At 34.6% G+C, this 138,942-nt stretch overlaps 17 protein-coding genes, 1 long non-coding RNA gene, 2 other non-coding genes and 2 pseudogenes across 34 annotated transcripts in view; 16 read left to right on the forward strand and 6 right to left on the reverse strand.

The window, feature by feature from the left end:
- Window positions 1–1,052: 1,052 nt before the first annotated feature.
- On the forward strand, window positions 1,053–4,286 carry LOC105133528 (probably inactive leucine-rich repeat receptor-like protein kinase IMK2). The gene is made up of 2 exons (XM_011037562.1): window positions 1,053–3,340; window positions 3,436–4,286. The coding sequence occupies exons 1-2, from the start codon at window positions 1,372–1,374 to the stop codon at window positions 4,056–4,058; spliced, it is 2,592 nt and encodes an 863-aa protein (XP_011035864.1). The 5' UTR covers window positions 1,053–1,371; the 3' UTR covers window positions 4,059–4,286.
- Window positions 4,287–10,569: 6,283 nt separating this feature from the next.
- Window positions 10,570–13,982, forward strand: LOC105133530 (laccase-12-like). Its single transcript, XM_011037563.1, has 6 exons — window positions 10,570–10,769; window positions 10,877–11,028; window positions 11,163–11,410; window positions 11,630–11,758; window positions 12,538–13,500; window positions 13,621–13,982. Exons 1-6 carry the CDS (start codon window positions 10,644–10,646, stop codon window positions 13,749–13,751), a joined length of 1,749 nt encoding a protein of 582 aa, XP_011035865.1. The 5' UTR covers window positions 10,570–10,643; the 3' UTR covers window positions 13,752–13,982.
- A 1,590-nt stretch (window positions 13,983–15,572) lies between these two features.
- TRNAV-UAC (transfer RNA valine (anticodon UAC)) lies at window positions 15,573–15,645 on the forward strand. The gene has a single exon. It is a non-coding gene; the product is annotated as a tRNA-Val (tRNA).
- Window positions 15,646–18,380: 2,735 nt separating this feature from the next.
- LOC105133531 (laccase-12-like) lies at window positions 18,381–21,454 on the forward strand. The gene is made up of 6 exons (XM_011037564.1): window positions 18,381–18,570; window positions 18,686–18,837; window positions 19,080–19,324; window positions 19,464–19,592; window positions 19,963–20,916; window positions 21,013–21,454. The coding sequence occupies exons 1-6, from the start codon at window positions 18,430–18,432 to the stop codon at window positions 21,141–21,143; spliced, it is 1,752 nt and encodes a 583-aa protein (XP_011035866.1). The 5' UTR covers window positions 18,381–18,429; the 3' UTR covers window positions 21,144–21,454.
- A 2,004-nt stretch (window positions 21,455–23,458) lies between these two features.
- On the forward strand, window positions 23,459–25,456 carry LOC105133532 (dehydration-responsive element-binding protein 2C-like). 2 transcript variants are annotated; one of them, XM_011037567.1, is made up of 2 exons: window positions 23,459–23,578; window positions 24,301–25,456. In XM_011037567.1, the coding sequence occupies exon 2, from the start codon at window positions 24,365–24,367 to the stop codon at window positions 25,217–25,219; it is 855 nt and encodes a 284-aa protein (XP_011035869.1). In that variant the 5' UTR covers window positions 23,459–23,578; window positions 24,301–24,364; the 3' UTR covers window positions 25,220–25,456. The 2 variants fall into 2 exon arrangements, with proteins under 2 accessions (XP_011035869.1, XP_011035867.1); XM_011037565.1 differs by having other exon boundaries at window positions 23,461–23,615; window positions 24,301–25,427.
- Window positions 25,457–28,106: 2,650 nt separating this feature from the next.
- LOC105133686 (SNF2 domain-containing protein CLASSY 1-like) lies at window positions 28,107–34,433 on the forward strand (annotated as a pseudogene).
- Window positions 34,434–40,234: 5,801 nt separating this feature from the next.
- LOC105133533 (abscisic acid receptor PYL4-like) lies at window positions 40,235–41,514 on the forward strand. The gene has a single exon (XM_011037568.1). The coding sequence runs from the start codon at window positions 40,484–40,486 to the stop codon at window positions 41,126–41,128; it is 645 nt and encodes a 214-aa protein (XP_011035870.1). The 5' UTR covers window positions 40,235–40,483; the 3' UTR covers window positions 41,129–41,514.
- Window positions 41,515–44,543: 3,029 nt separating this feature from the next.
- Window positions 44,544–46,827, reverse strand: LOC105133534 (uncharacterized). 4 transcript variants are annotated; one of them, XR_843818.1, is made up of 6 exons: window positions 46,643–46,822; window positions 46,386–46,428; window positions 45,864–45,993; window positions 45,539–45,722; window positions 45,140–45,160; window positions 44,745–45,011 (listed from the first exon to the last, which is right to left on the reverse strand). It is a non-coding gene; the product is annotated as an uncharacterized LOC105133534 (long non-coding RNA). The 4 variants fall into 4 exon arrangements; XR_843817.1 differs by lacking the exons at window positions 44,745–45,011; window positions 45,140–45,160 and adding an exon at window positions 44,544–44,710 and having other exon boundaries at window positions 46,643–46,821; XR_843816.1 differs by having other exon boundaries at window positions 44,745–45,160; window positions 45,389–45,722; window positions 46,643–46,827.
- A 2,316-nt stretch (window positions 46,828–49,143) lies between these two features.
- Window positions 49,144–52,795, reverse strand: LOC105133535 (protein trichome birefringence-like 33). The gene is made up of 6 exons (XM_011037569.1): window positions 52,471–52,795; window positions 52,092–52,308; window positions 50,432–50,603; window positions 50,132–50,331; window positions 49,876–50,034; window positions 49,144–49,713 (listed from the first exon to the last, which is right to left on the reverse strand). The coding sequence occupies exons 1-6, from the start codon at window positions 52,688–52,690 to the stop codon at window positions 49,374–49,376; spliced, it is 1,308 nt and encodes a 435-aa protein (XP_011035871.1). The 5' UTR covers window positions 52,691–52,795; the 3' UTR covers window positions 49,144–49,373.
- A 2,002-nt stretch (window positions 52,796–54,797) lies between these two features.
- Window positions 54,798–76,571, forward strand: LOC105133687 (DEAD-box ATP-dependent RNA helicase 18-like; annotated as a pseudogene).
- Window positions 60,471–65,526, forward strand: LOC105133538 (cytosolic endo-beta-N-acetylglucosaminidase-like). 2 transcript variants are annotated; one of them, XM_011037572.1, is made up of 13 exons: window positions 60,471–61,152; window positions 61,306–61,443; window positions 61,522–61,631; window positions 61,731–61,842; window positions 61,929–62,036; window positions 62,318–62,430; window positions 62,652–62,733; window positions 63,113–63,193; window positions 63,281–63,336; window positions 63,607–63,742; window positions 63,878–64,613; window positions 64,752–64,873; window positions 65,090–65,526. In XM_011037572.1, the coding sequence occupies exons 1-13, from the start codon at window positions 60,760–60,762 to the stop codon at window positions 65,330–65,332; spliced, it is 2,430 nt and encodes an 809-aa protein (XP_011035874.1). In that variant the 5' UTR covers window positions 60,471–60,759; the 3' UTR covers window positions 65,333–65,526. The 2 variants fall into 2 exon arrangements, with proteins under 2 accessions (XP_011035874.1, XP_011035875.1); XM_011037573.1 differs by having other exon boundaries at window positions 61,076–61,152; window positions 61,274–61,443.
- Window positions 66,161–75,324, forward strand: LOC105133537 (cytosolic endo-beta-N-acetylglucosaminidase-like). The gene is made up of 11 exons (XM_011037571.1): window positions 66,161–67,035; window positions 67,838–67,975; window positions 68,336–68,445; window positions 68,535–68,646; window positions 68,738–68,845; window positions 70,723–70,835; window positions 71,585–71,666; window positions 72,032–72,112; window positions 73,205–73,260; window positions 73,804–73,939; window positions 74,388–75,324. Exons 1-11 carry the CDS (start codon window positions 66,556–66,558, stop codon window positions 75,120–75,122), a joined length of 2,151 nt encoding a protein of 716 aa, XP_011035873.1. The 5' UTR covers window positions 66,161–66,555; the 3' UTR covers window positions 75,123–75,324.
- Window positions 76,572–79,855: 3,284 nt separating the features above from the next.
- Window positions 79,856–80,918, reverse strand: LOC105133536 (LOB domain-containing protein 12-like). Its single transcript, XM_011037570.1, has 2 exons — window positions 80,613–80,918; window positions 79,856–80,335 (listed from the first exon to the last, which is right to left on the reverse strand). Exons 1-2 carry the CDS (start codon window positions 80,766–80,768, stop codon window positions 79,997–79,999), a joined length of 495 nt encoding a protein of 164 aa, XP_011035872.1. The 5' UTR covers window positions 80,769–80,918; the 3' UTR covers window positions 79,856–79,996.
- Window positions 80,919–94,096: 13,178 nt separating this feature from the next.
- Window positions 94,097–96,706, forward strand: LOC105133540 (ferritin-3, chloroplastic-like). The gene is made up of 8 exons (XM_011037574.1): window positions 94,097–94,526; window positions 94,842–94,925; window positions 95,045–95,105; window positions 95,230–95,317; window positions 95,828–95,889; window positions 96,086–96,151; window positions 96,260–96,323; window positions 96,434–96,706. Exons 1-8 carry the CDS (start codon window positions 94,210–94,212, stop codon window positions 96,484–96,486), a joined length of 795 nt encoding a protein of 264 aa, XP_011035876.1. The 5' UTR covers window positions 94,097–94,209; the 3' UTR covers window positions 96,487–96,706.
- A 1,575-nt stretch (window positions 96,707–98,281) lies between these two features.
- LOC105133543 (multiple inositol polyphosphate phosphatase 1-like) lies at window positions 98,282–104,011 on the forward strand. 4 transcript variants are annotated; one of them, XM_011037583.1, is made up of 12 exons: window positions 98,282–98,661; window positions 98,817–98,907; window positions 99,850–100,143; window positions 100,287–100,445; window positions 100,783–100,923; window positions 101,058–101,114; window positions 101,575–101,713; window positions 102,246–102,350; window positions 102,536–102,726; window positions 102,832–102,873; window positions 102,957–103,044; window positions 103,928–104,011. In XM_011037583.1, exons 1-12 carry the CDS (start codon window positions 98,564–98,566, stop codon window positions 103,957–103,959), a joined length of 1,437 nt encoding a protein of 478 aa, XP_011035885.1. In that variant the 5' UTR covers window positions 98,282–98,563; the 3' UTR covers window positions 103,960–104,011. The 4 variants fall into 4 exon arrangements, with proteins under 4 accessions (XP_011035885.1, XP_011035884.1, XP_011035886.1 ...); XM_011037582.1 differs by lacking the exon at window positions 103,928–104,011 and having other exon boundaries at window positions 102,957–103,158; XM_011037585.1 differs by lacking the exon at window positions 103,928–104,011 and having other exon boundaries at window positions 98,651–98,708; window positions 102,957–103,158.
- On the reverse strand, window positions 103,524–106,836 carry LOC105133542 (cell number regulator 13-like). Of its 2 annotated transcripts, XM_011037581.1 has the most exons (7): window positions 106,186–106,834; window positions 104,900–105,252; window positions 104,701–104,807; window positions 104,422–104,493; window positions 104,190–104,296; window positions 103,983–104,076; window positions 103,524–103,746 (listed from the first exon to the last, which is right to left on the reverse strand). In XM_011037581.1, the coding sequence occupies exons 1-7, from the start codon at window positions 106,564–106,566 to the stop codon at window positions 103,694–103,696; spliced, it is 1,167 nt and encodes a 388-aa protein (XP_011035883.1). In that variant the 5' UTR covers window positions 106,567–106,834; the 3' UTR covers window positions 103,524–103,693. The 2 variants fall into 2 exon arrangements, 1 of the variants encoding a protein (XP_011035883.1); XR_843820.1 differs by lacking the exon at window positions 103,524–103,746 and having other exon boundaries at window positions 104,021–104,076; window positions 104,190–104,220; window positions 104,350–104,493; window positions 106,186–106,836.
- Window positions 106,837–107,335: 499 nt separating this feature from the next.
- On the forward strand, window positions 107,336–107,408 carry TRNAK-CUU (transfer RNA lysine (anticodon CUU)). The gene has a single exon. It is a non-coding gene; the product is annotated as a tRNA-Lys (tRNA).
- Window positions 107,409–111,997: 4,589 nt separating this feature from the next.
- Window positions 111,998–118,183, forward strand: LOC105133541 (factor of DNA methylation 4). 5 transcript variants are annotated; one of them, XM_011037575.1, is made up of 8 exons: window positions 111,998–112,157; window positions 112,934–114,057; window positions 114,195–114,376; window positions 115,078–115,146; window positions 115,247–115,534; window positions 115,720–115,932; window positions 117,046–117,277; window positions 117,856–118,183. In XM_011037575.1, exons 2-7 carry the CDS (start codon window positions 112,941–112,943, stop codon window positions 117,274–117,276), a joined length of 2,100 nt encoding a protein of 699 aa, XP_011035877.1. In that variant the 5' UTR covers window positions 111,998–112,157; window positions 112,934–112,940; the 3' UTR covers window position 117,277; window positions 117,856–118,183. The 5 variants fall into 5 exon arrangements, with proteins under 5 accessions (XP_011035877.1, XP_011035881.1, XP_011035882.1 ...); XM_011037579.1 differs by having other exon boundaries at window positions 117,046–117,281; window positions 117,846–118,114; XM_011037580.1 differs by having other exon boundaries at window positions 117,787–118,114.
- Window positions 118,184–121,083: 2,900 nt separating this feature from the next.
- Window positions 121,084–124,601, forward strand: LOC105133545 (eukaryotic translation initiation factor 2 subunit alpha-like). Its single transcript, XM_011037586.1, has 7 exons — window positions 121,084–121,734; window positions 122,483–122,539; window positions 122,618–122,704; window positions 122,775–122,921; window positions 123,057–123,161; window positions 123,977–124,075; window positions 124,259–124,601. The coding sequence occupies exons 1-7, from the start codon at window positions 121,351–121,353 to the stop codon at window positions 124,406–124,408; spliced, it is 1,029 nt and encodes a 342-aa protein (XP_011035888.1). The 5' UTR covers window positions 121,084–121,350; the 3' UTR covers window positions 124,409–124,601.
- Window positions 124,602–128,777: 4,176 nt separating this feature from the next.
- LOC105133546 (probable methyltransferase PMT23) lies at window positions 128,778–133,512 on the forward strand. 2 transcript variants are annotated; one of them, XM_011037587.1, is made up of 9 exons: window positions 128,778–128,993; window positions 129,256–129,967; window positions 130,438–130,587; window positions 130,771–131,041; window positions 131,169–131,279; window positions 131,520–131,691; window positions 131,859–132,113; window positions 132,536–132,730; window positions 132,924–133,512. In XM_011037587.1, the coding sequence occupies exons 2-9, from the start codon at window positions 129,416–129,418 to the stop codon at window positions 133,108–133,110; spliced, it is 1,893 nt and encodes a 630-aa protein (XP_011035889.1). In that variant the 5' UTR covers window positions 128,778–128,993; window positions 129,256–129,415; the 3' UTR covers window positions 133,111–133,512. The 2 variants fall into 2 exon arrangements, with proteins under 2 accessions (XP_011035889.1, XP_011035890.1); XM_011037588.1 differs by lacking the exon at window positions 128,778–128,993 and adding an exon at window positions 129,011–129,033.
- Window positions 133,513–134,836: 1,324 nt separating this feature from the next.
- On the reverse strand, window positions 134,837–136,880 carry LOC105133547 (peptide-N4-(N-acetyl-beta-glucosaminyl)asparagine amidase A-like). The gene has a single exon (XM_011037590.1). The coding sequence runs from the start codon at window positions 136,785–136,787 to the stop codon at window positions 134,985–134,987; it is 1,803 nt and encodes a 600-aa protein (XP_011035892.1). The 5' UTR covers window positions 136,788–136,880; the 3' UTR covers window positions 134,837–134,984.
- Window positions 136,881–138,662: 1,782 nt separating this feature from the next.
- LOC105133548 (serine/threonine-protein phosphatase 6 regulatory ankyrin repeat subunit B-like) overlaps window positions 138,663–138,942 on the reverse strand; it is a 2,133-nt gene continuing 1,853 nt past the window's right edge. The window contains exon 2 of the mRNA XM_011037591.1: window positions 138,663–138,942. This exon is cut by the window's right edge and continues 370 nt beyond it. Within this exon, the coding sequence (XP_011035893.1) occupies window positions 138,848–138,942 (95 nt within the window). The 3' untranslated portion in view covers window positions 138,663–138,847.

Raw genomic sequence — 138,942 nt, forward strand, 5'->3', positions numbered from 1 at the left:
GTATGGTTGATCCCCTGTGTACACCTGTGAACATGATGCAATGGTCCATCGAAGACCACGATGGATCTCCCCTCTGAACTTCTGGACCACCCCCATGAACATGATGATGATGACTCTTTCCAGGTTATCAAAGACTAACCTTTGCAAGTTAAGTTTAATCATTAATAAATGCTGAAGGGGCCCTCTCGTGGGTGTCCCTTTCTCTTCTAGATCCATGCAAATTTAAAAAATATGAGCCTGGAAAAGATGGCCATCCAACGGTGTAGATTAAGCAAGAACTCCACCATCCTCAAAAGAAAGAAACCGACCCCGCTTTTTGTCTGGAATTTTGGATTCACATAAGAGACAAAGACATGTCTTGTTTTACCTCGTATCACTAACTACCTCAATGAAGCCTCTTGAAGACCAATCCCATCCTGCCAAGTCCTCAGGCTAATATTATAGCCCAAAACCAGCTATTCAATCTAAAAAGCACAAGATATATATTGGAATATTTAAAACGAAGGTCCCAGCTTCAAAATTTGAATTAGGAATAAGAAAAATAAGATGTTTAGGGCGTAGGTCTTCTTCCTCTACATACTTTAAATCATTAGTCTCCCTTAATTCTTACTACAATATTTTGATGTTACCTAGCTTATGTAGCTACTGGCACTTACGAAGATCTACCTCCCTCGTCAGTTTATCGATCCATAAAACCGGAAAAATTTTCATTGAAAAAAAAAAGAAACAAAAGAACAGATAATATATGAGTCTGGGGTGTGTGTTATATGCATATTATATATATTGTCTTTTCTGGATACTTGACGTGTTTTTACATTTGATTTATTGGATTTTGGCCCTTCAAAGAAGATAGCCGTTAGGGGCGCGGTAGGGCAATAAAAGAGCATATTGTATAATCCATGAACGAATGCACATGAATTAAAAACACTGGTAAAAAGAAAAATGTTCGTTGAGAAGAGGGAAAACTATGGATTAGGAAAAAACTAGCCGTTAGGATTTTGTATAGGAGGAAGAGCCACTCTCTCGGTGCAACTTATTGCCACCCGGCTCCCCCTGACAACATGTCTCCAAGATTTCTCTCTCCCAATACAAAGATTCCTCCTCTCCCCCTCTCTACCGTGAGTAAGATCTTCACGTGGTCCATGACAGAAACCCACCTCCTGTTCTAGTTTAACACTACAAAACCCACTCGCAGGTGTTTTAGCTCCTGTTTCATTCCTCTATACTTCTTCTGCACACTAATGTCTATAAACTCAAACTCTCTCCTTTTCGTTGAAACAAGCAAAACAAAATAATCTTTGTTTTCTTCCTTCCTTTTTCCTTCTTGTTTACTCATTTCTAATCTCATTTTTTCTACCTCTTTGATGGTTTATGGAGAATCCAAATAAATCACTCAATAGTTTTTACAACTACCCTTGCCAAAATCTAGCCGATTCATGCTGCATGTCCAATAAGAAGAAGGAGAAATGGAAGATTCAGTCACAATTACAAAATCCCTTTTCTCTATACACCCACATTTTCTTGCTTCTCCAGCTTCTGCTCATTTCTGCATTTCAACCAGTTTCGAGCCAAGGTTGGGATGGTGTGATTGTCACCCAAGCTGATTTTCAAGCACTGCAAGCCTTCAAGCATGAACTGGTTGATCCAAAAGGCATCTTGAGAAGCTGGAATGACAGTGGCTATGGAGCTTGTTCAGGTGGTTGGATTGGAATCAAGTGTGCTCAAGGCCAAGTTATTGTAATCCAGCTTCCTTGGAAAGGACTGGGAGGCAGAATCACTGAGAAAATTGGCCAACTTCAAGAACTAAGAAAGCTTAGCCTCCATGACAATGTCATCGGTGGCTCAATCCCTCATGAATTGGGATTTCTCCCCAATCTTAGAGGTGTTCAGTTATTCAATAACCGGTTGTCAGGTTCAATCCCACCTTCATTAGGTTCTTGCCCTTTGCTTCAAACTCTAGACCTTAGTAATAATTTACTCACTGGGTCTATCCCCTCTAGTCTTGCAAACTCTACCAAGCTTTTTAGGCTCAATTTGAGCCACAATTCACTTTCGGGTTTAATCCCAGTTAGTCTCACAAGCTCTTCTTCCCTGATTTTCCTTGATCTTCAATACAATAACCTCTCTGGTGCCATTCCAAACTCTTGGGGTGCAACGCAAAAGAAGAATAACTTTCTTCCACTTCAGCACTTATCCCTTAATAATAACTTCTTTTCTGGAAGTATTCCTTCTTCTTTGGGCAAGCTGAGAGAGCTCCAAGATATTTCTGTTAGTCACAACCAAATAAATGGAGCTATACCTGTTGAAATAGGGGGGCTCTCTAGGCTTAGAACACTTGATCTTTCCTATAATGCCATTAATGGAAGCTTGTCTGATAGCCTTTCCAATATATCCTCTCTTGTTCTATTGAATCTTCAGAACAATTACCTTGATAACCAAATTCCAGAAGCCATTGGCAAATTGCATAATCTCTCTGTCCTCAACTTGAAGAGAAACCAATTTAGTGGTCACATTCCTGCAACAATAGGGAACATTTCTACACTCACACAACTTGACGTGTCCGATAATAAGCTCAGTGGAGAAATTCCAGATTCTCTTGCCGACCTAAATAACCTTACTTCATTCAATGTTTCTTACAATAACCTCTCAGGTCCTGTTCCCATTCCTCTATCTCAAAAGTTCAATTCAAGCTCTTTCGTGGGGAATATTCAACTATGTGGATATAGTGGCACTGCTCCATGTCCTTCTCAAGCGCCTGCTCCAAGTGTCCCAGTTCCACCACCAGAGAAACCGAAGAAACATCATCGTAAACTGAGTACAAAGGACATGATTCTCATTGCAGCAGGAGCTCTTCTCATTGTATTGCTTATAATTTGCTGCATTTTGCTTTGCTGTTTGATAAGGAAAAGGGCTGCATCAAAAGCAACTAATGGTCAAGCCACGACAAGGGCAGCAGCGGCTAGAGGCGAAAAGGGGGTCCCGCCTGCGGCAGGTGAAGTTGAATCTGGTGGAGAAGCTGGAGGGAAACTAGTCCATTTTGATGGGCCAATGGTTTTTACAGCTGATGATCTTTTATGCGCAACTGCTGAAATTATGGGAAAGAGCACTTATGGGACTGTCTATAAGGCCACATTAGAGGATGGGAGTCAAGTTGCAGTGAAAAGATTGAGAGAAAAGATCACCAAGGGCCAAAGAGAGTTCGAAAGCGAGGTTAATGTGCTTGGTAAAATCCGGCACCCAAATCTTTTGGCATTAAGGGCATATTATTTGGGACCTAAAGGAGAGAAGCTTCTTGTTTTCGACTACATACCTAAAGGGAGTCTGGCAACATTCCTCCATGGTTAGCAAAATTGTATTTTTTCTTTTAATTGGCTTTAAATTTCTATAAGCGCTCTCTTCAGCTAGTGACATGCTGTATTTTAACTTGCTGGGCAGCTAGAGGACCTGATACACTAATTGATTGGCCAACAAGAATGAAAATAGCTCAGGGCATGACGCGCGGCCTGTTCTATCTTCACAACAACGAGAATATCATACATGGAAACCTTACATCAAGCAATGTCCTTCTTGATGAGCGCACAAATGCAAGAATCGCAGATTATGGCCTATCTCGGCTAATGACAGCTGCTGCCAGCACTAATGTAATTGCAACTGCAAGTGTATTAGGATATCGAGCACCAGAGCTTTCAAAGCTTAAGAAAGCAAACACAAAAACAGATGTATACAGCCTTGGAGTGATTATTTTGGAACTTCTTACAGGGAAGTCTCCTGGTGAGGCAATGAATGGAGTGGATTTGCCTCAATGGGTTGCCTCTATTGTCAAAGAAGAGTGGACTAACGAAGTTTTTGACGTGGAATTGATGAAAGATGCCTCGATAATCGGTGATGAGTTGCTCAACACATTGAAATTGGCTTTGCATTGTGTTGATCCCTCACCTTCAGCACGACCAGAAGTTCAACTAGTCCTCCAGCAATTGGAAGAGATTAGACCAGAGACAGCTGCAAGTCCCGGACCTTCCGGAGATGACGGTGCAGGAGTTCCTTCAACAAGTGATTAAGGAAGGGACTCTAGAAATGGGGTTACTTATTTGGTGGCCAGAGAGTTTAGGAAATAGAGTAGACCACTACAATTCTTTCATTCTTGAGTCTTGGTTTTGAGCGTTATTATTAGTGTGTGTAGGTTCTTCCCATTGATCCGAAAAACAGGACAGTTTTCCGATCATGTTGCGCCACTGATTTATATGAATCTATAACTCTTCATTATTGAGTCTTGTTTTTGAGTGTTATCGTTAGTTCTTCCAATTGATCTGAAAAACAGGACAGTTTTTCGATCATGTTGCATCACGGACCCCTCTATGAATAAGGTTGATTATCAATTCCTTCAAAAATAAAAAGTTGATTATCGAAACCTCCATTAAGAATCTCTAACTTGTAAGCTTTCGACATGACTGGACTATGTTATAATTTTCAGATGACAATTCACTATCATGACCCCCTTCTTTACCAAGGCTGATTTACATCACTCCTTAACGTAAATTCGCACGCACATGTACTGCGCAACTTGATGTGCTGCGCAAGTCCGCAAATCCACTTCTTTCTCTTTCGATCGATGCTTCCCCAAGTGTATATATACAACAAGCTAAAATGCATGTTTGCGTTTTATAAACATCTTATGTTCATGAAAAAAACATAAATAATCTATCTAATGGTAATAATAATAATTAAAAAAAAAAGATGGCATGGCATTTAAGTATAAGAAAGGAGAGATAAAAACACAAGCATGCATTTTAACTTTTATATATATAAACTTGGGAAAGCATAGATATATAGATATGTAAGAAGAAAAATTGAATTTACAGTTGCGAATGTAGCACCTGTGCAACACATCTAGTTGCTTGTTGCGCAGGGGTATGCTAGTTTGAGAATTACTTTGCAACTACTAGATTGAGAAATATTTTTTTTCAGTATGAACTCTCCAATAGCTATATTATTCAACTCATCCGTCCTTTTGGCGTTGCTACGCACGCTTTCTAGAAGACGGCAACAGTCAGCCTGATGTTTGGATTGAACAAAAAGAGAGGAATTCTAGAGCACGGTATCTTGAGGTCACAACTCGATAAAGCACGGTCAATTAAAATGAAAGCCTATCTAAATTCTAGGCAAAAACTCCATCCTGGATTGTCGAAATGACAATGCTAATCCTTTGTAAGCTACGAGCCCACAACATTATTAATTATTATCAGGGGTAACATTGTCTCATGAGAAAGCTCAATCCAGATGCCTAATGCGTAGTAGGGAGGTTGGCAGTAGTTTAAGCCATGGATTAGACTTAGTAGCTTGTATTTAAGTCGGGCCTAGTTAGAACATAAGAGCAACTTAGCTTATTATTCCAATCATGAGACCCGGCCCTGCCTGCCGGCTAATCTGAGATTTGTACCTGGTCAGTGTATCGAAAACTCAGTTTTTTTTTATTAAAATAATATATTAAAAAACAGTCAAAAATTGAGTTGACTTAGATTTACGACTCGGGGTTTGGATTGGGTTCGTCCTGAATTGAAACTCATAATTATGTGTTATTCTTATAAAAAAAAAAATGATAATTGAAGATTTCAAGCCTCAATTAACAGCTACTGTTACTCAAGTGTAGTAATCCTTAACATATTGTGGTTGCACCGCAACTTAATCCTGCTTTCCTTGCTAGTTGATTCATCACTTCTCGGTGGTGAAGCCAGGTAACAAGGAAGGCAATTGCTCCTTTAATATTTTCATACTTCCCGTTTTGATCCTCATACTTTTCAAATTTCCCATTCATATCCAAATAAAAATACATCAATTGCGCACAAAAGCTTAGCCTCTTCAACAAACATGTATTGCTTCACCAATGTCATCAGTAGTTGCCTCAGGCATGTTGATGGTCCTAAGGAAACATAGATCTTAATTCTCGAAGGAACAAGCTGTGGGTAAAGGTATATATGATTCCAAAGCTAGGTATCATAAGAGTCATGTATGGATGACGATATGTGAAACCTCTGTTAATCATAACTTTGCATTTTCAGAGTGGACTACGTACTGGCAGTCTTGAGATGATGGCAATAACATGCTATAAAGCCCGGGAAAAATATATGACCGAACATATGGAAATGATTATAAAAGAGAAGAAAATAGAGAGAGAAAGAGAGAGAGAGAGATGGAAATTACGAAACTTTATTAAGACAAGGCAGCAGAAAACTTTGACGACGAGCCTTTCTGCTCTTCGATCAATTCTTAAATGTTTAGACACTTACCACTCATAACGACTTGTAATGCACCTTCTTTTCCTCGTAAGATTCTCAAAAGACACAAAATGTCAATAACAAACCCAACTTATTATTTTATCTTTCATTCTAGTTCACCTATCCAATCTCTGTGTATCTTTCTCCCTCTACGCTTCCATTCAAAGAGACTAATTTTTTGTTCCTTTGTAACATGTTCTTTTCAGTCTTTGACCATCAATTCTCATTGCATCTTCAGCATGTAGACATGGGCAATTGCCAATTCGCCCAACCGCAACAAACCGCACATCCTTTCCTTGCTTTAAGATGGTTTCATACAAGTTCATATGCGGCCCCTCTTGGCTATATTTTCCAAGGTCGTGTGGTAAGGTCTCTGTTGGGCTTGATTTGACTGTTAGGCAACTCGAATCTCCTTTCGCAGATTACTGGCGATAGGTAACTTGTGGGGGGAAAATATTCAAGTTTAGGTATAGGCAATAAAAAAGAATAAAAAATCAAGGTATTGATCAAGTCGTAAACAACTTAAAGACTCGGGTGCAGGCAAAATAAACAGGGAAGGTGAAAGGAACTATTCTTTAAAATAATGGGATAAATGGTGATGCATTTGCAAAGAAAAAAAAAAAGAAATTCGTTATTGGTCTTCTAGATGACTGGCTATAATCCCCACCCACCGATTTCCTACGATCACAAATTCCGGGACATCCATCATTTCGCCCCTTTTCCTGTTCTTGTCTTTTTGAAGGGATTTTCTCACTTTTGTTGAAAGGTTTTGGGCACCTAACAATTCTCTTTGGCGCTAAGGCACTGAGAACATAAGTAGTGATCCTAGTGCATGTAGTAGTGGTGGCGAGAGTATGATTTCTTTCTTGAACCCTTGTTTCATTCTCCATGTCGTTTCACCTCCCAACCACCGGCGTACTTAAGGCTCATGAGGGTAAGAAGGTAGCTAGCTGGCAATTAAATACGATAAAACTAATCTCTCATGCCTCCAGATAAAAAAATAAAAGAGAAGAGTGATGGCCTCTCCTGCCTTCAGATCAATTCGATGCAGATAGCGATTTAATTAACTACAAAACTTTTTGCCAGACATATATATAGAATAAAAAACTTTTATTTGTTTACTTAAACTTGTGGGTGTGCTAACAGCACCCATCTTTTTTTTAGAAAAAAGAAGAAGAAGAAGAAAAAGACATTGCTAATTTCTTATGTTTAAAGTTTTACATTGCTTATTTCTTATGTTTAAAGTTTTGCAACTACAAGTCTTCTTTTCTGAAAAAACTATAAGCTTCATAAAACTTTATAAGAGAATTGCAATTAGTAAAATTCCTCATGAGCGACTAGTTATATGTATTTCAAGTTGCAGCTATGTGAGAAGGGAAAAAAATAATTTACTCACAAATTAAATACGCATAACTTGTTATTACTGTAATTTATTATAAATTATAATTAATTTAGTCACTTTATTTATTTTTAAAACAGCCGTAAATTAGTCTATTGTTTTTGAAAAAAACAATGCCAAGTCCTCGTGTTTCCTTATCACTTCTATAATTGTCTTCCACGGTAAGCCTGTAAGCGCCCCACCATCATTTAAGTTGCTGTGTTGTGACCATTTCAGTCATTTTACTCCCGAAAATCACGTTAAATCATTAAATCATAGAAACTAATTTATAATATCCAATTTAAATATACAGGAGGGGCTACCTATAATCACGTTAAATCATAGAAACTAAACCCAATATATTCCATGTTTTTTTTGTTTTTTTTGGGGTTGGGGTGGGGGGGGGGGGGGGGGGGGGGGGGGCGTTTAAACGATGTCAAATTTTGAAGCTAGTATTAACTTGTCTTTAAAGAAAAAGAAAACATGGAATTGCGAAGAACCACTTCCCAGTGTCAACCTTCAACTGGTCATGAGTTTTTCCTGGATCGAAGGCTTCTTCTTCTTCTTCTTCTTCTTTTTTTTTTTAGAATGGAAGGTTTAGTTAACCAAAGTCAAACGAAAACAACACGCAATCGTAGAAATTAAAATCATCAAACTAGGAAAATATAGCAGGTTAATCAATCATGCGTTGACAAATGGAGACGAAGTGAACAAGTAGAAATAGAGATCCATGGTTCCTTTGCTTTTATGCCTCTTATAATATTCATCGGAAGCTACCTCATTTCCCTTTTTATCATTAATCCAAATCTCTTTTCACGCATTTCAAACCGACTGCTGTTAAGAAAGAAATTTTAGGCTAGAACCAACCCATCTTTGATATAAAATCACATTACTACCTACTAAAGGGGACTTTTACAGTCATCCAGGGAAGGAAACTTGATTGAATCTTCAGCCTTGTTCTGGACATTTAACCTAAACTGACGACTTGCATCATCACGCCGTGTTCAACAATCTAACTTAATCAATGGACATGCATGTATCTTATCAGTTAGCAGGAATGTTTCTGAACGTATTGGTGACAAAGCGCTGGTTAATCTATGCCCATGCGAACACCAGCTAGATAGTCATTTGTTTCCGAGAAATTGTTCGAAGTGATCATGATTATGCTGCATTTTCAATAAATTTGACCCTTGAACTTAACTAATCACCATTTGTTTTGCCGTGTCATGTAAATAAAGTGCACTACAAAACCACTAATGGTTTAATTACACAGATTTGTTGATCTCTTAATTACACACGTTGGATGGACATGAAGAGTTCTTTTTTTTAAAGAAAAAATTAATCTTGATCGATGAGATTGATCAAGATTAATTTTAAAAAAAAAATTAATCTTGATCGATTAGATTGATCAAGATTAATTTTTTTAAAAAAAAAATATTAAGAAAACCCCTCAATGTGTGTAATTAAGAAATCAACGAATCTGTGTAGATATTAATTTTGAGATTTGAATTTAAAAAGCAAAGGGAGAGAATAATTTGATGAAAGTATGGGCTTCATGTTGGAAGAGATCTCCAACTCATGAGCCAAAAAAAAAACCAAATATTAAAAAGTATACTTTTAGCTATTTATTTATTGGACAGTTATTTCTACATTTCTTTATAAAAATAATAAAAATAAATAATTATTGGTCAATGGTTATTTTTATAGTCATTAACCAACGGTTTTTTTTTTAAATGTAGGATGAATTTTTTAAAAATACAAGAGGAAAGAACTTGTAGATTTTAAAATTTTGTATTATGCCTTACCCTTTTCTTAAATTTAAAAAAACAAAAATTAATTATTCTTCATTTTAAAAATATTCATATAAATAAATTTTAAATTATATATTTTAACTTTCATATTACTTCATTAATTTTAAATTACTCATATTAATTATATAATTAAAACATTATAATTATATTATATATAAAATATCTAAATTAGTTATATAATTATATTAAAATTAATTTAACATGAAATATATTAAAATATAATTGACTTTTTTAAATAGTTTTTTATCATTAGAATATATATAATTAAAAAAACTATATTTATACTATTCAAAAAATTATTTTTTTTATTTGATTCTTTAATATAGTATATTTATTGGAAATGCTCTGGTGGTAGAAAAAACTGTACACGTGACTCCTTTTTTTGGAACACACGCTTTCTAGATAAAGGCCTAAAAAATCTCTCATGCAAAGACCCAGAACACCCCTTTCTTTATAGGAATTGCTGTCGATCTTGGTAAACTATTTCTGACAGCTGAACCATTCTAATTACGGAAAAAGATCAGCCGGCATTGGCCTTTCCTTTTTCTCGGACACTACGACATATCAATCTGATCTCCCAGTTGCTTAAGAATGATATGTTTAATGAAAATGACCGTGTTTTTCTTGCAGATGGTGAAGTTACTTGCAACAAAGTTATTTAGTCCCGATCGAGCTTGGGTGTAAATTTAGCAATTATTATAATTAAGGAGGTCGTTTTCTCCCCCTCAATTATGGAATAAATATTAATTTCCCACTTCAAAGTAAACACTTTTGTTAAAAAAGAAATTAAGAAGAAGCCGTCCTGGATCAGTTTCTTGGATCATTATAGTTAAAGACTTAGAGGAACACAATCCATTTTATTTCTAGATAAATTATTATAGTACTGTTGCTTTGTTGAATTTTAGCATCTAAGAAAGACTTTTGAACCAAGCACAATTAAAAGAAATAATACTATTTTCGATAGGCTAGTGGGTGCACCAAGCTAACCAACTCCTTTGAGGTTGAACCAAGTCTGCCCCTGGAATCCGACCATTTGGCTCTTGACCGAAACCTAATCTGCCAGCTTCACATAATTCTGTGCGTCGAATTTTTCTTATAAATAGAGCTTCCTCTCTCCAACCCTCCACACCACATTACCAACTTAACAAATAGCATCAATTAGGACGGAGGTTAGATTTAGAGATGGAGGTTTTCAACAACATTTTTGCCAGCAATCATAGTTGCTCTGCGCTCTTCTTAGGCCTTCTGTTGCTCCTAGCTTCTGCATTGTCCTTGGCAAATGCCAAAAGTCACTACCATGATTTTGTTGTATGTCTCTCTCCCTCTTAATTTCCTTCGTCGAACTTGTCTCAAGCTCTTCTTCTACTTAATAAGATACTATAACTATAATATTTTTATGTATTGCGATGGTCCAGATTCAAGCAACTCCAGTGAAGAGGCTGTGCAAGACCCAGAATTCCATCACGGTCAATGGGATGTTCCCAGGACCAACACTAGAAGTGAATAATGGAGACACTCTAGTTGTCAATGTTGTCAACAAAGCCCGATATAACGTCACCATTCATTGGTAAATAGATTGGCTTCCATGTTTCAGCTTTTCTACATGACATCAACCTTTTTTATTTTAATAATAGTATTTCTTGACGAGCATGAGGCATGCATTTTTATATATATAATACTATCGTTTTTCTTTTTGTTCAGGCATGGTGTTAGGCAAATGAGAACGGGATGGGCAGATGGACCAGAATTTGTGACACAATGCCCAATTAGACCAGGTGGGAGTTACACCTACAGATTTACCATTCAAGGACAAGAGGGGACCCTGTGGTGGCATGCTCATAGCTCATGGCTTAGAGCCACCGTTTACGGTGCTCTAATTATCCACCCAAAAGAAGGATCTTCGTACCCATTCTCTAAGCAGCCAAAGCGCGAAACAGCAATTCTTCTTGGTAATCCAACTATTCGTTGTTCCATAAAATCAGTTTTTGAGTACTCATGATTCATTAATCAATTTATAAGTACATGAGCTAGCAATTATATATACGTAGATTGGTAGCTTAACTACCTAAATGAAATTAAGAGCAAATGATTTGTGAATTAATGGAAATTAATTAAGATGGGAATGATGTTAATCACGTTGATTAATTATGCTGTTAATTAATGATCAGGTGAATGGTGGAACGCGAATCCAATTGATGTTGTACGGGAAGCAACTCGAACGGGAGGTGCACCCAATAGTTCCGATGCATATACAATCAATGGTCAACCTGGTGACCTCTACAACTGCTCTAGCCAAGGTATGTGTAAATACTTACTCTTCCCCAAAACCAAGAGAAAAAAAAAATGTTGCTCACGCATTCTATCAAAAAAAAAGAAGGAAATAACAAGATTAGCATTTGAGAAAATTTCTAGCTGGCTAATTGAGCGTACAGGAGCGTGATAATTTTTGTTTTCAAATGTATTTAACTTAAAAAAATTAATAGTTGTTTAGTTTTTAATAGTTTTAATATATTAATATTAAATATAAAAAAATTAAAATTTATTTTGATGTATTTAAAAATTACTATACATGCATACATACATACCTATATATATATATATGAACGAGAAGAATCCAGAAGTCGATGCACACGCAGAGGATAAAATGTCTAATCGAAGGATTTTGTTTTATCCTGGGACAGAACTTAGTGATGGTGTAATGATGTTCTTTCACTAACATGCATGGTTGCATGGACCCTAGCATGAAGCATTCACCCACGAAATATAAAAGTCTCAGACAAAATAATTTTGATCACTAGTTTTGCAAAAAAAAAAAAAGAAGAAGTTGGTGTGGAAAGAGATAACTGGATCCCAAAATTGTAAATGAACAGGAAAAGTTGACTGGCCAACTAAAAATCATCAAGGCATATTCCACAGGGACCAAAGACCAAATCATCTGGGCCCATGGGCAGGGGTGTTCACTAATGAGCCCAGGGCCAGAATCTTTCAGCAGAGACTTGAATTCCTGTGCTAGTAGTTCTTGGTTTTGGAAGCGATCATAGAAAATAACCTGTTTTGACATGAATTTCTTTTGCAGATACTGTAATTGTACCAATTGACTCCGGCGAGACCAATCTTCTCCGAGTCATCAATGCAGCACTGAATCAACCCCTTTTCTTCACTGTTGCCAATCATAAGCTCACTGTTGTTGGCGCTGATGCATCCTACGTCAAACCCTTCACCACATCAGTCCTGATGCTAGGACCAGGCCAAACCACCGATGTTTTGATCTCCGGTGACCAGAATCCTTCACGGTACTACATGGCAGCACGTGCCTACCAAAGTGCACAAAATGCACCATTCGACAATACTACCACTACTGCCATTCTTGAATACAAATCATCCCTCTGTGCTGCCAAAAATTGTTCATCAAACAAACCGATCATGCCACCATTACCGAGCTTCAATGACACAGCCACTGTCACTGCTTTCACTAGTAGCTTCAAAAGTACTGATAAAACCTTTGTCCCGACTGACATCGATGAGAGTTTATTCTTCACAGTTGGTTTAGGTCTCAATCCATGCCCACCAAATTTTAACAAGTCTAGACAGTGTCAAGGGCCTAATGGAACCCGCTTCACTGCAAGCATGAACAACGTATCTTTTGTGCTCCCATCCAACTTCTCTCTATTGCAAGCTCATCACCAACGCATACAAGGAGTTTTCACCACTGATTTCCCAGCAAATCCACCACGAAAATTTGATTACACTGGTAACGTGAGCAGGTCCCTCTTCACACCTGTTCCAGGGACTAAGCTGTACAGATTGAAATATGGGTCAAGAGTGCAGATTGTGCTACAAGACACGAGCATTGTCACATCAGAAAACCACCCAATTCATCTTCATGGATATGACTTTTACATTATCGCACAAGGATTTGGAAATTATAATCCCCGAACAGACCCATCAAAATTTAACCTTGTTGATCCACCTCTCAGAAACACAGTTGGAGTGCCTGTAAATGGATGGGCAGTCATTAGATTCGTAGCAGACAATCCAGGTAAAAAAATATAAACACTCTGCATTCATCATACAATGATGTCAAACCTTAGCTTCAATTGAACTCCAATCTAAATTAAATGTTTCCAACATGTTTTTTTTTTTTTTTTTGCATAAATAGGTGTTTGGCTAATGCATTGCCACTTGGATGTTCACATCACCTGGGGTCTCGCCACGGCTTTCTTGGTCGAGAATGGAGTCGGAGAATTGCAATCCATTGAGTCCCCTCCAGAAGATCTGCCTCTATGCTGAGATCAGCAATAGAAAGAAAATATACGTACCAGTTTGTTGAAATTCATAAGCCCGATCGATAACATAATGTTTCCATTTGTTGTAGTCTTAGTTTCATTGTTGGTTTGTTCTTTCCTTTCGAGTAATAAAGCGATTACAGGGTGCTGCAGTTAGAAAAATCGGTTCCAATTTATTTAGCAATACAATGGCCATGTTTCTTGATTCTAGATGCACGTAATTCTTTTCCATTAATCATTGTTGCAACAAAATCCCACTTCTCCCTCCCTCTCTCCCTCTCTCTTATCTTTAATTATCTTTTGGACAGCTTCAATTCTCCCATCCTGATAAACATGAGGGATGTGATTCAGAATTTACTAAATTTGAGGAGTATTGAAATCTAAATTATAGTTGCAAGAAGATCCCTGCAAACTATTTTTGTGCTTTTTATCAAAAGCGATTGTACGAACTCCACTGATTGGCATTGCCCTGCAACAATTGTGTCTTGTAGCAGACACTGGACACCTCTATATATATATATATATATATATATTGGGTTTGAGCTCTGCTCAGCCACCCATTAACTATCATGACTCAAATATCCTCAAGTCAAATTTAAAAAATAAAACTGTCATGAATTTCCAACCGTAAAGTTAGAAAAATAAATTACCTAAAACAAAGAGTTGCCTCACCTCCTCACCCCTTGTAATCAACAAATGGTTGAATTCTGAAAATTCTCATGTGCAGAATTAAGTACATATTATTTTGTAGTTGTTTGGAATTTCGTTTTAAATGGTATTTCATTAAAAACAATGTTTAAAATTAATTTTTTAATATTTTTTGTATTTTTTTGTTAAATTTATATTAAAAATTATTTTTAAAAAATAAAAAATCAGTTATTTAAATATTTTTTTATAAAAAATAAAAAATCAGTTATTTAAATATATTTTTTTTAAAAAAAAAAACCTTTTAATAAACAACATTTGTAAAGAGCCTGTGAAAGCAAGATTAATCTTATAATAAATAGTTAATTATGACTTAGTCTCTATGGTTAGTCAATTTCTAACCACTCGTGACTTGATATACCCCAACATTCATTGTTCGAACTTAATTACAAGCGCGTCAATGACCAGAAAGAAAGTTTAAAAGGATAATCTTTCTAGAAATCAGCGAGCTTTTGCTCCCTTTTTTACCTCAAGTTAGAAATCAGCGAGCTTTTGCTCCCTTTTCTACCTGATTTATTTTTTTTCCCTGTTGCATTGCAATTAACCAGAGTTATTGAAGTATAACTACAAACTTTTGTGTAATTACTTATACAAAATTTAATTATGACTTAGTCTCTATGGTTTCATAAAACTAGCTAATTACCCCATGTTATTTCAATTTCTAACCACTAGTTACTAGAGATATAACTCAATATTCACTCTTGTACTTAATTATAAGTGCCTCGGTCACCGCATTTTGAAATTTTTAATATTAAAATAATATTTTTTAAAAAAATTATTTTTAACATCAACAAATTAAAACAATCTAAAAATCTAAAAAAAATTAAAATTAAAATTAAAATAAATAAATATTTTTTTAAAAAAATAATTATCTTATCAATAAATTTAGCACTTGATTAATTATATGATAAACTAATTTGTTATGATTCGTTAAATAAAATCTAATATGTGTACTCAAACGTTTTTGAAAAACTCATATCGTTAAAATCAAAGAAAATAACAAATGACTGAGCAAATACATAGAATTCGAGCAGTAAAATTCATAGAGTTCGGAACTCAAAAGGAGAGCCTGCCTTCCAATCACTATAACAAATGTTAGGGGACCCATAACCAGGCAAAGGTTGCTGTGGTGTAGTGGTTATCTCGTTAGTCTTACACACTAAAGGTCCCCAGTTCGATCCTGGGCAGCAACATTTTAAATTTATTTACAACTTTTTGCTTACAAAAAAAGGCAGAAGAGAGAAGGGGCTATAAATATCTAGGTTTCTGTTCATGGACTTTTCTCTTGTCCAGGTTTAATTAATTAGATTAATCTTACCTTACAGAGAAATCAACGATCAAGAATCATTATAGAAAGCGGGTTGGGATTGCTTCTGTCTCGGTGGGCACAAGCAGAGCTGGGTTTGGAAGTTTATAGTCGCTTTATGAGAAGTGACTCGCATATCTTTGGTTGTTAATGAAGAAATGTCGGTGCACATCGATACTGTTGGACAGATGCAATATTTGCACTTTGCCTTAGTGGGATTCCCTGATTTTGCTTCATCGCTCTTGTCTGTTGGCATTGCATTGCATCTTGAATGTGAAAACTACCACTTAGTGCTTAGTGTTTATGCAGTAACATTATGCCAACCACTCTATCTTTCCCTGTAGGTATTGAATGCCGTTAGAACTGTCTCTTAAATTCGGCAATGGGATTCGATTGGGACTTGACTCAAGGATTTGTTGTGTAGAACATGTTCGGTGCTAAAACTCCCTCTTAAATTCCCCTTGGCACTTGAACAATAAGTGCAAAAGGGTTTATACATTATGTGCCTAGAGCACATAACAACTAGTAGTTAAGGCCTCGGGGAGAGTGTGTTTGACGTCTTTGTTAGGCCTTTCTAGGGATGTAACTGAGTTTTGCCCTGATGTCCATTTTCTCTGCAGCTTGCTAGGCCTATAGAATGGGTTCCTCGTGGTGTTTTCTATTACATGGGCACCACATAGAGAACCCACCACAGTACAGGCAGCTAATTCTCGCGTGAAAACCATGTGGGATTAATTGACTTGAAGGCAACTGCCTATGTTAGTAATTGCGTGCTTCAAGTTAATTAAGGTTTTGCAACATGATATTGTTTATGAACTTGGAACGTTTTATTGTTCAAGTTTAATGGTAAACCATTCACAACCACCATGGAAATTGAAAACCCAAGAAAGCAAGGTCGACAACATGCATGCTATTAATTAATAATCATAACACAGAAGGACTAGGGAGAGACGAAAGGAAATAAAAGGTGGTGAGAGACGAAGCACCAGCAAACATTGACGAATTAAGGAGGCATCTGCATGTGTTTTTGGATCTTTTTTAATTATTATTATTTAATTTCATTTATACGACTAATCGTGTTGCTTATGACTTCGTAATTGCTACTAACTAACATCTCAAGACTCTCAACAGGTCAATAACAAACTTTACCAAACAGGGCACCTTCCTTTTTCAATCTTGTTCACCTATCAAAATCCTTACAAGTCCCTGTCTCTCTCGATCGCAAGATATGCTTCCTTTCAAAGAGACTAAGTCTTCTCATTAATTTGTCATTGATCATGGAATTCAAGATCATCTCAATATTTCATGAAATCATTGTTAGTAGCAGTTAATTCTTTTTCTCTTATAATCACTTAAGAGAATGTGAAAATAAAAACATACTCTTAAAGGAACTGCTCATTTTACTATTATGGTGACAAAAACAAAACAAAATATTTTATTTCATCGATCGTGGCATTTAAATAGGAAACAAGATCGTTTCGGATGACAAAAAAATTACTAGGAACTAACATTTAAACAATAGCATCTAATTGGTAACACAACATGAAATTATGAGTCTGTTTATTTTTATATTTTAAAAAAATTGAAAAAAATTGATTTTTTAAAATTTTCCCATTGTTTTAAATATTTGATTTTTTTTATGTTTTCAGATTTTTTTTAATGTATTGATGTAAAAAATAAAATTTTAAAAATAAAAAATATTATTTTAATATAAAACACTTTAAAAAATAATCATTAATAAAATATCAAAAAAATCCAACCGTAATTATATCTCCATCGGATTAATCAAGCAATTTTAAACCTAAAAAAAAAAAAACTGAGGTTTTGAGTTCAAATACTGCTGCTCTAGTTATGTAAAAAATTAAAAATATAATATCATCGTTACTATTATTATTATTATTAATAATAAGTGTACTGATAAAATCCCAATTGTAAGTGGTTTAGAATCATAAAATCACCTCTCCCGGATCACTTACTCCTTGATAAAGAGTTAAAATGATTGATAGTATTGTTAATTAATGTACGCGTCCTTTAAGCGTGAACTCTTAAGGTTAGTAAGTTTGTTGATATTTAATTGAGCATTCGCCTATCAGAGAAGTAGTTTTCGAGCATCGCTCTCAACTTGTGTGCGGACCTTGTTTGCTAGCACAAAAGTTGGAGGCCTACATCAGTACTTCCTTTATTTGCAACGAGTTTGACCGCTTGTGCATGGGTTGATTAATTAATTTCTTTTGGTATCGGGCGATGGTGCTTGTCCTCAGATACGGACGTTGAAATCATGAGCATTACAAGAAGAAGAACGCAAGCGAGGTTGCATTAATTTCTATACGTAATAACCCATTTGATTAAAAAGAATTGAAGGACCACAACCCTTCTTTTTGCCAACAAATATTATGAATGGTGGTGGTCTGTTGAGATTCAACAAGAAATTAACGAAAAGACTTGTCAAACAAGCATCTGAGAAATTATCCAATCTCGATATGCTAGTGGGTGCACCAACTCCCATGGGATTGAGCTAAGTATTGCCTTCGAAATCAAACCACTCCCTAAATCAAAACCTAATCTGCCAACCTCAAACAACTCGTTCTGCTGCACGCTCATCCTATATAAGGAATTCTTTGACTCCTTTTCATCACCACTCATCTTAATTAGCCATCACTCGAAGAAATCAATGCAGGCTAGCTTAAGAGATCAAATGGAGGTTATCAAGTCTATCTTTGCTGATCGCCATTGTTCTTTCTTCCTGGTCGTGATGCTTCTAGCCTCAACATTGTCATTAGCGATTGCAGAGATCCACCACCATGATTTTGTTGTATGTCCTAGTAATTAACTCCTTATCCTTTGGTTATTTAATGTATCATCTTCAAATCAATAATCCTGATCTCCATCTTTCTCCTGGTAAACGTTTATATTTTAATATGGAACAGGTTCAAGCAACGAAAGTGAAGAGGCTGTGCAAAACCCACAATAGCATCACAGTCAATGGGATGTTCCCAGGGCCAACCCTGGAAGTGAAGAATGGAGACACTCTAGTTGTAAAAGTTGTGAACAAAGCCCGATACAACGTTACCATTCACTGGTAATCAATTGCATGAGTCACACATGCACGTGTGATCGCATTCCTACAAACATACATGTTCCCGACAAATCATTACATGGAGCATGAGGCATATATACAATGCATGTTTTTTTAGTTTTCTACCAGCTGCATGTTCGAAATCACTGTTCATCACACACCCAGCTCACGAACCATTCCAACTCCACTATTCTTTGGCACATTGTCTACTTAGCAATTGACCTCAGATCATCATATTTTTTTAGGCATGGTGTTAGGCAAATAAGAACGGGCTGGGCAGATGGGCCAGAATTTGTGACACAATGCCCGATCAGACCAGGTGGGAGTTATACCTACAGGTTTACTATTGAAGGACAAGAAGGGACACTTTGGTGGCATGCTCATAGCTCTTGGCTTAGAGCCACCGTTTATGGTGCTATAATTATCCTTCCAAGAGAAGGATCCTCGTATCCGTTCACTAAGCCGAAGCGTGAAACACCCATACTTCTTGGTAATTATCCATCATTAATTTCCTCTCAAATTCCTTAACCATAATTACTAGATTCCCTTAGTTATTAATTATTAATTATTGACTTAGCTTCAAAACAAATGTTTGTGTGTTCTAACTGTTGATTCTGACTAATGATCAGGCGAATGGTGGGATGCGAATCCCGTAGATGTGGTGAGGGAGGCAACTAGAACTGGAGCAGCTCCAAATATATCTGATGCATATACCATTAATGGTCAACCTGGTGATCTTTATAATTGTTCCAGCGAAGGTAACTAACCATATGTTTACTTACAATCAGGACTACAGTAGGAAAACATGTACATGACCTGTTGAACTATCTTGTGATCGTGAACTGTATCGAAAGAGCCCAGTCACGATAACATAGCTAATAGCTTCATGCCCAGATGGGGCTTTTGTTTTTAGTCTGTTTGGTAGATGTTCCATAATTAGCTTTAACATGTATATAAAGGCTTCAAGAAAATATTGCAAATTAACTGTAGCAATGAAATAATTATTAGTAGGCTGGAGCCCAGCAAGTATCCTATAGCCCAATAGACTGCTAGGGAGACCCATTCCAAGACTTGATCTAGTTTATGTATTTCATAGAAGATGATCTCAAGGAACTGATATTTTTGCAGATACTACTATTGTTCCGATCGCATCTGGTGAGACAAACCTCCTTCGAGTCATCAATGCTGCACTCAATCAACCGCTTTTCTTCACCATAGCCAATCACAAGTTCACAGTTATTGGTGCTGATGCCTCGTATCTTAAACCCTTTACTACCTCGGTCATAATGCTAGGACCAGGCCAAACCACTGATGTTTTGATCTCAGGCGATCAACTACCTGGCCGATATTACATAGCAGCTCGAGCTTATCAGAGTACGCAAAATGCACCATTTGACAATACTACAGCCACTGCCATTCTTGAATACAAATCTGCCCTTTGCCCTGCTAAGTGTACAACAAAACCAGTTATGCCTCGACTTCCAGCTTATAACGACACAGCTACAGTTACAGCATTCACTAGAAGCCTTAGAAGCCCTCGAAAAGTCGACGTCCCAACAGATATTGACGAGAACCTCTTCTTCACAATTGGTCTAGGGCTCAACAACTGTCCTAAGAATTTCAGAGCTAGGCGGTGTCAAGGACCCAACGGCACTCGATTCACTGCTAGCATTAACAACGTTTCTTTTGTGTTTCCTTCAAACATTGCGTTACTGCAGGCGTATCGGCAAAAAGTTCCTGGGATTTACACCACTGACTTTCCAGCAAAACCACCAGTAAAGTTTGATTACACTGGTAATGTGAGTCGTTCCCTCTTTCAGCCTGTTCGTGGAACTAAGCTGTACAAGTTGAAGTACGGATCAAGGGTGCAGATTGTGTTGCAGGACACAAGCATTGTCACACCAGAAAACCACCCAATGCATCTTCACGGATACGACTTCTACGTCATTGCAGAAGGATTTGGAAATTTCAATCCCAAAACTCATAAATCTAAATTTAATCTTGTTGATCCACCAATGAGGAATACAGTTGCAGTGCCTACGAATGGATGGGCAGTCATCAGATTTGTTGCTGACAATCCAGGTAATTTAGAGTTAATCTAGAGTCGATCCATGATCCGCTTCAATTCTTCAATTGAAAATTAAAACTCATCGACTTGTTTTTGTCGTGATTAAACAGGTGTGTGGATTATGCACTGTCACTTGGATGTTCACATCACATGGGGTTTGGCCATGGCTTTCTTGGTAGAGGATGGGATTGGGGAATTACAGAGTGTAGAGCCCCCTCCAGCAGATCTGCCGATATGTTAATTATGATCGAAACATAAAAGAAGATTTTACCCATTGTTGACATTCTTCAGAAGACAACAGCTATAGGATTTTCTTTCCTTTCTTTTCTGGTTGTTGTATTCAATTCCATGTGTTGTTCTTCCCTACATTCGGGGACATAGTTCAATATTGTATTTTCCCCCTCTTTTATTGATAGATAATAGGCGGGCATACAAGAGATGGTGCCTTTGAAACAGGAGTCGCCATCTCATGTTAGTGACAGACCTGCTTGTTTCTTGATTTTAGAGCTCTTTTTCTCTCTTTGTTAATAATACAATCATACTTTATGAATACTCTGCTTTGATATGCTGCGTTTTGAACATTGCAATGATCAAACATTGATAAACATGTTAAGGATGGGAAGGCAGCCCAACACCAAAAATCAACTTCTCCTTCACTGACATCAATCGAATGGCATACGGTCGTATATAATTATCAAATAATAATAATATTATTAATAATAAATCAACGCACCATGCCAAATCTAATGTTTCAGTCAATGGATCTTCTCTATCCATCACATACAATCTCGGTTTTGTAACTCAATTTCACCTTAAAAAATGTAGTTGTAATTAGTTTTAAAATTTTTTTTATTTTAAAATATATTAAAATAATATTTTTTATTTTTAAAAAATTATTTTTGATATCAACACATCAAAATAATTTAAAAATATTAAAAAAGTGTTAATTTAAAATAAAAAATAAAAAAATTTAAATTTTTTAAAACATATTTTTTAAATACAAGAACAAATAAAACCATTATGCAGATGGTTTATGATATATATATAAGCAAGATAATTTTTTTATAATGTAATATATATATATAATCCATCCGTGGCTTCACTGTAACATTGGAATTTAAAAAATTAAATAAAAAATAACAAAAAGACCAAAACTAAATCAATAAAAAAAACACCTTGCTGAATATAATAAAAATAATTGCCATGATAAGGATAATTTAGTAATTGAAACTTTCATTGGATTAATTTCCGGAACAGGTAAAATAACCATGAGGGCGGCAGTACTGGAGAGAGGAGACAATGTGCGTCAGCTCCCATGTTATAAATAGCAATTTTCCTTTTGTAGAGAAACGCGTTGTCCTTAGCCATTTCAAGTGATTCCTCGGCTTTTCAAAGGGTTCCCCTCTTGCCAAGGTTATACAACCACGGGATATGATTGGTTGCGTGGTATCTTGACACGTGGTAGACATGCACCATAAAGTGAAAACCGGAATACTGTTACCTGGGTTCCACTGCTGATGTACACGTTTTGATTTTCCATTAGCCATCAATTTTAGTACTCCGGAAGGACTCCACTAACTAAAGGTTTTTTTTTATATAAATAAAAATATATTAAAGTAATATTTTTAAAATTTAGTTATTTTTAATATTAATAAGATCATCAAAAAGATTTAAAAAATGTTAATTTTTTATTTTTTGATGTAAAAATAATTTAAAAAATATATTAAATAGCATCATTAAACATAAATAAAAAAAACATTAGGATTAATAGCATCATTAAACATAAATAAAAAAACATTAGGATATATATATTTTTTAATAAAATAACGTTATCAATTCGGGGAACCATATCAATTCGTGGACCGATCACGCAATGTTGTGCTGAAACCCGAACCCTTGTATTTTATCTGGTATTGCAACAGTAATTTGAAATATATTTAAGGGTACCAATCACACATTTATTCGAACAAGAGTCAATTTCAGTCCATGGCAGTTATGGCAATCTCCTGTGAGAGGTTTTATATATATATATATATATATAACATTTTAATGAATTATTATTTCAGCAATGAATATCTAATTTTGACTTTGACTGGTGGGAATTAATCTTGTGTGTCAATATGTGACAATCTGTTTGTTTTATTTCTCGAGAATGATATTTGCATAATTCTTAAATCTTATACGTTTAGATTTTGGGACAATTAATTGAAGAGTTTATTTACCGTATTTTAGCACGCGGAACTCACGAACAAATTGAAAGCCTTCAAAAAAGAAGGATGGAGTAAATCTGTTGGAAATGGCAAAAATGAAATTTCAAAGAAACAGAGTGAGCAAGTAAATAGAAAGAGGTCTAGGGAGGGGAATCCCTTCGGTGCCAAGTAAAGACGAGAGCCAGCCTAGGTTCGGGACGCTTCGGGTTTCCAGCTGTCATTAGGTTCGGAATGAAACGCCTCTAGTGAAATCCAAACCGACACGTCATTAAAAAATTGAATTCCAGAAATATCCAGGGCAAGGCTATAATTATCCCGGTACCCTCTTCCCCAAAAGAGTTATCTGTAACTTTAGAAACTATCCTCTCTCTCTCTCTCTCTCCCTCTCTCTCTCAAAACAGAAAAAATACAAACAAAAAACCAGCGCGGGACAACAAAGTCCAAGACGGAAATTTAAGTGATTCGTGTAAGATTTTGATTTCTTGAAGCGAATTTCTTTGCAGGTTAGTTAGTTAATCTCAGCTTAAGAGTTTTTGAAATTTTTGTTTCTAGCTCATTTTTTGTTTCTAGGGTTTGGTCGATCAAATTGGGTAACTAGGTGTTGTTTAACTGGTGATAATTTTTTTCTTTCGTGGTGTCTAGTCGGTGGAATTTCTCTTTCCGGGGTAGGGTTTCAAATTGGGGGTTATTATAATTGGAGTAAATTTTGTGACTAAAAGCCCAAGTGGCAAATTGAGGTGTTACAGAAGTAGTTTTCTGTTTGTGGAGTGGTAAATTCTTCCCCTAGAAATTAGATTTTCTTTGTTAATTTTTTTTTTTGGGTCTGTTAAATTTTCGTACCTTCGGAATTTATTAATTTACTTAATGGCCAAGATAAATATTTCCGTGGAGAGCAATAATGGTGACTCTTTTAAGGGATTTAACTGATAAGAGGTTTATTACTTGTTAGTTAAGGAAAAACTTCCTGTCCAGAACTGGAAAGTAAATAGGACAAAATAGAGCAAACTTGGGGAGCAAGTAATTTTGCTGTCCTGACTGGATAAGGATTAGTTGGTTCTGTCTATATATATATATATCAAACATTAGCTGTCACTGTTTGGAGAATTTGAGATTTGTTATTTTTCTTGTGTTTCTCCTGCTCAAGTATTTGATTAGTGGTACTTAATTTTACTTGCTTATCTGCTGCAGATTCTGAAACTCTTGTAGTTTGGCTGTACTGGGATCAAAATTGTTGGGTACTGAGATTGAGAAAATGGGTACTCTTGATCAAGATTCTAAAGCGACTCCTATGCCTACGGATTCTACTAAGAAGAGGAAAAGGGTAAGCAATAAATCTGTAGCCGAGACCCTTAAAAAGTGGAAGGAGTATAATGAGTATATTGATTCTCAAGATGATGGAGGTAATAGACCAGTTCGTAAAGTTCCTGCCAAGGGCTCAAAGAAGGGGTGCATGAAAGGTAAAGGAGGACCAGAGAATTCAGTCTGCAATTACAGAGGAGTTAGACAGAGGACATGGGGGAAGTGGGTTGCTGAGATTCGGGAACCAAACAGAGGCCCTAGGCTATGGCTTGGTACTTTTCCTACTGCCTACGATGCTGCTCTTGCCTATGATGAAGCTGCACGAGCTATGTATGGCCCGTATGCTCGTTTAAATGTTCCTGATGTGCTGAATTCAACAAGCTCATCGAAGGACAACTTCTCCTCAGCGACACCATCTTGCTATTCTCCAGCAGCGAGTTCTGCGGACTCTGCTACTACATCAACCCACTCTGAGGTCTGCGTGTATGAGGATCCTAAGCAGAATGTATCTGGCCAAGCTGAGGTTTGTGGGAAGGATGTATCAAGCCAAGCTGAGGTTCTTGCGCATCATATATCAAGACAACAACATATTGAGGATGGTTCGCAGGCAGTTGAAAATAGCACGCTGAGGGACGAGCAGAAGAGTCAATCAGAAAATCCTTTGTGGACTCCATCAGAAAATTCCTTGGGGACCGATGAGTGGCACAACTACTCGTTGGATGAAATATTTAGCTTTGATGAGTTGCTAGGAGGGGGTATTGATGCGGGGATGATGGCGGCAGAAGGGTACTTCAACTTGGGATTTTGATAGCTCTGTAGCGTTTTCTCGAGGAAGCTATTGCTTGCGCTTTGTGCTGGTTAAAGGGTCTATAAATTTTAATGTAAAACTGGTTTCTTAGTCACTTGCTTTGCATTTTGCAAACTAGAAGTCCAATTTGAAAAGAAATTGTCAATTATTAACTGTTGTTAGGAAACAAACTAGAGTTATTGATCTTTTACTATTTACTTGGTGGGCATGGCGAAGTTTTCGCATGGTTTAGAAGGGATTAATTTGTGTAGGGCTAATTGCAATTTGCAGTGTTTGTTGATCTTATCTACCTTATCAGTGCCCAAAATGAGCGTTTTATTGGCTCTACCTTATCAGTGCCCAAAATGAGCGTTTTATTGGCTCAAAGCGCCAGAAGTCAAGAGGAGGGCGACAAACCTTGAAAAACCTTGTTGATATTATTTCAACCGAGGTTTTTTTTTTTGTAAAAAAAAATATCTTTATTTATTTTTTATACATATTTAGATTGTTTTGAAAAGCAATTAGTGCTGTTACAGTCACCTTCTTTGCTCTGGTCTCGAAAAGTTGATTTCTCTATGCTGACAGCGCAGCTCCTTTCGTTGTTTAGGTTTCTTTATTGGACACAATCCTGTGATTTTTAGTTTTTAACCATGGCCTGTGGGTAGAGTATTTTCTAACTGGCATGTTAAATTAAAAATTGATAAAATAACATTGTAAAAAAAATTAGAAAAATATTAATTAGAGATATGCATATGATACATGTTATTAGCATTATTTGAAACTCTTTTGAATTGTACAATTTAAAACACATGATTTAATTAGGATAGAGAAGGGAAAAAAAGAAGAAAAAAAAGATATTGAAGCTTTAATATCAACTAAAATTCTCTAAACAAAACACATGATTTAATTAGGATAGAGAAGGAAAAAAAAAAAAGATATTGAAGACATTAAAACTCTAATGATAATATTAATATCATTATAAATATATTAATAAAATAAATTTAATGACATATAAAAAGTTAATCAATGATAATTAGAGAAAAAATGTATCTCTCATGTGACCAATTATGATCATAATTAGTAATTTTTTTTTAATATTGTTAGATTCATTTAGTTGATATTTTTTTAATAATAATTATAATGTTATTATTGAAGCTTCATCTTTTTTAATCAAATCATTGTATTTAAAATTTTATAAATCTAGCATCTTGCAAATCACAAAAATCATTTATAAAAATTAAAAATATCAATTAAAATTCTCTAAATAATATTATTTTTTATATTAATGTGGATGCCGGATTAACTTATATGTATTATATTAAAAATATTAACTTATGTTATTAAGAGAGAGAGAGAGAGGCTACAAGCCCAAAAGAAACTCCCTGTGGCTAGCCACTGACATTATCTTTACGACAAAACTGCTATCGAAACCTTTATCACTTTTTTCGGTTCTCTCTTGGTCTCTCTCATCATTCAAAAAACTCGGGATTTTTCTTTTTCCGGTCTGGAGATTGCACGATCGAAGGGAAGAGCATCTTTAATTAGCAGACGGGAATCCAATCAAATGAATTAAAAGAAGGGGACTTTACAGCGTTAATGGAAAAAATGAAATGAAGAGTCAAAATGGTTTTTTTTTTTTTGTTAAAACAACATTCTAACATATTTATCAGAAGAAAAAATATTAAAATAAATTATTGAAAAAATTATTTTTTCATCTTTTCTTGTTTATATAAAAAAAACCCTGAAAGTATTAATATTAAAATACAAATAGTTTGTTAAAATGTATTTTTTCCACTTAAATAAACATGATAAAATAATTAAATTTACATTATTCAAAGAATAATATCAACAACTTAGATTTTTCTAAATAACTTTTGCCATCGAAGATTCTCTACGTAATGGCGTTATTTCAATTGAATAAAAACTCACCATCCATTTCATGTCATATAGGAAAAAATACAGACGGGAATCCAATCAAATGAATTAAAAGAAGGGGACTTTACAGCGTTAATGGAACAAATGAAATGAAGAGTCAAAATGGTTTTTTTTTTGTTAAAAAAAAAACATTCTAACATATTTATCAGAAGAAAAAATATTAAAATAAATTATTGAAAAAATTATTTTTTCATCTTTTCTTGTTTATATAAAAAAAACCCTGAAAGTATTAATATTAAAATACAAATAGTTTGTTAAAATGTATTTTTTCCACTTAAATAAACATGATAAAATAATTAAATTTACATTATTCAAAGAATAATATCAACAACTTAGATTTTTCTAAATAACTTTTGCCATCGAAGATTCTCTACGTAATGGTCTTATTTCAATTGAATAACAACTCACCATCCACTTCATGTCATATAGGAAAAATTAACGAATATATATTTGTTAAAACTTGTTATTTTCTGCAACTATTTTGTCTAAACTTTACTGTTTAATTTTGAATTATTTGATTTTTTTAAATGTTCAAACCTATAGCGGTGCTATAAAAATTAAAATAAAATTCATTTTGTATATATATAAGATTTTTATAGATTAATTAGGATGAACTTCATTTATTTTTTTATTTGAATTTATCTAATAAACAATGTAGAAGAATTTCAAACTAATTTAATTTAAATTTCAGGTTAATTAAAGTATCAAATAAAAAAATTAATTTAAATTATTATGTTAAATTTAATTATAATATTAAAAAAAATTAAAGATATTAGTTTTTTAAGATCAATTTTTTTAATCCAAACCGGAACTATAACTATAGCGCGGTCATTAAACCCGAAACAGACTAAATCTATGAATTTACTACCAAACAGGGCAACAGCTCCGCCACGAATAGACACCTATGATTTTACTCAGTGACGCAGAACACTTGTCAATTCGTCGCCTCCCCCCCCCCCCCCCCCTTTTTTTTTATTAAGGTGGATATTCAGGCCGGCTTGCACGCATCTCTTTCTTTCAATAACTACTCTATTGGGTGAACTCTATTTTAATGGCTCAGTCTCTTACTCGATGGAGACCTATCCGGAATCTACTCTTCTCCACCACAACTCACCTGAATTTGCTTTTTATCAGATACCCAGTAGTTCTTTTCAGGTATATTTGCTTTCAATATAATAACTTATGTTTCTTTTTGCCCCCCTTCCCCCCCGTTTTTTTTCCTTTCTTGTTTGTTGTGGCGTGTTCACCGGGTTCTAGAGACAATCGGCTGCTCTGTTTTCCTCTCCGATGTAGAACTGATGCTGACTAGGGATTTGACTGGTTCAAGCTTGAGTTTTTCTAAGAATTTATTTTTTTTGGTTGATCAATTTTTGCATTTTTTGATGGGTCCGCTCGAGGCATGCGTTATTTGGTTCATTCCATCAAACCAATCACACTATCTTGTTTTACCACGCCAAACCGTTATAAACCGCGGGGTTTATTGCATCAACCAGTTAGGCATTGTCTTGTTTCACCTGGAAATGATAGCACCAGACTGAATTCTATTTATGACCATATTGATGGTATGATTTCCATGGAACTAGTCAGTGCCCACCTGTTTAGCCTAGTGGAAAAGGGCAAGCCCGTGATGACCTGTTGAGGCTCAAATCTATAGTCTGAATCTCATTTATGCAGCCTGGATTATTGCTGTGCGGCTATTCTCTCACTTGGAATTTAACGGTAAACGCCTCTTGCATCAAATCAAAATTAGTAAATAAAGAAAAGCTACTTTGATGGAATTTCATGTAGTTCACACGTTCAAAGTTGAATGCATCTCCTTGAGTATATGTTGCAGCATTCATTTTTTTTTTTTTATCTAGTATTTCAGCTTTCAGGGTTTATTGAAGAAAATTGGCTTCTCCACTGATTAACAATGAAGAGAAAGCATTTACATCAGTCCAAGCACCCATATAATGCACACCGTAAGCATTACCTCTTTAATTCCCTCCTCTTCTCTTGCTTGTTTATTCCTGATGTTTTTCTTATGTTTATTCTGGAGTGAGCCCCAACAACTAGGTATAAACCTTAGTTGTTTCTGAGCAATAGTCTGTGCTAATATAGTTTCACGTGTTACTTGTCATGAGTTGTTGGCATGTGGAAGTTATATAAGCATTTATGTATATTTTTCACAGCCAAATTGTCCCGGCCCCTGAATGTTCAAGCAAAGATGGGATTGTCAAAAAGTCAATTGTTGTTGCCATTTATGTAGTACGGAATTCAACTGAAGCTACTATCTGTGCATTTGATTGTAAATAACATCCTAATTTAAGTTGTTGAAAGCATGAATAATTTCATTTTTCAAATGGCTATGGATTCCTGAAATATTTTATAGAATTGTATATGCACCAGACATTGTGATAAATATCTTTCTAATATTGTTTTATTGATGTTCCATTTGATAGCTTTTGAGGCCTTATACGGCGGCTCTTGGCAAAGCGTGGAGCTCATAGAAATCAGGGATGGGGCTATGATTCTGCATTTTGACGATAGTCATCATAGAATTAAGGAGAAGGGTCCTTTCTCAAACATTCGAGTGAAGTCAAGGAAAGCTACTTTATCTGATTGCACCTGCTTTCTGAGGCCTGGTATTGATGTTTGTGTGCTTTCATTCTCTGAACGTGCAAAAAGTTCAGAGGAGGGAAATTCAGAACCTGTGGGTGACCTCGTCATGTCACTGCATTACGGAAAGCTCTGTAACTTTGAAAGGATTGTGGACGGTGGACACTTATTACAATCTCGCTTATTGACTGTTTCAAACTATTTTCTTTCGTAAAACATCACAGGACTTTAACATGCTTAAAAAAATTCTTATGGCCTAATAAATACAAATCGTAATGCACAAAACATTGAATTGCTTCCTATAATATATACCACTATCAGCAACGCAACACAGAATCAATTTGGCTGCTTGAAATAGCTGTCATTAAACTTTGCAGCATAGTTAAATTTCAAAAGTTAAGGTACTTGTATTTGAAGTTGATTTCAATTCTCTTTCTCATGCTGGTGTGGGTTGATGCTAGGATAAATTCTATCAAGCGGAAACCTCATGAATCTCAGTGCTCATGCCAATTTTTTGTTAACCTCTATGTCAACCAAGGTCCTCTTGGTTCAAAGAGAGCAACACTCAGTAAAGAAACTGAAGCAGTAGGAATCGACCAAATTTCCATCCTTCAGAAGCTTGACAATGATCCATGTGAAGCAGACAACAACAGACATGAAACTCGGTTCTACCGTTGGGAATTCTGCGAGGACTGTTCTTTAGTGCAAAGAAGTAAACTTTTTTTGGGAAATTTTTTAGCGTATCTTACATGGCTGCTTGCAGCCTCCATTCCGAAGCAAGTTGCATTTGATGTAAGATCAGTACAAAATAAAGTGGTCTACCAAATTGTTGGTGACGATGATGATAACTGTTCACTAAAATCTAATAATCACATAAACTGTGTAACTTTCAAAGTAGAAAACGGTATTTCAACCCCTTATTTCAATCCCTTCTGTGGTCCAGTTGGATCCCATTTGATACTTGTAGTGAGCGAGGCCCTATCAATGACACAAATGGGACTGAAAAACCACCATGCTATGATGTTATGAACTTGCGGCGGTCAAAGCATTGAAACGTACAACCGGATCGTTTTCTTGCCTGAGATACTTCTGCAGAGACGGAAATTGGCTGGGTTAGATCCCTGCCATACACACCACTGAAATGGAAGGAAGAAGAAGAATTGCACTTCCCATTAGCATACCTGTTTGGTACACATGCAGATGCAAGTTGTGCAGAAGAAAACTGGCAATGAAGTGGGAGTTAATTCTCCTAAACTAGAATTCTTGGAAGGTCTCCCTGTTTCCAGAACCAAGACCAACTCAAGGAAGATTAAATCAAATGTGTTTAACAGAAGAGAACACCAAGCTGAGCTTGGAGAGGTTGAATCAGGTATAGATAACAGAAGGGAGCGCCAAAAATCCGCTGTGGCTTACAGAATAAAACACCAAAATCGACTTGGGGAAGCTAAATCAGGCATGGCTAACAGAAAAAAGCACGGAACCCAAATTAGGGAGGTTAAATTGGGTGTGGCTAACAGAATAGAACACCAAGATCAACTTGCTATTGTTCCTGTGCCAACTGAAGATGATCCGGTTACCTTTGAACAATATGATTCCCCTTTGAAGACTAATGATAATTTTCCACTAGAGTGTATTGAATTTCCAATTCGTTCTTACAGCAAAAAGGGTTACTTTGTACAAAGGAAGAATGATTTCGATGAAGATATGATGTTTGGAAGTGGATGGGGTGGAAAATCTTCTAGGAAGAAAGTTCAAAGAGCAAGATACCAATCCACACATTTAAAGAGGGATGATTCCTGTAAGCCAAAGACTTACAAGCAGAGAGCCTTCAGCGCAGGTGCATACGATAAACTCATAAGTTCTTATATGACGAACTTTGATTCCACAATCAAGTGAAAGGAGGCTCCGCGCATTATTGACCAGTGGGAGGAGTTTAAAGCCAAACACAGCTCAGATCAGAAGGAGACAATGGAACCTTCTTTGGTTGAGGATGATGGAGAAAGCTCAGAAACTGAAATGTTGTGGAGAGAAATGGAACTGCCTGCCATCAGCATATATTTTTGAAGATAATGTAGTCTAACTGTTAGTTTGATTTGATAGGTGCCTTATTTTCATATATTCATATTCTTGTACCACATATTTTTCTTTATCACCTTTTCTCATTGGTTCAATGATTTTCAGTCTCGAGTTTCCACTCAGACCACACAGAACTCGAGTGAATATTGCCAGCATGAATTCAAACTGGATGAAGAAATTGGGATATTATGCCATATATGCGGCTTCATGAAAACTGAAATAAAATATGTTTCAGAACCATTTGTAAGTCAAATTTTTGAAACCCATGATGCAGGTATTTTCAGTTTTTCTGCTCTCTTTTATGTCCCCTCTGGATAGACAAGTGAGTGTGCAGGGGAGGCACTTTTTATTTGTAATAAGGGGATACTCTGCAAGGAATCCTATTGCACACTTGTTTAATGTATACAAAATTTCACCTCTGTAGATTTTGGTTGGTCCTTGCCACAGTTTCCTAGGTGGTTCAAACAGAATTCTAATTATTCTATGTATGTTTTCGTTTCTGTAGATGGAACGCACAAGCCAGACTGCAGAAAGTAAGCCAAGGGATGAAGAAGATTCGGAGCTCAAGCCTGATGAAGATGAGAGCTTGAATCTTTTTAGCAATCATACTTCAGGTGAAGACGTGCCTTTTGAAGTGAATGACAATGTGTGGGACTTAATCCCAGAGCTCAGAGCAAAATTACACATGCATCAGAAAAAGGCTTTTGAGTTCCTATGGCGGAACATTGCTGGATCCTTGGTGGCAGCACTTATGGAAAAAGCATCTAAGAAGATAGGTGGTTGTGTTATCTCTCATACTCCTGGAGCTGGAAAAACTTTTCTTAAGATTGCATTCCCTGTCAGCTACCTGAAGTTGTTTCCAGGAAAACGGCATCTGGTCCTCGCTCCAAAGACAACTCTCTACACCTGGTACAAGGAATTTATCAAGTGGGAAATTCCTGTTCCAGTTCATCTTATCCATGGTACTAGATCTTCTACAGTCTTCAGGCAGACTCCAGTGGCACTTCGAGGATCATGTCCATGGCCCAGCCAGGATGTTGTGCATATTTTGGATTGCCTGAGAGAAATGCAAAAGTGGCATGCACAACCAGGTGTGCTTGTCATGGGCTATACCTCATTTCTGACATTAATGAGAGAAGATTCAATGTACAACCACAGAAAATATATGGCTAAAGTGTTGCGCGAGAGTCCTGGAATGTTAGTACTAGATGAAGGCCATAACCCAGGAATACTAAATCAAGGTTGAGAAAGGTTTTGATGAAAGTGGAAACAGATCTAAGAATACTGCTTTCAGGTACTTTATTTCAGAATAATTTCTGTGAATATTTCAATACCCTTTGCCTGGCAAGACCATTGTTTATCAGAGAAGTTTTGAAGGCATTAGACCCAAAGTTTAAGAGGAAAAAGAAAGGGGAACAAAAGGCACGCCATTTGCTAGAATCTCGGGCCAGAAAATTCTTCATAGATAACATTGCAAGCAAAATCAATTTGGACGAGGCTGAAGAGAAAATGCAGGGTTTGAATATGCTGAGAAACATGACTAATGGATTCATTGATGTATATAAAGGCACAGCTTCTGACACCCCTTGTCAAAATCTCATGTTGTATATCCGTTAGATTAATCTGTTTGAGAATGTCTTTAGATGGCAGCTGGGTAAAGAATTACTTGTTCTTACAGGGGACCTAGAGATGTTTGAACGAGGAAGAGTGATGGATAAGTTTGAGGAATAGGGAGGGCGTTCGAGGGTTTTGCTTGCATCAATTACAGCTTGTGCCAAGGGCATAAGTTTGACAGCCGCATCACAGGTAATTCTATAGGACTCGGAGTGGAATCCTTCCATGACAAAGCAGGCTATTGCAAGAGCCTTTCGGCCTGGACAACAGAAGATGGTTTATGTGTATCAGCTTCTGGCAACAGGCGCAGTTGAAGAAGACAAGCACCACAGGACGGCATGGAAGGAGTGGGTCTCACGCGTGATATTTAGTGAAGAATCTGTGGAGGACCCTTCTCGTTGGTTGGCAGAAAAGATTGAGGATGATGTATTAAGGGAGATAGTGGAGGAGGACCGGGTGAAGTCATTCCGTATGATAATGAAGAATAAGAAGGCTTCAACAAGTTGATTGGAGACTACCTTCATTATAATATAGTGCAAGAAACTGCCTGGTTTTGTTACAGTTTCCTTGTTTTTCTCTAGCTTAATCATTATATCTGTTTTTCATTTTACGTCAGTCAGGGCTTTCAATATTGCTTATGCTTCTCTGGGGATTTGGAGGTTCTAATAATTTCCGCAATGAAGCTGACAGCAAATATAGTAACTTGCTGAGCCATGTCATAGCTATTCAGAAATAAGAAAAAGCTCCATCCATGTCCAGGATGTTCTAGCAGTTTCTTTCTCAGCAAGATAAATGCCGTCCAAATGCTGTTTAGTTTAATGATCTGTTTATTGTTGTGTCATTTCATTTCCAAGTGCTGTTAGGTTGAAGAATCTGCCAATCTGGTGGTGCCTTGATACCTGCCTGCATTGACCGCATTATGGTAATTACATTTTAGCTTGAAATATTGTCTGAATCATCTCATAAACTGCTAGGAATTAAGTTCTCTGTTTTGATGCTTTCTGGGATCACATTTTACATGGGACATGATTTCTTCTAATAATTGGGGAATGCTTCTTGTAGTCATTAATTATATTTATGATTTCGCTTTGCATCAGTAATTAATGATTACCCATAAAGCTTTCCAACTTCCTTTACTCAGGCCCATGAAACTGTATCAGTGATTACTTAAAAAAAAAAAAAAGAATAATTCAATGATCACTGGCTTCGGTTTTATCATGGAGACTGGTTACAAGAAAGCCTCTTCTACTCTAGGCTTTTCTCCTTGGGCTTCGTATAATTAACTGGGTCGAGCTTTCTTTGTTTTTTTTCGAGATTAAAATTAATGGGCGTCAGGCCAGCCGTCCTATTTTGGTCTAAAGGCGGCCGACACACGTACGCTGGAACATCACTGGATCAAACCTCTTTTAATTTGTGAGCTGTGAGCGTATCGCTTGAACGGGACCTTCTTTGTCCGAGGGCTCTGAGCAAAGACACGGGTGGATAATTTGGTCCCGTTCAGTATTCTTGCCATGCTTTTTAAAAAAATTAAGATTTTTAAATTTTTAAATTTTTTATTTGTTGTTGTTAGAAATAAATTTTAAAAAATAAAAAATATATTATTTTAACAAATTTTTGAAACAACAAAAAAAACCCCTTGGAAATATCATGCTAATATAATCCCAAAAACTTCTTTTAATTATGCGGTTATCTTATTGGGCCGAAAAGATGTGGAGGTATTGTGTGTTATTTTATTTTTTTTTATAAATTGCAAGTTAAATGTTAATACTAGTTGAATTGTAATTGGTTGGCATGCAGATACCCGTGTTTTTATTTATTTTTATATTTTAAAAATATTTTAAAAAAAATTAATTATTTTATTTTATTTTATTAGTATTTTCAAATCATTTTAATGTGCTAATATTAAAGATAATTTTAAAAACTAAAATAATATATTATTTTAATATATTTTTAAATAAAAAATACTTTAAACAACCATAAATACTATACTCTACATTCCAGGAATAACAATGTTAAAACAAGAAACCGAGTTGGCATCGATGGTATATAGGTGCATCGCTAGCAGGCACCACACTACACTTTTGACTTTGTATAGGTGCATCGCTAGCAGGCACCACACCACACTACACTTTTGACTTAGAAGTCTTCAATAGGCCTTTGCCAGGCTTAATTTTGTTCCCTTTTTTTTAAAGGAAAAAATCAGATTCTTAAAGCAGTATCAAGTACCAAAACCATGGGCTGGGTTGGGTTGCATTCAACAGATTTTAAAATAGTGTCAAGTGCCAAGATCCCTGGCCCCTTCAAGGGTGACCTCGACTAGCAGCTCTTAGAAGCTTCTTCAAGCCAAACACTCACCGGTAAGGGTATAATCCAAGTCGGCGAACCTAAAATAAACACGAATTGCAACTTGATTGTACAGATTTAAAACTTCAACTCGGCTCTCTCTCGTATAATCCACAACACATTCATGTCCTCGACAAGGAATTCCATGGATCCGTATTTAGTATATTGGGCCAATGAGTCAACGTGGCTACTATTCAGATTGTAATCTCTATCTCTCGTATTGCTTGATTGTTTTTTTGTTCGAGGAGATTGGGTGAATGTTCTTGCCACTGCATGCACTGCACGGCTTTCAATTGGCATTAGTATATGAAGTGTGGTGGGTGGGTTTTTTTGTTTATTTATTTCTGGGTAGAGATTTCTCTCTAGCACTTAATACAAGCTTTGATTTAGTTGGATGTTTAGGGTTTCGAATGCCTGCGAAAATAAATATTCTAACCTCTCTAGTTGAGGTTAATGTATATATACTAAACACTGCAAAAAATTGGACAGGTCATTACCGGGTTAAGATTTATTTTTACCCTTAATTAATCTACACAAACGGTGGTTTTCTTCCATTTGAAAATACTTAAAGCCAAGGGAGAGAGGAAGTAAAAGAAAGTCATCCTCGAACCCCTTCATAAAATGGAGCAGGTTAATAACTAATTATTGCCACCCGTTCTTTAGATAGTGTTTGATACGTTGGATGCTGTTATCGGATCAAACAGGAATGAATGGAACATATAACTTGTCTTGTTTATAATGTGTATTGGACTGGATTTTACTATTTATTTTATTTTGTATTTGATAAATATTAAATAAAAAAAGTTGACTTGAGATTAGATGGAGTTGGATTTAAAAAAATTAAAAGGTAATTGATTTGATTCAACCAGGTCAAAAACCCGGGTTCACTCGATATGAAACATATCCAAACATGGATAAAAAACCATTGATTTTTTTCAAAGGATTTTTTTTCAAAACAAGGCTACTGTAATTTTTTTTTTAATTTTGGTCAACTCATATTGACCCCATGTACCCGTAACTCAAGTCATATCTTATGTCAACTCTCAAATTAAATTTTAAAATTATAATAATAACTTTTATTCATACGTTATTTTGGGTTAACTCTAATTAACCCTCTCGACAAGAAAACCAAGTCTGGTCCCATATCAACTCTCGATTTGGATGTTCAAAATGTGATAATAGTCATGTTTATTCTAATGTCGACTCGGGTTAATGGTCAACACAACCCATGACTCGAGTTTTACTCCGGGTTGACCCTAAACTTGATTTTAAAACTATGATAATAATAATTTATATCTTTATGCTAACCGGAGCCAATGGTTAAATTGACCTTGATCAATGTTTAACCCGATTAGTGACTCAAGCCTCCACTCGAATTAAGTTTTTAAATTATGATAATAATCACTTTTATTTTTAAGTTAACTTAAGTCAATGATTAACTTGACATGTGACCTAATTCTTGCTCCAGGTCAACCTTCTAGTCAGATTTTTAAACTATGATAATAATTACATTTATTCTTATATAGACTCTAGTTAATTTTCAACCCGAACCAAGACTCAAGCTTCATCATGAGTCAACTCTTAAGTCAGGTTTAAAAACCATGATAAGAATCATTTTTATTTTTATATTGATCCAGATCAATAGTTAACTTGACTTGCTACTCAAACCCTTTTCTTGGATACAATTCTAAGCCGGGTTTTAAAATTGTAACAATAATTATTTTTATTATTACATTGACCCGGGTGAATGGTCAACGCGATTTGTAAAAGAAGCCTTGCCATAGATCGATTCTCTTATCAGGTTTTAAAATTATAATAATAATTATTTTTATTTTTATCTTAACTTGAATTAACTTAATTAACCCTTGTATAGAAAACTGGACAAGCTTATCTTACTTTTTTTTAATAAAACAAAAATTTCTTTACTGAAACAACTTTTAACAAGATAAAAAAAAAAAAAACTTGTATTGTATATGGATGCACCTAGTGTACATGAATGCACTAAACAACTTTAAAAAAAAATATCTTATCCTGTTCATCATTGTAGAGCTACCAAACACTATTAAAGGTTCAATATTCTACCTGACCCAAGAGTGAGAGGAGAGTGAGAGTTGTAAAGGTATGACCAAATTGCTGGAAAGGGCGGTTAAAACTGGAAGGAATCTTAACTTTAATTAAGGTTTGATAACACGGAAACTTTAAACTTACAGGGTCTTCCTATAAGAGCACAAAGTGGGTGTTCCCTTTCGTTTTCCTGTCTTCCATAAACCGAAGAGGGGTCTCAACTTAAAAACAATCAAGTTGATTAATGGAAGTTGATACCAAGATAGAAAAATATGGAGGAAAGGACAAAAAAGTAGAGTTAAAAAGATGACGAAAGAGTAAACTAAACGGTACTACCCCAACTAGCTAAGCTACTTGAGCAGAGAGATGATTAAAGTTTGGTATGGAATTATATAAAGCCCCAAGTTGGATGGTCGAAGTCACTGAATTACCCCTTCACGTACGCATAGCCACGGAAAAATAATTGTAGTAAATAAATGTCGTGGAAAGGAACTTGCTAGCCCTCAATCTGACCCCCGTTCTCTAGAAGTTTCACAAAAGTGTTGATATAGAACGATGTTGGCATCTAGTGAAATTTCGGAACTAGCTCCCAGACCTCAAGATTAAGGAGCTTTCTTCCACCTAGCCTGGGAGAATTTCAGTCACAAATTAATTCTTTCAGACAAACGTGACTGTCAGACCATATAATTGACAACACCAGGATCTTCACAAGGCATGTTAAATGATGGATATTAAAAAGATTGACACCGAAATACATAGGATTAAAGGTCAAGCTTGCACGGTTAAGATTATATGTTCTAATCTTGGCCATTAAAAGTTGTGCAAGACAATGTATTATTATTATTATTATTTTGTTGTTATTAAAGACAATGTATTATTATTATTATTTTGTTGTTATTTTATAAACCTTCCAGTCTCATATGAATAGGTTATTTGGATACCAAGTGTTTATGTTTTTATGAGAAAAAAACACATAAAGATCTGTTTTTACACAGCCATATAGAATCGCTCTGTTTCTCTGTTTCTATACATATTTTCCATGCTTTTGAATACAAACCAAAACCCAGATTAATTGATTGAGTTGCGTCCATCTTAATTATACTTTGAAAACGGAAATTCTTCTCGACCAAGATGAATAATTTTCTGTCATAGATGACGACCAGGGTGACGAAATGTGATTCCAGTTGCATATATTTATAATGCCAACAGGGTGTGAGGTTTTATTTATTGTCTGAATTTTCCTCGGAGGATATTATATACAAAACACTTTTTTTTTTTACTTTAAAGAACCCCATTTTTGAATAGTTTTAGAGAAATTCTATTTTAATGGGCGTAGAAGGAATCGTTATCCCACGTAAATTAACGGAAATCGTTAACACTGTGCACTGACAAAAAAAATTGAATCTCGGACACCAATGCTGTAAGAAACCCATTTCTTTGACGAAAACATGATACATGTGGTGGGGGGTTCCTATCGAAGGCCCATCATTGGTTAATAATAATTGCTGTTTATATTACATGACTGTTCAACCAATTATCGTTCAACGGATTATCCGAAACCGAAGTTACCGAAGAATTAGCGACTGACCAACAGGCCACAAGAAGGGTGGGGAGGGGGGGATGTGACAGATTTGACCCTTAAGAAAAACAACCCACCAATGCCTTCATCAAGACTGGGCAAGGAAAAAGACATCTACTAATCAAAATAAATCGGAATGCCACTCGAGTCGGTGCGTACTTTTGTCTCGACAATTTTCAGTCCATCAAAAAGCCACCAAAGATTAAAAATCAGGATTCAGGCATTGGAATCCATGTTATTTTAGTTTTTTTTAAAATGTGTCCTACTAGCATAACATCTAAACTTTCTTCAAGAAGAGTAGATCTAATAACTAAACAGATCGTCGAGCCTCCAGTTATGTGAGCAAATCAAGTAATTTTTAAAGTAGTTTTTCTTTACAAATATATTAAAATTATATTTTTTTAAATTATTTTTAATATCAATCTATCAAAATATTAATATTTCAAAAAAATAAAAAAATTATAATTTTTTTTAAAATACCATTTAAAACACAATTACAAACAAGCCAGACAAACTTCGTTGCCAGGATGCAATAGTCTGTGTCCCAAAATTTGGGAGTTGTAGGCTTGTAGATATTGCCTAGGAGTCTACTATTACCAAATTAAAATTCTATGGCCCCTCTGCAGAGAAATTAAAACTCCCTTCAATTAATTTTTGGTTAATTTGCAAGAGAAGTTGGCAAACCTGAAATCGGAAAACGACAGGTAACTGTATACATTTGTATCAATCACCCACCAAACAAAGAACATGAACAAAGTGGCAATTTTGTAGTTTTGAAATAAATGATGGGATAATATCCCCAAACAAAGTCCAAAGAAGTTGCAAGTTGAGCATCAACTTGCATAGTCTTTGCATATGCTACTTGATAATATCACCCTCAAAATATTTCTCACACCAGACTAAATCTCTCCCATAAAACATCAAACTAATCCAAGTGGGCAGCCAAAATCACTTAAAATCCCAATCCCCTCTTCTATAGCTATGCATATATATCCATGAATGAATCTTAAGCCTACACAATCTTTATAAAACCAAGCAAAAAATACGGTAATAACAAAAATCCCGGAGAGATAAAAATGCCTGCGTCACTACAGCTCCAGAGAGCCGCCATCCCCGCCACAACAACCACCCTTGCCTGCCACAAACAAACACAAACAACCGAGAACACATGGCGGGTCCCGCTGACATGGGACGCTCCGGTGCCTGAATACGTTTCTTGCCACCACACGCGTTTAGTGGGGCCCAACCAGTGCTGCTCCGTGGTGGTCAAGAGCATCAATGCACCAGTCTCCACCGTTTGGTCGGTAGTCCGTCGTTTTGATAACCCCCAGGCTTACAAGCATTTTGTTAAGAGCTGTCATGTCATCGACGGAGACGGAAACGTTGGTTCCGTCAGGGAGGTACACGTGGTGTCTGGCCTCCCTGCAGCATCAAGCACGGAGAGGCTTGAAATTCTTGACGATGAACAACATGTTCTGAGCTTTAGTGTGGTCGGCGGCGTTCACAGGCTAAATAACTACCGGTCTGTTACCACGCTTCATGCTTCTCCAAATGGGAAAGGGACAGTTGTCGTTGAATCATACGTCGTAGATGTACCAGCTGGTAATACTAAAGAGGACACCTGCAGTTTTGTTGAGACAATTGTACGGTGCAACCTACAATCTTTGGCTCAGATTGCTGAGAAAATGGCGAGGAATGTCCAGATTGCTACATCATCATGAGTGTTTGTTTTGATTGAGACTCTTGAATTATTATTTTTTTGTTTTCGATTTGGGGTGGATTGGTGATCATCATGGACTCTTGATCGATGCCCTTATTGGAAATTCATAGACCGGTGAACGGCGCTCGAAGGTGATGGTATATTTTGATGTTGTACATGTCAACTTTGTTTCCCTTCGAGATAATTAATTACTACTACAGGAGCACATAATCATAGTGAATTTATAAACCCTGTATTGTGCCCTTTTTTCACTTCTTTCTCTCTCTTTTTTTCTTCATTTGTTTTTTTGTTCAATGAGGGGAGGGATTTTGTGCCTCTTAATTGAATATATAAATTTACGGGTACCAGGACTATCAATAGCTGTGAATATATCGTCTGTAGTTTACTTTATTTTTCGATCGCCCCTCTTCCTTGTTGTATTTTTTTGGGCCTGTTAGTTTAATGGAAACTAGTTTAGAGATAATTTACGGGCCTGTTAGTTTAATGGAAACTAGTTTATATTTTGAAAGCAATTTAGGAGATTTTTGTAAAGTAAATTATTTTATGATTGGCTATATTATAAAAAATAAACCAGAAAAATCTAATTTTATGAATGATTTGAAATAGAAAAATGAAGATTAAATAAGAGGGATGGAATTGAAAAAAAGAATTAATTTTATAAATTATTTTAAATAAAATATATAGTAATAAAAATTAATTGTCAAATTTAATAAATAAAGAAATTTAATTAAAAAATCACAAAAGAATAAATAACAATGAAAAAAAATGCCGAAGATAGTATAAAAAATAAATTTTAAAGGATGAGATTGAAAAAAAAAATAACAATTCATGATTAAATTTGATATAATTAATACATAATAAAATATTTTTGATTTTTTTAGTAACTTTTGTAATGTATTTTATGCCTAAAATATAATATAAATAATTTTTTTCAAACCAAACCAAATATTTCTTTGGTTGAAAAGTGCTATATTTTCTAATAATAAATAAATATTTTTTTAATAATAAACAAATACGATAAATTTTAAAAATTATTTTGAAAATTATTTTTTTTGAAACAAACACTTTATTAATTAATTTGTTTTCTTTCTATCAAGAAATATGATGCTAAGAGAATTAGATCTATATTTCTATGAACCCTAGTTTGCACGAGCTTGGCAATAGATTCCATTTCCATTTATATTTTTTTTTCGGAATAATGGATAATAAATTGAACTAAGATGTCTCCATTTTTACTGCAATGGTAAATAAAAAATGCTTAACGTGTCTAGGAATTCATCTGTGCTCTGTGAGAAAAGTATGAGTGAATTCCTGCCGGGGACAATCGCTAGTTACTGGCAATTACCAAAATGCAAATAATAGCACTGTAACATAAGTATGCCGAATGATGAATCTCATGCTGCAAGTCATGATTGCATAGGCCGATACACAGAAAGGAGGTGTCGAACGTGGCTTCCGACTTCATGTTTACTCCACATTGATGATACGGTAAGCTTTATTTCAACGACCAGGAGATGCAAAGGCTAACCAGTGGCGATTAGGATTAGAAAAAAAAAGAGAGGTTGCTGTACGACTATGTTCTCTATCTCTCTCTCTCTCTCTTTTTTCATTTCTTTATCCTCGAGCCCATGCACCGATACACTATCGGCACTGTATCCTGTTTTTAACGCCATTATTGTACTAGCTATGGCTGTAGGTCTCATTCCAGTCGGCAGTGATATTTTATTTTTTTCCTGGAAACTTCTTACCCCTTTAAGCTGGACATTACAAAGAAATCAGAACAGTTCAACCTCTTAATTTAAAAACCATAACTGGGAATTTTCCTCATTGGCAATGTCTTGGACGGAGAGCTTTATAGGTTTAAAATACTCTTCTTCTTCTTCTTTTTTAATAGGAGAATCAACTGGTGCTGTGCAAGTTGGTTTTAATTATACTTATCAGGTGTTTGACAATGATTTTCTAACATGTTCCTTTTTTTTTAAGTTATTTTTTGAATTACTTGAATGTGATGATATCTAAAATAAATTTTAAAAAATAAAAAAAATATTTTTTTAATATATTTATAAATAAAAAAACACATAAAAAACTCATGTACTCCTGTTAACTTTTTACTAGAAACACAGGCAACTTGTAGATTTTGCTCCGTTTTATATTCTGTCTCTGTGAACCACGTGTTGTGGCTGAGAGTTTGGTTCCGCAAGTTGGCGTGCAAGTGGGCAAGGAGGCTTTTTATTGTACACCGGCCGCCCTTTGTTCCCGTATCAAAACAAATCAAAGCCACCCAATTGTTTGTCCACCGTGAATTGACCTCACAGGGTTAAATTTTCTTATTAAGCCGCCCTGTAAACCCAGATTATCATGTTTTAAGCTATTTTCCCCCGATTTGGCTGTCGGAACTCTTACCTGTCTTCGTTAGTTTTCGACTTCAGGTGCAGAAAGTCCCTCCAATTTGTATCGGATACTGTGGAGGGGTAAAAAGACAAACCATCCAATTAGTTTTACACGATAGTTTGATTTTTAATTAATCAGACCAATAAAAACTTAACTTGTCCCATGGGTTATCGTGTGCATGAGTGTTGTTGTATTACCAAGCATCCACATAAATCCAGGAGTACTGTGCATAGGAAAATTTCCCAAGGGGACTCATGAAACGATATCAGTATTGTAATCGGTATTCTAATAATAGCGATTATTTAAAAAAAAAACATTATTTAAAAAATTATTTTTTATTTATTAAAAATCATTTTTAAAACTTAAAACTTATTAATTTCAAGAAGAAAAAAATTTCAAACTAGAATTTTAAGGAATATAATCTTTGAATACAAAGAAATTTGTTGAGAAAATATAATATATTTAAGAAAGTCAATAATTCATCAATTATCATGAAAAAAACAAAACATTAATTATTCATATTTAAGCAAAAAAAAGACCTACCAAAGCAATTCAAAACTAAAAAGGAAAAATAATCAAAATCTAAAATTAATTTAAAAAACACTTAAAACATTTTTCGATCTTGATTTGTTACGATTAGCTACCTTCCTGTATATCCGTGTCAATAAAACCTCGTGACTAGATTTGAATAAAAATTATACAAGTCCGAGTCAAATTACGTGTTATACATGTCAAGACTTCTTCATCAACCTTAACATGTCTATTTAATTCATAACCGTATCCTCGTGATATTACGTCACACGGAAAATAACTTCTCTTGGAGAAAAAGGAAACAAATTAATTTAATATGAATGCAGTGGTTGTTTGTCAGAAAAATTGAATAGCAGGAGCATTAAAATATAACCTAATTAATGTTAGCTATATTTATTTCATTCAACTGCACTGTTTCTTTAGTACACTGGGAAAATTCAGCTCGGTAACCAATAACCCACCCCACCAAAATAAATAAAATAATGATGCCATGGTTTTTCAAAAAGCTTTATTTCCTCCACTTGCCAGCACATTACCTTCACTGGACCAGTTATCCACGTCTTGCAAAAGAAAGCACCGAGAAAGCATCCGCAGTACATCAATAAGATCAATGATATGCCAACAATAGCAATTAGGATGTACTTCTGAGCAAAGAGACCGCCTGGAGGCCAAAATAAAAGGAAGTCAGTTCATCATTCTACAACCATTTACCATTTCCCTTTGTTTATGAGTTATTAAGCTAGGTGCTAAACGATCAAAATTCAAAGAAAACAATGAAACATAAACAGTTTTGGTTTCACAGACCCAAATCCAGTGTATGCTTTTTATACCTACACAACTTAGCCTTTCAAATCAAGTTTTCTACTGAACAACAGAACATAGAAGAAAATGATTGCTAATTGGACATAGAACAATAAGTTGCACTTATTTCCACACTTGCATGTTACATTGCAGGGGCCAGCTGCAGTGGGGCATGCAATGAGATCGTTTTGACTAAACAAAACCTGATTTCCCACGAGTAATTAATCTATATAACCATAAAGTGACTCGAACAAAAAATCTTCAAAGAGAGCATTGATCTGGCACCAGGAGCGCACATTTCCAAATTCACCTGTGAAGGTATGGTAAGCATTATTAGAATGTAGCGAGGGTTAGTTCTAGGTTTGTTTTTCTAGCACTAGAGGTGAGCAACTTTCATTTTTACTTTGTCAAAAAGCTTGATTGAAGGCACCTATAATTACTACTTTCTTGTTGGATCTAGTTATTGCAAATCTTTATTCCTGACCAAAATCTAAAAAAAAAAAAGAAAAAAAAACAAGAAGAGAAATCTGCATCTCACAGAGTTTCCGGAGACAAGTTCAATTTTGAGCCTTCGAGTGCAGCAATCAAAATGCTTTATATGTGAGGTTATCAAGTCAAACAAAATCAATCTCACAACGAACATTAGGACAATTTCACAGAGATGAGCTTATCAGCAAGAAAATGTTACCTGGCCTAACAAAATAAGATAGACCAAAATCAGTAATCCTCATTGGAGCATCCTCATCAAAAAGTATGGAGTCAAAGCTAAAAAGCAACTAAAAATATCTGAAGTATCAGAGGGAGCAGAAGCAGTCCTTCTCCTTTAATACCTTGATAAAATCTTGTCCATTAGTTCTCCATCTTCACATAATCTGACAATAACAAATATTTACAAAAAAAACTTCAGAACTACTTTGAAATTTTGTAGTGGCATAGAAAGCAAGCCGCAATCCATTCATGGAATTTGATCATATTTGTATGAAAGGTTAACTCTGAGTAAGATATATACCTACTCCATGACAACATAGACATTGTTTTCATCCTCAAAAGCATCATGGAATTTGATCATATTCGCATGCCCCAATAATGCTTTCCATATTTCACCTCCCAATGAACATCTTCAATTGATATTGTTGTTGTCATCTGCCAATCAACACCCATTAGGTACCAGAACACCCCAGCATTAATTCAGGCATACAATATCTCAACTAACCAAACCAATCAATTTCAGTTCAGATGGCAATGGCAGCTTTCATAATGCCTGCTCAAGTCAGCAGTGGTGGACACTAAACAATATCAAAACTTTTTTTCCGAAAGTTAGAAGTATCACGGAACAACTTGGAGTCAATCGACTTAAACATGAACAATCGATATTTATCCACCTCTTAATTATGCATCGAGCAAACTTTGACTAACAATGCCCCAATTAAGAATGTTGGAATCTACACAGTAGAGCTACATCTATCATTAAAATTTAATCCAAAGAAAGGAAATGAACTGGCAATATCAAAATCTAGGGTTTCAAGCACACTTACTTCTTGTGCCTCTGCACAAATGGGGAATTCTTCGCATCCTACTCTGCAAAAACACAAATATCTAGTTGATTCTGTAGAAATTTTAACTACATTACTCTTCAGTTATTTATACCCCAATCACAAATAATCAGATTTTATAACATTTATATATATTCTGCTCCACATAATTGTAATCGATTAAGTAAAATAGCTTAATTGAAAAAGATTAATATAGGTCATGTCTAAGATCATAAGAGAGAAGGAAGGAAAGGGGTTACCGGTGAGGATGATAGAGAATCTGGTGATAAGAGTGCCAGTGATGGCAAAGCCGCCAAAGAAAGGCCAGTTACGGTCCCATTCTCCCCGGAAGAAAAACCAATACCAATCTACGATCAAAACAAAAAATAAAGGAAGAAAGAAACATTTTTGCAATAGTTACAAGAGAGGATTCAGAGAGTTGAGAAGGGTTTTAAAGGGGAAAAAGAAATCAAATTTTTGTAAAAATATTTTTCATCTGCAAAAAAAAAAAACACGGGTCAAAAATTTACATCGAGATTTTCACCTGCAATTCGTAGAAGATTTTTACAAAATTACCGACAAATTTTTATTTATTTTTTATTTTATCACCATTTCCTTAAAAAATTATTGATAAAAACTCTCGATCTGTAAATTGCAACTAGATATATTTCATCCATGTTTTCGTTGATTTTTACCAATTTTCAGATAGTGATTAGAATACAGCTATAACACTCGGGTGTTAATTTACCTGGTAAGCATGTCTGTTTTTCACGTTATTGTTTTGAATACCAATCCAAGAAAAATTGATGGAATATGAATGTTTTTCGCAAATTCTACAACCAGATCATCGGTGGTGTTTACAGACCAACTTGAATAGAGAAATTTAAAATCCAAAAAATCACAAAGCGGATTAAAATTGCTCCTCAAGCAGTACAAGTTCGGGATAAATCTTAGCTCTGGAGAGAGAGAGAGAGAGAGGGTAAAAAATTTCCAGGGGAAAGCTTAGTTTATCTTGCCTTTTTTTGTTATTAAAAAGCTCAGGCCTCGTTTATTTACAGAAAAGTTATTTCCTTTTAGAAAGTGAATTTTGAAAAAAATAAATTTCAGAAAAGTGAATTCCAGGAAAAATGAATTCCTGATCTTTCTCAAACTTATAATTTATATATAAAAAATTGCAATCCATTTTTTCCTCTTTTAATTGCATTTCGTCAATGAAAATTTCTATAATACATTATTTAATTTTTAACCAAAACCACCATTAACACACTCAATTTTTAACCTCGCACCAAGCAATTACAGCTAAAAGTTCATTTTTATGTTTTTAAATATTACTCGTGTACTGTTTACTTTTATAATAAATATTATCATTTCTTTAATCCCATACCAAGGCAACTTTGATTGTGCTACTTGCACAACATTGGTTACTTTTCATTATACGATTTTTCTAAAAAGAGAGAGAGAGAGAGAGAGAGAGAGAAGAAGTAAATAGTAGAAAAATAATGTTTTGGAGAATTTGTAAAAATCTATATTTTTAAAAAAATAGCATTATCAATAAAATTAATTAGAGAACTACCACATCAAAATAATTTTTTTTTGTAAATAGTACATTAATTCATTAATTCTTTTTACTGCAGTAATGTAATTTGCACAATAAAATTGTTTTTGGTTGCGCTTGATGGGCTTTTTTTCCAGCTTTATTGGAGCAACAAACATTTTAAATTGGCGCCACAGATATATATATATATATAGTTTTCGATATTGTTTTTTGGGTTTCTCGAGCTACAGAGTATTGAGCCATCAAGAACATCACAGCCCGGATCAAAGAGACCTTCCTGGCCAGGAAAAGCCCAAATGTCACTGAGGGGTTAATGTGACCCCCTGCGCAACAAAGAAAGTTCTTGTTAGTATGGGCTAACGTACGCTGGTTTCACCACGCTTTAGAAATTTGTTTTAATTCCTTTTCACAGTGAAATTATGGCTACTTTCACAGTGATCCATTTTCAGACAAAGAAAAACAATAAAAACCATGGCTTCTTTAAAATTTTGATTTAACTTATAATAGAAACTAAAAAAAGAAAGAAGATAATATAGCTAGAAAATAAACTAAATGTAAGCTCGGAAAAACCTCAAGAGTCAAAAGATTTTTGGAGGAGGAGATTCCAAAAGGCAAGGAATGTCATTCTTGTGGGTGATTTCTCATTTTGAGGGTGTCATTCTTGTTTTTTTATCCTTCTGATCTTATCAGATCCTTTTGAAACGGGTAGGATTGATCTTCTCATTTCTTTATGTTAGGCTATATAGGTTTCTAAAATCTAAATGATTAAATTCATAATATGTAAACACAATTCTATATATATATATATATATATATAAGGACAATAACTTTACTAATCACCCCCCATGCAATCTAATTCATTGATTTAAAATTAATAGTAAAATATAAAGCATGAATCATATCTATGATCGAATTCGAATTTTGGAATAGAGAGTGAAGATTATAGGAGGAATGCAAATGCTTTCGAAATGGAGATGGTACTCACCATCGAGTTAACGATATCCTATGTCCAGTCCAGTAGACTAGCTCTTACTGATGTGGGGTCGATTGAAATAGTACGGGGGAGGTTGAATGCTTGGTGTTGGAGAGTTGGGAGAAGCCTAGTGTGAGTTGGGTTTAGAGGCATTAGAGGGATGATCAATGATGGATAATAATGTTAATCTACATTTTGGGAATTCCATTATAATTTCAAGATGCAGAGTATAATTTTAAAATACAAGAATTTAGTTCCGCAATTTGAACAAATCAATTCAATTGTTCTTGAATTTTCTTTGACAACGATATTATACACATGCTCATCCTTAATCTTTTTTACATTTTTCTTATCTTTTCCACTTTCCCATGCATCACAATTTCCAAAAATCGCTCCTCTGTACCATCATCATATATTCCCACTGGAAACAAAAAGGAGGATTCACGACTTGCTAGTGTATGTGTTATGGATAGAACAGCTTGGCAAATAAGAGTTCATTCCAGGTATCCTGAAGGCCAGGCAAACACCAATGCACACAATCTGCATAGCTAACAGGATTAGCAATTTTTTCAGGAGTCAATGGACTCCATTGCTTCTTGTATATCGAGGTATGCGCATCTTTGCGGTAATTTGAGAGTAGTGTGATGTTGAGAAATGTGATGGGGAATCTTGATCTGCTAAATTCATCTCCGATTACTTCCATTATGCTTCTCTTGCAATCCGATCCCCAGTATGTGGCATTGTCAACCAGAGTTGTTTCGTTGTAACAGCTGTGACCCGGTTCGCCTCCCCAGTCTATGCTCCTGCCCAAGTACTTAAAATGTCAGTCCCCTGTCTAGATAAGCTAAACCAGTGTACTTTTATATGTTGTCATATTCTCTCATCTTTGTTGGTTTGTCTAAACAGAATCAATTTGGTGCATAACACAACAAAATCAGACAATGGAATAGAGACAGTCTGCTCACTTTTGATGAGTAGGTGACATGCTGGTGAAAAAGACCCTTGTTTTCTTACGGTTCATATTCTTTCTCACCCATCTCAGCATGCTTTTCATTGCCATACGATACGCAGTCTCGGGTGACACCTCTATGATATCTTTTGTTTCATCTTCGAATGACCCTTGCCTGAAAAACATAAGCTGTTAGACTTCAATTCTTCAAGCTAATACAAGCTACAACCAAGAAAACTGTGACAAATCATGAGTGAAAAGCAAGTATTTACAAGATTTTTATGTCGAAGCCAGTCATCCACCATAGGTAAGTATTGAAGACTATAATATCAGCGCCTTTCCAATTTTTCCCATGTTTATTGATTGAACCTCTCCTCACAATTCTATCCGATACTCTATGAATGACAGCATCATCCGAGTTTGATTCAAGGAGAAATGGTGCCCAGTAGAACTCAATTGTTGCATTGTATTCCTGTTCAAACGTAAACGAAGTTACTTTCTGTGTACAAGTTTCATATATATAAAAACAGGTGATGTGAAGCAAATTCAAGAAGAAAATTAATTAAATTCACCTTGGCAGTGAAGACTGTTAAAGAACCGAATGTTTCCATGGATTTTTGGTCTTCAGGGATAAGTCGGTGGAGAAGACAGACCATGGAAACATATTGACCCCGGTTCAAAGAATCACCAACAAACATCATTCTTTTTCCTCGTAAGGTTTCAAGCATCAATGTGGCATTAAAACTGCATAATATGTGACAAAAGTGTTGTCATCTACATGCCAACAATCTTAATTCCAATGTTATCAATGCAATGATATCCATCAAAACATCAATCAATCAAGTAAATAGCATGGTGTGGCAATTTTTGGCCATTGAGATGAAACTACTGCACGAAAACTTCAGAAAAGGTGTCGTTTTTTGTTTCTATTGGTCAATGCAATAGTCAATTTCGATTAAAGCTTGGAATCAAAATATTGGGTCTGCAAAATAAAAATTAAAAAAAAAAGTACCTTCTCAAAAGTGCAAATAAGAACGACGATGATTTGGAGAGTGAACGAGTTGAGATACACCTTGTGGGTGTACGCAAACTACTGGATCCGACCCACTTGAATACAATAAATGAACAATCCACATTCGGACAAGTAATATGGGCCTTCTCACAGAGGACTATGGGCAGAGCTCGCTATCCCATACTAATATCAAGCCCATTTTAAGGTAAAACTCATGCAGAAATTATAGACAGTGATAAGACTAGGATAAATTATATTAGTCCCTATGTAGATTATGTGATGTTCCATTGACTCATTTAATTTAATTTTTCAAATATCAATCTCATATTTATATTTTTCTTGAATATTTATATATAGTTTGTGAAATAATATAACATGTATGGGGTTTTTGCAAGGAAAGATTGGGAGAAAATATGAAAAGAATTGAGATGCATGCGAAGACTAGAATATAGTTCAGCCATAAAACGAATTGTATATTCGACGAAGGATAGTCCGAAGCAAATATACATAAAATTAAGAGATGGTAGAATATTTCAGAAGCAAGCAAGCAGAACGGCTAGCAATAAATAAAAGAAGTATGATAAAAGGAAACAAAAATTAACGTCAACGATGATATGTTTATTATTCTTCTTCTTCTTCTTCTTCCAATAGAAGAGGGTCTCACGATGGGGAGCATTATTGAGAATCTCAATTATTTATATTTAATCAACAAGTTGATCAAGCATTGACGTTGTTGCTGATCTGTCCTATTTGATCTGAACTCGCCCCCGAATTTTAAACAAAACATGCCCAGATGAAAGCTGAAACTCGAAGTTTAGGAACAACCACCACTCACATCACTCCAAATTAAACTTTATGCTTTTAAAGAAATTTAAGAAAGTTTCTTACACAATAATTTTAATTACATGATTTTTTAGGTTTGGAAGTTATTTTTCACAGTATTTTAAAAATATATCAAAATAATAATATTATTTTTTGAAATTTATTTGATATCACAGCATCAAAATAATAAAAAAATAAAAAATATTAATTAAAATAAAAAATCTCAAAAGTACAGTCAGAACCAATTCTAAAAATGATATCAATATAGATTTAACGTGGTATAATTATATTTATTGAAACATGATTTTTTTCAAATGGTAAAATTAATAGTTATTCCCAATTGCATCGCATGCAATTTAGCAAATTTCGTAGAGAGAAGAGAGCAAATTTATATTTACCTGGGAAGATCACAGCCATGAGGTTGCCATCTCCAGTGTTGATAATCCTTCTCAGGCCTGCCATGCTCCTGACATGTCAACTGTGGCTGTATGTACGGACACTCCGATTCTTCATAAAGTGGCCGGTTTGAATCGTCCCACACCCACCTCCCGCTAAACAAGTCACAACCTTCTGGGGTCCTCCCCATGGAGAAAGGTAGCTTCTCCCACTTCTTCTCTAACCTCAAAGCATGATATAATCCATCTCAGTCAACCACACGTTTTTTACACGAAAACACTTTCTTTAAGGAAAAAAAAAAAAAAAGAAGCAGACGAATCGTATATAAATAGAGTGAGAGAGTTGATTAAAATCTGATAACCACCGATCGAGTCAACTCACCGGGTCTGGTTGCTGGACGGTCAAGTTTGGGGTCGAGCTGGCCAAGGAGGCACATGAAATCCTCGCCATAAAGAATGGCAACAAAGAGTATGAAAACCAATAGAGTGAGGAGATAAGGAGAGAGACGGGCCTTTCTGATCAGAGATGATGAAGAAGAAGAAGAAGAAGCCGTGAAAGGTTGCTTCATTTTTGAAGTTTTGAGACTGCGTTTAATGTTCATAACGTTAAATAGAAACAATTATGTAGGCTTGAAGCATTCAAGGAAAGAAAATATAGTGTTGATTTCGATGTCCCATGATAACTTTTTTGATTTTTGTCTACAGGTTTAATACAGCAGTCCTCTCTCTCCCTAATAATTTTTCTTTTTGTTTAGGTTTAGGAAGAAATTATTTATTTGATGACACTCATTAATAAATTATTAAAATATGGTTGGTGACTAGTTCGCACAATGCAAATACAGTTGGCTTGTTCAGATGCATGTATAATAGTAATTAGGTGTATCAATCGAGACCTCGAGAACACATAATACAATGGAAAAAAAAAAGAAATAAACTGTATGTGGAGAAAAAAAAACCGTAATAACAAACAAACAAATTCTGGTATTTGATCCTTTGCCTTGCCTTGGAATTGTTTATATATATATATATATTTATTTATTTATTTAAACTGATATGATAGACAACAATGAAGGAAAGAAGAGAAGGGCTGTCACGGTAAACTAGAATGCGTTCATGAGGTTGTATTTGGTATTTATGATGTCGTGTCTGGATGTGATTGGAGGATTGAAGTTCACAGTACCAATAGTCTTATTGAAAGAAAAACATTAATTTGGTAGACCGGTAAACAAAAATTGTGGTGGCGTTTACTATCAGAGGGTAGATGGATATTCTATTTTATATAAATGGCTTGTGATTTTCTGGATAAATTTATTTTTTTTAAAAAAAAGAAAGAATATGTGTGCTTTTTTAACGTCTGTTTTTTTGCATAAAAAAGTTATAATTATAAATCAAAAGTTTATTCATATATAAAATAAAAAAATTAAGTGAATTTGTTGCATGGATTATTAAACTGCTAAGTTGTAAGGTTTTTTTTTTTTATTTATTTCTAGTTTCAAAAAAGGAGCTTCTGAAAGACTTGGAAATGTTGACATCAAACTATTTTCAAACAATTACAGTATTTGATGAAAACTGTTGCCAATTCTTAATATATAAACCGTTCATTGTAGTGTTTCGTATCTATCTATCTAAATATCTATCCTGGTTTTCATGTCCACGCTTTCTCAGGCATTGTATGTTGCAAAAAGGCTCCGGGAAGGAGAGTCAAGGCTTATGAGAACAAGTAGAAAACCACGCCCTCCCGGCAAGGGGTGGTGGCGCATTAAGACACTATCAGGGAAGCTGTAATAATTTCTTAACTTGTACGCTAAGATCAGTGAAGAGATGGATAACAACATCATTTTGCCTTGGCTTTTTCATACCAGACTTGGGATTTTATATACATAAACGACACATCCACTACCACAACAATTCGATCAAGAGAGCGTGAGGAGTTACAATTCTTTATTCGAGAGGTTTAGGTGAGAATTTGGTAGTGTTTCAGCTTCAAGTGGTTGGCGTCTTTTTCTTGTACATCCGACTTTAAGAAATTACATTATGGCGATAGATTAACTAACACCAGGATTAAAAATAAAATAAAATAAAATAAAAGCTGTTATCTACCTAATGACCGTAACCTCTTATTCGGTGCCTATCCAATGCCGATAAGAATTAATTAATACAGAAAAAAGGTCATGGTTTAGGAATAAAGATATCTTAAAATGATGACATGGGAAAGAATTAATGACATCAATAGACTAATTGAACAACTTAAATTTCACATTTTCGTGGTGGAAACCTTCCGAAATCATAGCTTGGTGGTGGCGGCTTCGGTGCAAATGGAATAATGCCAAGAAGTCCCGACGATGTTACTTCAAATGCCAAACATTGTGGATATAAAAACAGTCAGAAGCAGATGAAGGCTGCTCGCATATCTTTATCACACCTGGGTTTTTTTTCCTTCTCAGCATTCATCTACCATCACTAGATTTTCTCATGCACAACTAGTGGCTGTCTGTGCTTTGCAATCCAAGCAACATGGACGTGACTATCAGTCCTCACAATCCAAAGGGCTTTTTTGTGTGGCTATTGTATTTGATTCCATAGATGCACAACTGACAAAGAAGATAAAGGGAACTAAGAAATGATGTGCTGGGACTACAGAGGTAAGCTACGCTACAGAAAAGTGTTTTAAGAGTTACATATCCTTTGTACATTTCCTTTTCGGCCAACTAGACAACCTTTTTTTCTATTGCTTAATAGAAAATAAAATAGAGCGCCTCTAAAATAGCTGCAGCCATTGTTTTTGCTTGGGTCCAGGAAATTGGTCTTCTTTTACTCTAACTCGGCAATCAATTATCAATTGATGGAATGGGTCGATGCCCAGATTAGAAATAAAGGGCAACAGAAGCCCAATTACAAAATGCAGATAAATTAATCCAGACCTCAAACAAAAGGCCATCAACTCTAGCCCAGTCCTTAGAAAATCCTGAACACAAACGATGATTTAAATTCTGTGTGTTTATTGCTGTCGTCCCTTGTATTTTTATCTTTTTGTCCCTTCAAAATCCTTAACGTCCCAGGTCTCAATTCTTATCAGAGTTCAAACTACTGTACAAGGAGTCAAAGACGGGGCCACTATTTCCACCATTACTACTATTTTCTGACAGACACTTAGATTTTGATCTTGAAAGTGAATGGAAGTAGCGGCGGGTACAGAATGGACACCACCGAATCACCGAACCCAAACATAGTGTTAACGAACAATCGCTTCTCTGATTTAGAACCTTCAATCTCGGAACCGGTTCTCGAAGCCTTAACTCAATCCGGGTTCGATTACTGTGCGCTATGCAGCTACTAAGACGTAACCGTCGACGCCGCCACTGGCTCCGGAAAAAAAACTCTAGCTTGTGTGCTACCTCTCATCGAAACACTTCGCTGATCCTCTTCTCCTCCCAAACGTCACCAGGTGATTGTTTTATTCTTTACTTTTCTGCTCTGTTCGGCTGCTGGTAAATGCCAGAAAATTTGTGTCTTTTGTTGTTCGAATGGAAAATTAGTGATTCTTGTGGCCAGTTTTAGTGTAGGGTTAGTGTTAAACTTGCGTAATTTAATTTATTGCTTATTCAATTAGAGTAAGTTTTATCTGTTATAGTGGATTTGTAATTTGGCTGAATTCAGTATTTGAAATGCTGAAAAAAAATATTCTCATTTTCTTTGATTTTCTTAGCTCTGTTTGGTTGCTGAGAAAATTTGAAAAATGAGAGGAAAGTTTTCAGTCTTCTAGCTGTTTCAGTATTGAAGATGGAAATTTTAACTCTAGTGGGTTTTGGGGATTTTTTTTTTTTTTTTCTGAGTTTCTTCCTTTCATTTGTTTTTAATTTTGGTCATGTTGCTTATTTATTAAGCTGATAATCTGAGTGTTTTATGTGGTTTACAGGTGATGGGAATAATTTATTCTCCTACAAGGGAGTTGTCCTCAAAATATACAATATTGCACAACCTTTTATCGCGACCTTATCAAAATTTTTAAGTCCCTGCTACTTGTTGGGGCATGGATGTAAAAGCAGATGTGAAGAAAATAGAGGAAGGAGCTAATTTATTGATAGGGACGCCTGGGAGGCTATAATGGAGCGTGTGGATGTCTTGGATTTTAGAGACCTTGAGGTAGTGATTTTTAATCACTTGACGAGGTTGATGCTTCTATACCCTCATGTCTGTAATGTTTCATGTGTTATCGTTCTGTAGAAAGGCAGAGCATTTTCCTCTGCTACTTCTATGTAAAGAAAACGTGACCACTTAATTAGGGACATCTGATAAAATGTTGCATGCCTTTTTAAGAAGTTTATTGAGATACCATGAACTGAAATTGCATATTATGGAGATTGTAAACAAGGATGATTTTGTGGTGTGCAGAAAAAGCCAATCATGAAGTTTATTGGTAAATTTGTTCATTGGATTTGGTGAAACAGGTTTTGATTCTAGATGAGGCTGTAGACTCTTGGATATGGGATTCCAGAAGCAGCTAAGTTCCATGATATCTTGCTTACCTAAGCTGTGTAGAACTGGCCTTTTCTCAGCTACTCAAACTTAGGTTGTTGAAGAGCTATCCAAAGCTGAGCTGAGGAATCCTGTGAGGGTTGAAGTTCGAGCTGCAACAAAATCTTTGATAACCCAGCATCAGCTAAAAAATCAGCACCTTCCAACACACCATCGGGCCTTCACCTGAGGTATATTGTACATTTAGTTATGATAATTCTACAGGGCACCGAGTTGTCTTTCAACTTGGGTTAACCCTTCATGTTAATGGAGAGCAATTGTTGGTCAATATTTGCCTTTAATGGAGTCATTATGCTAAATTTATCTTTTCTTTCTGCTGTATCTGGAATGTGAAGCAGATAAGGAACCGTCTCAGCTTTTTGATCTCCTTATCAAGAACAAGTCCAAAAAGATTATAATGGGAGTCGTGTTTTATATTTTAAAATGATAGTAAATGTAATCTACATTATTAAGGCCTGATGAGATATCATTTTTTTAAGAAAGTTGATTTCCATACATCCACAAATACTTCATGACATGTGCCTGTGCTGGTTACTTGGGGTTGTTCTTCCACATCTCACTGTTTTCTCTTATATCTCTTCATGGGAAGATGAAGCAGGTAAAAATTTGAAGATGAGCCCAGTTTGTCGGTGTCAAAATCTTGAACTGATAGTTTTGCATTCTGACATTTTCTTCTTTTTTTCTTTTTATGCCTGACAGACTGCAAGACAGAAAGCTTTGACTTCATTTACTTCTCTTGCAAGTGGCATTCTTCTGTGTACTGATGTTGCAGCACGTGGCCTTGACATTCCCAGTGCGGATTGTATGATGCAGGTAGCGAGGAAACTACCTAGATTCTGTGGCCTTGTAACTTTATGATGAGAATTTTATGATTCCATGTTAACATTGTTAGCAATTGTACTTTAAACTTTTAATTTCTAAACAAGTGAAAATCCTTTTTTGTTTTTAATCTCGCAGTATGATCCCCCTCAAGATCCAAATGTCTTCATTCATAGAGTTGGTTGAACTGCTCGGGTGAGTGGACAATGAAGTGCTGTTGTTTTTCTGTTGCCAAAGGTATAGCTTATCACTTCTGCATTGAAAAAACCATTATTAGTTCTTAAATATGTCATTTGGTGTTCTTTGTTCCTGCTATTTTCTATCCACTGCTTCTATTTACAACAAAAGTGATCAACGTGGCTGCTTTCTTGCAGGAGGAAGCTTATGTGGAATTTCTGTGCATAAGAAGGGTTCCTCTAGAAGAAAGGACATGTGCAGATGACACATGATGTTATTCCTCAGGTGAGCACAATTGTTTCCTAGGAGTGACTTTGAAGATGATGATAGAGAAGCAAATCCTGATTAGGTTCACAATGCTATTAGTAAATGCTGGATGACCATTTTTCTCTATTGTACACGTATCATTATCAAGCTTATCTAGATTTGATGCCAGCAGTACATGCTGAATGGGCGTGATTAATTATGGTGCTCAATTCAGCTAATTGTGTCACGCATTGAAATTTGATATTTTTTGTTCATATGTTTCCAGAGTTAATACCTCCACTGCTATTATTGTTATATGCCAATTTAGAGAAGATCAATTACAAGTAAGAGTTCTTCACCATTCCTTAATTACCTCATTAAAAGTGTCAAGAAGAGATTGTTCAGTTTGTAGCGGCAATTGTCAATGCTAGTGATGAGTACTCATGATTAAATCTCTTATGCCTGAAATTTTTTAAATGTTCGCATTTGCAGTCTGATTTACTATTTGAGTCATATATTCTTTGTCATAGTTTAGCAGCTTCAAAAATTGGTTTTCTCCTACCTAAGCTTTACCTGTATTCATATAAATCTTTAATGCTTAAACTCATTTTCCTGCGCTTACCGTGTCCAGATTCCATGTGCTGTCATAAAACTTGATCTTCTCATTTTCTTAAGCAATTGAATACTGATAACCAATGATTGTGATCAGGGATAAATCTAGTGAGAAGCAAAGGCAGAAAGATTTGCAAGCAAAGAAAGAAGCGCAGCAATGAGAACCCAAACCCCAAAATCCAAGCAAGACCCCCAATGCTGCACCTACTGTCATGAGAAACCAAACTGCTAAACAGAGACGAGCTGCCCAAACAATTGAGGATAAGAAGAGTTGGCTGGGGAATATCATTTATTGAAAAAACTGAAGGGGACAATCGAAATGCATGATTTGTAGATAGCCATCCCATGAGTTTACACGAATGGATTCTCTGCTGCAACTTCAATGCAGGCTTTAAAATTGAGGAACTGACTTAAAACTCGTCTTAGTCACTGGCTAAGATATTCGAAGCTTGCTGTGAAGACTGGACTAAAATCTTCTACAAATGCTGCAAAATTTTGTTGCAGAGAAACTGTACAGGTGACACAGAGACATGTGATTCCCTCTCAGTTTTGGGTTTACATGAGTGATTCGAGTGGTTGCTTCTGTTGCCATTGCTTTTACCTGTACTAGGACATCCTAGAGGTTGTTGCAAAGAAGGGCACCGAAGCAAAGGAGTGTGTTGATGTCAGTGGTTGTCAGAGCGCACTAGTATGAGTTCATATTGGTTTTGTTCTCCTTGATGTTGACAGTAGTATGAATTTAAATGGGAATTGCATGGTGGTGAAAGGCGTCGATATGAGAGGAAAATTTTATAAAATACAAATGAAAGAAATTTTTCTCCGTACGAGTATATATCCCAACCGTTTGAGCTTCCTTATCAATTTGGTTTTGAATTGTTTTTTTGAGTTAATTGTTTAGAATCGTAAAATCTTTTAAAGGTAATTATTGACAGGACTCGGCTCTCAATTAGGAATAAAGTCCCGTTAAACCTTTTTTATGTGCTGCCTGTTGTTGCTTATTTCCTTCATCACTGTGCTATCTTTGTCGATCTGCAGGTATCTTACAAAACCCCTTTGTAAAGCAGCAGCTCATTTTGGCACATCAATTCTATTCTCATGCTTGTGCAGTATCATGTAAATAAAACTAAGATGAATCCAGCAGTGCCATGATCATTTCAATCATTTTTCACGTCTCAAGGGCGGACGTGCACAAAACAAGAGCATGGTAGACTTTTCACTGGAGCAATCTGCACGCATTTTTCTGAAAAGATTAGGTTCAGAATTATTGAAAGTAGGAATTGTATTCTCCTACTTGCTGTATCAAAAACCAAATGACACGCTTCGGATAAAAAGCGAGACGCGTTTCCTCTTGCTGCATCGAAAACCAGATGACACGCTTCTGATAAAAAACAAGCATATCCTTTAATTGTATGCTAGTCTTTGAATGTACCATCAAGAAGACCCTGCAAGCACCGAAGTCAAAGTCTTCAGCACTTCGTCTCTTTCCAAGGAAAAAGCCAGGGAAACTACACATAATGACTAACAATAGAAAACACCAATCAAGAACTTGAATACAAGTATGCACTCAATGATAATCCAATCAAATACAATCCATCAATTCTCCCTAGGCTCTGTCTCGGGGGTCAAGTGGCTTATTTTCCTGTACATCTGCTCAACATTAGTTTATTGCATACCCTATCACCATCACCATCTCTAATATTTCTGTGAAATGCAGCCTGTTAATTTACCGATTAAGATAGAGAAATTAGAAAACATGGTAAGACCTCGGGAAAATCACCAAATCTATTTTCTGCAAGATCCCCTGTAAAGAATATTTTAAAATTTTGCTTGATTTCCTCCGCAAGTTATATGCCTCTGACGTATATAATATCAGTGTCGATTATATCAGATGTTTATGGTAACCACTTACCTATGTCTATATGCTATTCGTTAAAGAAGTATGGACACGCTTAAGTCTTTTTCCTTATTTGCCGTATTTGCTGGGGTAATAATGAATAGAAAGCACATGTCCACACGTACTTTCAAGTTTTTTGAAAAGGCTCCCCAAACATCCAACGCCAGCGCCAAAAATGTAAAAACAGCAAAACAAAGTGAATAACCCAATACTTTCTATCACAGGATCAAGTCAACCTGATTACACTTGATTCTCTGATCAAGTTAGTGGTAGAATTTCGTGCCAAAATCTTATATTATAACCACCATTATCAACCTTTGGATCCATACATGTAAGCTACCAAATCCTGAATCTCTCTTTGCAATCTCCCCCTCCTAGGTCCTAATCATGTCTGTACCACAAGAGCATCAATCCTCCACCGTAGACCCTCCCCCTCCCCCTCCATTTGATCCAACTCAGCCATCCATTCCCATCTCCTACCCTATCAAGACCCTTGAAGACTTGGGCTCTCGGGCTTACTTCAAGTCCTTTCACTACCCTTTTAATATATGTTCTGTTCCTCTTGAAAATTCTGTTTTAGATAACAGGCCCAGGGTTCTTGTGTGCCATGATATGCAAGGAGGTTATGTGGATGATAAATGGATCCAGGGAGGGAGCAATCCTGATGCTTATGCAATTTGGCATTGGTATTTGATTGATGTGTTCGTTTACTTTTCACATAATTTGGTTACTTTGCCTCCTCCTTGCTGGACTAATACTGCTCACCGACATGGGGTTAAGGTACTGAAGACTTGTAATGCTTTTGACACTCACTTTTATGCATGGTCATGAACAAATGGAAATAATTAGAAGAGTATGTGTGTGTATTTCATTTTATGACTTGTTGGGATACTCACTTCAGTGTATGACGTCCTTGTGCCTACGAAAACCAAGGTGTTAGGGACTTTCATCACAGAATGGGATGAAGGGAAAGCTATCTGCAATAAACTGCTTTCAACAAAAGAGTCTGCTCATATGTATGCCGAGCTGTTGTCAGAGCTTGCTGTTGCTTTGGGTTTTGATGGATGGCTGGTAATTGGTACATGGATTTTTAGGAGTCCCATTGATTGGATCATTTTCCATAGCTGATAAATGAATCGTTACTTGCAGCTCAATATGGAGGTAGAATTGAAGTTGGGGCAGATTCCAAATTTGAAAGAATTTATCAGCCATCTAACCCAGACCATGCACTCCTCATTGCCTGGATCTTTGGTGATATGGTGGGTGATAGGCAATCCCATTCACTTATCGTTTAAAGAATATATCTAGCAGAACCAATCTCGGAAGTTCTTATGATTTAAATTATCATTAATATGCAGGTATGATAGTGTTACAATTGATGGAAATCTTAGCTGGCAGAATCAACTGAATGATCAAAATAAGCCATTCTTTGATATCTGTGATGGCATATTTGTAAACTATTCATGGCAGGTATCGCCTTCTCCTTTCCTCTCATATGCTTTTGATTTCATTTTTTCCTTTCTTCTTGCATGCCAATTCTGTTGTTTCCTCTGCAGGAAGACTACCCAAGAAGCTCAGCGGCTGTTGCTGGTGATAGAAAGTTTGATGTCTACATGGGAATAGATGTGTTTGGAAGAAATACTTATGGTGGTGGACAATGGACGGTATGTAGCTTATGATGGAGAAGTCAGTTTTTCATTTATTTTAAATTCAGGTTCCATTAATAAGTGTTTGACATATCTCTTACCTAGAATGAATGCAGTTGAAACTTTCAAACCATCATGCAGATCAAATCACAGCTTCCATTAATAATCAGATGCTAAAACATAATCAGTAGTTGGAAAACCAAATATGAGCGGCGTATTAGATTGCTATTTTTGGCATTTCTGCTAAGACATGTCGATGTGCTAGATTCATGTAACTAATACAACTGTTTGCACATCAGACAAATGTTGCATTGGATGTGCTGAAGAAGGACGATGTATCAGCTGCCATATTTGCACCCGGATGGGTCTACGAGACTAAGCAACCACCTGATTTTCAAACTGCACAAAATCAGTAATTTACTTTTCTTTCTGCAGTTTCCACAAACCTGAGTGGATATCTTCGAAATTATCAGTACTACCTTCTGTTATGGCTCTTCTATAATGTCAACTTTGCAAAGTGATTTTCTAACCAAAAATAATTTCCCAAGTGATATTTTCTTTACGAATTAGTACCCTGTAATTCTTAACACAATTTTTATGTTGAACATAATAGCATGCTTCTGTGGTCTGCAGTTGGTGGTCCCTTGTCGAAAAATCATGGGGAGCGGTAAAGTTTTATCCTAATACCCTACCATTTTACTCAAATTTTGATCAGGTAGAGAAAATTTTCCAACTCGATGAAATCTTCTTGCATTTATCAATCATTTACGCCACTTGTATCAATTGAAATACTAACTGTACGGATTACCTAGCTCAATTTGAAAAGCCTGAGCAAAATCTCAACTGCAATTGAATTCATGTTGAAAACATCATCTTAGTTCTGGTTTCCGCGAATTGCTAGGCTGAAACTCTTCTGGCAAAACATGAACTTGGTGAACTTGGACAATCAATAGCAGAATTTACTGACGTTCAATTTTCTTAGATCTCCAATATTGCCAATAGTCATTTGGAGGATTTTATAAATGAACATGACCTCAGCTGGTATTTCACACAAACTAGTTTTCTGTAACTCTGAAGTCTTCAATGTCGTCCAGGGCCATGGTTATCATATTTCTGTTGAAGGAGGCCAAGTATCAGATGCTCCTTGGAATAACATTTCTTCTCAAGGCTTTCAGGTGTGCACCTAATATACCTGTCATTATCAATGATTTTGCCCTGGGCTTGTAATCATGCAGCTTTTCTTACCCTCGTGTTTGTGGCAGCCGTTCCTCAAGTTCACTGGGAACCCAAGTCCTGGTACTATTGAAGTCTTTGTAGAGTAAGTATCACCCATTTCCTTGAAAATGCCTTCATCAAAACCATTATTTTTACGAGTAAACCACACATTTTCAACCCTTCTTAAGAAACAAGTGTAACATTGGGATGGGTTTCGTTTTTATATCCTTCAATGTTTTCCATCTGATTGATGGGGTCTGGCCACCAGTTTCTGAAGCTCAGTTCTTGACCTGGATGTATATTGCAGTAAATTTTCTAATAGTTTTGACTAGCATACAAAATCCTGAATGAAACATATGTATTCGAATGGTAGTTTCAAGGAAGCATCTTACAGAGGAGGAGGTAATATCACATTTAAAGGAACTCTTGAAGAGAACACAGATTTTACAACAATAATCTTTCAGGGAGAGCTGCTTATGGATGCGGTGCCTCTTCACATAACACATTCTGTAAGCTCTCTTCTTTTTTGGGGTTATTGATCAAGGCTGGGGAGAGAAGACTGTCCAGAAGATCATTATTTTCTAACAGTCTTGAGATGATATCAATTTCCCTAGATATCTCTATGAACACCTAAATTGATGCAGGTAAAATCAGAAGGGGATTCTCTACTGGGACTTTCACTTCATTTCTCTTCCACTGCAAATGAAAGGACGTCAGTACTTCTTGCATCCTGGGGAACAAACCAATTCTCAAGAGAATTCAGTAAAATCATAGCGCCCTGCCAAGTTAATAACCCAAGAACTGCTCCAGGATGGGCTGTACTGGAGAGTAGCATTGAAATGAATGGATACACATTAACAGAAATTCATGCTCTTTGCTACAGGCCAAAGCATGAGCATTCGCAACTGGGGTTAGAACATAGAACAGATGGCTCTGAGGATACATTAACGTATAGTCCGAAAGAGTATCACGCGGTCCTTGGTCACATCACAATGAATACTTCGAAAGAGAATACTTATTTTCCTCCCACTAGCTCATGGCTAGTCGAAGGTCATTATATCAAATGGAGTTCAGGTTCCCAGGGTTCCAAGACCGTTAGTGTCAAGATCGATTGGAAATCGAAAGATGGAACTGATTCTCAGTTCCCCAAATACAATATCTATGTCGAGAAGTTACCAAAACAAGCTGTTCGATATCATGGTGTAGGACTAGGAGGGGTTCAGGAGTACCTTGGAGTGGCAAATGTAGAAGCATTTTATGTTTCTGAACTTCCAATTCCTGCAACCACTTCTAGCCTCAAATTCATTATTCAAGTCTGTGGTGTAGATGGCGTTTGCCAGAACATGGATGATTCTCCATATTTTCAACTGGATGTCAAAGGTTAGAAATTTTGATTTTTTTCTTCTTTTTTCATTTTTTGTTATATATTCTTTATTCTTAAGGAGGAAGGGTGATAGTGCTTGTTTCAGCCTAACGTTATAGCACTTTAATAACATGACTTGACCATATATGTGGCAGCAACGACGGTAGGCGGCAGAAAGATGTTTCAACTCTTCAGATATGTTGAAAGGAATAACCTAATAAATCCGTGGGCACATTCGACAAATGGACAACAATTACTAGGCTGCAAAAGTCATGGGGTAAGTAATAAGCTGAAAATTTCTAGTCAGACTCACAAGTTTTATTGGAGGCGTCGGAGAATATCAAACTCGACAACTCTTATAGGAAGGAGGGACACTACTGCCAGTTGAATTACAACTTATTGGCACAAACTCAAAAGTTTGAACCGTTAATTTTATCTTTTCCACCAAGTGTCTAAACCATTTAATTGAAAACAAATTCCTCGTGAATTGCAGAAGCTTGGTATTCGGCACTTTGAGTGGTTCGACTCACTAATGTGTGAAAGATCGAATTCTGTTACTAGAGGGCTTTTGCAGAGTACTTCAAGAATGGAGATCAGGGAGTTGCTGAGGTTGCCCTCAAGAGATACGAAAATCTGGGTCTTTATGATTCTATCTATGGTTTTTGTCATACTTCTGTTCACATTATCAATGGGAAATGGGGAAAGGAAACTCTTGTATTTCCCTAAAGATCAATAGGGTATTTTAGCTAGTTAGATTGTATGATCTAACTAGATTTAGGAGAGAGATAAAAAACTTCCCTGCATGATTATGATACACAAAGGTTTGTGAGACTCAAGACAGAATCATTTCCCAGACCATAGCAGATGATTAAATTCAATAATGCTACAACCGTTGTAATTAAGACGCATGACATTGTTGTTTTAGCTGTATCTCTGTGCATTCCATGTGATGTCTCATGTAGTCTTACCGTCCCAAGAACAGACACATACACTGATACACACAGCCTAATCATGTGAACAGGGGAAAAATGATGTCAGAACTTAGAACTACTAAGAGAGTAGCATCTTCAGGTTGACCGCACCAAATCGAAACATATCAGAAGACGAGTATGGGGATAACTCCTACTCTGTTTTTTTCATGATAGGAAGTCGAAGTTTCTCTCTATGTCTAAGTAACAGCTTGGAAAACGAAATGCCGATGAATATTGCGCAACTAAGAAACGAAATGTCCGCAAAATGATTTTGGCTGAAAGTGCAAAAAATAAGATTTGGACAGAGAGGCAGTTGACTGGAAAAATTTACAGTCTTCCGCAAAATGATTTTGGCTGAAAGTGCAGAAAAATAAGATTTGGACAAAGAGAGGCAGTTGGCTGGAAAAATTTACGGTGTAATTAGTGATATTTTATTAATAAAAAAATAAACAGTTGTCATAAAATCTTAATAAATTAAAGAAACTAGTTGTCTCAAACACAAATCTTTTTTTAAAAAAAATTTATCAATCATTGCATCAAAATACAATTGAGATGGTGGTACTTTGGTTATGTTTTGTCTGTGAATTCTTGAATCTTTGATCGAACGACCAGAAACGGGTATGTATACGAGATCATGCTTGTGCATAACCATAGTGGAACCTTTCTCAAATCGAATCCAGAATCATAAAGCTCATCCATCTCACATTCGACATATGAAGTTTCTCGGCAAAACAGCAGAGAATAAAGGCAAAATTAAAAGATTTTGCATGAGATCAGAATTACACGCTCTTTAGATACCCTCCAAAACCAAATCAACGACAATAACACACCATAAGAACCACATAAAATAAAGTAAAATAAAATATTCCAAAATATATATACATATAAAGCGAAATTAGTACTTACTAATTCTCAAATGAAAAGAAAAAACTCCCAATCCTACTGTCATGTCTTGTCTTTCTCTGAAAATAAACAAGCAGAGGAGTGAATGCTGATATCTCTCCTTCGTGCCTGCATCAACCGCCAAACCCTAGTCACTCTCTACAATTTCCTTTCTCGAATACTCAACAAAATGAAATCCAATGTCCCCCCACAAGACCAAGAATCCCCCACCATTGATCACCCTCCTCAATTCGACCCATCACAACCCTCCATTCCAATCTCATACCCAATCAAAACCCTTGAAGAGCTTGAAACTCGTTCTTATTTTGAATCTTTTCACTGCCCATTTAACAAATCTTCTGTTCCTTTAAAATCCAAGTCTCTGCCAAATAGGCCTAGGCTTCTTGTTTGCCATGATATGCAAGGAGGTTATGTGGATGACAAGTGGGTTCAAGGAGGCACTAATCCTGATGCTTATGCTATTCGCCATTGGTACTTGATTGATGTTTTCGTTTACTTCTCTCATAGTTTGGTTACCCTGCCTCCTCCTTGCTGGACTAATACTGCTCACAGACATGGTGTCAAGGTGCTTCTTTTCTTATTTATCTTTTTTGCAATTCTTTAGCTGAAATGGATTTTTTTAAAGTTAATTAATGAGTGGACCGAGTTTAGTTATTGAAATTATTTGTGAGGAGATTCTTTATTTTTGGACTTTTTTTCTGAATTAGCAGGACACTGGTTCGGTAAATATGGTCCTCTTGGAGTTTATATGTGAAAAGATTTTTTCCTTTTGGATTTTTTTGTTAATCGGAAGGAAGCTGCTTTGGTAGTGAAGTTGTGAATTCTGGTTCTTTTATAGTTTACCGAAGTTTTTATTTTTTATTTTCAGTCTGCAGTGATATATGAAATTGAAGAAAGAATTGGTGTAATAATGTCACATAGGGTAGGCTTCTGCATTGGTTATTAATGGTTTAAATCTTGTAAATAACATATTTAGTTGATTTTAATTTTTTAAAATAGTTCGTTGAATGGCAATGTGCATTATTGGTATAATCTTGATGTACAAATTTCGAATTTTTTGCTTTGAGTGCCAAGTTAAGAACTTGTTGGTAGAAATTAACAACCTTTTGCATGGATCTCACAGAAATCTGAATTTGATATATCCTAGATTCAATTTTTACTTTCATGGAAAAAACATTAGCCTGTAATTGTAAAAAAAAATTAAAAAAAAAATCACTTGTTTTCAATGGGAGCTCAGACACTATGGTATTGTTTTTCCTTGGATACTTTGGTTTTGCCTATATTATTCTCGCTTGATGTACTGTTATAAGTGGATGGCTGAAGGAATTGATGCATTTGATTTTATTCCTTGTTCCTTTTGATGGAAGGTGTTGGGCACTTTTATAACAGAATGGGATGAAGGAAGACTTATTTGCAATAAATTGCTTGCAACAAAGGAGTCTGCTCAAATGTATGCTGAGCGATTGGCAGAGCTTGCCATTGATTTGGGCTTTGATGGATGGCTGGTATATAGTTTGTTAAAATTTCGTATGTTAAATCTGAATTTATCTTGGACCTGGTTAAATAATTTGCATCATGTCATTTCAATAACTTTTTTGATGTGTTTGAAAGTACATGCTAAATGTAGTCTTTCTCCTTTATGTAAAGCCTCCTTTGACAATTACTACCAGAAATTTGTTTTTTTCCTTCAATCTTTGATACTGTGCTCCATGATACAAAGAGAGACGTTAAGTAACAAAGAATGCTTTTCCTGAGGAAGAGCGGAAAGGAGTTCAGATGTGATTTTCATTCTATTTCCATGACCTTTTTGTATCTTTATCTTTTTCACTTACCTTTTCAGTTGAGGTGGCAATTGCTTATTGCAGATTAATATGGAGGTTAATTTGCTTGAAGAGCAAATTCCTAATCTTGAAGAATTTGTGAGCCATCTGACCCATACAATGCATTCCTCAATGCCTGAATCTTTGGTAATATGGTGAGTATTTAAAGTACTGCATTCTACCTATCCATCCTGAATTTTTTTATTTTTTTATTTTTTTGTAGTGATTATCACCATTCATGCAGGTATGACAGTGTCATAACCACCGGACATCTTAGATGGCAAGATCAACTGAATGACAAGAACAAACCTTTCTTTGACATATGTGATGGCATATTTGTAAACTATACATGGAAGGTACCAGATTCTCTTGTTCTCTTCCATATAGAGCTGATTTTTTTATTTCTTCATTTCTTCATGTGCACAAACTTAATCATTTGCCAAGCAGAGTAACTATCCAGATCTTTCAGCTGCTATGGCTGGAGATAGGAAGTTTGAAGTTTACTTGGGGAAAGGTGTATTTGGAAGGAAAACTTTTGGTGGTGGACAATGGAATGTAGGTATCGCTCCATTCATTTAGACATTTTAATCTCAATTACAAGCTCTATAATATGATTTAGGTCTGTTTTCATCATTCTGATCAGATTCAGTGCATGTGGAAGACATTCATTGCACTTTTTTTTTGTCCTTTGGTTAACAGTTATGATATCCACCCATGTATTTTGTTAATATTTTGATTGAGTTCCAGGAACATGTAATCTAAAAGACCAATGTCAGCAATGATCTCACTGTTTTTTTTTTTAAGAAAAGAAAATGCCCTGATCTGTTTCATCTACTTTAAAGGATTATGGCTATCTTCTACTCTATTATAAGAGGTTAGGGGGGCTGGGGCTTTTTTATTTATCCAGTTAGTGGGTTTTGGATTCCCTTGAAAAAATATGCTGTGTCTGTTGTTATATTGAGTGTTTCGATGGAGTGGAATTCTAGAATCTCTAAAAACTGCTTTTTTAAACTTACTATCATAGCTATGATACTCTATTTCTAGAACTTTTGGAGGATTTCTTTAGTTCGAACTCAACAGGGCTGGAATGCCTTTTTCTTTTGATCGTTTAGTTCACCTTTTTCTTTCTTTCTTTCTTTCCTTTTTCTTCTTTTGGGGGTGTGTGTGTGTTCTTCCCCAGCAGTTCCTCATTTTATATATAAAAAAAGCTCTCTAATGCTGTGATTAACAGTTTGTGTTCTCAATATTTTGTCTGCTTTATGGAAGGATGTGACCTTGTTGAGGTAAATTGTAGTGTCAGGTATCTACCTCAAGAACAAAGAAAAGGCATTAAGCATGGTATATGTGCTTGTTAATGTGCAGAACCAAAGGGAAATTATTTTTCTTATAAACAAGGTTCTGGGAGCAAATTCTGGAGATTAGAGCCTTTAAGACATGGACAGATTATTGTATTTACAAATAACTAATTAAATAAGTTCGAATCTCCAGGAGTTTGATCCTCTTGTTGTACATGATATCCTGATCCCAATTGTGGCTAGCACGCAAATAGTTAGTTCTTGATAGTACTGCTACTAGCAGGTGAAAATGGTGAAAACTTGAAACTAAGCTTGTATAAGACCTTGAGCATGTTTTCCAGAAGAAGCTCGTTCCTTTAAGTTTCCCAGAGTTCATTAAGCATCCAAATAATCCCTCCTCGCACATGATCTTCTCATCATACACCGAGCAGATTACCTGGATAAATCTTTGAAGGTGGCCACCATTAGGATGGGATGATTCTGGGCCTGGCAGAGAGGGTTGAACTTGAGACAGCTGTTGTAGATGGTATTAACCTAAGTCAGGGGAATTCCAGGACCAGTCAGTTGGGTTACACCCAGACCTGGTCTTGTCCACCTTCCACCTGAAACAACTGGATACTTTGTCCTTATGTTGAAAATGATATTGTGGACTCGTAGCATTCTTGATGCTTTCTGTTTGGAATGGTACCACTTTTTGTCACATGTGGATCCTGCGTTTATGCTGGATTGATCCATATTTTCTGTACATTTGATAGGAGGTGGCTCTCATTTTCTATCAAGAAAACAAACATAGCTCTCATGGGTGAAGTAATATGATCTATGGCAATGCCGACATGGGTGGTGATTTGGAGGAGTTTCTCCCTGTTGTATCTTCCTTTCTTTTCATCCATAGTTGTATCATTTTTGTGCCCAAAACAAAAGGAGTGGTGAAGGAATAATGCTCAAAGCATAAAATATAAACTTCTTAAGGCATGTTATGAAATCATTTGTACACCAACAATGGCATATAGGTGTTAAGTTTGTCACCTGCTGTACTTTAAGTTGTGGATATAGTTTATTATTCTTTTGTTAAATTTACATCTTTAAACTTGCATGGGGAACTGTAGCTTCTTCTTAATCTAGTAACTGTGATATCAGACAAATGTCGCACTTGATGTACTAAAGAAGGCTAACGTGTCAGCTGCCATATTTGCTCCTGGATGGTTATATGAGACAAAGCAACCACCTGATTTTCAGACTGCTCAAAATCGGTAATCCTGTTGTATCTTTTTGCAAAATTTCATGAAAATAATATTTTGGTTCTGATATGGCTTTATGTTGTACCGCTATAACATATGATGCTTCCTTAGCCTTCTTTATCTCCTGCAAAACTTGTCTAGATTATGAACCGTGTTTCCCAATACCTGATACAAATCAGCATCACTTTTGCGTTAGAAGTTTAGATGCTCTGAAACTTTTCTTTTGCTTTCTGGATAAAGAAAGATGATGGTGCACTTTGCACAATGCTTTCTGATGTTGGCTGTGATGTTTTGTCTTAAGATTCTCTTAATGCTTTTCTCCTCTTTACTTGCATGCATGAACTCAATAAGGTCAACAAATATCTTTTTTGCATCCATACTTTTTGATATGGATACTGTCTTTTTCAAGAAATATTGCATTAAATTATATGGACTGGCAGCTAGAATAACAGTTTTCTCTTGGAATTCATTATTTTATTCCTTTGATTTGTGTAAATGTGTTCTTTGCCGATGAAACTGTTATCATCTGTTGTTTGCGCAGAACTAAAAGTTTTTTTCCAGATTGCCTGAAGTCATTAATTGACACTCCTTTGTTCCTCATTACTTTTCTTCTTGAAAGTCAATTTTCTTGCAAGGGTATGAATTTTGCATATGATAGGTTAAAAGTAAAACATTTCTTTTTTCATTTGGTACCTAAAAAATCTTAACACTGTTTTTCTTTATGAGTTCAATTGTGATTGTGATGTACTTTGTGTTTGCAGTTGGTGGGAACTTGTTGCTAAATCTTGGGGAAGAGTAAACAATTATCCTAAATTACTACCATTTTACTCAAATTTTGATCAGGTTTCAACCACATCCTACTCTTTACACTGATTTCCTGAAAGCTGGAATGAATAATTGTTGAGATGATTTTGCAACTTAGCAAGCACTCTTTCAGATTGTAGCAGAAAGCATTCAATGAAATATGTTTAAGTCAAATAAGAATTATACATTTTGTTTTATCTTTCTGTAAAGTGAGAGCTGGTGACAGGATTCCATTCTTCTGGATGCAGTTTCTGCATTGTCCTTGAGTAATCATGTGATTACTCATGTGATTCCAATCATTGGGACTGATCTATGAATACTATTCATGATCATCACAAGGGTGGAGGTCAAGCATCCTTCCAAGAGTTAGTTTTCCAAGTACTGACAATCTTGATATTGTTCAGGGTCAAGGCTATCATATTTCTGTCGAGGGCAACCAACTAACAGATGCTCCTTGGAACAACATGTCTTGCCAAGGCTTTCAGGTGTCTTTTAGTTTGTTTGGTTTTGCATGTCTTGTTTTTTATATTTATAGGAGCTTTCAGTTTTCTTTCATTTCACCATGTAGTTTTATTTTGTTATGGAATGAAGAAATTTTGGAGAGTTCCAACTATGTCTCCAAAGTGCATTATAGAGAAGCTTTTGATCTTTCAGGACAGGCAGAAATCACACTTGCTATCTGTTATGAATTTTATTAATAATATCAAATGCTCAATATTCAATGAAGAGTGTATACATTCTCACAAAACATTGTGACCCTCACGTCATTATTAACTCACAATTTATGATCCTTTCTGAGTTCTACCTGCATAGATGGGAATTTAATAAAGTTTTAGTGAATGCACGTGAGTAGTATTTTAATTCATGTGCGCTAAGGAAACTCCCATAAAATCCCTGTAGCAAAAGACCAAAGTGAAGCTAAAATTACTACCATATCCCAAAGCAATAAGAAAGATAATTTTTGTTGCTGAGAAATTCTGAACTGCACTCTCGCAAAATGCATTATACCATAGCAAAAATAGCACACCTCTCCTGCACTTGCACTCTTTTTGTACTACCAAAGCCTGCAAACCCTGTGAGATACTAGATTCTAGCTTGTATCCGGCAATAGCAAGTTCAATCTTGTAACTCGTATAGCTGCCCCTTAAAGCTAATTATCAAAGATTTATCCTGTTTATCTTTGTATGCTTTTGCTTCTGTACCATGGCTTTGTTTGGCCTTGCTATGTTATAAATTAAGCAGCTTTTCATGCAACTTTTAAGGGTTTGTGTTTGATAAAAAAGCTTTCTTTTATAAAAAGCTGGCATGCCAAAGCTGATTATAAGAGAAGCATGCCTTCCCTTGCTTCTCTTATAATCAGATAAAAGGGGTGCTTTGGCACAAAAAAGGCAAAACAAACCCTGTGTGTGTTATGGAGATGGAGAGGAATATTTGATCAGTTCAGTTGGCAAAATTTAGTTTTTAATGTTCTATCTGAAATATTCCAATACCTGCTATTATTTGAGCAGCCATCAGTAACATCATTGACACCGGCTTGTCACCATGTCTTATTTTTCTTATCCCTTCTCTTTTGGCAGCCTCGTCTTGACTTTATTGATGGACCAACTCCAGATGCTATTCAATTCATTGTTGAGTAAGCTTCAGTGCTTATAATATTATCTTTTATTTACTTCATATTACAGCTACTTAGTAGTGTTGATTCCACTACATGAAAAATAGCATATATACACGTTCATGATTTAGCATATGTACAAGCCTACTAGGACACTTGCAATCAAGATTCCGATTGTTTTCTTCTTAATGTTGTTATTCAAAGATAACTTATTTGTGGTGTAGCTTCATATTGACAGAAAAACGGTACTTTATTGCTCTGTGGGCCTAGTAACATCATTACTTCATTATAAATGAGCCATATTTTTGGATGGTAGCACCATCTTGAGACTTCCTTATGGATGCTTCTCATTTATGCTTGCTCTTTCAGTCCTCAATGGAATTAAGAATGATAACGACATTAGAACATGCTAGTATCTTTCACCATTTTGAGATTGGGGGCCTGTTGCTAGCTTACATAGCCCATGACATGACATTGATACTACATTCCTTGCACCAATTTTGATTTCTGTATGCTGATTGTCACTGCTCTGACCTGATTTGAACATATATTTGCAAATGATAGCTTCAAGGAGGAATCTTATAATGGGGGAGGAAGCATCACATTTAAAGGGACTCTCGAAGAGAATGTCCCTTTCACAATAAGGCTTTTTCAAGGAGAGCTTCTTTTGGACAACGTGCATCTCGTCCTTACATATTCTGTAAGCTTTCTTATTTGGTTCAAATTTGATGACATGAGAGTATTCCATAATAAAATGCCAAACCCCTATTTCGTATCCATCCTGTAAAGAACTCAACTGCCGTAAAAAAAAATTGAAATGAAATTGCTTGAGGTAAAATAGTAATTTAAATTTTGAAAAAGTAATACTGTGAACAGACAGTTCTGAAGAAAAATATGAGTATGGATAAGAAATATTTGAATGAGGTTGCATGTGTTTATGTTCCCGTATCTCTAGCTAAACAGAGTTTTATTTCTTCTTTTTTTAACGGTTATCCAACTTTATGAATGAGACGTGCCTGTCGATTGGAGACCGTATTTTGGGACACATTATGCAGACATTAAAACTGATAAAATAATTACATTATTTCTTCAATATGTTTTCATCTACTTCTATCTGGTTTAGCTGTGAACACTTCAAATAATGCCAGGTGAAATCAAAGGGGGATTCGCTGCTGGGCATCTCTCTTCAGTTTTCATCTGTATTGAGTGAGAAGATAATGGTACTTGTTGCACCATCAGAAATGAATGGATTGTCGCACAAATTCAGTAAAATGATTATGCCAAGTCAAGTTAGCAAAATGGCTTCAAAATGGATCATAAATGAGGGTATTGTTGCAATGGATGGGTTCATGTTAACAGAAATCCATGCTGTGTGCTACAGGACGAAGTCTTCACCTGATGAATTGCGATCCGAATTCAGAGCAGATGACCAAGATAGTGCTCCAGCTCCCAATCTCGCAGAGTATTTTGCAGTGCTTGGTCACATCACGATAAAAAATTTCTCAGAGAACTTATTTTTTCCTCCCTCAACTGCATGGCTAACCGAGAGCCAATATATTAAATATAGCTCAATTTCTCAGGGATTCAAAACTGTCAGTTTGAAAATCATTTGGAAACTGAAAGATGGAAATGATTTTCTGTTCCCAAAGTACAATATCTATGTAGAGAAACTAACAAAACAAGTTGATGGAAATGCAACTGGAACACTAGTAGACACTAGGGTGTACCTTGGGGTGGCACACGTTCAAGCATTTTATATGTCCGAACTTTCCATTCCCTCACATATCGGTAGTCTCAGATTCATTATCCAAGCGTGTGCTGCTGATGGGACCTGCCAGGAGCTGGACGATTCTCCTTATATGCTACTGGATGTTGAAGGTTAGTAAGCTAATTGCTACGATCTCCTTTTCCATTTGTATTAGTACCTAGGGGAAAATGGCATTGCTTATATCTGGCGAGTGCTGTATCATTTCAACACACAGGTTAAGATAAGAATTATTTATAATAAATTCCTCCTCTGCAATACTTGTTTCCAACTGCATATATTTACTCCTTATTTGCAATGAAAGATAAATTGTTTTTAAATTTCTAAACTGATCTGATGTCTGAGGTTACTAGCTTAACTGAAATTCCTATTTCACCCACTGACATATAACTACTAAAATTCCAACTTTCCTTAACTGAATCACCTACTTTCACTTTCTGGAAGTTAAAGATGGAAGTCCAGTGGGTAGGGAAAAGAATCTAATGTCTGAGGTTACTAGCTTTTTTCACTGCTGGCGTGCTAGTTGGCACCCATCCTATGTTGTGTAGAAACATAACAGGCAGCCAAATAATGCATCGTAGAAAACAGAAGGAAAAAAAAAAGGAAGGAATACCTTGTCAAACTTACAAATAGCATCTTTAGTAACAAAAGAAATAATCTAGATTACTGCCAAAAAAAAAATCTAGAAATAACTATTTATTCACATTAAAATGTGAGCGCTGTACAAGCGGCATGTGGACGGCTCTCATCGCTTGGTCATGATGACATTTCTGAAAGTCCGGTGTCTGGAAATGACTGCTCGCACGCAAATCACAGCTAGAAACTTGACACAATGTGGTTTAGTACATTTAACTTCCATGGTGGACAATAGAAAGAGTCAAATTGATGTGAAAATAAGCAATGAAAGAGAAAAATAATCAAAAGTTACATGACAAGACGAAGGCAGCTCTGTTTCACCTATCAACCTCGAACTTAGCTAGTTTATGGAGACAGCGGAGGATAGTGGAAGGATCCTGTAGTTCTCATTTGAGTGCTCGAGGATAATACATCCAAAAGCAAGGTGCTTGGTTTTCAAAAACCCTTCCCTCCCAACTCTTAATTGGTTAGTTCTACATGACTCTTAATGTCTTCCACTCCTAAGTCCTCCGGATTAGATTTCTTGGAGCACTTTGCTTCAATATAAGAAAGCTAGGTGATTGATGGGAGTTACCACTCCAGTATTAATTGATTCCATGCTAGTTAGTTTAGATTTTATGCTTGGAAACAGGGTACAAACTCATCCAATTTCCTCCTCTTACTCCACCAAGCAATAACAACACTCTCACAAGAGTTCATGTCATTAAGCTGAAAAGTACAATTACAATTTTATTTTATTTTTTTGTTGTTGCACAAGGGATTGTCCTCCCCGCCATCATGGACCTACGTAGAAGCAGTCTTTATGTTCAAAAGTTATCTGGAATTACTGTGCATTTCTTTTGCCCTTCTACGCAACTTGCTCAATCTGGACCAGGCTAGACATATCAGTAACTAATCTCCAGGTCCACTTTTTGTCAAGGCTAAAAAGGACTTAGCGGCAGTATAGATATGCAAAGATTTCTAGCCAACTTCTCCACTTCCGGGAAAAAATAAAGAAAGAACAAACATATACCGCATAAAACTTAAAAAATCACCACCTTTTATATTCATTGCAGCACAGAAGCTGCGGTAGGGCTGCGAGATATCTGACCCCACAGGCACAATATAGTCATCGAGTTTAAGGTTTTACACATGTTTTACCATGATATCATTTCGTAGTGGCTAATCAAAGGATTAAGTTCGTCTCATTCATATCGTCTTTCTGTTCCTTTTCCTTACATGCTGATCAAGTCGACACTCGGCAGTACCACTCCACTCTATTGTCGCCGTGAAAGAATAGGAAAAAAACAAAATTAGCTGGCGGGCTTCATTAATCATCTCAACTAACAAAATATAATTAAATGATGATGATATTTCTCGTTTGTCTCGGATTTTTATCTTAAATTTTTTCTTTCTTTCTTTCCTTTTAAAAATACAGCTTCGATCTTGTGTCTAATAAACTGTCAATTAGTCAAGGGACTGCGGCAAATAAATATATATTATGAAGCTTTATCTGGTAAGAAATGTTGGAGAGTGTTGTAGCCATGTTCTCCCTGCTCAAGATCTATCGACCCCATCAGATCTATGGACAGAGTCTTTCATCAGATCCATCAACCATATCAGGATGTATTTCATCAGATCTATTAACCCTATGAGGATATATGTGAGGAGATTTTTAAACTCGTTCGACCCAACTTATAGTTATCATTGGGAGAAATTCAGAAAAGGCAGTTTTTTTTATTAATTATTGCAATGCTTCGTTTTTTTTCAACCAAGTAAATTTCAACTCAACTCTCTATGAACATTCATGTTTTTTATTTTATTTTTACATATAATTGATTAATGCTGGTCCCGGTAAGGTTTTAGTTATTTCCTTTTTGTTTGATGACATCATTTAATGGGTAGATCATCACATTGATAACATATGCATCTAATTTAATAAATTATTGATCAACATTTCTATTACAGAGTTCAACGCCTTTAACAATTTATGTTTTCATTTTAAAATAATTTCTGAAAATGGCACCAAAATAATTTTAATCATCATATAATCACAAATTTAAATTCCAATATCCATATTCTCTTAATTAAATTTAAAGAATTAGATAAATTATTTGAATCATTTTATGATTTCTGTATGAAGTAATCGATCGTTTCTAACTTTATAAGAAATTAATTCATCGATTATATAGTTATTTGTCTTCACGTTATTTTTTACTTTTAATTTTCTTTTAGTTTTTGCTTCTTTTATCAATATGATCCAGATAACTATACTTCTTATAATATAGCTCTCGTGTTTTGTTATAGTTTTTCCTCTTAATTACAATTAATCTTATTAAAAAAAAAGTTCTCGCTGCTCTGATCAAATTTCCAGGACTGTCGAACTGATGATCAAGCTCACAAATATACATTGAAATTTGAAGCACAAATAATCTGCTTATAGTCTCTTGTTGTTTTGCTTAACAAAACTTGTTGTCTTCTTTACCTGGAAAAGGGAAAAGAAAAAACAATGAAGTACATTGTATCAAGTGAAATTTGATCTCGTGATATTAATTAATAATATGAGGAAGCCCTTGTGTAGTGACCATATCTCCATTGATACAGTTGCTTTCATTTAATCTTCTCTGTTTATCTTTCCCAAATACTGAGACATGCAATTAAAAAAAAAAAATCTTGTTAAATATTACCAAACGCCGATGTTTCAAGGGACCATCCTATCATTTCATGTTGCCTTTCTCTATCTTTATGGCCCTACATGATTTTAGCTTCTTCTGTAGCTTTTCTTTACCCTTTCAAAGGTACAAGATTTTTCATGGCAACATATTCAAGTTCAGTGAAAGCAGGCATGTTATATTGGCTAGAAAAGACATTAATTTATAGTTACCAGGAGTTTTATATTTTAAACTATTCTGCTGCTATGTCCACAATAATCCAAAACATGTGGGTGCGTTGTGATCTCAGTGGAAATATTTGGAACAGTCATGGAGCAGAACTTCTCCATTATTAATTTACAACCGCAGGCATAAATGACCTTTAAAACTAGAAGTTGCTGCCTAAGGGCTACGAAGAGTAGAGGATTTGAGAGGGCATGTAATATAAGTGTGAAGTTTGACCTGCAAAATGCTTCTACCTTAAACAAAGCTAGCTATTGAGGAATCTTTTTGAGTCAGTTGCTGCCTTTTGTCTTTTGTTCTTCACCATTTAAAATATCAGTTTGATTCGACATATAATTGTGTGGAGAGATAGACCAACAAAGACACGCTGTTAAGAGCTCAAAACAACAACGAAAATTAGTCCCTGCTGTATACTTCCCATGAACTGAGCACTAAATTTCCTTGGACAGCCTTCCACTTGAACTTGGTAGAAGAATCTGTGATTCGATCAGACTTGCGGCTACTAGAGGAGTCCAATTTTGTTCTTTTTTTCACCTGTTGATATTTACTAAATTGGGTGCCCAGCAACTAATTAACAGTAGGAAAACATATATATATATATATATATATAAAGCACCATAGGAAATTCAAACGGAAGCATATTAATTGTGCTTTTCTGCTGAAGAAAACATTAAAAAAAAGGCCAATAAAAACAGAGAATGAAGGGTAAAATGCAAAATCCATGTTTCCCTCATATGGGATTACCGCTTAATTAATTTCACAGGTATTTAATTTTAGCTGCGAAAAAACATCACAGTTCTTGTTGTGCAAAGAGCAGCTATTGCTAAATGCACCACCTAGTAAAAGTCTTGGGCTTGCTATAGGTTTCACTGTTCAAAGCCGAAGCAGCCACTTCATTCAAACATCCAGAAGCCTAAAACTATTATTTAACTCTCTCCTAAGATTCCACTTCAACGGGCCATAACTTGTTAAAAGTCGTCCTTGTTTTTGACAGATCATTGTTATACAAATACTATCTTGTTAGATTGATGATGACCTATATATACAGGTTTTTGGTTGTGTTTCTTCATCTTAAAAACAGGGGAGGTCCATTGAATTTTCCTTCGCTGGCTGCTTATCATCTTTCATCATTTATGAGAACCCTGTATGCATATTACTGTAAACAGCTAATTAGTCACCACAAGAATTTATGTCTGGATTGTTTGGGAGGCCACCGGCCCCTAACTTTAATAGGTTACTTAACCCAAAATAAAACTTAAGCTTACTACTTCACCGGTCACATGCAAGAGTTGACCTCGTCAAGTCACCATTAATTGTTTTAAGACAAACTATAATACTAATCTGTTGGTTGCAGTGTTATTTATTTATAAAGCGTATTCTTCAACTAACATCAAGTAAGGACAACCCTTCCTCTCTCGAATTATATTACTCTGTGAACATAAAGTGAGCATAAGGGATTAAAGCTAGCATCAACTTCTACTAATTAAGAAATCATGTCTCCAAAAATGCTCTCTCTCTTGAGAGAATCATGAATTGCATTGCTTGAAGAGCCATAATTCAGGTGCTGAGAGAGGCTATTTTGGAGAAGAAATGACTTGTCATCATCTGGGCCCATCTGTGAGGTTGGCATCACAGGTTCAGGCTGCATCTGGATGCATAATATCTCTGCTTGAGCCACTGCAAGCTGCATTTGTAGCTGGGAAACCTGGTTTTGCAGGTAGGATATGGCTCCCACACATCCGTAAACTGGGTCTCTCACTCTCGCCTTCGCTTCATTCATCAAACTGCTCACTGCATCCGCTCTCTGATGAACTGGTAGCTCCTACTTGGCCAAAAAAGAAAAAGTTATTGTATATTTAATAAAGATAACCTTGTACATGCATCTCAAAATCATTATTAGAGGGAACTTTCTTTTCTGGACCAATTGGTCGGCCACAGCACAACCAAGCTATCTTTATTAGCATCTTTCATTTTCCCTACCAAAAGAAAACCACTCTCATTCCAGCACACATATGATATGTATACGTGCTTATGTAATAACCACATATGTACCTATGATTAGAACTTAAAAAAAGAGAGAGAGAGAGAAAATGACAGACCTGTAACATTTTGCTGACATTGCTAGCACCAAAGACTTTGTGGACAATGGCAAACTTGTGGGGGTCATCAGAAGGGAAGTAAGGAGCGAAGACGCAGTCCTTGGCGCATCGGCGTCTAAGCAACTTGCAGGAAGCACATGGTGAATTTCCACCCATTTTGTTTGTAAAAAAACTAGGTCTGTGAACTGTGAAGAAGAAGGAAAAGAGGAAGCAAACCTAGGAGTAGATGACTAGAAATCTTGGGAGAGAATGAGGCCGAAGTGGTATATTTATAACGGCCTAGAACAGATCGGATTCACAAACTGTTTAGGGACATCAATGATTAAAAAATTGGACTTTGGTACTGGTTTCAATTAATTATGATGAAGTCTTATATCAGACAAGAGAGTACTTGCAGTTTCTTTTCCTTTTTCTTTTTTTCTTTTTGCAAAAAGTTCTTATAGATTGAAACCAAATATGCATATTATTTTACGTTTTCAGTGATCAATTGATGAGCCATTTCAGACTATTCCTTGGGGTATTTTAGTAATATCAAATGATTATTTTATGATTAGCTAGTTTGAGGAGGGTAAAAGCTCAAGTACTAACCTCTCGATACTACTCCCCAGCTCTGAGGAAATGAGCCGTAAATCAATTTAGGCAGTCTTATTTTTTTCTTAAAACAAAAAAAATCAACTAGCTAGGTATATATGATCCTATACCTTGGTTAAGTGGTAAATGTTTACCCTTGTGCTTCTTCCACCGGCCAAAAATGGTTGTAATAGTACGTTACTTCCACGTTTTTAGTGTTCTTCGCCAGATTAGGAAATGTTAATGTGTTTGGTTTTATTTCAATGGGAGAATTATCTTGCTCTTTGGGAAAGCTAGCACGGCATGAATCATTAAATTCTCTAACTAGAAGGCAGCAGTGATCGATTCCGCAGTCTAAAATGGAAATCGCTCATATCATTCAACAAACGACAGACAACCCTACACATGAAACAAAATCCTCAATCATGTACGTGTCGATCCAACTAAAACTCTACGTTCACATGAATCCTTTCTGGGTAATCATTACAAGTGTGCCTATGGCTATTACACGAGGAAAATGGGATGGAACCAACGGTTCCAGATGATCGCCGACGACGTCGAAATTGTACGTGTGCAAGGTTTAAGGTTTCCACGTTGCCCATTAATCACAATCGACTCTTCCTCCCACACGGATAGTGCTGCTATAAATGTGAACCCATTTGGGCAATTCAATATAGATTGTGTCTGTTGCAAGAACCATGTTCTAACATGTATAGAAGCAGATTTTGCTCATCTCCAATCTTAATTATACTTGTCTTGATATATGAAACCCTAGCCAAGAACACGAGAGGAGAGGAAGCTTTGCAGAATGTTTGTTTGGACAGACTCATGCTTTAGTTTGACATAAATAGCCACACTAGCCGTTAAATTCACTCTCCATATACAGTCACAGGAAAATTGATTTATGCATGTGCGGCCCAGTGTTAGCTGTGTAATGTTAAGGAGTGCTGCGTAACAAGCCGAGTTCTCCCCGCATGGAAAAAACTGTACGGTCAATAATTCTGCCATCCAGGTGATGATAATTAGTCTGTTACCAGCTGTGGACCCTGTTAGGTCCAATTTTTTTCCATAAAAAAATAATGCTTAGATATGTCGCAATTGCATTTAAAAAAAAAAGTAAAACAAACTCATTATTTAGGTTATAGATAAGATAGAATCAAATAAATTAGTTTATTTTAATTAAATAATAATAAAATAAGCAATGATAACAAATAAATTAAATTAAGAAATAAAAAATGATAGTGATAACTTACAAAAAAAATCTAAAAAGGGATAATGATATGGTTCAATTCTCATCTCATTAAATACAAAATGATAAAATTGGACAAAAAAAAACCTAAAAACTAGACCTGAGTTAACATGATAAATCTGGAACCTTAGTAATCAGAGTTGAGGCAACCCAGATAATCCCATTAAATTCATTACTCAGGTTATGAGATCTGAATAAATCAATGATGAGTTAACATGATAAATCTGGAACCTTAATAATCAGAGTTGAGGCAACCCAGATAATCTCACCAAATTCATTACTCAGGTTATGAGATCTGGATAAATCAATGAAAAAAAATATAGAAATTCACAAAACTCATTAAAAAATAAATTTACATTAACTTTTTAAATTTGTGACCCGATTTATTAGATTGAAAGCATCATATTTTAAAAAACCATGAAATCCAATCTCAATTAATCAAATATTGAAGTATAAAATTAAAAAAAAAATCAATTATATAAATGAATTAAGAAAAAAATAGAAATAAAAAGGACGGGGATCAAAATTTAAATACAAAATAAATTTATTTTTTATTGAATGGTAAAATTAAAAAAATATTAATTTAATAAAAAGACCTGAAAATTTAAAAAGAATGACGATTAAAATTAAAATAAGAAATTAAAATAAAATTTTAATTGAAAAAAAAAGTTAATTTAACAAAAGGTCCAAAAAATAATCAAAAGAATATGGATTAAATCGGAAAAAGCACATATTCATTTTGGAATGAATAATAAAATTGAAAATAAACAAAATTTTACAAAATAATCAAAAATAAAAATTAAAAATCAAAGAAACGTGGATCGAGGTGGAAATCTTCATAAATTAAAGGAGAATTATGAAATTTTGCATGGCTAGCATGAATTTTAAAAGGAAAAAAGAGAAAAGCATTATCAACAACAAAATACGTCTCAAAAGACCACATGTGATCTAATATAAAAAAGGATATGGTTATATGGTTATATTTCCAATGACATAATAGAAAAGGAATTTTGGTCTTCAAGAGGCGTTGGCGTGCCTCCTATGCATATTTTTGTTTTTAAAAGCATTTTGATCATTTCACTATATTTTATATTTTTAATTATATAAATTTTATTTTTAATTATATTTTATATTTAATCAAACATTACCAAATTACCTCTTGGCATCTTAATATATTTGTTTTTAATTATATTTTAGTCATTTTAGTGTGCTTTTAAAATGATAAAAAAAAAATTATTTGTTCTCAATTAATTTTTTAATAATTGATAAAACTTGTAAAACAAACTTTTGATAACCAGTTTTAAGTATTTTTTTAATGGAAAAACAAAGATATGAAAATATTATTTCAATAAACACGATTTTCACTTTACTGTTTTGCTTTTGTTAATGAAGCTGGCCATGATACTATCTAGCAATTTTTATAGCATTAAGCCTGAGCTGTGGACTGCTCACAGGTATATAAAGCAGCCAAGCAGATTAGCTGGATATGATTAAACTTTCTGGCCTAAGCAGAATTCATATGTATATTTTAATAAGGATGATAATTAATGAAGTCAAAGAAAACACCCCCACATACACACTCACCCAAGAATTTAATGAAACCTGACATGATTCCATACTAGTTTTCTTAATACTGTAACGAGACCCAGTTCGAGGGAGATTAATATTGAAACTTGTATTGGTGTTGTGGAACCCTAAGTCCTCCTATTACCCAACTCTTGCATTTATTGTCCCTCACATGATTCCAAGCTTCTTTTCTTGTCTTCCAAAATAAAACAGCGCTTCTTTCATTGTAAGTTGGTCTCTTCTACATCATTTAATAAAGCATTCATAAAATACAGACACGAAATCTTACTCCCAATTGAAAAGTATAATTATAACATTGGGCACCCCTTTGTGCATCAGGTGAATTCCCCAATATGTTACTGCAAAGACGACTTTCTCCCCACTTGACAAAGGCAAAACAAGGTCTACTTCACCTTTGGGTCTCAGACTGATTTCGCAAAATAGAACACAGTACTCACCAATATGCTATGGAAAATATCAACGAGCTAGCTTTGCATAACACACACACACATTAAAGATGATAGCACTCCGTCAAGGGGCAATGTAACCTAACTATTTCACCTGATAATTTGGTGATCGATCCTCTTTTTTAAGTACCATACTAGGAGTCGTATTTTAAACTTGGTCAAATTCTCAAGCCTGTAACTGGGAATTGCCCAAAAACAGTGAAACTGAGTGCCCAGATAAAGAACCTCTATTTACTTATTCTTTTTATGAACCCTATGCACTAGGGGGAATAGATGAGAGTAAGACCATGGTAATGTGGGAGTAATAACCTTGTTTGGATTTCTCTGGTTTTTAAAAGTTTGAGACAAATAAATTACGAGGAAAAACAGACATCTTCACCATCTTGAAAGGAAAAAACATGAGACCTCCAATGCCAGCATTAAATGAGCTAGCGTCGTGCTAATGAAAGATTCATTCTCGAGATGCATGGTTTTGTATCATGAAATGTATTGTTTGTAATTAAATGATCATTGGTTTTTTTAATTAACATTGGTAATCTCTTCCTAAGAAAAACATTGATAATCTCAATGCTAGCCGGTCGATGTGTCACTGTAAGAAAACTTGATTTTGTCTCTTGGCAAGTATATGTTGTGTAAGAAACCCTCTTGTATTACCTTAGGCTTAGGTCGCGTGCCAACATATCAATGGTGTACCTTTTCTTTTAAAAATAATTTTCTAAAGTGTGCAGATGCTGCTGTGAGCATTGAAATTAATTTTTCAACATATATAAAATCGTTTGCATTTACAGTACCAATATTTATCTATAATTATCGGCGCATGATATAGGAGCTATATAAGACTTGCTAGAAGCTCAGATTTAGAGCTAGATGCTCCTATTTAGAACTAGGTAATCAACGAACTGACCTTAGCCGAAAGTTTAATTCAGCGATATATAAATGGTAAAAAATAAGATCATTGGCTCTTAATATATGTCCTGAGAGCACACGGACAACAAATCTTTTTAAAGCTTGTATTTTAGGGTTGCACTTTCTATATATCTTATTGTATTGGGAAAAGTGTTATGCTTAAAAACAAACGACAGTCAAACTCTATAAAACATACGATGAATGATGGATTATGTGTGTTGCAATTATTAAATAAGTGATTGAGAATAAAGAAATCAATCACCGGATTAGTTTGTGTGAAAAATTTATATAATTCATTTAATATATACAAAAAAATTTATGATTTGTTTATATATATATATATATATATACACATATATATATATATAACAACGTAGTGATATTAAAAACTTATATTTTACATGTATTTTTACATGTATTATGTGTTTTCAAGTTATGTTTTAAGGGACATAGTGTGATGATAAAAAATTTAAGATATGTATAATAAATTTTAAATTCATATGAAGACATACATTTTTTATAAAAAAAATAGAATAGTTAAGGTTTTATTTACTTATCTAGATTGATAAAGATAGAATTTTTTTAAATCCAAAAAAACAAATGTTTTGAAGCTACATTTAATTGATATTTTATATTGTCAAACTAAGTTAATCTTTGCATCCAAATTAAATATAAAAAAAAATCATAATACCTTCATTTAAGTGAAAAATTAATTCGAATACCATGATCATACCCTTGGTTTGATTTTGTTTTGCCTTTAGTTTTAACAAGAATGATTTTGGATATTTGATCATATTTAGAGGGAGTGAGGTGCAATTTTCAAACTATAAAAGGATGGTAAGATCAGCCAATTAACAGTGTATGATTTAAAAAGTTTAACTTTTTTTTTTAGTATGATTTAAAAAGTTTAACTTTTTTTTAAAAAAAGTTTTTTCAGTAACAAGTTGCTAATGTTAATCTTCCATCGCAAAAGGATGGTAGGAATTCAGCTGAGGACACGTCGGCAACGCTGGTTCGGAGCACATGTATTCATTGCAAAAGACCCAGAAAAGGGGCCTCATAGTGCTATGAAGAGAAGATCATTTTTTAGGGGTAAGAAAGAGGAGGCCTGTTGGCTGTGAGGCCTGTTGGCTGTGTGGCCTGTTGGCTGTGAGGCCGAGAAAATTTTGTGCTGAGCTAGGGACTGGAGACTGCATAATAGCGCCCTGTAACTCCGGTGGAGACTAGACCGACTTAACACCTGTATCACTGGTTTTGATAAGGTTATTGGATTTTAATTGGGTTATTTTGAGTTGATTTTTAATTTTTTTAATAAAAAAATAATTAATATATTACAATTTATTTTTTATCAGATCAATCAAATCACCTGAATTTTTATCATTTTATATATTTTTTTAAAACTCAGTTTATGTCTTTTTCGTATTAATTAGTTTCAAATTAACCCATTAAATTTAATATCATATGCGAGAGAGTCGTTTGGTAATCTCACTTTGGAGTGATATTGTGTGGTTATTAATTCTTAAGAGATTGCTCTTCTTTCTTAAACATCAAAGTAACATTTTAGAGAATTTATTTTTAAAAAAATCAAGTATACTTAAACTAGATTAACATGGAAAGTATGCTATTACAATAAATCAAATAAAAAATTAATCTCGGTTAATATATAAATTAATTTAAAAATATTTTTATTGCTCACTTATAATTTTATTACGTCTAGAGTAGTAATCTTACTTTTTTATCACGATTATAGTAGTATCAGTTTTCAAAATGTTTATGAACGGTGGAAACAAATTAAACATTAGAATTTAAAGATAAACAATTCGATAGTATATAAAACTACGAGAAGTCCTGGGTTGATTTTATAGAATATTATGAAATTGAAGATTTTGGTTTTTCGTCATATCCATAAAATTGATTGCTTGAAAGATTAACTCGCTCATCCACACTTCTCCACGGGATATTTTCTAGTTAAAGATAAAACAATATTTTTCATCCTACGACGACATTAAACGGAAATGCTGTCTGTAGAGGGAGTTAAATTTACGTGGAATAGAATTTTTATGTCTACAAAGGAATTATTATACTGATTTATTTATAAAATAAAATTTATCTATTTATAGAAAAATAAAAATCAGTACGATGAGTTTCATGGTTAATTTAGCTAGCTAAAACATATAATTATTTTTTTATTAAGAGACAGCGCATATTACTGGTGAATAGTTGGATTCACGATGTTTGAGCTGATACGTTGAAATTTTAATTATAATTAAAGATGGCCAGACACAATAAAGGGTAATTCTATTGTTCCAGATTAGAGGCTGTGGTGTGATATGGGAATTACACCGTCTTTAATATTTTAGACTCTTTCTTAAATGGGCTTTTAAATACTCATCCACAAGAGAGTGGGTGCTGCTCATAGTACACAGGTCTAGAATATATACTTGCCGGGGTTGGAGTGTTTTGTTTTTGTTGTTAAATATATATTTTTAAAATGTTATTTAAATTATTTTTTGTCTGAAAATTATTAAATTGATTTCTATTAACTATTTTTATGGTTTTAATGTATTAAAAATTTTAAAAAAATGAAAAATTATTATATTAATATATTTTTAAAAATATCTATTATTATTTTTGCTTACATGTACCTTTTTTACGTACATCGAGGCCATACAAACCACAATCAATAGTTAAGCACGTGAGTAATAGTACTATGACAGACAGGATTGGGCACTAACAGGACTGCTTTGGTCTCTTTTTATAACAAGATATCTTCAAACTCAAATATTTTAAAAGGAGGACTACAACTTGATATCTCTTAGTTCACAGTTATTTGACGAGAAATTTATTGATTGCTTGTATAGTTGTTTACTAGTAAGTTTCGTGATAAATAACCGAGTTAATCTCTTCTCTATCGCTAAGTAATCCTTTAAAAAATTAAAAAATTCTTTTAAAGGATGTCGACTTGCGAAGCTCGAAAATCTCAGCTCTAGTTTCGGGCTTCGACGTAATTCCTTGGTGGGGATGCAAGATTGTTTAGCAATTAGCATCGTAACCAGTAACTAGTCGTGACCCATTCCAAGCCTTTCGAGCTTGGGCCTGGATTCACCATTCAAGTTAACTTCCCTCCTAACGGCTGCAGGCTATTGGTCTCCATCTCCTCGAGGTTCCATTTCTCGGACCAGGCAAACAAAATAAATCCTAAAACCAGCTCGGTATTAGTCCCAGCAGACAGCAGTTCGTTTGACCGAAGCCCGTATTAGTTGTCGGGAATTGGGTAGCGGTCATGTCTCTTCTACTCTCTCTATTGGTTTGTTAAACCTTGCCCAGCTTAAATTCTGAGTAAAAATAAAGTGATTATGCACCTATGGCGTTTTCTTATTATAACTTGAAGTAACTACTTTTATTAACCACCAAAAAAAAAAAAAAAACCATGCCTAGCTGTAGTGAAAAACCAAGCATTTCACTATGCTTGCTTTACAATGAAAAACCTTAAAAAATAGTTCTTTTGTGGCTTTTTTTTTTAAATGATGCCGTTTTCACCCAAAAAAAATGATTTTTTGGAAATTTTAGATTTTTTTGCACTTTAGTCCTTGAAAATCTAGGTCATGCATAAAAGTCCACAAGCTTTATCTATGTTGCAACAATATCCCCGATGAAGAGGGATACAAGGCAAGAGAGAGAAGAGGGTGCTGTCTTTTGGATTTCTACGATGTTCCGAACCTGTTTTAAAGTTAAGATGATTCTGTGATGTTTCAGGTGAAAATAGCGTTGAAATTGATCCCATTGATTTTCTGACGGCAAAATTATCATGGAGTCGGAAGTTGCGACGACGGCACCATCAATGTATTTAAAAAATAAATAAATTCCGAACCACCTGCTCCCATTCTAGGTGAGTGGGCCTCACGCCACCAGGCCCACGCATCCATTTTTTATATTTTTTACAGTTTTTTCTTTTATTGTTTATTTTTGTATATCAAGATATTTCTAATAATTATTGATTTTCTCCACGCAACTTAAAAAAATAATGATTATTTTATATGATTTGACTTCTTAATATTCTAAAAATATTATCTTTATTGCCACTTTATTTAAAAAATAATAATAATTTTCTTTTACATGAATAAAAAATTAACGATTAATCATTGATCAAGCTTACGATATATGATTTTAAAAAACTCTATAACAATGTCGACGCTGAAACAAGGTTAATATAACACCGGCTTAAAATCACACAACTAATTAATCACGCGTTAGGGTTAAAAAAAAGTCAAGATAAAAGGGATTTTATAGATTTTCTTTTCTTTTCTTTTCTTTTTCATGTTAATTATTATTTGCTCAAGGTCATTTTTCTCTAAATAATTAATGGTTACTTTGGTGTATCTCATACGAACCTCGCAAAAAAATAATTATTGTTGTAAAAAATAACCTTTTATTGTGATAAAATGATTTAATATTCACTCGACCTTTATCTTTATGGGAAAAATGATCCATCCAATCACCATACCGGGATAAAAGGCCAAAATGCCTACTAGTTGTTTTATGATTATCTAAATCATCACCAGTCCGGATAAATAAAAATAAAAATAATAAAAGATTTCAGATCGATCCATGGCTGATTTTTAAGTACTTAGCATGATAGAAACATTTAATTAAAGCAAATGGGTTCTCTCCCGACACAGTTAATGGGTGCTGCCTTCCAAAAGCCAGGCATATTTTATGATGACTAGGGAGATCATCCACACACGAGCGATCAAAGCCTGTAAAGTCTAGGAAGATTTTTGTCTTGAATGAGAGTGACAGCGCCATAAAGAATCCATAAAAGTGGTCCCACTGCAATCGTCCTTTAATCAATCCCAAAGTTGACGTTATTTTCCCCTCATCCTTATCACCTGGGTAAAAGGAGGCAAGCGTGAGAAGGTACAACAATTTTCTTCTACGGAATCATGCTTGGTAGACGTTTAATGTTTCACAGGAAATAATTTTTTAAGAATAATTCTTAAAATCTTTTTATATTTATTTATTGGAAGAAAAATTAATAAATAAAAAATATTTTTCAGTTAAAATTTTAACTTAGTTTTTTTAAATTCTTTTTTTATTTTATACAAAAAATAGTTATTAAAAATTATGAAAATTTTATAAATATTATATTATTTACTAATTATATCAAATTTAATCTCCAAATTTTTTTTATATATAATTTTTAATATTTATTTTTTAATTTAATTTCTTAAAATTTAATTTTTATATTAACCTTTAATTTTTATTTTTATAATTATTTTTTATTTTTTTTTTATTTTTTAAATAAATCTTTTTATTTTTTAAATTTCATCATCGTTCTTTTATTGTTACTTATTTTATTTAAAATAATTTATTAAATAATTATTATTATTATTTTAATTTTTTCATCTTTTAATATTTTTTATTTGTTAAATTTAATATTTATTATTTTAATTATTATTTATTTTATCTGAGATAATTTATGAAATTATTTTATTTTATTTTATTTTTATTTAGCCTTTTAATTTATAAGATTTTTGTCTTCAATGAGAGTGACAGCGCCATAAAGAATCCATAAAAGTGGTCCCACTGCAATCGTCCTTTAATCAATCCCAAAGTTGACGTTATTTTCCCCTCATCCTTATCACCTGGGTAAAAGGAGGCAAGCGTGAGAAGGTGCGACAATTTTCTTATACGGAATTACGCTTGGTACACGTTTAATGTTTGACAGAAAATAATTTTTTTAAAATAATTCTTAAAATCCTTTATATTTATTTGTTAAAAGAAAAATTAATAAACAAAAAATATTTTTAAGTTAGAAAAATTTTAACTTAGTTTTCAAAAAATTATTTTTTATTTTAAACGAAAAATACTTCTTGAAAATTATGAAAAATTTATAAATATTATATTATTTTTATATTAAATTTAATCATTAAATTTCTAATTACTATATATATATATATTATTTTTAATATTTATTTTTTAATTTAATCTCTTAAAATTTAATTTTTATATTAACTTTAATTTTTATTTTTATAATTTTTATTTGTTTTTCCCTGAATTTTTTAATTGAAGTTTTATATTTATCAAATTTGATCCTCATTCTTTTTATTGATACTTGTTTTATTTAAAATAATTTATGAAATTATTATTATTATTATTATTATTATTATTATTTTAATTTCTTCATCTTTTAATTTTTTTATTTGTTAGATTTGATCTCTATTATTTTAGTTATTATCTATTTTATTTGAGATAATTTATGAAATTATATTTTTTTAATTTTATTTTTATAAAAATTTTAATTTATAAGATTTGTTCATTATTATTTTAATAAATTAAAAAAATAAAATATTAATATGTTATTTTCTATAATATAATCGGATACTGAAAAATATTTTTTAATTTATTTTTTATTATACTATCAAATATTAAAAAATAATTTATTTTATTAGAATTTATTTTTTCAAAATCTATTTAAAATAAAAAATACTTTTCTAATAAATAGTGACTAAGAAACTGTGTAGAGTTTTCCACTATCTTCTGAAGAAGAAGAGTAGCAATATCTTTCCTTGCAGCAATAATTTTCCCTGCTCGACATGCCGATTACCCGCTTGAATGTATCTCCTTCTGAAATAACTCATTCTCGGAGGTAGAATGATACGGGGATTTTGTCCAATTTGTTCATGAAAAATATTTTTTAAAATTAATATTTAATAGTATAATAAAAAATAATTTAAAAATATTTTTGAGTATTTAACCATGTCATAAAAAAATAAATTGAAAAATAATTTATAATATTTTATTTTTTTCAAGTTTATTAAAACAACGAGAAATAACTCTTATAAATTAAAAAAATGAATGAAAATAAAATTAAAAAATATAATTTTATAAATTATCTCAAATAAAATAAATAATAATAAAAATAATAAAAATCAAATCTAAAAATAAGAAAATAAAAGATGAATAAATTAAAATAATAATAATTAACATTTCATAAATTATTTAAATAAAATAAGTAACAATCAAAACATGTAGAAGGACATGATAATTCCGGGAAGTTTTAATTTTCACAGTCAATGGCGCAAACGTTATCAATTATCAAGGCAAAATCATTCAGCATTTTAAATGAGATCTCTCCCGTTTGCTGATACCAACTTGTTCTTTTCACGAAACAAAACAGTTTTTTTTTTTTCTGGAAAAAAAAAGAGATGAGTCTAGCAGCCAAGAAAATGATTTTCTCCCTTGACTACAGCTCAGATCTTTTTTTTTTTAAATAAATAAATAAAAATCTTATTATCAAGACATGGAGAAAAGGATCTTGCCCTGATCTCATAAGTAAAACTCGTTATCAAAGTTCTAATTGCTATAAGTAGACAAGAGCCTATCCTTTAAAAAACAAAGGGTGGAGAAGAGGGAATGAGTCGCGGGGAGATATCGGGACTGTCTTGTTCAGGTAAACTGTGCTTTCCTCACATTCAGCTTCACGAGATATGAAATGTGGTAATGATTTTATTTGAAAATATATTAAAGTAATACATATTATTTATTTATTTATTTTAAAAAATATTTTTAATATCAATATATTAACATAACAAAAAATTTTAAAAAAATAATTGTAAATAAAAAATTAAATCTTTAAAAAACATTATTTCAAACACGCTGAAAAACAATTTTTAAGTACGAGAAGTGTCAATTGCGAAGAGGGACTTGCATGAAGAGAAAAAAATTGGTGTACTGATTAGATATTGGCTGGACACTAATTGCAGGGGTTATACTAGCATTTAATCCATACAAGATTTTATTATTAGAATATTAGCATTTAATCAATTGAAGATTTTATTTCTAGAATTTGGGCCGTCGGTGGGGGGGTTTTTTTTTTTTTGTTCTTGTTAATAAATTTGGTCCTTTTTTTGTCCCTTCTCACATTGGGCTTCTAGCAAACCCCACTATTTATCTTCAACCCAAAAAAAAAAAACCCTTGCCGCAATTCTAGGAAAGAAATCTCCAATTTCAGGTAGCGATTAAAAGGATGTTTAGGTTTAAAAATATATTAGTAAATAAATAATTTTTTTATGTATAGCAACGCAGTATAATTCATATTTTTTAAAATTATTTTTTATTTAAAATTATATATTTTTGATATTTTTAAATTATTTTGATGTGTTAATATTAAAAATAATTTTTAAAAAATAAAAAAAATATTTTTTAATATATTTATAAATAAATTATATTTTTAAAAGTAATTCCAATCACATCATCAAACAATCCTAAATGCTAATACACGTCGACCTCCCTCCCCCTGTTGATATCCAGCCAAAATGTAACCATTACCCCCCACTATCTCTTTCCTTCCTTCAATACAAAAGACCTAACAATTATGAACTGAAATTCACTCTAGTATTTCAAGTCTTCATCTACCAAGCTCCATGTGAGGCAACTCGCAAATGGTAGCTATACAGAGCACAGTAACGCTCTTGACAAAACCCAACATTGGGAACGAGTTCATCCACTCTTAACTTTTTTGCCAACTTCAAGTTTACACCTTTATTTTTTGGGACGATATATTCCAGATTCTGCTTTTAAATGGACTCACATGTGACTACCATACTCCTTTCCAGTTCGTGCCACAAGCCTGACACGCGCTCCACTCCGCCTTACTCTCTTCACCGTCCACCTGTCCCTCAATCCAAAGGTCAGTACCTCTCCTCCTCTACATTATATGCTCCCTCCCTCACCACACACAACACACGCCACACCAATCTCTCTTTCAATTCTCCTTCCTCTTCATTAGAAATTTCAGTACCGGTTATTTCGTCCTTGTCCAGTAAAAAAAAAAATCATGTTACTGAAGGCAGCACCAGCCTTTTCTCTATTGAACGCGACAGGGGATAATCTGGGTTCTCTGTTTCCATCTGTTTCTTCTCTGTCTAACAAAAATCTTTCTGTTTCTCCTTCATTTCTTCGCTCAAAAACTGGGTCTGGATTCGTTGTTTGTGCCTCCAAGGGGGCTAATAATAGACCTTTAACTGGTGTCGTCTTTGAGCCTTTTGAGGAGGTTAAGAAAGAACTGAATCTCGTGCCTAATGTGCCACAAGTTTCTCTTGCCAGGCAGAAATTTACCGATGAGAGTGAAGCCGCCATCAATGAACAGATCAAGTGAGATGTTTTCTTTTTCAGTTTCTTGTTGATTGACCATTCTTTTATCGTCAAGAAATGATTGATTTGCTTTAATTGATATAGAAGATGATTTCTTTATACTGAAACTGGATTAAAGATTCTATATTTACCTTTCTTGTTACATGTTCTTTTAATAGATGTTTAACTCTGATCCTGCGTTGGTGTTTTCCATATTTAGATCTATGTTTCGTGGTTCTTTGTGTTCATCTATGTTTAGTTTGAGTTTTTCTGGTGAAGTATATCGCTTTAGTAATCTGTTTTCTAATCATAAATTATGTCGTTTTGGAATGGCAGTGTGGAGTACAATGTCTCGTACGTGTACCATGCGATGTTTGCCTACTTCGATAGAGATAATGTGGCGCTCAAGGGCCTTGCTAAGTAAATTCTTGTGGAAATGCTCTGTTTTTTATGAGCTCTCTGTTTTGTTTTATGTTGTTAGCTCTCTCTGTTGTTATATGTTGTTAAATCTGATTCATGACATTTTTTATTTCTAATAGGTTTTTCAAGGAATCAAGTATCGAAGAAAGAGAGCATGCTGAGAAATTGATGGAATACCAGGTGATTAACTTCATAATTTGATATAGCTATTTATTGTGTTTTTCCTTTTCAATTTAGCGTTAGGAGTTCTTTATTATGTTCATAATGTAATTGAATCCTCGGTCATTGTTGTTTAATCTCATAGAATAAACGGGGTGGAAAAGTGAAGCTGCAGTCTATTTTGATGCCCCTCTCTGAGTTTGATCATGCGGAGAAGGGAGATGCACTGTATGGTGAGTTTTGATAGGTGTTTATATGTTGACAATGAGGAGTTAAGCAAAATGAATACGTGTGTGTGTGTGTGTAGTCCTCGGCCTGTGCTTTTTAATGTTTTTCTCTGCTTTAATCCTGAAATTAGTTCATTGACCGTGTCCTTATATACTGAACTGATCAGGGGTAAACTCATGCTGTTGAGGTATTGGAATGTGATTGATTTTACCAGGTGTATTCTGAGTTTCTCAATCAGGGCATGGTTATCCTTCTTTTTGTCATTTCTTATACTTAATGAATTCGAGGTGAATGGAAACAAGCAGCTTCTCAAATACAAATCTTCATCTCTGTTTTCTTATGCTTGTGATGTGTGTTGAACTTAAAAGAATTTGAATGCATCCATAGTTTACAAGAACTAACGAGCAAATGACAATACTTCGTGCTGCGTTGCATTGGTGTCTGTTTTGTTAAGTTATGAAGTACTTGGTTTTGTCTTTAATTTAACCTGATTGTGGTTGTTTTTCTTGGTTCAGCAATGGAGCTTGCCTTGTCTTTGGAAAAACTAACGAATGAAAAGCTCCTAAACTTGCATAGTGTAAGACATTTCTATCCCTCAATTTAGGAATTAATGTACTTCATTGCATGGTAAATTCCTGTTTGCACTCAGCAGTGACTGACGAAATGCGGGGTCATGCTGCAAGTTGCATAGCCTTTTGGATAACAAAATCTTTTCAGTTTTTCTAGTTTTGTTTGCCAAGTACGCAGAAATTGAGTTGAGTTTTGTTCAACAGGTGGCCGAGAAGAACAAAGATGTGCAGTTGACAGATTTCGTTGAAAGTGAGTTTTTAGCTGAGCAGGTACGTACAGTTTTCATGTTGGCCCTACTTCCACCACCATTTATTTTTCACTGTTACGGCAGGTCAGCTGAATTTTGATTTTGACCTTTCAAATTGTTTACGTTGTAGGTGGATGCTATCAAAAAGATCTCAGAATATGTTGCTCAGCTGCGAAGAGTGGGAAAAGGACATGGTAAAGACCTCTTATCTTGTCCAAAGTTCTCCCTTCCCTTTATTTATTTATGAATTTGCACTGCGCATTTGCTCATCCTCTAAACTGTTGTTCTTTCTTTGAATTATCAGGAGTGTGGCACTTCGACCAGATGCTACTCAACGGGGAAGAAGTAGCTGCATAATCATGAAGCCATCTTGTTTTCTACCTTGCTTGAAGTACCATTTAGGAGGGCGTCCTGTGCCTATCTTTTTGTGTCAATCATTTAGTTTTTGCTAAGGGATTTTGGGGGTGTGGTTGGTTAGCAAAGATGCTTTGTTGTCCAGGATTGAACAGGAGTTTAGCCATCGTTTCAAAAGCTTGGAAAGTAGTTAAAAATATATGGTTGTCCCCATTCAGTCTTATTTTTTTGTTCCTTATTATGCAATGGCAACCACAACGAAAAATGAAAAACAAGTGACGAGGGAAATGGTAATGGACCACCAGGCGCTGTACTCATGGTCCGATGATTGACATTCGTGGTGGTCCCGTGTACCTGGACCATGATATGATTCTCAAGTATTCTCGATTTGTCTCTCTTCAGCCGCTGAAGAGGATGGAAAGCCTGGCAGCTGTTGTTTGGGCGGTGGTCTGTTTTGCTGCATGACGACTGGCCCGTCAATTTGCCGATAAGTACTTATCAACACGTACAGGATCTTCTATCACTGTCAATTAGGGGGGTAAGGTTGCGTATTAATCATCTAAAATCAACCGTCGATCTTCTTTCGCGCTGTCAATTAGGGGGTAAGGGTGTTTTCTATTAATCAACCGTCCCCACGGGGCAAAGAAGAGGTTAGCCGTGTCCCAATGAGCCCCCAAATATAAAGACGTGCTCTTTTTGTGTTTTCGGATGTGACCCCATTTTAGAGTGCTTGTCATTAGGCAAATACATTCATTGGATTGGACCGTCAAGAAAGTTGATTGCCAGAGGCATAAAGAACACTCTCTCTCTCAAAAATGCCCACGCTAATTGCTTGCCAGTAGGAAAAGTCGAGGCATAATGGAAATCGAATTTCCATTCCTACTGGTACTAGTTAGGGATCGATATTTCTGTGTTTCATGTGAGTTGTTTGGGCCTGCCGCGTTTGTCTTCCGATATACAATGATGACGCGAGAATGAAGCCCAGTGATTGGACTCGATCCAAGTACTTGGGCCTAAACTGAACTTTGACGAGCTGACATATAGTTTACATTGATGATGGTGGCGTGGAAACAAGTCTAGACCAGCCATCGCTGCGAGCTGACTTTGATTGATGTGGATTCTAGAAGTTAATTTCTTAAATTTTCACCATATAGATAAATATACATTTCTTTTCCTAAGTAACAGAAAACGTCAAGTTTTCCCATTCTCAACTGTGGATTGCGTGTAGAGAATTATCATATATTAAATAAAATAGCCTGAGAAATAAATAAATACACAGGGAATAAATTTTTAAATAGAATTAACCCTTCCAAACATTTGTTTGGCACAATTGGAGAGGAACGGTTACCGAAACTGCTTCAAGGTGCGAAAGGTTAACCTAAATTGAGCAAAGATCTCTGAGGAGATTTTATCCAACTAACAGACTTCTACCCACCAACAAAGTGTTCAAGAACCACTTCATTTTTCCTAATTGTTTCTTACGTGCTGTTCTAAGTGATGGGGATTACAAGTGAATCATTAAACTAATCTGATGATGTTGTTCCCGTTAGAACAGCACGTAAAAAACAATTGAGAATACCCCGAAGGGGGCACTTCTTGTTTCTTTAATCCAACTTGTGGCCCTAAAAATAATATTTTAATCCAACAATATTTTACAAGAAGAACACAATATTTTACTTCAATTTTTCGTCATATTAATTATAAACAAACATGCCTGGATAACTTGTTGAATCGATTTTATTGACCGACTGTTAACTCAGTGGTGGCATGGATGGACCACGTTCATGACATTGTAGCATGGAAGGGTCTAATCAACATTAAAAAGAGTAGAACGGTCAAAGAAAACCACGTGTTACCCTTCTACTGGGTCAGTTATGTCACAGCAAAAAGTCAAAGAAAATGTAAACAATCTGAAACGATCAAGCGACTTATTCGAGCATGCGCTAGAGCTCTTTCTTTCTCGCCCTGGAAACCGTGGAGACATCCGCTTCATATTTCCGTGCAAAGAATATCCATTCGTACATTCTCCCTTTTCCACTCTAGAAACAGAAAGAGAAGAGAAAAACAATAGAAGCAAGCAATGTTTGCTATCTTGAAGCTTCTGTTGTTATCGATATCGTCGCAATTAAATGCTGATCAAGGTTTCGATGTCCGTCGCCACCTCTGCACTGTAACGAGGTCTCTCTCTTTTTTCTACCATTTTTATCCCGTCTTTTACTTTCTAGGTAATCCAATTGATTTTTTCTGTTGAATAACGAGATTCATGCTCGAAAACAAGCAAACTAGTAGTTAGCTATGTGTAATTATTTAATTGATTGATAAATTGTGTGCAGGTACGATGTAGCGAAGGATATCGCTAACACTTCAGCTGTAGCTGCCAATAACATTCCTAATGGATGCACTCCTATCCACGTAAACCTTGTGGTAATCTTCTCTGTTGCAAATTTTTAGATTGTTGTTTTCTTCCTGTTCATGTTTAATGTTTTGACTATTGAAAGTCCGGGTCATCGCTATGGATGTGCGCAATTTAAAAGTAAATACAGCAGCTCTTTCTGCGTATAATACTAAAATGTTGTGCTTAAATTTGAATTACCTGTTAATGTAGCAAGTTTTCTATGAAACTAGATTAAGATCCGAGATTTTGGCAAGTAGCTGACTGATCACGAAAGATGTTTGGTTTTAATTTTTTAGTATGATTCAATTTCTAGTTTTTCGGCATGGTTTTGCACTTGTTGTCATGGAGCAATTTGCATTTCTCATCTGTCCCAGTAGTTGATTCTTGCCGGACTCAGACTCAGGGTTTTTAAAAAAAGCATCGACGCTCGTGGAATTACATGAATCATCTTTTTCTTTACGAATAAAAACTTTCTGCTGTCAACAGAATGTTATTGTGCCCTTGAAATCAGGGACTTTCTACTACATCAAATATATCAGGGAAAAGAACTACTTGTAGTTTCTGAGTTATAGAAATTCGTAGAACTTCAACATGCAAGTTATCATTTAGAGTAATTTGGTTGTTAAATGAAACTGTTGGAATGAGCCATGCATTCCCAGGGTGGGCATCACTTGCAGAATTTGCTTAAACCAACATGACTTTTTCCTTTTTTTTTAAGGGATTATACCAGGAGTTACTTTATTTATTTCTTAGTACTATTTTTATGATGGAATGATCCTTTGCTTGGATATTTTATGTTTTAAATTTACTTTGGAGGCTTCTTTTCTGATTCAGCATTTTAATTTGCTGGGTTTATATGCTGATTTCTTCTACTGCCTGAAGTGATTTGTTGCTCTGATAAAAGTTATTACCATGTTTTTTACCATATAAAGCCAAATTGAATTTCACTTTTTTCACTTGTTACTTCCTAGGCAAGACATGGAACTCGTTCTCCTAACAAAAAACGGATGAGAGAGTTAGACGAGTTGGCTTCTCACTTGGGGGAACTTATAAGAGAAGCTGAAGAACAAAATTTGTCTTTGGAGAAAGTTCCGTCATGGTTGCGGGGATGGAAATCTCCTTGGAGAGAGAAATTAAAAGGTGGAGAATTGATCAAGAAAGGAGAAGAAGAATTGTACAATCTTGGAATCAGGATTAGAGAGAGATTTTCAGAATTATTTGATGAGGAATACCACCCAGATGTTTATCCTATAAAGGCTACACAGGTGAGCTCTGTTCTAAATGCTCTACAATGAAAATGTCTAACCCAATCAAATCCCACTTTATACCGGTTCTGTTCCGTAGTCTTTTACTATTTTCTTTCAGTAGATTTCACTTACTTCCTTCTTTTTTCTCTCCAATGTGCTAGGTTCCTCGCGCATCAGCTAGTGCTGTGGCATTTGGCATGGGGCTTTTAAGTGAGAAGGGAGGTCTAGGACCTGCACAACATCGAGCTTTTGCTGTTACAAGTGAAATCCCTGCGAGTGACATTATACTGAGGTTTCATGATTGTTGTGGAAACTATAAGGTACTGTCCAGTTTAACTTTTTTATGTTGAAGTTTTACATCTGGATTCAAACCTTACAGCTTGTACATTGTAAATCAATATACAATTTGTGTGGTTATTTACTGTCTTCCCTTTTTATCTGCCCAATACCATGATAGCTTAATTAATGTAAAAGTTGATTTTCTTTGTAAACGGTTTTTAGATGGAATTTGTAGATTTGAATACTAGGTGGAAGACATGAAATTTATTGAAATTAGTGGAAGCATAAAAGTTGTGGATTTGCATGTTAGCTCATGTTCTCTGCCCAGAGTTGTTATGAGACGGTCAATTTCCTCTCATATCACATATATGCATCCAGGATTTTAAGAAGAGGCAGGAGCCTGCTGTTGATAAGCTAAAGGAACCTGTACTAGATGAAATCACGTCTGCATTAGTGAGCCGCTACGGGCTCAAATTCACTAGACAGGATACTGCTACGTTGTGGTCTCTGTGTAAACAGGTGACAACCCTGTCTCCATGACTGTTCATTATGATACAAATTTCATTCCGTTATGATTCCTGATTTTATCTATTTTTGTATATTTAATTTACATACTTACAATGCAATGTGCCCTTTGATTTTCAATTTGTCAGGAAGCATCTGTCCTGGATATAACTGATCAAGCTTGTGGTCTTTTCAGCCCTTCCGAGGTAATTTGAATGCTGATGCTGTGTGATTTAAGGTTTTATTTATGTTTCTCTATAGGCTAATGCTGATGATAAATCAGCCTGCTGATCAAAATTTCCAACTTGATTTTTATAGAAAATTTCAGTCTTCCTTAATAATTATTCCCTGTTCACTTTTGTGGAAGTCAATAACGTAGTGAAGTCTGTCTAATTTGATCACTTGAATACTTTCGTCTTTGTTTTTTTATTTTTTTATTCAGGTTCATGGGCTAAAAGAAATGACAAAATAAAATGCTTATGTTTGGATTAACAAGAAAGTTAAATACATGGTTGAGTAAATTAAGAAAATGTGCATTTGCAATTATATGATACTAGTGTTTTTATACAGAAAGTCTGCAATGATAATTCATTAATGCAAATTAAAAAGGTACTCTCTCTTTTGTGATTTATTGATATTGATCAGCTTACCTAAGCACATACTTAGGTTGCTTTGCTGGAGTGGGCAGATGATCTGGAGATGTTTATATTGAAGGGTTATGGTAATTCAATAAATTATCGAATGGGAGTGCCATTGCTTGAAGATGTTGTTCAGTCCATGGAGCAAGCCATTAAAGCAAATGAAGGTAAGTCAAGTTGTCAAATGTTAGAGACTGTATGCTTGTTTTATGCCTTCAATGAACTGCATCCCTTTCTTTAAGTGACATTATTGTCTCATTGACGAACAAAGAATATTTGAACTTTCATATGCGTTAGTAAGTTGCAGAGGAGGAGGAACCTGGTGATTTTTATTTTTTAATCTTTATTTCTAGATTGGCTATAATGAGGTTGGCATTTGGCACAAATCTAAAACTAGCTGGCTAAGGCTCAGCATTGAGTTTAGCAACCATCAACACCGAGTTAAGAAGGCTTGGCCCACTGATGCAAATTAGGATCTGTCACGCTAATCCTGGGTGGTGGAGGATTTGTTGTGCTGGCCCAATGTCCTGCAGATACCCCAATTCCTCGTAAATCACCAAAAGAAGAAGATATTATTCCTCGTAAATCACCAAAAGAAGAAGAAGATAGACATGCATAATCGTTAAATGATATTGATGAACCTTTTCCTGATCTAGTAAGAATCATACACTTCTTCTTATTGGGCTTTCATTCTATTAGAAAAGCATCCTCCTGGAAGTTATGAGAAGGCAAGGCTACGGTTTGCACATGCAGAGACCGTGGTCCCATTTACATGCCTCCTCGGACTTTTTCTTGAAGGATCTGGTGAGTTGATTTCATTCTTAGACTCCATCTTCAGCATTTGTGCCCCTGCATGAATGCAACTGTTTTATGATTCTTTTATATGGCTATCGACTTGGCTAAAGATGCAATACCTCCATAAAAGATAGTTTATATTTTTGTCTCTGTGTGCTATATCCTGAATCACTAATTATTTTTACCAACTTCAGAGTTCCAGAAAATACAAAGGGAAGAACCTTTGGAGCTCCCTCCAAAACCTCCTCAGAGTAGAAATTGGCGGGGTAGCACTGTGGCACCTTTTGCTGGTAACAACATGCTGGTCCTGCACAGTTGCCCGGCAAACTCTGCAAGCAAGTACTTTGTCCAAGTACTCCACAATGAACAACCCATTCCAATGACGGTATATGTTGTTAGTTCACTTGCTTATTATGCATATGTTTTTTGTACTTTCTTGATATGAACCTTTATAAAATTTTCAAATATTGACTTTGTGTTTTGTTGATAGGGTTGTAATGGTTCCGATTTTTGCCCTTTTGAAGAGTTTAAGGTCCTGGTATTATCAACTCTTTGGCGTTAATTTACATGATCGACTCTCCTATGCTGATTCTAGTTTCTTTTTTCTTTCACCAGGAAAAAATAGTGGCTCCTCATCTGAAGCATGACTATGATAGTGTGTGCACTGCAAAGCTGGAAGAACCAGAGCAGAAACCTGCAAGCAGTGAGTTATCACAACTGTTTCGTTGTCTATTATCTCTACAGAATGATGATACACGGTCCACCAAGGATGGATTATAGTTTGTTATTGAAAAGAAAGAGAATATTTCGTGCATGCTACTTTTTCCTTCTTGTCGCTCCTCTCTGGATGTTGATTTTCAGCCAAGGCCAGCTCTTCCTTTTAGCAGAGTTCAATTTGGTTTAATGTCATTGTCTCACGGCATTGAACTTACTGGCTCGATTCTGAATTCTAACCCAGTAATTTTCTGACAGATCTGACACTGCTTTTAACAGCTCGACTTTTTTTGTATACCTGACTGGTTAATGATCTTGTAATTTTCACATAAATCACCCGATGGATTTTGCCTTTAGTTTCAATACCATCCGCTTTCAGCCATAATGGAAATTCCACTGGTCTTCCAGATAGATAGCTGTTCATGCAGAGCCTTGGCATATGATGCATGTACCGCATTGTGCTCATTTAGAAATAGGTTTCACTTAGCGTGTATCTCATTTTCAAGTCAACTTAAAAGGTACAATATGGCTCCAACACATTGTCTCTGCAGAATGTTCCAGCGCCATGCCTCTGTTGAAGTGTTTAGTTACATGTATATGGTAAATAGAACTTGTAGAGAGCAGCATATTGTTCATAGTTAAGGCATCATATACTGGTAAGGCGGAGGAATCATCTTTCTCTCCGGGCAACCTGCAAGGAATTGAATTCATCATCAAACTTCCTGTAGCAAAGAATTTCCCGTCTACGCATCATTTTTATTTTTATTTTTATTTTTGCACAAACTTTTTAGAAAAATGTTTGTATCAAATCTAAAACACAGACTTTCAATTCTGCCAAGAAGTATTGAAATTGGGCTTTTAAAATCTGGCAGTTCCGGTAACCAATGGCCCCAATCATGTTTAGAGGATAAACTGCAGCGGATCTACCTTCAAAGCCTCTGACTTCAAGCTCTCGCCATTCTTGAACCATTGCACAACAGCAACACATGACATGAGTTAAGAAGTCATCACATGAGCCTCCCTGCAAGTAGTATATTTGTCAGCTGCTTCTACCTTCTTAGCTCAAGCCAAAAGGATGTACAGCTTTCACAAGGAAGAGCTTCAAAGCCCTCCTCCATAAAGAAGAAAACCAACCTCAATGTCGAAAAGGTGCCGAATTTTTTTCCTGATGCAGCAGGTGTAACAGCAACATCCACAAAAAATGGAGTACGCCATTAGATCATTAATCGCACGCTCGCGAGCTTTAGCAGGAATTAAAGAAGAGAAATATTAAGAGAGTTCATTACGGTCAAACCTGTTATTAAGTACTAAACTAGTTCGCCTAGATCACGGCTCTATAGATTTTTTTTGTTTTTTCTAAGCTTACATGTCTTTCCTTTCGACACCACATTGGCTATCCTTGAAAATACACCGCAGGGATAAATGCAGGTCTTCAAGCCTGCAGTAAAAAAGTTAAATAAAAAAGTAAATATATATAGAAATCGAACTAATCAATGGAACTAAATTAGCAGGAGGCAAGATTTGAATCGAAGTAACAAAACTAAGCACATTAGTAGTTTCTAGAGCAATAAGCAAACATAGACAAGAGTCACCCCTGCATTTATATGGTTGGCTATGCATAAGAAAGGGGATTGTGCGGACTCACTCAAACATGGCTCCTTGAAACAATCAAAAAGATCAACCTGCCATTCAGACTGGCACTTATCTCCAGGCTTTAGGACCCCATTGCTGGATCTTGCATTGGTTATGTACCTAGAATCATAAATCCCCAATTAATACATACCTTAAGGTACTGACACAAAACTAATACACAAAAGCTTCACCAGAACTGTCTGGACACATACCCTGAGACAACATAAGTTGGCTCATTAACAAGAAGTTTCGTAACCTTCTTTGCAGGAACATCATTGACGACATTTTCTGTTACCTCAATCAGATGTTCAATTACTCGGCATTGATCTGGCTCCTTGCTTGTTCTTGATCTCTGCAGCTCAATCTGTAATTTCTCTTTTTCTTCTTGGAGAACCTCCTGGAATCCCAAGTCAGGATATCTGCGAGATAGAGACTTCTCCAACATGTTTGCATCTTTCTTTGAACGGTCAGGTTTTAAAATCACACTTTGAGCCTCTACATCGTCTTCATCGAGGGTATAGTCTCTTCGATCCTCTTCAATTGCCTGCCAGCCTTCCTTTACATCCTGCACATATCTATAATTTCAAGACCAACTTGTTTGAACTTCAACTACTACAGGGCAGGTTCATGAGAAGGAAAACATTATCGAACTCAAGCGAGAGTGTCGCTTGTGAACATTGCTATAGCAACATAAACATCATGCATTCCTATTTATATGATATGGTGAATCGGTGCCTTTTCGCATTGCTTTGGTTCTGAACTATACAAGGAGGCAGTCCAGGCTAATATATTTTGCAGCAACTAGTACTCTCTCTTGGCTAGTTTTGAGAAAGCAGTGAGCTCAAAAGTCAATTAATTATTTTTCAAATTACTACTTTCTTAGTCATGAATAAGAAATTCCTGCACCATTACTCTCGATCACACCGACATTATTTTCACTTCTGTTGCCAATCTATTCACTGGAGACAGGAATATTCATGGAATCAGAGTCGTTCGTATCTCAGGGGTCCACCAACATCGTAGGGCCAACCTGTTATTAACGGCACAGATTATAGTTAACCGTCCGGAGAAAGTGCAGGATTTTTTTTTCTTGCCCACCCTAAATTCAACAAAATGCATGCTTTAGGATCTGTTTTTAATAAACAAACAGTTCTTGCTTCTTCAACATGTCTTTTCAGAAACTGGAGATAAAAACAGTCAAACATCCTGCTTTCACTTATCTCCTAGTGTCTAGTGCCCAGAGAAGATAAATGAAGAAGAAAAAATAACGAATTCTCGGGTAAAATTTTCAAGGGAAAAGAATATATGGATTTTTGCACCCTCTTTCGAATCCAAGAAGAGATATTCATAAAAAAAAAAAAATCAACAAAAGATTCATGTTTGTATAAAGTAACTTGATTGGATCTCTAACAAAGGAAAAAAACTTGATTGAATGTCATTTAAATAGGTGCCATTAACTCTTGAAAAAAGAAGAAGGAAATAATCTTTTTAACTTTACCTGCATCCTGAACTCATGGACCAGAGAAATCAAGGGTACGAGCCTAAGATACCTATCAATTTCATCATGAACTTGTCTGAACTGATAAACGACACTCCATCCCATAGCAAGCATGTATAGATAGCTCTTTTCCTTGCAGCTCTCCACCAAATCAAGTGCCTTCCTCAAAGCTTCCTCTAGACAATCCAATGGCTCTTTTGTAGCAGGCAAGTTCACCAGGTCCGTTGATTTTATCTTCTCTAGCAGGTTGCTTATAATCTTCACGTGCTCTGCTAGTTGCTCGCAGTTTTTCTTGTGCGCGGTGGCGTTTCTTGCTGATGATATGATCATGTTTGCAAGGCCTGATGTGTCTACTCCTGCTACCTGTGCAAGATTTGCCATTTTTATAAATTTTGTAGCTTTAGAGAGAAAATGGAGAGAGTAGTGATCACTACAGAGTGTGAAGGGGAGTCCAGCATTAAATGAGGTGTTTAAGGAAGTGTTTCTACCTTTGGGGTTTTATTTGCTTTGTTAAAGTTCAAATCTAACACAGAGGCCATGGTTTACGAACTTCGTAAAATGAAGGGATGGAAAATTAACTAACATGTTCGATAGTAATTTGTTTTAACAGACTAGATTATTTTCAGAATATATTGGTTTTAAGTTGTTGATGTATTTACAGCTTACAACAATTTCTTAATGACACGAAGGAACGGCCTAGCCTGCAAAGGTTGAACGCAATTATGCTATTGACAATATTTATTTGGATAATCCCCGAGATAATGGTAATATTTACTTATATATAATGAAGAGTAATGTGTGTAATGATGGCCCAAATAGTATCCCAACCACACTTTAATTTCTCTCGAATATGGCGGCCAGTGAAAGATCAACTATTCCATCCCTTTACTCGTTCCCTTTTCACCTCTAACATTTTCCTTCTTGTCTAAGCAACAAGCTTTCTTCTTCTAGTCGAATCAACACGTTTCCTCGATCGTACCGTCTTCATAGCTTCGTGAACTTCCACGACCAAATTCAATTTGGAGAACTCCAAGAAAGCCCTGAAGACTCACGACAGTCGTGAACTTCCACGACCAAATTCAATTTAGAGAACTCCAAGAAAACCCTGAAGACTTGAATAAAAACAATTTATATTACATACGATCGGGAAGCCCGTCTAGCTCAGTTGGTAGAGCGCAAGGCTCTTAACCTTGTGGTCGTGGGTTCGAGCCCCACGGTGGGCGTCTAACTCCTTTTCCTACTTAAAACATAGTCTGCAGTTGCCGCGCCTTTTCAATTTTCTCTTGTGAAGAAAAACTTCTCTCGTTGTGTCCGCCCGCCCGCCCGACAACGTAGACTTGCAACTGCTTCCTGTTCGAAAAAACTCACAAACTCTTTCCTTCTTTGTTATTTAATAATATTTTTCAGATCAGTTTATGAAATGAAGTTTCATTCATGGATGATTTTAAAAATATATACCTCATTCATTTTATGCGCTTGTGAGGATGGATTCTTTTAATATGAATTCCACGTGTTGATACTGTGCTCAGTATCAATGCATGTTTATCTTTTAGCATAAATAAAGGAAACATTCCTTCTATTTTTTATTTTCTCTCTTGAACGCCGTGTGACTCTTGATATCTTGTTTCCCTTAGTTTTTTTATTTGAAAAGTATTTTTTTAAAAAAATTATGTATTTTTAAATTATTTTAATGTTTTAATATCAAGAATTAATTTAAATATATATATATATTATTTTAATATATTTTTAAATAAAAAATATTTTAAAAATATAATTTTTATCACCGTACCAAAACACACACTCCTCGTTTGGAGTGAAAAAAAATGTGTCCCTGGGCGGGCTTGCCTTTAAGAGAAAGGTTTTTTAATAAAAATTAATTACGGTCCTTCATGTTAGGACATCGGATTTGCCTCGTTTTTCTCTACATGTCTATTTACCCTTCATGTTTTTAATGCTTCTCCGTTACTCCATGGCACATCTGCTCTTTCTTTTTCTTTTTCTTTTTCTTTTTTATCTTGTAATAATTTTATACAAAATTATCATGTATTTTGTGCGTTTTATTTTAATTTTGATATGATAATTTTATATTGTACGTCAACATCACATATTAGAATAGAATACGATTTTGTGTATTGGTATTTATTGAAGTCATGTTTACTCCACTGCTACAAATCTGGTCCCGTTTTTTATTTTAGCTTATTTATTTATGTATTTTTATTTATTTATTAGAAAGTAATTTTTTTGAAAAGTAATTTTTAGAAAAATAAATTTCAGAAAAGTAAATTATTTTTTAATATTTAAAAATATAATAAAAAATAAGTTGGAAAAAGTTTTAGTATTTGATTATATCATGAAAAATGAGTTGGAAAATAACTTATTAATATTTTATTTGTTTCAGGTTTATTAAAATAATAAGAAAAATTAAATAGTTGAATAATAATAAAATTAAGAAAAAATATAATTTCATAAATTACCTCAAATAAAATAAATAATAATCAAAATAATAGAGATCAAATCTAAAAAATTTAAAAAATAAAATATGAAGAGCTTGAAATAATAATAATCAATATTTTATAAATTATTTTAAATAAAATAAGTAATAGTCAAAATAACGAGGACTGAATTTGATAGATAAAAAATTTTAATTAAAAAATAATAAGAAAAAAACAAATAATAATTATAAAAATAAGAATCAGAGTTAATATGTAAATTAAATTTTAAGATATGAAATTGATAAATAAATATTCAAAACAAAATATATATAGCAATAAAAAATTTAAAGATGAAATTTAATATGATCAACAAATAATGACATTTCTAATTTTTTTACAACTTGTAAAAAGTGTTTTCCACTTAAATTTTTTATGAAAAGCAGGCCAAATCTTTTCTTGACTAACAATTATTTTTTGTTGATCAACTTTCCCAACAGCAAACAAACACAAGAAAGTTTGGAAAGTGATTTTTAAAAAATTATTTTTCTGGAAAACAAACACAGTAAAAAAAAATAATTTTCTAAAAATCAAGCTAGATTTTCCTATGACTAGAAAGTGTTTTCCGTTAACCAATTTTCTTAACCGCAAACAAACATAAAGAAGTTTATAAAATGATTTTCCAAAAACTACTTTATGGAAAACAAACATGATCTTAAAAATATTTTTTAAAAAATTAATTTTTTATTTTTTATTTACTTCAAATTAATATATTTTTAGTGTTTTTATATTATCTTGATATACTAATATCAAAAATAATTTTATTAAAATAAAATAATTATTAATATATATTTTAATATAAAAAATTATTTAAAAAATAACCATAATTAAAAATTATCCTTCATCTGCAGTATTTCTAATTAGAACTAGTCAAGCTAGGTATGTTTTTTTTCTGTGAGTGGTCACCGGAAAAAACTCAAGATTAGGATTTTAAATTGAACAAGTCTTTTCCTTGTCATATCAACGAACCTTTTGAGAGGGCGGTCCTGCTTTTGCTAAATCCACGTCTTTTATATCTTTACAGGACAAAACTAAATCAGATGCTTGAATTTCTTTCCAAAAAAAATACACACGTGATATTATCGACGATAGGGTTAAAAAAATGAAAAAAAACATAGCATAGTTTTGAGCAATGCTTGCAGGCTCGGTTTGACTCCACCCGGACCTCGTATCATCACAATTATTTTTTTATTTACTTCAAAATAATATGTTTTTAATATTTTTAAATTATTTTAATATGTTAATATTAAAAATAAAAAAATTATTAATATATATTTTAATATAAAAAATTATTTAAAAAACAACAATAATTACGTTATCAAACAAGCTTGACAATGAAGTTGAAACACGTTGTCCTGAAAAAACCCATAAAGATAGGCTCCTCTCTATAAAGAGATCAAGGATAAGGGCTCCCTCCCCATGAAAAGTTCACAGACAGGCTGTACCCAAGTAAATTGAAGTGAGGTTTCTAGGGAAAATTCAGCGGTTAATTTTGAGTTTGTTAATATTGAATAAACAAAACAATATCATAAACAAATTGAAGGTTCATGTCATATTGCCAGGTCATGCCATCGATAGAGAAAATGTGTCGTCTATGCTTTATTAGCTAGGGAGTTCGGGAGTCGGACAAAGTGACCACGTTGAGAAAAATAACAAATATAAAAACCATTTTAAAGAGATGATAAATTGAAAGTTTACTAAACGAAAATTAAAAAGTTGAGGTATGAAACTATAATTAATAAACAATCCAGTACTCCTCAAATATAATTTTAGACTCTCTACTCGCTACCTTCTGCCTTGATCGCCACGTACCAAACTACCCAATCTACTCCTGGGATCTCGAGGTCATGATTTCTCCACACCATTTCCTTACAAGGGCACACCCTTTTAAGCTCTGCAACAGTACATTACAGCACTAATGAAGTGTGCCGTTAGATTTCTCAAGTAGAATCACCAGCCGTTGCGGTGATGAACTAACACTCTTCATTTTTTTTACTTGGTTTTGGTTAAAATTTATTTTTTAGTGTTTTTAATTTTTTTTATATATTAATGTTAAAATAAATTTAGAAAATAAAAATATTTTTAATTTTTTTTAAAATAAAAATATTTCATCCTCTTAATTTGATGCTCAGTATTTCTTGCTGTCAATTGCCAACTGGCAGGAACGGTTGTAATCCATCCTTTAGTGGCCCACATGATCACACTCAAGAAAATCCCTCTCAGTAAACCCTGTCCACACTGGCTTCTGCAGCTATTCCCTCTTCCTTTACTAATTTCACCCTCAATATCTCAATAAACTACGATAATACCAATCAGCCAGGAGTGTAATATTGTTTCTCGACTCGCGATGACAGCACCCTCCAAAAATAGACAGGCAGACGAAAAAGAGACCAGATTCGGATAGAAAAGGACTCTCTCAGTTGTTGAAAACGAAAGACGTCCCTGCTCCGTAATCTGTCTTTTTGACTTGCAGTGAAATGAAAAGGATATTAAAATATGTTTGTATACTTAAAATATTTTTTTATAAAAATAAATTATTTTTTTATATTCAATAACATAATAAAAAATAAATTAAAAAATACTTTACAGATTATATTTTAAAAAATAATTTATTAATATTTTATTTTTAAAAAATTTATTAAAATAATGAGAAATAAAATCTAGAAATTAAAAAAAATTAAATGAAAATAAAATTAAAAAAATATAATTTCATAAATTATCTCAAATAAAATAAATAATAATTAAAATAATAAAAATCACATTAAAAAAATAAAAAAATTAAAAGATAAAGAATTTAATTATTATTATTATTATTTTATAAATTATTTCAAATAAAATAAATAACAATAAAAAAAATGAGAACAAAATTTAATGGATTCAAATAAAATAAATAACAATAAAAATAAAAAAAATGAAAACAAAATTTAATGAATAAAAAAATTTATTTAAAAGTAATAAAAAAATAAAAAAACAATTATAAAATAAGGGTTAAAATTAATATAAAAATTAAATTTTAAAAAATTAAATTAAAAAATAAAAATTCAAAATAAAATACATATATATATATACATACATATAATAATTAAAATTTTAAAGATGAAATTTAATATAATTAATAAATAATATGATATTTTTTAATTATTTTAATTTTTAAAAAATATTTTTCATAAAAATTAGAAAATATTTTTTTGAAAACGAAATGAAATTTTTTTGCTTAAAAAATATTTTTTATTAATTAATTTTTTTAATAATATATAAATATAAAAAAATAAAAAAATATTTTTTAAAAATTACCTTCAAACGAACAGACGCATCCTAAAAACACTTCATCAGAAAAAATAAAAAACAAATAACGTCTCCCTCTCAAATTTCAGTCTACACGACGTTGTCGTTTCATTCACGTCCCTGTATTCCATTTTGTTGTTGATTGAATGTCGCGGGGTTTCCTTATGAAGCAAATCGACTAGGGTCTTGGAATTGCAGGTGAAATCAGCATCAGCATCATCGTCTAAATGCATTTTTTTTTAGTATTTGTTCATAAATGCTTTGTTTTTATTCACAAAAAGTTACTCGTTTCTTTGCCTCTTGTTGGCTGTGTAGAAAATAAAGGGGAAAAAAAAAAACGAAATTGTGAAACCAGGGCTTCTTTTGTGTTAAATGGATTTAGAATTTCTTCTGAGAAAACGCAGAGAATATCGTGGTTAGCTGAAATGAGGTTATTAGCAGTGTAGAGTATGTGTTAGTGTTAGAAACTAGAGAAAGTTAAGAAGAAAAATGTTTTAGTTAATTTATTTCTTAGATTTTATATTTAAAGTGCTGTTAGTTGTGAAACCTAACTGAAGTAAGATTTCAAAATTTAGATTATTTATTTCATGGATTTGTCTTCTTGTGATCGTTGAAACCTCGATTTTTAATTTATTTATTTCACAGATCTTTTGACATTTAAAGTTGCTAGGATTCCATTCGTGTACTTGCTTAGGCCAAAAAAGGAACAAGACGAGACATTGAATCAGATCGTAATTTATACTGTAATTTTAGTTTTCATTCTGTGTTTTTTTGGTAATTAATTAACTACATGGATAACTAAGTTAAGTACATCCATAATTGCTTCTTGTTGTTTCATGAATGTTGTCTTTAATTTTTGACTGAGTAGATGTTTAAAAATGAAGTGCACTGTCAATTGCTAAGGAGAATAGGGAATTGGATGATTTTCTTGCAACTTTGGTGTCCTGATGTCCTGTAATTTTGTGGTATTTCAGGTTAGTGATGTCTCTTAGATCACACGAAAGGGACATAAGAGAGTCCGAGTTTTACGAGTATGAAGAAAGGCATTATAACGATTTGAAGAAGGAAAGAATTAGAGTCAGAGTTTCAGGTTCAGTTTACAAATGCCCCTATTGTCATGGGAGAGATTACCATCTCAGGGAGCTTCTCCAGCATGCTTCTGATCTTGGTAGAGGATCAAGAAGAGGGACTCTAAAAGAGGAAGCTCAACACCTAGCTCTTGCAAGGTATATTCGGGGGCATCTTGATGTGAAGGATAGATCAGAGTCCTCGTCGAAAAGGTTCAAAACTGAACCTCCTGCCATATATGACCATAATAAGGAGCAGCTATTTGTGCACTCTGCCAAAAGGCCCAAAACTGAATCTCTTGCTGAACATGATCATGATAAAGAGCAGTTGTTCATCCCCTCTGCCAAAAGGCCCCAAATTGAATCTCTTGCTGCATGTGATCATGATAAAGAGCAGCTTTTTGTCCCCTCTGCCAAAAGGCCGGAAACTGAATGCCATGTTGTACATGATCATGATAAAGAGAAGCTGCTTGTTTGGCCATGGATGGGGGTTCTTGCCAATATACAAACCGAGATGAAGGATGGACGTCGTGTTGGGGAAAGTGGCTCAAAACTCAGGGATGAATTAGCTAGAAAAGGTTTCAATCCTGTTAGGGTGCATCCTTTATGGAGCCGATATGGTCATTCAGGATTTGCCATTGTAGAGTTCAAGAAAGACTGGGATGGTTTCAGTAATGCCATTATGTTTGAGAAGGATTTTGATTCGAATCATTGTGGAAAGAAGGAATATACTGAAACTCCAGTGAGGGATCGAGGACAGAGGTTGTATGGATGGATTGCCCAAGAGGATGACTATAAAGCCAGTGGTCTTGTAGGAGATCATCTCAGAAAGAATGGGGATTTGAAAAGTGTTGATGGGAAACAAGCCGAGGACCAAAGGAAGGATGCCAAACTTGTTTCCAATTTGAAAAGCACCTTAGAGAGGAAACATGACTGCCTTAGAGAAATGGAGAGCAGATATAAAGAGACTAGTGCATCTTTGAACAAGGTGATGGATCAAAAGGAAGCCATGGAGAAGTCGTATAATGAAGGTACGTCTCAGTTATGGAGGTTTACCAGAAGGGTTTAAAGAAACCTTAAATGAGATTTTACTTCAAATTATTCAGATTTCCAGTGATATATTCTGAGAAAGTTTATCTCTGTTTCTTTGTGAAATTTTTGTGATTAGAAATAAGAAAAATGCAGCAGAATGAACATGATCATTTTGAGGAGATTTCTGTTGAGCATGAGAAGGTCACGCGGCTACTACTAGCTCAGAGAGAAGAATTGAAGCAGCGCGAGAAGCAACTGCAGCGACGCGAGGTGCAGAATGAAAATGATCGACTGAAACTTCATCACGAGAAGAAAATGGTAACATACCTTGCCTTTCTTAAAGCTGCCAATTTCTTAGCATGCTGGGGCTTTCTGCAAAATGACTAAAATTGACAGGATCTAGCTTCAGTTATTAAATTTTGTTTTATTGAATTTTGTTTTTCAGCCTGTTAATCCATATTTAAATTATCCAACATTGATCAAGGTAGGGAAGTTTGTGAAGTTTTAGCAGATATTACAATTTTGGAAGGCAAAAGCCAAAGCTACCAATTTGAACATCTCTCCAAGTCTACCTTTGGTTGTGGGGTTTTTCCCTACCAATGGGGCTCATACTCTCACCACCACCTTGGGAATTGTCTACAGGGCGTTTATCTAGGGAACAATTAGATCCAGTTGTACCCAAACTTTTCTGGTTCACCCCAGCATTCCCTATGCGCCCTACTGGATTACTTCTTGAATATTTGATTTGAATTCAACTTCAACCAGATGCCCCAAAGCCCTTGTTGCATTCGGTAATGTTTGGATATGTTGAAGGGTACCAGAAACTGGTGCATATGTAACTCAATGCATTAGTTTATGAATTCAATCTCTTACTTTTTTCTGTTGTTATATGTTGATGGACTACTGTCCTGCATCAGCTGTTGTAATGGTGGTGGTTTTGGTTTATTTGGATACTTTAGGTAGTAGTCCTAGATATTGTTCAAAAATAATATGTTAACCTTGTCTTATCCTTCATGCAGAATGAGAGAGCAACCTTGGAGCAGAAAAGGGCAGATGAAAGTGTGTTGAGGTTGGCAGAAGAACAAAAGGTACATGAATTCATCTCCTTGAACTAAAATATTTGAATAGAACAGTAAAATATTTCCAGCTGGAGAAATAATAGTATTTTTTGGCAAATGGCCAATGCAGAGGGAAAAGGAGAAACTGCACAAGAAAATTTTTGATCTGGAAAAGAAACTTGATGCTAAACAAGCACTGGAGTTGGAGATAGAGTGCATGAGGAATTCTTTACAAATTATGAAACACATGGGAGAGGATGAAGACCTTGATGTCAAGAAAAAAATGGATACAGTTCGAGAAGAATTGAAAGAGAAGGAGGAAGAACTGGATGGATTGGAGCAACTTAATCAAGCCCTTGTCATCAAGGAGCGCAAAACTAATGATGAATTGCAGGACGCTCGCAAGGAGTTAATCAGTGCAAGTACCATAAACCATTCTACTCGTCATTATAAAACTTTGAATGTGTTCTGTTTAAGATATTAACTAAGTGTATTTGAAGTGAGCTATTTTAGAGGTTAAATTTCTGTGATTTTATTTCTGTTCATCTTACTCATGTTGTAATGTCTGGTATTTGATGAAAGCCTAATTTCCTCACTCCACAGTACTTGGGGCAATGGACAACCCGTGCTTTTATTGGTGTTAAGAGAATGGGAGATCTTGATAGCAAACCATTTCACGAGGCAAGCAAGATAAAATTTTTAGATGAAGAAGCTGATGAGAAAGCACTTGAGTTGTGTTCACTATGGGAAGATCGTCTTCGAGATCCGAGCTGGCATCCATTCAAGGTCATCCTTGACAAGGAAGGGAATAGTAAGGTATGCAATGCCCAATTCAAACAGAATGGTCAAAATGTTTAATAATATAAATAAAAGCAGATGTTGTGTTAGATTTAGACCTGCCTACATAGAATTTTATATAGGCTCACTAGCACGAAATGCCAATAGATTACTCTAATTGCCTTCTCAGTCTTGTTTCTTTTCCTGCTTATAAACATATATTTTTTGTTACTCCTGCCTGACTAGGTAGAACTTAACACAGTTTCACAAACCTTGAAATGTGAATAAATCGTGGTAGCTGCCCTTGTGAACTTGAAACTACGCTGCTTTTGTTCCTGGTTTTACTTTTCTTAACTGAAGCTTGTCATTCCTGAACAACAATGTTACTACAAACACGTAACTTTATAATTGTCAATATGATGAGGATGTAACTCCTTGAAGATTGCAAGAACTGCTAGCTGATTTTTCCCTTCCTTTTTCTTTGCTAACAGACCATTTAATTGGTATCTGAGTATTTGGTTCGGGCAAGAGTTACTTTATTCTAGCCAAGGGTGGCTAGTCTTTCTACAAACTTTGTTACCAATTTTCTCTTACAAATTGTTTGTCTTTTCCATTTCTTTTATTATAATTTTCAATAAACATTTTTTTATCCCGCCTCACCCCCACCCATTTTTGTTCTCACTTGCTAGAGAGTCCATCCATGTTTCAGGATTATTTCATCTATTTATCACTGATTTGTCCTTCTCCTTATTTGGAACAAATTTTGTGCCGATGAAATTCAAACACAGTGTATTGTAATTGAGCTGAATTCTATACTTAATTCATGACTGGAATAAACATAATCTGGTATAGTAAAACTAAAAATCGAAAGTGTCATGTCTTTTGTTTTACTTATTTCATTATAAAATACAAAATGTCAACTTATTGGTAGGATGGTAGGATAGAACATTGAGGCAGCAAGTCCTCCACAAACCAGGCTTCAATGGGTGAATTTGTGGAGTTGCTGAAACCAGTCACTTCAACTTTTGAATTCAATTTCATGGCTATTCTCTCCTTCCAAGCATAGGAACTGGTCAATAGTGAATTTTATGATTTTGCAATTCTTAAACAAGCTGTGATCTTATCAAATTGTTTGTGAATTTGGCTTGGTAGGAAATAATCAACGAAGATGATGAAAATTTGAGAAGTTTGAAGAGTGAATTTGGTGATGAAGTTTGTAATGCTGTGGTAACAGCATTAAAGGAAATGAACGAGTATAACCCAAGTGGTAGGTACATAATAAAAGAGCTGTGGAATTTCAAAGAGGAAAGGAAGGCAACACTGAGTGAGGGAGTGATGCATTTATTAAAGCAGTGGAGACAGCTTAAGAGAAGGAAAACCTGAGGTATGTATTATCACCTCTTACCAGAAAACATAAAAATGAAATTTGCAGTTTGAGTGAATGCATTATTTTTTCTGTTGTTTTTTTTTATCACTATCATCAAGAACAATGATAAACCTAGCAATTTTGCATAATGGTTGGAGGAATTCAGAGATATAATTTGCCCTTCGTGATTGGCTGCTCGCTAAAATTTCATTCTTGCTGGATATGCATAACTATCATTTCTATATATATAGATGTCTTGATGTTGCATGCTTTCATTTTGTATAGGAATTAACATGCATTGGATGTGTATAAATGTAAAGAAGAGACCATGCCAATAAACTAATGCATGTACCAGTGCCTAGGAGGGTTCAATTTTTAGCATGCATGGTGTGAATAGGAATTGTTGAACCTTCCTAGTTCCTAGGCACAAAAAGGTTTGGCCGTACATGAAAGGATTGGATAGCATTAGAGTAGCTCTTCTTGCTCTTGACATCACCTAGTCCCCTCGCTCTCTCTCTCTTGTGCAGACTTGCATTTTATATCAAATATGCTACTCCATTGCAGTTCTGAAAAAGAAAACCGTGGCTTTTTATCAGAATTACAGCTGGAAAGTGCTCTTTTGTCAGGCGTTTGGCCCTGTAAGTATTCGCTGGTCTCCGCTTTTTGGTGTATTTTGGAATGCAGATGTGTATGCTGTTACCCTCGAACTTGTACGTGATACACTTAGTTGATGTTCAATATGTCCATTACTTCACTGGGAATCTGGGATCTCGTCACTGTTAAGATTTTAGTGAAGTATACAGGTTTTTGAAAACTACTTTGTGTGATCAAATATCTTGTATTTCTTTCTTGTAAGCCATCTGGATGTGCTGGAAATGTGTGAGCTGATGTGTTTAAAAAATGACAACTCTGATGGTTAATTTCTGGTTTCCAACAGTAGGACAGCTCGATAGCTGTAATTATGAACGGCATAGTCTCGGCTTTAACTCGTTGCCGGGAAATATCATCGGAGGGAAGGTGAGGCTGCATGAATAAGGGAATGATTGGACCATATATAACATCTGTGACATGCTATAAATATGGTTGAATTTGGGTTAAAACATTGACACGTGGCTTATTAACAAAACATAAAAGCAATAACTGAAGTTTGGAATAGTAAAATGACTATTTTGTCATTTCAATAAAATATATTTAACTTCCTATTAAGAGTAATATAGTTTGTCTTTATCAAGACTCATTAGTTATTTTGTCAGTCGATTAATAATTTTAAGTCACTAAATTATTATGAAAAGAAAAAAAAATTTAATTGATATTTACAAGTGTTTTTTGTATTTTTACTTTTTCAAATATAATAAAATAATTTAATTACTCTTAAAAGCAAAATATTTTAAACTTGTGTACAAGTTTTTTGTATTTTCATTATTTTTATATTTATAATCAAGAGTTATTTGATATTTTATTAAATATAAAATATTATTTAACAAACAAGTGTTTAGTGTGTATATTATATGGGCTGACATGAGGGACATACCTGGGTCTTTTGGGCTGCGTGTGATGGAGAATGTGGCTGTTAAACAGTGGCTTCTAAAACAGTGTTTGAATTGTTATGGTCGCCTCTCCATTCCCGGGAGAGGTGTGTAGCCGACAGATTTTTGTGTTTAAATCGATGATCAATTCTTTTTTCTCTTCCTAATGAAATAGCCTTCTAAATTTTCAATACAATATTTCAATTTGTTTTTTTCTTTGAGTTTGCTCTCCTTTTCTTTTAATTATTATTTATTTTATCTAAAATGTTTTATAAAATTATAATTTTTTATTTTATTTGTCATATTTAATCTCTATTTTTTAAATTACTATTTGTTTAATTTTAAATAGTTTTTAAAATTATTTTTTTATGGTTTCATCTTTTTTTTTTCTGATCAGATTTTATTGTTATTTTTATGTTGTTATTTTTTATTTTTTATTTTTTAAATTATTTTTTTATTTTATATTTCAACATTAAAATGATGGAGAATTGAACTTTTTAATTGAATTTGAATCTAGAATTTCATGAATAGTAAATTTAAAAAATTAACTTAAATTTTAGATATTTGTACGAGTTTTCTAAGCAAATATTTTAAATTGATACATTTTTTCAAATTTAATTTATATGGTTATTATTAAGTATTATTATCCAAAAAAAAGAATTTTATAATTAATAAAATAAAAATATCTTTTTTGTTGAGTTAAATCAATTATAATCATCTAGTTAAGTTCTATAATAAATTTTAATACAATTTATGTGAAAATTATAATGATACGAAATAAGCTTGTGTTTACTAGCTACTCTACATGGCTTGGCAATATGCTGATCGGGAATCAATGGCTAGATGTCAGCCCAGGACCTCCTCTTTCACGGGGTGTTTCTAGTTACAGTGAAACTTCATTCTTCTTTTATTTTTTGAGATGAATATAGTGAGATTTATGTAAATACAAAATAGATAAAAAGATTAAGAGAAGATCCCAGTCCTGGTTGCAGCCCGAGGGATCCAACTTTGCTTGCAGAGAAAGAAATGCGGCCATTAGAACTCGAAAACAACGATCTATCCCCAAGATTACATTTCATAGAGAGCTGAGAAAACATTATCTCATTGGAATGTTCGGTCTATTTGCCCCCTTTTCAATATATATTTTTTAGACAAAGATTCCATTTTTTTTTTCTTATTTATATGTTAAATATCTCTAAAAACAGAATTATAGATTAATATTTAATATTTAAAAGAGGTTAAAAATAATTTCTTTCGAAATAAAATAATTTTCAGAGAAATATAAGGAATATAACAAATAGCTATGTGAATAAATGACTGAGGTCAAGTTAAAAATGGAGAGATTTGTTCATCACCACTTTGTAAAAAATTCATCAAATAAGAATATGTATTGTACATTATAAAAACAAGGGAAGACCAGGTATAAAGATAACAGCATGAATGCTTACCCATTGGAATTTATCATACAGTAACGGCGCGGGGATGATGCTGATCTATGATTGAGATTATAGGTGGTTGGATCAGGTGACAAACTATAATCTTCTGCATCTTAGATACGCTGAACTAGGTGGTTGGATCAGGTGACAAACTATAAATTATACTATTTTTATTTTTATTGATATTTATGAGTTCATATTTAAAGGTGGGTCTGTAATATAAATTATAAGTGTGATGCCATAGTTTTAATTTTTATATCTTGAATTTATTATTTCCTTCTCTCAAGCAATGTGATAAATATTTTTTTTACATTAAATAAATTTAATGAAAAGTCCAGTAAAAAATAAAATTAGAAATTCAAAATTTATAAAAAATAAAAATAAATATTCATTTTATAAATTACTAAATAAAAAATAAAAAAATATTCAATTTATGTCGAGCTGATCAAATTTAAAAACACATCAACCTGTTATCAGATCATTAATTTTTTTAATTTTTTTTAATCATATATAATATTCATATTATTTTATTTTAATAATTATGTTGGTAAGTAAAGCAAATATTTTTTAGTAGCCGGTTTTTTTAACAGCCCGATGAATGCCATGAGCTCCATGGTTTGGGGAAAGGGCAGGGGGTTGATATCGTATGGGCACAGTTTCCCAAGACGACATCCCCGATGTATTTGCAGGCCTCTTTCTATTACCGATGTACCAGAATTTGGTCCCTACGGAGGAGGTAATGAAACAGCTGAGGGATCTTTTCGATACATAGAGAGGCGCCTTGTTCCGTGCATCGTGATGAATTTTAAGTTAAGTACTATTAGCCCCAGAAAAAAACAAAGTAACGTGGTCAAGTACAAGCTACCTTTGCACCGCCGACGTAGACACGTAGTTAATTACTATTAGCAAATCAGCAATCAATTCGGGGGAAAAAACGCAAGCAAAATATCTGAGTTGTAAATTACAAAAAAACCGCTCTTTACCCCTGAAAATACCGTCTTCAGCTGCTGCTACCCCTGCTCCAAACCCTAACGCCATCTTCTCTTTAGCCAATCACACACACAGGGACAGAGACTGCAAGAAAAATCTCCACACACACAAAATCCCCAATTGGATCAATCAAGCAATCATGGCGACGCACTCACCAAATCTGGAGTGTCGCATGTACGAATCGCGATACCCAGAGGTGGACATGGCAGTTATGATTCAAGTGAAAAACATCGCCGATATGGGTGCCTATGTGTCTTTACTCGAGTACAACAACATCGAGGGTATGATCTTGTTTTCGGAGCTGTCTCGCCGTCGGATTCGGAGTGTTAGTAGTTTGATTAAGGTTGGCCGCATCGAGCCTGTCATGGTCTTGCGTGTTGATAAAGAGAAGGGGTATATTGATTTGAGCAAGAGAAGGGTCAGTGAGGAAGATATTCAGGCTTGTGAAGAGAGGTATAATAAGAGCAAGCTTGTTCACTCTATCATGAGACATGTCGCTGAAACTCTGGGTATTGATTTGGAGGTATTTTTTTTAGTTTTAGGGTTTTGATGGTTAATTGTGTGGCCTTTTGTGTTATTTTGAGTTCAGTTGAGTGAAATTCTTGGCAGTCAGTTAGTATAATGCGCTCATATGAGGGTTTATGTATATAATGTTCGGTATCTGTCCGGATTTGGTTTTATTTCCCGATGTAATTGGAGGTTAATTTTTTGAAATTTTGGATTGTTAGTTTCTGTTTATTGAAATTAAGGGATTTTTATGCTATATTTGTGCTTTTTTTTCATATAATAATTCTGTATTGTGTAAAGAAATTGAACGGGGTTTTATTTTTTTTAATTGAATCTTATGTGGAATAAGATTAATGTATGTCTTTGTATGATGGTTTCTTGTTTCTGTTTGTGTTTTGTTGTCTTAAGACCACGAAGTGTTTTGATGTGTTACTTTTTAAGAAACCAGCAAACGCGTTTGCACATTGGCTGTAGTACAAGGTTGCTTCTGGTTGATCTTACATGAGGGAAATTTATTGGTGGTTGAACGTAATTGAACCATTAGGATCATGGCTGTGGACATGTAAAAGCATTTGAAGCTCTCAGTTTGATTTGAGCATATCCTATTCAGATGCTCCTGTAATGTTTTGTTATTGTTCATTAACATGCCTCTTTTCCAGAGTTCCTTTGAGTTTGTCATGGCCTGAGATAACAGTGTTGTCATGTTCAAGAATATGAATGCTTTCAAATAGCGTTTGCCAAACTAAAACCTGTACATATTGCAGGAACTGTATGTGAATATTGGCTGGCCTCTGTACAGGAAATATGGACATGCTTTTGAGGTGAGAATTTGGAGCTCTTCATTTTGGAGATTTTTCCTTTTTGACCTGTTATGCACTACTCAATGAATTGACATGCAGGCATTCAAAATCATGGTGAATGACCCTGATTCAGTTTTGGATCCCCTCACTCGTGAAGTCAAAGAAACTGGCCCTGATGGACAGGAGGTAACCATTGTTTGGTGAAGTCTTTGACACATTCTTTCTGTTGATTTCAGAGATTTCATTCACGGTGCAGGTAACCAAGGTAGTGCCTGCTGTGTCAGAGGAAATCAAAGAAGCTTTGATTAGGAATATCAGGAGAAGAATGACCCCACAGCCACTGAAGATAAGGGCTGATATTGAGATGAAATGTTTCCAGTTTGATGGCGTTCTCCACATTAAGGTCCAATTCGCGTTCTTAGCTTTGCCTTCTTTTCCTGTGGACAGTGTTCGAGCACTTGACCATGTTTACTGTGAGTAGAATTTGTAATTTCATGATGCTATTCTATATTACAAAAACTACCCTTTGACTTTGCAGGATGCAATGCGGAAAGCTGAGGCTGCTGGAAATGCAGACTGCCCTGTGAAAATTAAACTAGTTGCTCCTCCACTTTATGTTCTCACCACACAAACCCTAGACAAGGTTAGCCTTATCCTGCTAACTATCTTGGGATGAAATAGAGAACCTTACATGATTATAGATTTAATTTATTTTTTTTTACTATGTAGGCTGTTGTGAAATTCCATGTGCAAGTCCTAACTCCCAAGTGACTGCTAGTGTCATGCATAGAGAGAATGCTAATTGTAGTGATGCTCATGTCCCAATGCTGAATCTCATTGCTTTTATGTTCTTTGATGCTTTATTCAACATAGAATTGTAGGCATAGATCTAATCAATTATACAATGATGCGCTAACACATGCTGGAGGATGTAAATATATACTCTTAACTCCCCTGCTCTTGGGGTGACTACAATGCTTGCAGCCCTCGCCCTTTCCCCCTTTCTTTTTAATTGCCTGGTAGGGGGTGATTAGCCAGCCTCATAAAGTTCAAGGCAGTTCATTTTCAGATTTTGAATTGCCTAGGTTGTGATTTGTGCAAGATAGCGAGTTGTCACTGGCATGGTAACCCAGCTTGCTGGAAAAAAAGGAAAAAGAAAAAAGAACTGTGATCATTTAGTATTTTTTATCATGTACTGTCACTTGATTTAAATTGAACTGTTTACCGAACTTTTTGTTGTAGCCCAGAATGTGAAATGGGTTGGTGACCGTTGATGATTAGCTGTTTTACGGACCAGCATTCTGATTCCTATGATATGTTATCAAGCTAGAATTGAAGGCCCTGTCAACTGTTTTTTTTTTTTTAAAAAAATGACTTGGAGACAATTATGGGATGCTGTCATTATTGTGTATTTGTATGGTGCTGATGAAATGCTCTGATTTCTACTGGCCCGTGCAGGATCAAGGAATATCAATTCTCACCCAAGCAATTGCTGCATGCACTGAAGCAATAGAGGCGCAGAAAGGGAAACTTGTTGTGAAGGAGCCACCGAGAGCAGTGAGTGTCAATTTTTTCATCTGCTCAAGGGTTTTTGTTTGTTTTGAACACTTAATGAAACTGGAATTCTTCTCAGAATTTGTGGTGTCAGCCCCTGAGGGCTTCTTTTTGGACAATTTATTTACTTAATTTATAACTTGCTTTCCATTCCGGGCATCTCTGACTTGGTATATTGTGGTTTAGGTGAGCGAACGAGATGATAAATTGCTTACTGAGCACATGCTTAAGTTGCGGAATGCCAATGAAGAGATCAGTGGCGATGAAGATAGTGAAGAAGAAGATACGGGGTTGGGAGATGCTGATGTGGAGAACGCAGTAGGTATAATGGAGTGAAGAAGGCAGCGGAAACTGCTACTTTTTGTTTGGAAAATCATTTCCCCAATTTTTTGGACAAGGTTTTGGGGGAATTGTATTGATGAGCTTTTTTTACCAATTTACTGAATCATTGAGTAGATTTTAGGTGAGGATATAGAACTGCCTATTTATTTAACTGCTGAACAATTTGCTATTCTCTGTCGTCTTTCTCTAGTGTTATATCTTGCTTTTTCACACGAATGGCACTTGGATCGGGACCTATCTATCTATCTATCTATCTATATATATATATATGCTTCTGTTGAAGCTGCATGTTCTATCGTTAATAATCTTTTTCTTGCAAACTAATGTTGAGGGTCTCACAAGCTCCACCATTCCTTTTCTCGTTATCTGCCATTTAAGTGAAAAACCTAGGCAAACAGAATTAGCGGGGGGATGATGTTAGAAAAAATAATAATAATAATGAAGGTAGAGAAGGGTATAAGGTACGACTGTCATTTATAGATTGGAAGGGTGGTCTTGACTCTTGTGCGTGTTAAATGGGTGTTCCTGTTTGTTTTTTGTTTCCTTTTCCTTTCTTTTCTTGATTTAAAACCCAAGCCTTTGCCCGTGTATTTTTGAAATCCATCTTTGAATATGGATGGTGTTTCTTAAAATAGTGTTTTTGAAAATAGTTTCCCTTGAAAATAAATTGAAATGAATTTTATTTTGATTTTTCATTTATTTTTAATACCAGCTTATTAAAATTATTAATTTAATATTCTTCAAGTAAAGACTTTTCTTAAAAAATATCTAAAAATAAAAACAAATGAAGTGCCGGCACTTTAAAGCAAAGCAAATGTGTTTACCATATATAGATTTTAAAAAAGACAAGTGCTTGTTTTCTTAGTGGTATATTTGTTTGAAATTATTTTTTTTTAAAGTGAATTCTATAAAAATAATTTTTTTTTAAATATTTAGTAGTTTAATAGAAAATAAGTTGAAAAATATTTTCTAGTGTTTGGTTATGTTATGAAAAATGAGCTGGAAAATAACTTATTAATGTTTTATTTTTTAAAGTTTATTACAATAATAAGAAAAAAATCTTACAAATTAAAAGTTTGAATGAGAATAAAATTAAAAAATATATAATTTCATAAATTATCTCAGATAAAATAAATAATAGAGATAAAAAATAAAAAATAAAAAATTAAAAGATGAAGAAATTAAAATATTAATAATTAATATTTTATAAATTATTTCATATAAAATAAGAAACAATCAAAAGAATGAGGATCAAATTTGATAGAAAAAAATTTCAATTAAAAAATAAAAAGAAAAAAGCAGATAATAATTATAAAAATAAGGATGAAAGTTAATATAAAAATTAAATTATAATTGATGAAATTAAAAAACAAATATTTAAAACAAAAAATATATAGCAATCAAAAGTCTAAGAATTAAATTTGATATAATCAGCCAATAATATGATATTTCTAAATTTTTAACAACTTCCAAAAAGTGTTTTCTATCCAAAATAAAAGGAAAATATTTTTCTATAAATTAAACCTAATTTTTCTTTAACTGAAAAATATTTTCTGTTGATCAAAAAGTATTTTTCATTAGCTAACTTTTTAAATGTTAAACAAATATAAAAAAATAGAAAATAATTTTCCAAAAATCAACATTTTGAACTTCTCCAGTTATCTAGAAATGGGAAAATGAAAATCATGTTTTATCAGGAAAATAGTTTTCATTTTTAATTTTAATTGGTACTAGCTTGTAACCCGCATTATGGATAAGATTTTAATTTAAATTCTAAGAAGGTATCAATTTTATATGTGCGTTTTTGGGTGTTATGATTTTTAAAATAATCAACAAATGAAAATATATTATTTATAATTAATAAAATAAAATAAATAAATATATAAACTGATAAATAAAAAAGATAATCAACAAATGAAAATATATTATTTATGATTAATAAAATAAATAAATAAATATATATATATATAAACTGATAAATAAAAAATAATTGTTAATATTGATTGATTCATTATTGTTTTTGCTTAAAAAATCTACAATAAAAAAGTGGGATTTTTTTTAAAAAAGCACGTACGTCTCTAATTTCAAAAATATTTTCAGTCAATAATGTCTCTAAACTGTTTTTAAAGGAAAGTGAAAATGTTAATTTCATATAGAAACTAGAATGGGTATTCACAGCCATGTGAAAGGACCGTATAAAAGTTTTTACTTAGATGATTAACTATATATAATTAGTTCGTCTTGAAAATGTAGAATTTTTCTTCTCTCCTGGTTTCAAGTAACTTAGTAATGGAATATAGTTTATTTTTCCTTTACCAACTCATGTATTAATTAAGCTAAATCCTTTTTTATATTTTTTAAAATACATTTTAATATTAGTTTGATACAGTTAGAAGAATTAATTTCTTAGGTATGGATCTTAAATTTGAACAAAATATATTAGCTAAAAATACATGTATAAACATGAAAAAAATCAAATTTAAAAACCTATATCAATGTAAATTTAACATGAAATTATTGAAATATTAGAGTTTAACTGTAAATATTTTTTAAAATATTACATCTTAAGAAGGAGAAAGAGGAATTAAAAAAGTATAATGTAATAATAGAAAACGCAAATAAGAAAAAAACCGAAACTAGCTAACTCATACTTATCTCTGAAAAGAAACAAACTTGTATTTGTTTTTATTTTTTAAATAAAATCAAATTATCTCAAACACCTAGTTAATATTAAAAGGTTTAATTTTTCAATTATAGTTTTATTGATAACAAAGTTTTCATTAGATGCTAAATTTTTTTATAGTGGTATTTCCTAAATTAATATCAAACATTTAATAAAGAGGGATATTTTTAACTAGATTCTAACTTAATTTTTTTTAAATGTTATGATAAATTTCCATTACGTTGGATTCTTTAATTCAGTTTTTTTTTTATTTTCATGTAAATACCTTTTATTTTATTTTCATGTAATGATCTTATTTATCAATCCATTGATTTCTAACATATATCACAAATAGAAAGGCATCTAAAAAGAAATGCATAAGAACAAAATTCATAAGAAAACCAAAAAATATAAGTGTAAATTAAAGTCTTTTTTCCAGTGAAAGATTTCAGACCTTTTATCTCGCATGGGCGTAGACATTGACAACAACATTACAACTAAGAAATATTTAAATTCAGTTTTTTCTTTGTCCAATACACATGGTGTCACGTGGAAGTTTTCTAAATCTATTTTTATTTAATTGTATATAATAATTAAAATAAATATTCATAAAAAATATAATAACGGTTAAAATCCAGTAGGAAAAATGTATTGTCTTTAGTGAAAACTATCTCTTCTCATTCATGTGTGTGTATATTAAAAAAAACTCCCTTTCCTTATCTATGTATTTTGTATGAAAATATATTTTTTCAAATAAAAATATGTCATGATTGTGAAAGTAATTTTCAATAAAAAATAAAACATTATTAATAAATTATTTTTGAGCACTTTTTTTAATAAATATAAATATAATAAAATTACATATAAAAAGTTATATGATAAAAATTAACAAAATAGATATCCTATTCGTATTGAATATTAATGAGAAAAGTTTTATTTTTTTCATATTGAATTAAGATATAATTAATTATAAAATAGTTTTTAATATTATTGTAAAAAGATATAATCTTCTTGGGAACTAAAATATTATTAGATAATTATTTAGATATGATTTAATCTAATTTAAAAGTTCAGTGTTATTATTATTATTATTTAAAAAAAAACAAAAAATGTTTGTGCATGGGAGGGCAAACCCCACTCCTGGTCCAAAAGAGAACCCCATGCATGCACGGGCTTGAAAGGCAAGGCAAGCGTGAGAGGCTCTGTCTCTTATTTTGCCCGTGCCCTAGGCCGAAAAAATTTCTCAGGCATGCATGGGCACGAAAGGCAAGGCATGTGTGTTTAGCTTCCTTCCTTTCTTTATTTATTTTTAAATGGGTAGACTACACCTTTTTTATTAATAAATTAGACGAGAATCATGCAACTAGCGAGAAGAAATCGCGTATCAATCAATTTTGAGTGATGAATTTGTGATTTGTGTATTTGTATTATATTATATACTATAACATATTAATCTTTTTATTTTACTCGATTAACCATGTACACAAATTGTAGTCCATGAAACTACGAATATAAAATATTATAAAGGGCAGGCCTTGGAAATTTTCTCTTACAAAGTTTATTTACTAAAAATAACTCTTGAATTATTATTCATAACTAAAAACTATATTTTTTTATAAATCATATCAAACTACCTTTTAGTACATAATTGAAAATGACCAGGTAACTGACCAATAGAAACAAACTACATGTAACTATTGTCTTTGTGTTGCTGCAGTTCTCGCTGGACGGGTGGATCTAATGGTTATATGAGGATGATTTTTTTGGCCATTGGTGGTTTATAATTCCACCATAGATCACTTGCCTTTAAAACCAGGTTCGAGCAAGTGTCTACCATCACTTCTTACTTGGGGCGGGTTTTCTTTTCTCCTTTTGTAAAAATACAAAAGGTCAGCGATTGCCCCAGAACATATAAATGTAATACAAAAGGTCAGCGATTGCCCCAGAATATATAAATGTTTGTTTCTGCTTTTTAAAAACGTTTTTAAAAAAATTTGAAATTTTTTTATTTTTTATTAACTTCAAATTAATATATTTTTAATATTTTTAAATATATTAAATATATTGATATCAAAAATAATTTTTAAAAAATAAAAAAACATTATTAATATATATTTTAATACAAAAAATTATTTAAAAAACAATAACTACTACATTTCCAAACAAGTTATTAGAGGAGGAACTTTTAGCCCCTTTAACCCTTTTGTAACCTTGCTCCTCGTAAGGTCATCTTGATTGAATGCCATCGTCTCTCTGTCTACGACCCAAAATCTCTGGATCTCGATCCTTGCTAGTTGCTTAAACACTTTCTCTCCCAAAAGCTCACAAAAAGAAAGCATATGGCAATGATATCTGTTCAAAATCTGGTTAAAGAAAGAAAATACCCTTTCATCTTCGCTCTTGCTATCTTACTCGTTTCCACCACTATCTTCTTCTTATACTCAAACAATTTTCAATCTCTCACATTCTCTCTCGGAGATCTCCAAAAATCTAACCGCACTACCTCAAAACCTTCTCAAAACGCCACCATCTCACCTGACACCACCCAAAAAGTCGATGATGCCAACGATAATACCAAGAGCGATGATAGTAATGATTCCAATTCATCAAATGATTATGAAAATAATAATACTACTATTACTAATATTGATAGCAACGATCATAATAATTTACTAATAGTTGATTTGAAGATAAAATGGGTGGCGTGCAAAGGACCGGTGGCAGTGGATTATATACCATGTTTGGATAATTTCCAGGCTATAAAAGAGCTGAAATCAAGAAGGCATATGGAGCATAGAGAGAGGCATTGCCCGCAACCAAGTCCAAGGTGTTTGGTGCCTCTTCCTAATGGTTATAAAGTGCCAGTTCCGTGGCCGAAAAGCAGGGACATGGTGAGATTATTTTGATTAATTCTTTTTGGTAAGATTTTGGTTTTAGTTAGTTTTCTTACTTTTTATTTCAGGTTTTAGTTGTTGGGCAAAATCTGGAAGCTTAATTTTAAGTGAGCTACCTAAATTTTTTTGTATTGTTTTAGGAGTGAGGGATGAGATTTGATGTTTTTTTTCCCCAAGGATGTATTATAGTGGAATGGGATTGAAGTTAATTATCCAAAAGAAGAAGAAAATAATAATAATAGTAATAATGAATGATTGAATTAATGAAGAGAAGGGTGTAAAATACTACTACCATTTATAGATTGTATGCCCATATATGGGCTTTGTGCGTGTGTTTAATGGGCGTTCCTTGTTTTTTTCATTTTTGATTCAAGGGTTTACTTAACAAGCAAGCCAAAATAAATTCTACATTATATTTTGTTTGGATAATCCAATTTAGTTATTTTCCCCTTTTTTCTGTCTTCCAGATTTGGTATGATAACGTTCCACACCCTAAGCTTGTCGAATACAAGAAGGATCAACATTGGGTGATTAAGAAGGGGGATTTTCTTGTTTTCCCTGGTGGTGGTACTCAATTCAAGGATGGGGTTACTAACTACATCAATTTCATTGAAAAGGTGGGATGAATTGACTTAATTTTATTCTTATTTCATAAATATGGTTGGTTTGTGACTGGCTACTCATTAGTTATGCCTGGGAAAGGCAATCGCCAATGTGTCATTGGATATTGGTATGGATTTTAATTTGTGTGTTTGGGTGAGTAATTGGTGGATGATTCTTATGATTCTTGTAATGTGCAGACTTTGCCAAGTATTGAGTGGGGGAGGCACACTAGGGTAATTTTAGATGTTGGTTGTGGCGTTGCCAGCTTTGGTGGCTATTTGCTGGACAAAGATGTTATTACCATGTCATTTGCCCCAAAGGATGAACATGAAGCTCAGATTCAGTTTGCTCTGGAGCGGGGAATTCCTGCTACGCTTTCTGTCATTGGCACACAAAAGTTGACATTTCCAGATAATGCTTTTGATCTGATTCATTGTGCTCGATGCAGGGTTCATTGGGATGCAGATGGTATTAGTGTTATATATATTAAGTTTGAATTTCTTGTCTCTTATGAATAATCTTTTGAATTGTTCTCTCCTCTTTATCGGCCTAGCTGGGAGTTGACGTATTTGTGATGCTTTTCATTAAATTTCAGGAGGGAAACCACTAATGGAACTCAACAGAATTCTCAGACCGGGGGGTTTCTTTGTGTGGTCTGCTACTCCAGTATATCGTGATGATGAGAGAGATCGCAATGTTTGGAATTGTAAGCTGATAGTTGTCTCTGTGCTTTTATTTCTTACTCTTCTCCCCCCCAACCACATCCTTAATTTTTATCTATGCACTAATTATCTCCCTCCTCGTGACTCGATAGAGGGCAACAATCTCCTTCATGTTGCTTATTTATATCCATTTTATTGCAAAATCATCAGAATCAGCCGTGGAATTAATAATGACTATTCTAAGTTGATCTGAATTGGAAATTTATCTTGCATGTCTGGTTCAGCTATGGTAGCTTTGACAAAATCTATATGCTGGAAGGTTGTGGCCAAGACTGTTGATTCATCAGGAATCGGACTTGTAATATATCAGAAGCCTCTCTCATCTTCCTGCTATGAAAAACGCCAAGAAAGCAATCCTCCTCTTTGTGAGCAGCAGAATGAGAAGAATGTTCCATGGTATTCTTTGTGAAAATACCATCTCCTACAGGAAATTGTGATGTTTATGTTTTGTTTAGCTGGCTGGCTTTTGGTCTGTCTAGTTGTTGTGTGTAAGAAAAAGTAATTTTTGCCCCTTACGACTTTTCTTCTTTCATTTTTTTCAAAACTTTTTTTCTGTCTGATAGGTATGTACCTCTCAGTGGATGTCTTCCTAGACTTCCAGTTGATAGCATGGGTAACCTGGTTGGCTGGCCAACACAATGGCCTGATAGAATTAGCAGCAAGCCACCAAGCCTGACAACCCTGTCAGATGCTGAAGAGATGTTTATCGAGGACACCAAACATTGGGCATCTCTTGTATCTGATGTTTATCTGGATGGCCCTGCTATAAACTGGTCGAGTGTGCGGAATATAATGGATATGAATGCTGGCTATGGAGGGTAAGGTTTTTAAACTTTGCAAAGGACTTGGGACTCATTTGTATTATTTATTAGGTTTTATTGTTTGGCTGTTATCTTAGGCCTCTCCTTTTCTTTAGATTCCCTATTTAGTTGTCCACATAGAGCAATGTCTAGGCTATGAATGTTCATCCATCTCTCTTTCTTAACTTCTTTTCCCATTTCCATCAGTCTAGAGTTTCTACCTTTGAAAAAGCAAATCAAGACAGCAAACACTTGAATGTTATTTAATCAAATTTACACGTGCACATGTACACTCCCACACTTCATTTGGAAAGGAAAAAAAATGCACTATTGCCCAATGTGTAGCGGTAACATTTTTCTTGGACTACTTGATTGCATGCCTGCTTGATCAAACCCTGCAATTGTAGCTTGCTGTGCTATTGAGGTTTTTGTTCTTACAGATTTGCAGCAGCCCTCATTGACCTTCCTTACTGGGTGATGAATGTTGTCCCCATACATATGGAAGACACTCTGCCCATTATTTTTGACAGAGGGCTGATTGGAATCTATCATGACTGGTGTGAGTCTTTGAATACCTATCCAAGAACATATGATCTATTGCACGCCAGCTTTCTCTTCAGAAATCTAACTCAAAGGTGCTGTATCATTTCTTGTTTTTAAAGCTTGTTCATTATACTCTGATTTAAGGTTGTTTTTCGGTTTGGATGCTGAATAAAAAAATGAGTGAAATATGAGACAAATCGGTGCTTTGGCAACCATGTTGTCAATGAACTTCTAGGATTACTCTCTTTGTGGCTGCTATGTTGAATTTACTCTGCAATTTTTCAGATGTGATATTATAGATGTAGCTGTGGAGATGGATCGCATCTTGCGGCCTGGTGGACTTATTTTGGTTCAAGACACTATGGAGATGGTTAACAAGCTAAATTCAGTATTACGTTCGATGCAGTGGTCAACGAGCCTCTATCAAGGACAGTTTCTCGTTGGTAACAAAGGGTTTTGGCGTCCCAAATAATGGTGAAATAGTGGGCAGAGGTCGTGATTCAACAAGTGATATCAATTTGGATTAAAAAATGCATGGTCTTATTATCAAGCTGTTAAAGAATTTTGATGAAAATATTCTTGAGAGCTGTTTGATTACTGCAACTAGAAGATCGCCCCTCTTTTGGTGGTGTAAATCTTTATAGCGCATCTTATATGAACAAAAAGAGATCAGAGCGGTTGATTCAATTACTGAAAATTGTGTGGTTATCCTGCCAATGTATAAAAGTTTAATTGTATAAAAACATACACGATCCCTTGGTCGTTTGAAGTTGCTACAATGCTGATATCAACAGACGCCTGTATCCAGTTTGTTTGAATATAGCAGCTGCTTTTTATTATTTTCTTCAAACTCAATATTTAGCATGTACTGGCAGTCATTTTGATATTTAAGCCTGATTTTTGTTATGCCCCCTATCCACAAAACGATGCATGGCCATGCAATGAAGCGCCTCCAAGCCACAATAAAATCTGTAAGCAGAGATATGAACATGGGCACGCTATTTGTCTAGCGCCATCCCAGCATCCCTGTCGTTATGCTTCACAGGGAACGCAGCTGTTCTGTTTCAGATGCGTACACATAATCAAAACTGAATCCTGGCGGGTAGCCATTATAGAAGATGACAAGCTTCAAGAAAGATTAACAAACTGAACCTTTTTTTCTTTTCTCTAACTCCTCTACAATCCATGTCTAATATTTACTCGGCGGGCATTACCATAGATTTAGCATTCGTCGGCAGCTAATCTACCCACGTTTAACACAGCAAAGTGAGAACCAGAAAACCACACTTTAAAGCTTCTTGGAGAGCGAACTCAATCAGATCGTACTGAGAACCAGAAACAAACCAAAGCAAACTATCAATCTGCATCAATTTGGCACTAGCTTCTTGTTGACACAGCTTAATGGACGCCACATGCTAGCCTGTATCACATTCTTTATCATTGAGTTGAATTCCTGTAGCTCTGGAATCCAGACAACAGGCGCAAGTTCAATGAAACTTCATATATGAATGCTCGTCTCTTGGCATTATCAAAGTAGTCAGTAGATGGTTTTCCCCTATCTTTCTTAATATTTTTTTCTGTCCAGTTTTTTTTCCAAATCTCAGGCAAGCAGGACATCCCTTTTCATCGCTGTGTGGGAGTCTTCAAAAAGCAGAATAACTAAATTAAATTATGAAGCAAACTAGTTAATTTATTGCTTTCATTGATAATTGATTTCCGAGCAGATTAGTTCATTGGATCACATCTCCCATCTACACAATCATCTCACTTCTAATCTCTAATCTCCAAAGACGACAACTTCAGTTGTACTCGTACATAAACAGCTTTGACATTATTTCACAACCAGCACCTTCTTTCCTAATTTATTTGTTTAATCTTACTGGTGAATATAACAATTCTAACAAGAAACCACCTAAGGTATCCCTGTACAACAATCAGAGCGTAAAAACCTGAATATCGTCCTTAAGTTGTACAACTTACTGACCAAGACACTTCGAAATCCACAAATCATCTCTGAAATGAATTCACAGAAATCAGAGAGAGTGAAAAGCATAATAGCTAATCTAGTATTTGCAGCAATATTATAGCTCTAAAATTGGAGACCGCTTTATAGGCAGCAGACATTTCAAAAGTCACCAGTCAGCTCTCTATGTTACGTTCAGAATCACACATCCAGGAACACTCAGAGAGAAACAAGATTGTTTTGAACTAGAAACTTTGCTATGAAATATAGATCAGAAATTTCTATCAATGAACAGAAGGACATGTACAACTGCAGAAATGAAAGATTATTTTGAATTTCAAAACAAGTGAAACAAACATTAGAATCAACAGAGTCAAATTACATTACTTAACAGATGGACAGACATTGGCAGAATCGTCTTTGATGAGTGTTCCGTTCAATGCTGCAACAGTCCTGACATAGCAACCGAACTCATCCCTGCAAACGTAAGTTTGATTAGTCATAACTTCACCTGAAAGAACAGAATGATCCTTAACCTCCATCCAACCATTAGAAACCTGTTTGTTATTAACATGGCTCGACAACTTCCCAATTCTAATCCTCTCATTCACTTCATGGGTAACATTAGTAACAAGAATAGAAGTATCGTTCTTCAGTCCAGGAAGAGTCACAGTAATCACTTTGAGAGGATACTTTGTCCTAACAATAACACGACTAACCAATCCACCCACATCATTCAACACTTTCGCTTCTCTTCTCACCTTGATACTCTGTTTAACAGCCTTACAAGATCCATTCTTTCTGAACCTTATCGAGCTCCTAAGCCTAACCTCCTGCGTAATACTAGTAGTCAAATTCCCTGAACTCGACTTAACCCACCCCTCCAATCGTGTAAACTTCTGCGCCTTAATCTCAAACGATCCATCAAGTGATTGAAACTCTTCCCTACGACTTATTTCCGACGCAGGATTAATATTCACAACATTCTTAGCTTCAACAACCGTGGAAGCTGTGTCCAACCAAACGTGCAAATTAGCATCAACAAGCCAATACTCAATCCCATCCGTAACTCCTATACCAAAAACATGATCTTTCCCGTCTAAAAGCATCCCTAAAAAGGGCGTCAAATCAAAATCATACGAAGGTAAATTAAAAGCACCGATCGCTACAACCGGTTCCCAAAACAAAGGATTAATCCCTCCGGTAAAGATAACCGGAAATGGCATTTCTGATCCCACTAATTTCCCATCAATTGTAACAAAGACCTCCCTAAACGCGCCATTACCCCGCGGAGTGCTCAGATTATTCATTCTAATGTAAGAACTCGACGGGTTCGAATACCAAAACTCGTCATTCCCATGAAACGACACATATAATTCCAAAACGACTTTCCGTGAATTCAACGGAAATCTAACCTTCTCAAATTTGACATCCAATTCACTCTCTATTATAAACCAATAACCCTTTGTGCTATCGGATGCTGAAATCGGAATTATCAAATCAGCTGGTGGATCATACATACTCTTTTCTCCAAATAAGGGTGATTGTAAAACTGGGGCAATCAGATTTTGATTTATACCGGTTAAAGGAAACTTGACTGCATTATCTTTGTAGAAGTAGAGAGTGACGTTGACATGATAAACGCCGGTGTAGATATCGTTAACGATGTTTTCGAGCATGAGAGTGAAGATAAGGTAGTTTTGTACGAGGAGAGAGGAGTACTTGGTGATGTCTTTTCGAACATTCCAGAAGATACCGTGTTCTTCGGGTTCAGCGGTGCTGGTGCGGAGGAGCTCGGACCCACCGAGCCATAAGGCGGAGACGCGATCGTACTGGTCACCTTTGGATTGGACGTGGAATTCGAGGGTTACGTGGGACCAAGGAGGGGGGCAGTCGAGTGGTGGGTAGTATGGGGTGGAGAAAGGAGGTTTGTTGATTGTATTGGCAAATGAATGGTTGATGGCTTGGAGCACGCATGATGGGGTCAAACGATCGGCCGGTAGAGGATGGGTGAGTTCGAAGTATTCTTTAGGTTCTCGTTCGGGTTCTGGTTCTGGTTCTGGTTCGGGTGATGATGAGCGAGGTGGTGATGATGGTTTGAAAAAGTGATCTGGTGAAGTAGAGCGAGCGAGGGGAACAGACGCAGTCACGACGAGGAGGAGAAACAAAGTGGGAGATGGGTGCATTTTTTAGGTTTCCTTCTATTTTGGGTGGCGACGAGGACTGAGGAGAGAGATGGTTGGTTATGTGATGTGAAACCAGTCTCTGTTGACTTAAAAAAGATCTTGAAATTACTGCCCTCGATTTAATTTTTATTTTTTTGTTCAGTAAACTTGTCGCTTGCTGAAACCAAAGGACACTAGGTAGGGACCCTCCCTGGCTGTTCCTCGTTAGACCGACTAAAAAATACATAGAAAATCAAGTCACTCAATTCTTTCTCTTTCTTTCTCCTTGGATAATAGCTCGCCTAAAGCTATTCAATGATAACTTCTGTCTCACAGAAATCTCCATGTTTCCCTTTTGTCAATTTCATCAAAAGTTTACCATGTTTCTTTTGTCACGGACATAAGAACTCGTCATTGGAAAAGGCTGACTCCGAGAAAGGATATAGAAAAACATGGCAGCGACTGGGATTGTAAGCAGAATAGCGTCATTGAAAACCAATTATACTCTAAAATAAACACCAACCAATCTGATGGTTCAAGCATTCACCCTAGGTCGTCAGCAAAAAATCCCTAGACGGTGAGCCAAAAAGATCCACTTGGTAGATTGATTAAAGGTTAGAAATAGATATATATCTGGAGAAATCTTTAATGTAGTGGAGATGAGTTGAAGGATAGGAGCGTAGATGCGAGGCCAGTGGTGTAAACTGCAAAGATCCAATTGCAGGTTGAGAGTGTGTTTCTACATGCGAGGTACATAAGAATTATGACATAAAAACTCTAAATGGACGACGCCATGTAAGGAAAGCTAGGAAATTTCCTTCTCCTATAACAGTAGGAAAGCATTGTCTTTTCCCTTTTTAGCGATTTTTTATGCATTCAAACTAGATTCATCCTCTTGCTTGTTCAATCTATAATAGGGAGGTGTACTATCAGTACAAGATTTATGGAAATTTTGATTTTGCTTATCGTGTTTTCGACCCTATTTGATTTTGTATTTTAAAAATATTTTTTAAAAAAATTGAATTTTTATATTTTATTTTACTTCTAATTATTTTTTTGCTTGTTCAATTTATTTTGCTTGTTATTATTTCAATGTATTTTTAAGTAAAAAATACTTTATAAAATAATCATTACCATTATAAATGTTGTCTCCAAAGATAGCAGCAAACATAAATATCACTATGATAGAACAACAAACTTGACACAAATAGTGCCTATGGAATTTTGATGATGGAAAGAAGCCTAATCTCTTCTCTTTTTATAAAAAATATAAAGTATCTAATAAAAAATATAAAGTATCTTGAGTTAGTTTACACATACTAGACTAAATCTTTCCAACCTGAAACCAATTTTTATACATGATGTCTAATTTTTATACATGATGTCAAGGTCTAAGTTATTGAATTTTATTTAGTCTTATTATTAGACTTTTATTTATATTATTTTGTTGGGTTTTTATTAATCAGTATATTTCAAATTTAAATTTGATTCTTATTAGGATTTTACTATTTATTTATAATTTTTGACATTATAGTTAGTTTTTTATGATTTGATTCTTTTTTTTTTAATCCCTTTCTCGGAGCCAGGTTTTTAGTTGTTCCTACAACTAATCTACTAATTCCCAAAATTAACTTCGGCTCCCGCATCAAACCCTCAACAGTCAAGCCCATCCACTGCCCAGATCAGACGCTAGAGACCCGCAACGGCAGGATCAACCATAACAACAATCTTGCCTGATTGTCCACAAACGACAAATCCGAGCCTGCTTTTAAAGAAAATATCGCTGATCTAATGCTGGAACTGTAGAAGTTATGTGACAGAAGGGTTCTGAGAAATGCTTGTAGAGGAAATATCCCTAATAGAAACCTGGTGGACTTTAGTACCAAAGCTTGGTGCTTCTGAGAAACAACCAAGAGTTCCGCAACAGACTGGTGTGTGTTGTGCGGGACAATATATAATTTACTAGCAATGCATTCGTGACCCCCGCTTTCTCATGGGAGTGATCAAATTATCGAGCTGAGGATGAGACTGTAACATGTTGCTCTTGACACTTGTCAATGTTCAATCAAAATTAAAGTGATTTAAGACTGGTTTATTGGTTGTAACATGAGAAATGACGAGGATGGCAGAGAGAGGGGGGGAGAAGAGGAGGCTCCTCTATTTACCAGAAACTGTG

The sequence above is a fragment of the Populus euphratica genome, unplaced genomic scaffold, assembly GCF_000495115.2.
Source record: "Populus euphratica unplaced genomic scaffold, PopEup_1.0 scaffold36.1, whole genome shotgun sequence".
Taxonomy (NCBI): Eukaryota; Viridiplantae; Streptophyta; class Magnoliopsida; order Malpighiales; family Salicaceae; genus Populus; species Populus euphratica.

Excerpts from the sequence above, each read along its gene's own strand:
- LOC105133538 (XM_011037572.1), top strand. The coding sequence starts at position 60,760 with ATGTCTGTACCACAAGAGCATCAATCCTCCACCGTAGACCCTCCCCCT. Across the intron at positions 63,194-63,280 it reads TTTCTTCTCAAGGCTTTCAG|CCGTTCCTCAAGTTCACTGG; the intron begins GTGTGCACCTAA and ends TGTTTGTGGCAG. Across the intron at positions 63,743-63,877 it reads CTCTTCACATAACACATTCT|GTAAAATCAGAAGGGGATTC; the intron begins GTAAGCTCTCTT and ends AAATTGATGCAG.
- LOC105133537 (XM_011037571.1), top strand. The coding sequence starts at position 66,556 with ATGCTGATATCTCTCCTTCGTGCCTGCATCAACCGCCAAACCCTAGTC. Across the intron at positions 67,036-67,837 it reads CTCACAGACATGGTGTCAAG|GTGTTGGGCACTTTTATAAC; the intron begins GTGCTTCTTTTC and ends TTTTGATGGAAG. Across the intron at positions 72,113-73,204 it reads TGTCTTGCCAAGGCTTTCAG|CCTCGTCTTGACTTTATTGA; the intron begins GTGTCTTTTAGT and ends CTCTTTTGGCAG.
- LOC105133535 (XM_011037569.1), bottom strand. The coding sequence starts at position 52,690 with ATGAACATTAAACGCAGTCTCAAAACTTCAAAAATGAAGCAACCTTTC. Across the intron at positions 50,604-52,091 it reads CATGGCTGTGATCTTCCCAG|TTTTAATGCCACATTGATGC; the intron begins GTAAATATAAAT and ends CATATTATGCAG. Across the intron at positions 49,714-49,875 it reads ATGTCACCTACTCATCAAAA|GAGCATAGACTGGGGAGGCG; the intron begins GTGAGCAGACTG and ends GTACTTGGGCAG.
- LOC105133528 (XM_011037562.1), top strand. The coding sequence starts at position 1,372 with ATGGAGAATCCAAATAAATCACTCAATAGTTTTTACAACTACCCTTGC. Across the intron at positions 3,341-3,435 it reads TCTGGCAACATTCCTCCATG|CTAGAGGACCTGATACACTA; the intron begins GTTAGCAAAATT and ends CTTGCTGGGCAG.
- LOC105133543 (XM_011037582.1), top strand. The coding sequence starts at position 98,564 with ATGTTTGCTATCTTGAAGCTTCTGTTGTTATCGATATCGTCGCAATTA. Across the intron at positions 98,662-98,816 it reads CACCTCTGCACTGTAACGAG|GTACGATGTAGCGAAGGATA; the intron begins GTCTCTCTCTTT and ends AATTGTGTGCAG. Across the intron at positions 101,714-102,245 it reads AGCCATTAAAGCAAATGAAG|AAAAGCATCCTCCTGGAAGT; the intron begins GTAAGTCAAGTT and ends TCATTCTATTAG.
- LOC105133530 (XM_011037563.1), top strand. The coding sequence starts at position 10,644 with ATGGAGGTTTTCAACAACATTTTTGCCAGCAATCATAGTTGCTCTGCG. Across the intron at positions 10,770-10,876 it reads GTCACTACCATGATTTTGTT|ATTCAAGCAACTCCAGTGAA; the intron begins GTATGTCTCTCT and ends GCGATGGTCCAG. Across the intron at positions 11,759-12,537 it reads CTACAACTGCTCTAGCCAAG|ATACTGTAATTGTACCAATT; the intron begins GTATGTGTAAAT and ends TTTCTTTTGCAG.
- LOC105133540 (XM_011037574.1), top strand. The coding sequence starts at position 94,210 with ATGTTACTGAAGGCAGCACCAGCCTTTTCTCTATTGAACGCGACAGGG. Across the intron at positions 94,926-95,044 it reads GCGCTCAAGGGCCTTGCTAA|GTTTTTCAAGGAATCAAGTA; the intron begins GTAAATTCTTGT and ends TATTTCTAATAG. Across the intron at positions 95,106-95,229 it reads AGAAATTGATGGAATACCAG|AATAAACGGGGTGGAAAAGT; the intron begins GTGATTAACTTC and ends TTAATCTCATAG.
- LOC105133546 (XM_011037587.1), top strand. The coding sequence starts at position 129,416 with ATGGCAATGATATCTGTTCAAAATCTGGTTAAAGAAAGAAAATACCCT. Across the intron at positions 131,042-131,168 it reads GGTTCATTGGGATGCAGATG|GAGGGAAACCACTAATGGAA; the intron begins GTATTAGTGTTA and ends ATTAAATTTCAG. Across the intron at positions 132,114-132,535 it reads ATGAATGCTGGCTATGGAGG|ATTTGCAGCAGCCCTCATTG; the intron begins GTAAGGTTTTTA and ends TTGTTCTTACAG.
- LOC105133547 (XM_011037590.1), bottom strand. The coding sequence starts at position 136,787 with ATGCACCCATCTCCCACTTTGTTTCTCCTCCTCGTCGTGACTGCGTCT.
- LOC105133536 (XM_011037570.1), bottom strand. The coding sequence starts at position 80,768 with ATGGGTGGAAATTCACCATGTGCTTCCTGCAAGTTGCTTAGACGCCGA. Across the intron at positions 80,336-80,612 it reads ATGTCAGCAAAATGTTACAG|GAGCTACCAGTTCATCAGAG; the intron begins GTCTGTCATTTT and ends TTGGCCAAGTAG.
- LOC105133541 (XM_011037575.1), top strand. The coding sequence starts at position 112,941 with ATGTCTCTTAGATCACACGAAAGGGACATAAGAGAGTCCGAGTTTTAC. Across the intron at positions 115,147-115,246 it reads GGTTGGCAGAAGAACAAAAG|AGGGAAAAGGAGAAACTGCA; the intron begins GTACATGAATTC and ends TGGCCAATGCAG. Across the intron at positions 115,535-115,719 it reads CTCGCAAGGAGTTAATCAGT|TACTTGGGGCAATGGACAAC; the intron begins GCAAGTACCATA and ends CTCACTCCACAG.
- LOC105133531 (XM_011037564.1), top strand. The coding sequence starts at position 18,430 with ATGCAGGCTAGCTTAAGAGATCAAATGGAGGTTATCAAGTCTATCTTT. Across the intron at positions 18,838-19,079 it reads TACAACGTTACCATTCACTG|GCATGGTGTTAGGCAAATAA; the intron begins GTAATCAATTGC and ends ATATTTTTTTAG. Across the intron at positions 19,325-19,463 it reads TGAAACACCCATACTTCTTG|GCGAATGGTGGGATGCGAAT; the intron begins GTAATTATCCAT and ends ACTAATGATCAG.
- LOC105133545 (XM_011037586.1), top strand. The coding sequence starts at position 121,351 with ATGGCGACGCACTCACCAAATCTGGAGTGTCGCATGTACGAATCGCGA. Across the intron at positions 122,922-123,056 it reads ATGGCGTTCTCCACATTAAG|GATGCAATGCGGAAAGCTGA; the intron begins GTCCAATTCGCG and ends TTGACTTTGCAG. Across the intron at positions 124,076-124,258 it reads TGAAGGAGCCACCGAGAGCA|GTGAGCGAACGAGATGATAA; the intron begins GTGAGTGTCAAT and ends ATTGTGGTTTAG.
- LOC105133533 (XM_011037568.1), top strand. The coding sequence starts at position 40,484 with ATGCCTGCGTCACTACAGCTCCAGAGAGCCGCCATCCCCGCCACAACA.
- LOC105133542 (XM_011037581.1), bottom strand. The coding sequence starts at position 106,566 with ATGGCAAATCTTGCACAGGTAGCAGGAGTAGACACATCAGGCCTTGCA. Across the intron at positions 104,077-104,189 it reads GGCACCTTTTCGACATTGAG|GGAGGCTCATGTGATGACTT; the intron begins GTTGGTTTTCTT and ends TACTACTTGCAG. Across the intron at positions 103,747-103,982 it reads TGAAGTCAGAGGCTTTGAAG|GTTGCCCGGAGAGAAAGATG; the intron begins GTAGATCCGCTG and ends AATTCCTTGCAG.
- LOC105133532 (XM_011037567.1), top strand. The coding sequence starts at position 24,365 with ATGGGTACTCTTGATCAAGATTCTAAAGCGACTCCTATGCCTACGGAT.